A 144,179-nucleotide genomic window follows, 5' to 3' on the forward strand; every position below is an offset into this window, starting at 1 on the left:
TTTAACCACAGTGATTTACCAAGCCCTATGATATTCACATTTAACAGTCAGTTTGCATACAAGCACACCACATATTCTTTCACATTTAATCATCAACTATCATTCGATTCACATTACACATCCTTCGGTCTAACAATTATCACAATTATCACAATTATGTTTCGACACGTCTTTCGATACACAGTTATCATCTTACGATTCATGGTTATCTTTCGACACGTCAGCTATGTTTCGACATAGTTATCCTTCGACACACAGATTATGTTTCGGTCAACACACTATCTTTCGGTCAACACAACTATCTTTCGGTCAACACAATATCTTTCGGTCAACACAACTATCTTTCGGTCAACACAATATCTTTCGGTCAACACAATATCTTTCGGTCAACACAACTATCTTTCGGTCAACACAATATCTTTCGGTCAACTATCAATTCCTAACAGTTTCAGTACGTCATCGATCAAACAGGCAGATTTCAATTGTTTCTCAAGAACCCTAATCGAACCATACATGAACACAACCTATTTACATTCAATCAGGTTAACTTTAAAACACGACAAGTTCATAACTAATCAAGATCAATACTCGAACCCATGGCGTAACAATCCGATTAACATAAGTATTTTCCAAAACATACATACCAACCGATTACAATATGAACAATCCGATTCAGATGAACAATATCTATCGCACATACAAATGCTATCAATCATCAGGTATATACATATGCAATTAAATCGGCCCTCATGCGATCAACTAGCAACAAGATCGGTTAACAATGAAATCGTGTAATCATGTGTTCGATTATCAGTTAAATCAATTAACACGACAAGATCATCAAAATCGTAGGACACTATTTAGCCGACTATTCAGAATTAGACACACGTACATGTTTTATCACACACACAATTAACCAAGATCAATCATATACTAAAGCACCAATCGGAACTAGAATCACTAACCACAATCCAATACTGAATCGGATTCCAAAGAGAAGGGAAAAAGGTCTTGAAGCTTGCTGCCGTCGCACAAGAGGAAACTAGGGTTTTTAAAAGTTAACTAAGCGTCCCACATGCATTTACGTATATAACCACAGACAGGAACGGGCCAAGCCCGTTGAAAAGACTGGGCCGAAAGATTAGGCCTCAGTTCGAAGGATCTTTCTTAGGTCGAAGGATTGAGTCTTGGATCGAAGGATCCTTCTTAGTCCGAAGGATTGTCGAAGGGTCCTATCCTGGGTCGAAGGATAGATCTTTCGGTTATATGATGCCTTAGCAAATCCAGTATTCGAATGCGTTACTCATTAATAAGTACAAGTTTGTAACATATACTCACTAACACACAAGTCTAGGATATGTAAATACAACACGGGAGTCGGGAAATAGAATAATACTAACCTCAAGAAGTCGGGTTGTCACATCATCCCCAACTTGAAAGAAATTTCGTCCCGAAATTTAGCAAATAGGTACGAGAGAGTGAAGTGACAATTCAAGATTGTTGCGGATTTTCCCCAGGTGTTACATCATCCCCAACTTGAAGGGGAATCTCGTCCCGAGATTCACTAGTTTTGCTTGACTCTGCCTTGTCTTTGGGAAAGAGGTGAGGGTACTTTAGTTTCATCTGATCCTCGCGTTCCCACGTGAACTCCGGTCCACGCCTTGAATTCCAACGAACTCTAACAATCGGAATTCGACTGTGCTTACGCACCTTGACCTCCCTATCCATGATTTCAATAGGCTCTTCAACAAACTGCAGCTTGTCATCCAACTTGAGCTCTTGAAGTGGCACAACTAGTGTCTCATCAACCAGACACTTCTTTAGTTGAGAAACGTGAAACACATCGTGAACATTGCCTAGTTCTGCAGGTAACTCAAGTCTGTAGGCGACCTTACCGATCCGCTCTAGGATTTTGAATGGCCCAACGTAACGGGGGTTGAGCTTGCCACGCTTCCCAAAGCGTACAACACCCTTCCACGGTGAAACTTTCAACATGACTCGATCATTAACTTCGAACTCCAAAGGCTTTCTACGCTTGTTAGCATAACTTTTCTGTCGATCACGCGCTGCTGCCATACGATCCCTGATCCGAGCTATACTTTGTGAAGCTTCCAGAACGAATTCAGGACCTGTGAGTTGACTGTCACCTACTTCTGCCCAGCAGAGAGGAGAACGACATTTCCGCCCATACAACGCCTCGAACGGGGCTGCCTGAATACTTGTGTGGTAGCTGTTGTTGTAGGAGAACTCTATTAACGGCAAGTGTTTCTCCCACCCTTTCCCAAAATCGATCACACATGCCCGCAGCATGTCTTCAAGCGTCTGAATAGTGCGCTCACTCTGACCATCCGTCTGTGGGTGGTAAGCAGTGCTCATGTCGAGTTTCGAACCGAACAATTTATGCATAGACTGCCATAGTTCAGAAGTAAAACGCGGATCTCGATCCGAGATGATAGAAGTTGGCACTCCGTGCCTAGCAACCACCTCCTTAAGGTACACTGCTGCAAGTTGCGAAAATTTATCTGTTTCCTTAATTGCTATAAAGTGTACCGATTTCGTGAGTCGATCAACAATTACCCATATAGTATCGTTTCCAGCCTGAGTCCGCGGTAATCCAGTAACGAAATCCATAGCGATCTGTTCCCATTTCCACTTAGGTATTTCTGGCTGCTGTAGTAGACCCGAAGGCTTCTGGTGTTCTGCTTTAACTCTAGCACAAGTTAAGCATTTACTCACATATGTGGCGATGAGGGCTTTCATATTCGGCCACCAATACATAACCTTAAGATCGTGATACATTTTGTCTGACCCCGGGTGAACAGAATATCGTGACTTGTGTGCTTCATCCATCACAAGTTCTCTAAGATCACCAAACAGAGGAACCCATACCCTTTCCATGATATAGTAGATACCATCAGATTTCTGCTCAAGCTGCTTTTCCATACCGCGCAAACCCTCTGCTTCGATGTTCTCTTCCTTCAATGCCTCAGTCTGAGCTGTACGAATCTTATCAGGAAGGTTGGAATGAATAGTGAGTTGTAGTGCGCGAACCCGTTTAGGCCTTGTCTCTTTGCGGCTGAGTGCATCAGCTGCCACGTTAGCTTTACCTGGGTGGTATTTGATGGCACACTCGTAATCGTTGAACAACTCTACCCAGCGACGCTGTCGCATATTCAATTCTTTCTGGTCAAAAATGTGCTGAAGGCTCTTGTGGTCGGTATAGATGGTGCATTTCGTACCGTATAAATAGTGCCTCCAAATCTTCAGTGCAAACACCACTGCTCCTAACTCCAAGTCGTGTGTCGTGTAGTTCCTCTCGTGAACCTTCAACTGTCGAGAAGCGTAAGCTATCACCTTCTCGCGTTGCATCAACACGCAACCGAGACCCTGAATCGAAGCATCACAATAAACTACAAAATCCTCAGTGCCATCCGGTAGAGATAAGATTGGCGCGCTGCATAACCTTTGTTTCAAAAGCTGGAAAGCATCCTCCTGTTTCGTCCCCCAAGAATAGACTACTTTCTTCTGTGTTAATGAGGTGAGTGGCTGAGCAATCTTTGAGAAGTTCTGAATGAAACGACGATAATATCCTGCTAGACCGAGAAATTGTCGCACCTCCGAAGGGTTCCTTGGTGCCGCCCAATTCCTAATGGCGTCGATCTTGGCAGGATCCACATGTATGCCCATCTCGTTAACTATATGCCCCAGAAAATGTACCTCTCGAATCCAAAAATCGCACTTTGAAAATTTCGCGTACAACTGCTCCCTCCTCAGGAGTTCTAGGATAAGGCGTAGATGTCGTTCGTGATCCTCCTTGTTCTTGGAGTAAATTAGAATGTCGTCAATAAAAACGATAACGAAGTCATCAAGGTATGGCTTGCACACACGGTTCATGAGGTCCATGAAAACCGCTGGTGCGTTGGTTAACCCGAATGGCATAACCAAGAACTCATAGTGACCGTATCGCGTTCGAAATGCAGTTTTGGGAACGTCTTCCTCTCGGACCCGTACTTGATGGTAACCCGACCTTAAGTCGATCTTGGAGTAAAAACTTGACCCTTGCAATTGGTCAAACAGGTCGTCAATACGCGGCAAAGGGTAACGGTTTTTAATTGTCATTTTGTTAAGCTCGCGATAATCTATACACATTCGTAAGGACCCATCCTTCTTCTTCACAAATAAGACTGGGGCTCCCCAGGGGGAAGAGCTAGGTCGGATGAAACCCCTATCCAACAGCTCTTGGAGTTGATTCGATAGTTCCTGCAGTTCTCCCGGCGCTAGACGATAAGGAGCACGAGCAACTGGGGCTGCCGCGGGGGCAAGATCAATCTGGAATTCCACCTGACGATGTGGAGGTAACCCAGGGAGTTCCTCAGGAAATACATCAGGATATTCCCGGACAACTGGAAGATCCTCGATCTTCCTTTCATCAGACGATGAATCGGTAACAAGAGCTAATATAGCAGGATAGCCCTTACGCAAATACTTCTGAGCCTTCATTGCCGAAACAATACTAACTGGGGTCCCGCTGCGATGACCCTGAACTGATAAAAATTCCCCACTGGGAAGGGGAACACGTATGATCTTCTCCTTACAGAGAATCTCCGCTTGGTACTTGGACAACCAGTCCATACCAACGATCACGTCGAAGCTTCCAAGAGTAATAGGTATCAAGTCAATGTCGAAGACTTGACCCAGAAGGTCGATTTTACACCCAAACAGAACATGTGTAGCTTCGATTGTTTTACCATTTGCGATTTCTACTATGTGTTTCATTACGAGGAGTGTAGGACTTAACCCTAATTGAGAGCCAAACTCTAGAGACACGTAACTCCAATCGGCACCAGAATCAAATAAAATAGAAGCAATAACACCGTTTACCGAAAACGTACCAGTAACCACGTTGCCGTCGTTCCGCGCTTCCCCAGCTCCCAGCACAAACCCGCGCCCACGCGCAACATTACCCCCGTTGTTCCCTGTATTGTTGTTCCCGTTGCCACTCCCTGTGTTCTGTCTTAGCTGAGGGCAGTCTCGTTTGAAGTGCCCCTCAGCCCCACACTGATAACACCCCCTCTGAGTACCCCGAGCTTGCTGGGGCTGTTGCCTACCCGTCTGCTGCGCTGGCTGCTGCTGAGCTGGAAGTGCGGCCCTACAATCCTTGGCCTTGTGCCCCGGTCGATTACACCGAAAACAAACCCGAGTACACTGCCCCTTGTGATGAAAATCACACTTGTTGCACAGGGGTAGCTTCCCTGCATATGATCCCTGCCCTGATCTGTTGCTCGAGTTCTGATTCACTGATGCCGTCTGACTGAAACTGCGGGTGTTGCCAGTATCTGCCTTCTTCTGAGGCTGTGCTGAGTTGGACCCCTTGTCGGTATCGTTCCACTTACGCTTGCTGTCTATGGCAGGAGTAGTAGCTGTAGTAGCGGTAGTAGTAGCAGTGGTAGTAGAAATACGCGGTGGTAGATCCCCGCTCTCCACCTCCTGATCAGTGATTTTATGCGCCAAACGAACGATCTGGGTCAGGTTGTTGAGGTTCGCCGCTGTAACTAAACCCTTCACCCGTGGAGGTAACCCCTTAATAAACAACTCGATTCTTCGTGGCATGGGTCGGGACAAGTTTGGGCACAAATCAGCTAACTCATACGACCGCTTCACATATGCCTCGATTTCAGACCCCACCATTGTCAGATGATAGTACTCATTCTCTAACTTCGCTATCTCATCTCGAGGACAGTATTCCTCTCTCATCAGTTCTTTGAAATCCTCCCACGTAGTGGCGTTCGCCGCCTCAATCCCTAGCAGTTGGACCTGGGCATTCCACCAGGTCAAGGCACCATCCAGAAGCGTGCCTGCAGCAAACTTTACCCTATCCCCAGCTGGGCAGTTACATATCGCAAACACTGACTCCGCCTTTTCGAACCAGCGTATAAGTCCCACAGCCCCTTCAGTGCCACTGAAGGTCTGTGGCTTGCAATCCATGAAAGTTTTAAAAGTGCAGACCGGGGGGTGAGGCTGGTTTTGTGGCGCCGGCTGACCTATTAACGAGAGAAAATAAACCAACAAGTAAGATTCGAGTTCACGACTCAAAGGAAAGGAATGTCTGGTACATGTCATACCAGCCTGATAAGCTGCCAAGGCTGCAGCCACCTGGGCGTTGAGTAATGCTTCTAGCTCTGCTTGGGTCATATGAATTTCGCCACGCCCACCACCGCGGCCTCCATTACGTCCACCACGACGACCTCCACCACGTCCGTTCATGATTCTATAAGTATGGGGAGAGGTAACGAATTAACAGACTATTTCAAACAGATGTCAAGTATTGCTATAGTATTCACAGTTTTTGAGGTTCTAACACAACATTGACTAACAACGCGGGATTCCTTTTTCACACTTGTCGAGATTTACTGGGACTCACATGCACCCCACGTTGTTATTATGTGTGCACCCATAATAATAACCTGATTTGCATGCTTATCTCAGTTCCTCCCTACTCATGTTAGAAGGTTTCCCCTAATCCATGCAGTACGACCGTCGATATCACAACATAGATCATGTAAACACAAGAAGAGTCCTACTCTTAAAACACATAGTATGGACAGGTAGCATAGTAATTCATATTGTAACATCATATGTGCGTTCGAGTGTGATACCAATCATGAGTATGTACTAGCTATGCTATACAGTAGTAAACAAGAGACGAACCTTGCTGCCTGGAGTTGAGTGTCATGGTCCATGTCGTATCAGTATGTCGTATCAGTTCAGTTATAGTCTGGTTTTAGAAGACATTTTTAAAACCAATTCACTATAACCAGTGGCTCTGATACCAAACTGTCACACCCCCAAAATTACCATCTAGGGAGTGTCCCTGCTAGGCGTGTGACGACTAGCAATGAGCCACCGATTACATTGAAACACAAGTATGAAATAAAACTTCATTATTTAAAGATACTGAAATCCCAACATAAGTTAATCAAAAACCATAAGTTTAGCGGAAGCGTTAAAGTATCGTAATATAAATGTTATCCAATCATTCATAGTAAATAAATGTCTAATAATAAATCCATCAAGCAACCATGACCACTCGCACCCTCCAGCCAGCAAGTTCCTGCTTTCAAAGTACCTAAGGACCTGCGAGCATGTAACACACGTATCAGACAAAGCTGGCGAGTTCACAGATTTAGAAAACGTTTGTTACCCGGTGTTTGTAAAACAGTTTAATACCCAAAGCAAGTAATATTGTTAATATCTCATTTCCAAACACGGACGGCTCACGGACTGCCCTTCCCACGTACTCCTATCTAGTACTGGGCCAGACTGGGTCATTAGTTCACCTCCGTCCTCTACAGGCACGGGGTGAGGGTGCCAAACCTAAGTAGCGCTACTAACTAATATCCGATGAGGGACTTACAAAAGATGATAGGTGAGATCATTAACCAATATACCCGTTTTTACCCAAAGACTCATCCCCTCCCACGGGATACCCCCTGACTGTCCCCAACCACTGGGACGCATGCTCGAGTGTAGTGAACTCACCTGGGATTGCTCGGTAGAATTAATTATTCGTTTAACCACAGTGATTTACCAAGCCCTATGATATTCACATTTAACAGTCAGTTTGCATACAAGCACACCACATATTCTTTCACATTTAATAATCAACTATCATTCGATTCACATTACACATCCTTCGGTCTAACAATTATCACAATTATCACAATTATGTTTCGACACGTCTTTCGATACACAGTTATCATCTTACGATTCATGGTTATCTTTCGACACGTCAGCTATGTTTCGACATAGTTATCCTTCGACACACAGATTATGTTTCGGTCAACACACTATCTTTCGGTCAACACAACTATCTTTCGGTCAACACAATATCTTTCGGTCAACACAACTATCTTTCGGTCAACACAATATCTTTCGGTCAACACAATATCTTTCGGTCAACACAACTATCTTTCGGTCAACACAATATCTTTCGGTCAACTATCAATTCCTAACAGTTTCAGTACGTCATCGATCAAACAGGCAGATTTCAATTGTTTCTCAAGAACCCTAATCGAACCATACATGAACACAACCTATTTACATTCAATCAGGTTAACTTTAAAACACAACAAGTTCATAACTAATCAAGATCAATACTCGAACCCATGGCGTAACAATCCGATTAACATAAGTATTTTCCAAAACATACATACCAACCGATTACAATATGAACAATCCGATTCAGATGAACAATATCTATCGCACATACAAATGCTATCAATCATCAGGTATATACATATGCAATTAAATCGGCCCTCATGCGATCAACTAGCAACAAGATCGGTTAACAATGAAATCGTGTAATCAAGTGTTCGATTATCAGTTAAATCAATTAACACGACAAGATCATCAAAATCGTAGGACACTATTTAGCCGACTATTCAGAATTAGACACACGTACATGTTTTATCACACACACAATTAACCAAGATCAATCATATACTAAAGCACCAATCGGAACTAGAATCACTAACCACAATCCAATACTGAATCGGATTCCAAAGAGAAGGGAAAAAGGTCTTGAAGCTTGCTGCCGTCGCACAAGAGGAAACTAGGGTTTTTAAAAGTTAACTAAGCGTCCCACATGCATTTACGTATATAACCACAGACAGGAACGGGCCAAGCCCGTTGAAAAGACTGGGCCGAAAGATTAGGCCTCAGTTCGAAGGATCTTTCTTAGGTCGAAGGATTGAGTCTTGGATCGAAGGATCCTTCTTAGTCCGAAGGATTGTCGAAGGGTCCTATCCTGGGTCGAAGGATAGATCTTTCGGTTATATGATGCCTTAGCAAATCCAGTATTCGAATGCGTTACTCATTAATAAGTACAAGTTTGTAACATATACTCACTAACACACAAGTCTAGGATATGTAAATACAACACGGGAGTCGGGAAATAGAATAATACTAACCTCAAGAAGTCGGGTTGTCACACCTAAAGGTAGCTTGGTTACAAAATACGCGAGAAACGCATTTTGACCGAAGCTACGACTCGTCACTGAGCTTAGATAACGTGGTAATCAGTAGGTATAGTTACTAGGAACTATAACCATCGTGATTACGCTCACGTTATGAAGTTCAAACGAACTTCGCGTTGACCATAAACTGGTCAAAGCAGAAAGTCAAACGCAGTTTGACTTTAACGATTTAAAGCCCGAAATCGAACAAGAATTGATATGTGCGAATGATACACATATTTACACAAAATCCCAAGTATGAAATACAATATTTCATTGGTTTGATATTTGTTTGATGGTTGAAGTGACACAGGTGTCACAAGAAAGTCACCTTAAACATGTTTTCCATTGATTATAAACTTTCAGGTACAGAGAGAATTCGTCAGCACTTCGTTTGGAGATTCTCTGGAAAGTTCCAAATGAAAAACACAACACACCTATTTATAGGATCTCCAGTTCGCACCAAATATGAAGCTCAGTCCGCACGAACTGGTTAACGGTGCAACCCGGACCTTCCAGGTCGTGTGAACTGGGCTCTACACATAAACTATACATTTTAAACACAATTACATAAACTTGACATGACACAGACTGATGACGTAGGCGATAGACATTATGCATCAACAAACTCCCCCTTGGATATTGCCGCAGTCTTCAGTCAGCCTGTCTTCAAAACAATCTTCACAAAGTCTTGAACTTCTTCTCATGACGCTTTGGCTTCTTCAATAACGCTTTCCTGAGTTGTTCTTTCTCTTTAGCAGCTTTCTTTTCTTCCTCAGCAAGTCTTTGTACACATGTAAATCTTGCAATCTTGTCTTTCTCTTCATACTCTTTTCTCTCCTTCTCAGCTTTCATAAACTCTTCCTTTTCAATCTTTCTCCACTTTGATAACCACTTATTTTCAGAATTTATACCTTTCTGAAAACATATCGTAGCAACTTTCTGAAACTGCAGAGCTTGATCTTTATCTTCAGCTTTATACCCAATTTTGTTCACAAACAAACACTCGATATCCTTCGCAGAACAACTCACAATCCACATTGGATCGTACAGATGAATGTATCTGCTTTCATTCCCAACCTTGTATACAATCACTGCTTCGGTTGTCATGCAGCTATACACCCAGCATACGAACCCTTCGTGAAAATTCTGTTCCATCTTCGGCAATGGAATATTCTTTATAACTCTGGGCTTCTTGATCTGCAAGATTGTTTCTTCAATGCTTGTAACAGAATCCGTCTTCTTGATTTTCTTCGGATAATGTGGCTTCCAGTGACGAAATTCTTTGAATGCTTCAAATTTCATCAACCCCCTTGTAGGCATATCGTGAACCCTGACTGGATATGATAACGTTCTGACTTTGGGCAATTCTTCAACATCCCACCAAGGCAGAGACATTATATCTTGAATATACTCGAAATACTGAACACCGAACTCTCTTCTGATTGCATAAGCGTTGACTTGTGGCAAATAACCCCAACTTATTATATCTCCAAGAGAAACTTCTCTATCTCTTTTGTAATACTTCAGTGGTCTTTTGTATTTTCTCTCTGTATCTTTCCTGAACCACTTCTTTTTCTCTTCGCGTTGTTCTTCTTTCGACATTTCTTGAAAACTTTTATTCTTAACACTTTCAACAACTTTTCTTCGCAATTCATCCTCATTAGCTTGACTGAAAAGCTCAGCAAGTGTTGAAAAACTCTAGTCTTCCACTTCCACTTTGTCATAGTTATCAGCATCTTCAACGTATTTGTACTGATATTCTGGTTGCTGATTTATATCAAACTTGTTCAACTCCTCCTCAAAATCGAAGTTAAACTCACTGTCTTCAATAACCATCATTTTAACAATCTCAGCTCTTGTATAAGTATGCAAGATCTCTCCTTCTTCTACATCATGTTCAAGATGTAGAATCAATCTTGTACTCTTATCAACATTCTCATCATCTTTCTCAGCATCACCATGCTCCCCCTTTCCACTTGCATTCTCAGGTTCTTCGTTTGCATCATCATGAAGATATTCATCAATCTTCTCTTCTTGAGACGCTTCAGTGACTTTAATACCCGAAGTACCTTGATCATCATCATCATTTCCATTATCATCATCATCACTATGTATAGAATAAACATCATCTGCATCATCTTTCAAAATATCATCTTCATCTTCTTCATCATCTTCATCATTATCGTCAATTTCTCCAGACACAGAACTTATCGGACAAGGATCTAGAACTTTTGTCGGCTCGGACACAACAATCTCCTTTTCTGTCACTTGAGCAACATCTTCAACTGGAACACCTTTACCCTTATCTTTCATTCCAGCTTCTATTTCAGCTTCACGTCGTGCCCTAACTTCCTCAACTTCTATCTCTTCAAACCTTTGTTCAATCGGCTTACCAATCAAATTTTCCAACACTTTCTTCATCATATACGCTTCATGTTCTTTTTTAGCATTATTGGCTTCTAATTCTTTATTTTTCAATTTGAAGTACTTATTCTGCTCATCCCTTCGAGCCTTTTCTTCTTCCAATTCTGCTATTCGAACTTCCAGAATATCAATGTCGGATTGATCAGCTTCAATCTTTTTCAACAACGATGAATTCTCAGATTCTACAGACTTGACACGTTCCTCTAACTTCTTTTTCTCAATTAATACCTCATCCCCCTTCTTTTGCAACTCTTTCACAAGATCATCATTGACAAAGCTAAAATCATCAACCTTTTCAAGAACTGTACTCTCTGGAATATGTGGAAAATCTTGAAATCCAGACGATCCAGGAGTAGTATGAACTAGTGGTTGTGTGGTTGGTGGTGTTTGTAAGATGTGTGGTGAAGTTATTTATGGTTGTTCATGAATCGGTGATGAAATACAAAGTTGTGGTGATGATTGTGGTGATTGTAAATATTGTGGTGATGGTTGTTGTGGTTGTGATGGTTGTTGTGGTGGTGAAGATGGTTGTTGTAGTTCTGGTGGTGGATTTATTTTCACCTTGAATTTTCATCTTCGTGCTGCTGGAGTTTGGACGCGTTTCCTTGAAGTTGATTTCTTTCTACCTCTAGAAGATGGTGTTTGTACACCCTGAACATTTTCTGGTGGTGGAACATACGTTTCATCATCATCATCCGCACTCCTCTTTCTTTTGTTTTGTTTCTCTCTATCTCTTGGATCGTAGTTTTCTTTGATCCATTTATCAACTTCAGCATCACCCTCATCTTCAGAACTAGATAAACCCTTTTCTTCATCATCAACTACTATTTTACTAGCTGATTTCCTAGCTTCCAGAGTGTCATCAATATCTTTTATCAACCGCTCAGTTTCCGAAGATAGCTGATCTTGATCTCTTTCAACATTTGCTTCTGTCTCATCTTCTTCTGGTTCATCAACCAACAAAGTTTCAACTACTTTCTTTCTATGTTTTTTCTACGGTTGAGAAGACGATCCTTCTTCAGCTTGAGCTTTTGGAGTTCTCTTTCCACCTCTTTTCTTCTTTTCTTCTTTTGTATACCAATCGTTACGTGTTTCACAGAAATCTGCTAACTTCGTCAATTCATCAGCTGCACTCTTTTCTTTCATCTCAGTATCATTCCTCCACTTCAGATGACTTACAGGATCAGGATCCTCATATTTCTCATCTTTGATGTACCCGAAAAATTCTGTCTTCTTTGGTTCCGGCCACTTCTTTGTGTACTTGGATAATCTGATTAACGTTTCATTATCCATGTGATGCAACATCATCAAATCATTCTGTTCATCTTTCACCAGATTTGGATAGGCATGATCCAACATCATCTGCACAAATCTTGGATACACCTAACTCCTACTGCCAGAAGTAATGTTATCTTTCATGTAGTGAAAAATGATTCTAGAAAAATTATACTTCTTGTTCAGCACCAATGCCGTCAACATACACATCTGATAATCTTTCATGACATCGTAACCACCTTTTCTGTGACTTAGAGCATGAATCACTGAAAGAATAAAGAATTTGTACGGCTTCATAAAACAAGCTTTCAAATCATTTGCATTATTCAACGGACCGTTATATCCCATTCTCAGCATACAACCTTTGACCATTCTTTCTGGAAACCCTGTTGGTGAGTTATCATCATCTGGAAACTCTAACACTTCACGTATAAGCTGTTCAGTGATTATAATTTCTTTATCTTCACCATTTATGCTAACACTTGAATTAATCACATTATTCGCTTCATCATATTTAGCATTCTTCCAGAAATGAGCAACATGAGATTTGAATGCTTTATGTTGATTCGTCAAATCTTTTTGAATTGGCAAACGCTTCATGAACGGTAAAATCTCCTTAAAAACAGTCATCTTTGATAGAGTTTCATCATAGACACAGCAAATGTTGTGCGACGGTTCAAATTCTACGTTCGATACCTGAAACACAAACATAAATGAACAAGTTAAACATTTTGCTCAATTTTCAAAAACACAACTATACTTTCACACGATCTGGCCTTCATGCGAAGTGGCCATTTCATGCGGTCTGGTGCCAAAGTGTTTAGACATTTCAAATGAACTGGTTTCATACGATGTGATTTCATACGATCTGACCATCCCATATGAACTGATTAATTTCAAACGGTGTGTTGTTCCAACGAACTGACAAACTAAAACGATTTGGATTTCATACGATCTGGAACATCAAACGAACTGCCCATCTCATACGAACTGAGTCATCACTTCGTTTGAAACTCACATTATGAACAGTGATTTTGCAGGTGATTAAAACGTGTTTTTATGATGAAATTGAAGCCATAGATCTGTTCTTCATCAAATTCCGAGTACACTGATGTGTTTTTTATTCATTTTAGTCCATTACATAACCCTAGATCTAGGTTCAAAGGTTCTGTTCTTCCGAGTTCATGCGATTTCATGAGATTTCGTTCAAATTAACATCAATCTTTACCTTTCCCATGTTATAAGTTGTGCAAACCAACTTATAAGATGATTCCGATCAACAATATCACAAGATTACGGCTTGAAAATCAAGAAATCTCTCAAAACACTCAGATCGCTCGAAGTCGCCTTGAAGATGTATGTTTGGTGCGATGTGGTGTGACAGATGCTTTCACGCGATCTGGTCTCCTCTTTATATAGAGGGTCCAGGTCGTGCGAGATGAATGATGAAACAATTTGGTGAGTTCGTGCGGACTGGCCTTGTTTGACACTATTTGGCCAATTCACACGAGTTGGCACCTCGTGTGAAAACTTTATTTTTTCAAAATTCTCAGTTTTTTAATTTTTAATTCTTAACTTCTTAACTATTTACCACCACACTCAGTTTACCAAGTCCAATTTAATGACCCTGGTCAACTGTTTAGCCTGCCAAGTCTAAGTTAATGACGTTGGCTGACGAAATTTTGATCTCGCTGACAATTCTGAAACATTTTAAGTTCAAATTAATGAACTTTTAAACATTTTGAGCAATTACCAACACTTTTCTCAAACTTTCTCTTAACCAACCCAAATGATCCAACATGTTTAGCACTGTGAGACTTTGATCACCAGATCCCCAACGTCTGTTGTCGAAAATAAGATGAAGTATCAAATCTGTTTGGATTTTACAACATTTTTTATAAACAAACAGGAAATGTTTTTGGATTTAAGAAACAGTAAACTGTACAAACATATTTACATACATCTTTTTGTGAGTTCGTGTAAGAGGATCATATCAGTTTTTGAGAATGATTACTAACACCGTTGATCTTGATTTAACTTTAAATCTTAAACAAATTCACTTCTAATTGTCAGTATTGTTGTCCACTTAAACTTCTACACAAGTTTCAATTGATTCGAGATACGGATTAGTATTTTAAAGACTTAAACTTATTCGCGTGTCCCACCTCAGAATATACTCCCGTATCAAAATTCCCTAGATTTAGTCTTACAGGTGAGTATACCAATCTGATATCTGTATTCGGGTTAGCGCGAGACCTTGAGAGCTCAGGTATGAACTACCGTTCAGTCAAAGAGATGAAGGCTCGACTTTAGGTGTGTTCCCTTTAGGGAATCTTTTCTTCAACTGCAATTGATTCGTATCTTTCGATATTTTATCAATTTTTGTGCAAAGGGTGAGCTTTCAAAGAGCATAAAGTATTATACTAGGTCTAGGCCATTGCTTCCGCAATATCAAAAGACCAGGTATAATACCCTAGATATCAAACAGTATCAAGACCTAGTATCTCAGAATTAGGCAATCTCTCAAACAAGATTTCGGGGGTTACCCATATATCCGAGAGATGTTCCCCACGAGATAAGCAAGTATTGATATTTAGCTTTATATCTCAAATACAATCTACTAATCGTGTGAAGTCTACTGGCACATCATTAGTAAGACTTGTTTAAAATCATTTTGACTTTCCATTTCTTTAGCATGTTGTGATAGTCCACTGATGTACTATCATTTCCTCTTTATCACAACAAAACTCTTTTTTTCTTTTTCAATGTTTTTGCATTTTTGAAATTTTATCATGTTTTTGTATTTTCTATAAACTTTCTCCCCCTAAAATCAAAAACATATTTCTGTGTTTTTGGTTTTATCAAAAGCAGTAAAGAAACTGTACAGAAAACATGACAACTAGACACAGATCACTTTTGATCACCGTCCTCCTCGGCTTCACACTCTACCACCCTCCCAGAAAACAAATTCTTTAACCCGTTCAATTTCAAAAGATAATTAAATCTTGTTTTATCAAAGGGTTTTGTGTAAAAATCAGCTCTCTGATCGTCGGTGTGTATATAATCAATTCGAGTCAATTTTTTCTCGTAGCAATCACGAATAAAATGATGTCGAATCTCAATATTTGTTTTTGAGTGTTGAACCGGATTTTTAGTAATATTAATGGCTGCCTCATTGTCCACAAAAATTGGTGTGTCTAAGAATTGCAAACCATAGTCCCTCATTTGCTGTTGCAAACCTCGGTGTGTATTCAGCCTCACACGTCGAGAGAGCGACTGTGGTTTGTTTCTTGCACTGTCAGGTGACTAGTCGAGTTCCGAAGAACTGACAACCAGCAGTTGTGGACTTTGCATTTAACTTACAGCACCCGAAGTCAGAGTCAACATAACCAGTTAGAGAAAAGTTACCGAATCAAGGATACCACAAGCCGGTGTTTGGGCAACCTTTGAGATACCGTAAGATTCTCTTCACTATCACCATGTGTGATTGTCTCAGACTTGACTGGTACCGGGCGCAGAGGCAAGTTGGATACATGATGTCCGGTCGTGATGCTGTCAGATACATTAACGATCCAATGATTGACCGATACTGCATTTCATCCACTTTCTCACCACTTTCATCCGGACATATGCCATGACTTGTAGCCAGGGGGTTGATGTGGGAGATGATTCGGACATATTGAATTTTTCCAACACATCATTCACATATTTAGTCTGTTGTATGAAGATTCCATTGGGCAGTTGCTCAACCTGAAGCCCTAGGAAGAACTTCATCTTCCCCATTGAACTCATTTCTTCATCTCCCCCATTGAACTCATTTCAAACTTCTTTTTCATCACCTTCTCAAACTCTTTACACAACTCTTCGTTCGTTGAACCAAAGAATATATCATCCACGTAAATCTGCACGATGAGTAGATATCCTGCAACCTCTTTAGTGAACAAGGTACTATCGACAGTCCCTCTGGTGAACCTGTTGGTCAGCAGATGTTGGGAAAGCGTCTCGCACCAGGCTCTCGGGGCCTGGTGTAATCCGTATAATGCCTTGTCGAGTAGATACACCTTGTCTTTATGTACAGGATCGGTAAAACCCGGTGGTTGTCCGACGTACACTTCTTCTTTAATCTTTCCGTAAAGGAATGCAGATTTGACATCCAATTGGTAGACATTGAATCCCTTCCAAGACGCGAACGCCAAGAAGATTCTGATTGCCTCAAGTCGAGCAACGGGCGCATATACTTCAGTAAATTCAATCCCTTCTTGCTGACTGAAACCTTGTACTACCAAACGTGCTTTGTTCCTTACAATAACCCCTCTATCATCTCGCTTACATTTGAAGACCCACTTGGTCTTGATCAATTTCTGATCTTCCGGGAGATCAACCAACCTCCATACTCCAAGCTTTGCAAATTGTTGTAGCTCCTCTTGCATTGCATTTACCCAACTTTCTTCGGTTAATGGTTCTTTATATGTTTTCAGCCCTACCTGCGAGATAAAACATTTTAATGAGAAATCTACTTGTAAAGGAGCGACATATGCGTAAAAATATGTAAGCCCTTTGTTTATTTGTTTGCGTGTTTTCACTCCGCTTTGACGGTCACCAATGATTTGCTCTGAAGGATGGTAAGATAAAGTTCTTGGCATGATTGTATCCGGTACGCCCACTTCTGATTGCAAATTTGTTATATTCTGATCACCCGTGTGTTCAACAGCATTTGAAGTCTCAATATTTGGTTCCTCGTCATTAATCGGATCGGTTTCCGATTTTGAGTCATCAGATTGATCAAATATTGGAGCTGTTTCTTACGGGGGTATATGTGCAGTTCCACTTGGACCAGCCTCATGATCATTTGAACCCACGGTGGGCAGAGAAACTACCAACGGTCTCGGCACTTGTTCTTGTGAAAGAGACTACTGTTGTTGGTATAAGAACACCAGTTCCTCCTCACTTGGCTCTGTCGGCAAATGGAATGACTCCCAGAGATTTTCGTAATCAAATTGCAACCTATTTCCGAGAAGTTGTTCCGGAGCAGTAAACCTTTGACCATCAACGTGTTGAACTTGTATTATCTTCCCCAAACTCGGAACAAAAACTCTTTTCAACGGACAAGCGTAACCTACAAAAAAACCTTCATTAGCCTGTCACACCCCCAATTTCCACGTGTCACCGGTGGGCCCGGTGGAGGGTATGGTGACGTAGTTGGCATCATCATAGACAAACAACACAATATAATAATGCACAGCGGAAGCAGAAATAGATTCATTTCAACTTTAAATAAAATGTAATATTAAATATCACGAGTAGTTGAAACGGATCCACAGGCGGATCAAAAAAATAAGATAATTGTTCAACAGTTTTATTGTCGTCCGAGCTTGCGAGACTATTGTGGACGCTCTAGGAAACAGCCAGCCTAGTACGTGTAGTACCTGCACTTATCCTTTTGGGAAAATACGTCAGTTTACACTGGTAAATACAATTAACTGACTCATTTTGAAAATGATTGAAAATTGATTTGAATGCACATGGCATAAAAATATTTTTATAACTTGGGCTAATTATGCAATATAATCTTGTGAACGAATTACATGTTACTCGTGCGTTCAGTAGCCCGGGATCTTGTCCGGGTTAAAGATTAATAGACACACCACATTAAAGAGTTATACACGACGGGTGTACGCCTACACCCCGTGCTCTGGTCGTGGCCATCTCGTAAGATAATGCCAAGGATATCCGGGACATGGTCATTAACCCCCCAAAGGCTTAAAGTAAAACAAGACTGTTTAAACGAGCCGATCAAAATTATTCAATTGAACACCCAAGGGTGCAAGATTTTGTACGCTCGATCAAGCGGTATTCTATATACCATAACCCAAGCCCGTATAGGGAAAATAAGTTAAAAGTATTTACCTGAGTAAGTATGAATCACAATTGGCAAGTGAGGGTAGCTTTTACTGGGCCTCCTATTCTGGAACAAAGGTTTATAATAACCTATTAGATTCCTAACGGGTCCTTTATTTAAGCCTAAGCTTAGACCGGTTAGTTTAAGGACGATACGGTTCAAGCGCACGATTAAGCGAAGACCGGATAGAATGTGATTTAGACCCAACAAGTTTGAATACTTGTATAATATGGGTATACTAAATACATTCTGGATTTTGAGACAAAAATGATAACGTTTGACCCGTTTCGGTTAATTTATGCAAACTAGTTACATAAACCGAACCGAGCGCTAAAAGAGCGTTACGGGTAGCCAAAAGAGTCATATGCAAGTTCCCTGAGATAATATGCTTTAAATATGTTATAATATCAGCAAGTTATGTTCTATTATGCCCCGAATGAATTTAAACTCAATTTATGCCTTATAAGGGCATTTTGGTCATTTAAAAGATTATAAAAGGGTTAAATTGGAAGTCTGAGTTACAGGTCTGATTTATACAGTAAATATACTTAATTTGACATATTATAACAGTAGGGTATGACCCATATACAAAACTTATCATTTAAAATCAAACTATGCACCTTAGGGGTATTTTGGTAATTTCACAAGGGCTAAAAATGTCAAAACTGGAAATCTGAGTTCAAAAACTTATACTTACTGTTATTTTATAAAAATATGCTAAATACATCAGTAGGTATAATCCTTATATGTTTAATATGGGTATAACGCACACTATGCGTTAAAAACGCTTAGAAAGGCGATTTAGAGCCGTTTCCGGGTTTTTTGTAAGACCCAGCTTATAAAACCAGATTTATATACATAAAAACCTTGCATTAGATGTCAAAATATTGACTTAACAAAAACTTTCATCATTTTAATCCATCTAAGCACCACAACTTGTACAATCTTTACAAAATCAAGACCAAGACATTAACTACAATTGTTTACATGGTTTTTAAAACAAAAGGTTATATGCGGAAGCGTTTGCTAGAGTGTTCGGTTCGAGTCAACTAGCTTGATCTTCATCCTTCACTTGGTACCTGAAAGTTATCATGTTTAACAAGCATTAGTAGTATTAACCATGGAAGTCACGCAATTGGATTAGATTCGAAAACTTATTCAAAACGAGAAATAAAGTTCATCAAACAGGGCTTCACCGTAATTTACGGTGCCACCGTAAATTACGGTGGCTCCTGAACATTTGGGGGTCTACCGTAACACAGTAGAGATCCACCGTAACAGAGTTGCAGGTCACCGTAAATTACGGTACCACCGTAATTTACGGTGGACTCTGCACATAACTCCCTTGTTAAATATGCAGGATTCTTGCTGATTCTTTATGTTACAAGACAGCATAGTTTCACATAAATTAATAGACGGCTGGGCTAGTTTTTCATGTTTGTATTTCGATCATCACATTACTCAATTACAACTTAATTGGGCATGTAACGGGAGTTAACATTCACTCTAAATTACAAGATTTCTATTTAATCTTTCGTACTACAAGCATGCATTCTAACCAAAACGTAGCATCTATAATAAGAACAAGGTTTAAGAGTTTATCTATGGTATTCACTACACGGCCTATGCTTCAAATGATATTCGCACAATACATTAAGTCATGCTTCGTGTTTATTTCCAGAACTTGTTTGACCCGTTTAGGTGCTGAAATTATACACCTTACGGATGCTCAATTTTCATGCTTATAACTTGTTTTAAGGCAATAGCCGATTTCATGATATAATGGAAATTCTTGGTACTCATGCTTTCCTTTCTTTCAAGCAACGCATAAAGCTAATAATACTTATAATGTGATGAAACAATAAAATTTCATACCTTCTAGAGCGCGTCTTTTCCTCGTGAACTCCCTCCGGCTTGTCCGCTAGATGAACCGGACTCCTTGCCTAGAAAATTCAGTTTTCATAACATGTTTAGAACTCCTTTTTATGACCATAATCACATAATCATGGACCATTATCTAATCTGCGTTTTTATTCAAAATTCACATTTAATTTCCCACTTAGGCATTTCTACAAACACCTAGCGGGTCGAATTTTCCCATCTTCATAAACAAGTTCATGACTTTATGATTTGCCATCAAATATCACTATAATAGAAATTTTGCATACATTTAGCATCAATATCACTGGAATTACTTCTTATAATGGACTTTATACTAGGATTACACTCGAAATCCCAATATTCATCATCAACATGCAAAACCCATAACTTAACACCTATGGATTCATGGAATTTTCCTGAATTAGGGCATGATTTCACATTTAGTTGTCTAGGTTTTAATCCTAGACACTATATCATCTTTAATCTAGCTAATTACTATCATGCATCAACAAAATTTCAGATTTGCTAGATTTCATGAGGATTTCAAATAGAGAATTCTCATCAATTTCTACATACCTCTTAATCCTCTTGCGATGAGGATCACTAATTCGTGTTCAAGACTTGATTTAGGGCTGATTTGAGGCTTCAATTTAGAGATTTACTTGAAGTTAGGGTTTGGAAAATGGGGGATGTCGCCCCTGCTTGTTCTTTGATCGACCAGGACCCCCAATTGGGGTGTATGGTTTTGATTTTGTTACTATTAGTAACACAAGTTTCATTTTTGACAAGTTTAGTCCCTTGACTACCATTTTCTCTAGCTTCAAGTATTTTAACCATAATATGTGTTATTTCAAGACTAGAATTTAACTAGGTTAAGTTCTTAATTGGTAATTTCTTGTTTATTAATTCTTTGAACTTTATAATATACGGGTTTATGTTTTTGGGGTGTTACAAGTCCACCCCCCTTAAAAAGGGTTTCGTCCCCGAAACCGAATTACGTACCAAATAATGTAGGGTAGAGACGCCGCATCTCCTCTTCCGGTTCCCAAGTAGTGTCTGACCCTTTTCTGTGGTCCCATTTGACCTTGACTTGATATATCACTTTGTTCCTCAAATTTTTCTCTTTACGATCCAAAATCGCAATCGGTTTTACTGCATAATTGAGACTGTTATCCACTTCGATGTCATCGTAGTGGACATGAGCGGTCTCGTCGGCCAAACATTTCCGGAGATGTGATACGTGAAATGTGTTATGAATCCCACTCAACTCTTCGGGTAATTCAAGTCGATAAGCTACCTTACCAACTCGTTCAATGATTCTAAATGGCCCAATGAATCTCGGGCTTAACTTCCCCCTTTTTCTGAATCTGATAATACCCTTCCATGGGGAAACCTTTAGCATGACCATATCGCCAACCTGAAACTCGATTGGCCTATTTCTTTTGTCTGCGTATGCTTTTTGTCGGTCTTGAGCCGCTTTCAAATGTGTCCGAACTATATCAATTTTCGCATTTGTAGCTCGGATTACATCAGTTGGTGCTAGCCCTCGCGGGCCCACCTCTCCCCAACATACCGGAGTCCGACACTTTCTGCCATATAATAGCTCATACGGGGCCATTTTAATGCTCGCGTGATAGCTATTATTATATGCGAATTCGACCAAGGGTAAATGGACATCCCAACTACCCCCAAAGTCAATAATGCAAGCCCGTAGCATATCACCCAATGTTTGTATTGTTCTTTCGCTCTGCCCATCCGTTTGTGGATGATAAGCAGTGCTAAGGAACAATTTGGTTCCCATCTGTTCTTGGAATTCACGCCAGAATTTCGAGGTAAACCGAGTATCCCTGTCTGATACAATGGATATCGGTACTCCATGCCTTGCTATGATTTCATTGGTGTATACCTCCGACATTTTCTCAGATGTATAGGTTTCACGAATCGGAATAAAGTGGGCGCTTTTAGTCAACCTATCCACGACCACCCAAATAGCGTCAAAACCACGACTTGTTTTAGGTAGTTTAGTCAATAGGTCCATCGTGATTTGCTCCCATTTCCAAACCGGAATTTCTAACGGTTGGAGTTTACCATACGGCTTTTGGTGTTCCGCCTTGACTTGTAGGCATGTCAAGCATTTTTCCACGTATTTCACAGTGTCTCGCTTCATTCCGGGCCACCAATAGTTTTGCTTCAAGTCATGATACATTTTGGTCGCCCCCGGGTGAATGGAATAACGGGATTTATGAGCTTCATCAAAGAGAAGCTTCTTAACACCACATGTGTTGGGAACCCAGATTCTATTAAAACGAGTTCTTAGGCCATGACTGCCCACTTCAAGGTCTTTAACTTGACCAATAATTCTTTCCTTTTTCCAGTTTTCCGCCTTTACAGCTTCATCTTGTGCTTCTCGAATTCGTTCTAGTAAACTTGAAGTCACAACCAGTTGCATCGATCGTACCCGTATCGGGGCATAATCTGTTTTGCGACTCAGCGCATCGGCAACTACATTGGCCTTACCGGGGTGGTAATGTATTTCGCAGTCATAGTCCTTGACGGTTTCTAACCACCGCCTTTGCCGCATGTTTAATTCCTTCTGGTCGAAGAAATATTTCAAGCTTTTATGGTCGGTAAAGATTGTAAACTTTACTCCATACAAGTAATGTCTCCATATCTTTAAGGCAAACACCACCGCCGCCAATTCTAAGTCGTGAACCGGATATTTATTTTCATGAATCTTCAATTGTCTCGAGGCGTAGGCGATAACCTTGCCTCGTTGCATTAACACGCATCCGAGCCCCAATTGAGAAGCGTCCGAGTAAACCACCATGTCTTCAGTCCCCTCCGGTAAGGTCAGTACCGGAGCGTGGGTCAACTTTTCCTTGAGTGTTTGGAAAGCCTCCTCTTGCTTAATGCCCCACACAAACTTTTCCTCCTTACGAGTTAATTTGGTCAAGGGTAAGGCAATTTTGGAGAAATCCTGTATGAATCTCCGATAATATCCCGCAAGCCCTAAAAAGCTTCGGATTTCCGAGGGATTTCTTGGAGGGCTCCATTTTGTCACAGCTTCTATCTTTGACGGATCTACTAGTACTCCATCAGCACTAATAAGATGCCCAAGAAACTGTACTTCCCGTAACCAGAAAGCACACTTCGTGAATTTTGCATACAGCTTCTCTCGTCTAAGTGTGTCTAATATTTCCTGCAAATGACACACGTGCTCGGCTTCACTCTTTGAATATACCAGAATGTCGTCGATAAATACAATCACCGACTTATCTAGCATGGGTTTGCAAACCCGGTTCATGAGGTCCATGAAAGCCGCGGGCGCATTGGTCAATCCGAAAGGCATTACGAGGAATTCATAATGCCCGTACCTCGTACGGAAAGCCGTTTTGGGTACGTCCTCCTCCTTGACTTTCAATTGGTGATAACCGGATCGGAGATCAATTTTGGAAAACCAACTTGCTCCTTGCAGTTGGTCGAATAAATCGTCAATTCTAGGAAGTGGGTATCGATTCTTCACCGTGAGTTTGTTTAACTCCCGGTAATCGATACACATGCGCATACTGCCATCTTTCTTTTTCACGAATAAGACCGGTGCGCCCCACGGAGACACACTCGGTCAGATAAATCCCTTGTCAAGAAATTCCTGAATTTGAGACATCAATTCTTGTAACTCCGACGGTGCAAGTCGGTATGGCGCCTTGGCCACGGGTTTCGCGCCCGGAATCAACTCGATTCCGAACTCTACCTCCCGTTCTGGCGGTATCCCCGGTAGTTCTTCCGGAAACACGTCTTCATAATCTCGCACGACTGGTACATCCCCAATTTTGAGGAGTTCCTTTTCCGTTTCGCTCGCATATACCATAAAGGCTTTGCATCCATGTTTCATGAGTTTGCGAGCTTCTAGCATTGAGCATATCACCGGGTTACCTCCCTTTTCTCCATATATTGTAACTTGCTTTCCGCTAGGAGAAGTTAGTTTTATTTCCTTTCGGAAACAAACCACTTTTGCGTGGTAACGGGATAGCCAATCCATTCCCACTACCACTTGGAATTCTCCCATCGACATCGGGATCAAGTCTATTGCATATTCCTCGTCATCAATATTCATCGTGCAGTTTTTACATACATCACAGACAATAAAGCTTTTATTATTACCTATCTCTACCTCTAAAGGCATAGGCAATTTTGTTAGAACAAATGAGGGGTGTCGAATAAACCCATATGAAACAAAGGATTTATTCGCACCAGTATCAAATAACACACGTGCGGGAATTAAATTTATAGTGAATATACCTGAGACCACGTCAGGTTCGACCTTTGCTTCAGCAGCGGTCAATTGAAAGGATCTTGCTTTGGCCTTTGCGGCTTCACCTTTTGAGTCTTGCCCTTCTTTCTTCCCCGCCAATTCTGGGCACTCTGATCTTTTGTGACCCGTTCGGTAACAGTTATAACAAACGGTCACTTTTTCTGGGCATGATATAGCCATATGCCCCGTTTTTCGACATATAGGACATGGCTTATCCTTGAAGCGACATTCACCTTTGTGATTCTTGCCGCAGATTTTGCAACTTGGCGTACCGCTCTTTGCGTCTGATTTCTTTGACGTTTCATTCGTTCTTGCTTTCTTGGTAGGGCTTGGATTTATATCCTGTGCCCTTCGTTCACCCCGCTCTATACTCTTCTTCAACTCAATCTCCCTTTCCCGAGCAGCATTGACAATCTCGGTAAGGGTCTCATACTTTGAAGGGGTTATGAACTCCCTATATTCAGCGCTCAGCATGTTATGGTAGTAATAGACTTTTTGGTCTTCGTTCGTGATCAGATCGTCACAGAACTTCATTTTGTCCATAAACACCCCCGTGATCTTGTCTATGGATTCACCCTTGTGTCTGAGTTGCATGAACTCTTCCTTGATCTTGTTTATAACCGCTTTGGGGCTATGGTGTTTAAGAAACGGCGTCTTAAACTCCTCCCACGTCACGGCCTTAGCCGCTTCGTTTCCAATCTCTTTCTTCTTATTATCCCACCAATCCTTCGCTTGACCTCTTAACTGACCCGTACCATAAGCTACGTAGTCATTTTCATCACAATGTGTTCTCTCGAACACTCCCTCGATATCGCCTATCCATCGTTGACACACGATTGGATCAACTTCCCCATTATAGATAGGCGGTTTACAAGCTATGAATTCCTTGTATGAACAAGGTTTTCGTTCCCCGGATTTTTCCTTTGCTAGATTTGAATTATCTTCTAGCTTCTTGATTCTTTCTTCTACCACTGATAAAACCGTATTTTGGATTTTATCAATGAAGTTCGACAAGCTGTTTTCGATCGCCTTTCCAACTTCTTCGGCAATCACATTTCTCATCTGTTCGGTGACTCTTGGCACCGCATCTCCGTCACCTCCGCTTGCCATCTTTGATACTGAAATGTTTACATATATTGTTAAACATCTCATTTGTAATACATGTTTTACTTGTTTTGATTTGATCAAGTTCGTAACTTGACTCAATCATTCTTGTCTCATGCTTTTCTCGTGTTTGAGTGTGCTTACACACTCTTGACTTTATTATTCTTGTTTCATGCTTTTCTCGTGTTTGAGTGTGCTTACACACTCTTTTCCATGTATATTTGTTCGTGAATTATTTCTATACTTCTAAATTTTACTTAAGCACTAACTCTTACCGGATGTTGATCAAGCTTGAACCGAACACTTATTGGCAACCTTAAGCTCTGATTACCAACTTGTAAGACCCAGCTTATAAAACCAGATTTATATACATAAAAACCTTGCATTAGATGTCAAAATATTGACTTAACAAAAACTTTCATCATTTTAATCCATCTAAGCACCACAACTTGTACAATCTTTACAAAATCAAGACCAAGACATTAACTACAATTGTTTACATGGTTTTTAAAACAAAAGGTTATATGCGGAAGCGTTTGCTAAAGTGTTCGGTTCGAGTCAACTAGCTTGATCTTCATCCTTCACTTGGTACCTGAAAGCTATCATGTTTAACAAGCATTAGTAGTATTAACCATGGAAGTCACGCAATTGGATTAGATTCGAAAACTTATTCAAAACGAGAAATAAAGTTCATCAAACAGGGCTTCACCGTAATTTACGGTGCCACCGTAAATTACGGTGGCTCCTGAACATTTGGGGGTCTACCGTAACACAGTAGAGATCCACCGTAACAGAGTTGCAGGTCACCGTAAATTACGGTACCACCGTAATTTACGGTGGACTCTGCACATAACTCCCTTGTTAAATATGCAGGATTCTTGCTGATTCTTTATGTTACAAGACAGCATAGTTTCACATAAATTAATAGACGGCTGGGCTAGTTTTTCATGTTTGTATTTCGATCATCACATTACTCAATTACAACTTAATTGGGCATGTAACGGGAGTTAACATTCACTCTAAATTACAAGATTTCTATTTAATCTTTCGTACTACAAGCATGCATTCTAACCAAAACGTAGCATCTATAATAAGAACAAGGTTTAAGAGTTTATCTATGGTATTCACTACACGGCCTATGCTTCAAATGATATTCGCACAATACATTAAGTCATGCTTCGTGTTTATTTCCAGAACTTGTTTGACCCGTTTAGGTGCTGAAATTATACACCTTACGGATGCTCAATTTTCATGCTTATAACTTGTTTTAAGGCAATAGCCGATTTCATGATATAATGGAAATTCTTGGTACTCATGCTTTCCTTTCTTTCAAGCAACGCATAAAGCTAATAATACTTATAATGTGATGAAACAATAAAATTCCATACCTTCTAGAGCGCGTCTTTTCCTCGTGAACTCCCTCCGGCTTGTCCGCTAGATGAACCGGACTCCTTGCCTAGAAAATTCAGTTTTCATAACATGTTTAGAACTCCTTTTTATGACCATAATCACATAATCATGGACCATTATCTAATCTGCGTTTTTATTCAAAATTCACATTTAATTTCCCACTTAGGCATTTCTACAAACACCTAGCGGGTCGAATTTTCCCATCTTCATAAACAAGTTCATGACTTTATGATTTGCCATCAAATATCACTATAATAGAAATTTTGCATACATTTAGCATCAATATCACTGGAATTACTTCTTATAATGGACTTTATACTAGGATTACACTCGAAATCCCAATATTCATCATCAACATGCAAAACCCATAACTTAACACCTATGGATTCATGGAATTTTCCTGAATTAGGGCATGATTTCACATTTAGTTGTCTAGGTTTTAATCCTAGACACTATATCATCTTTAATCTAGCTAATTACTATCATGCATCAACAAAATTTCAGATTTGCTAGATTTCATGAGGATTTCAAATAGAGAATTCTCATCAATTTCTACATACCTCTTAATCCTCTTGCGATGAGGATCACTAATTCGTGTTCAAGACTTGATTTAGGGCTGATTTGAGGCTTCAATTTAGAGATTTACTTGAAGTTAGGGTTTGGAAAATGGGGGATGTCGCCCCTGCTTGTTCTTTGATCGACCAGGACCCCCAATTGGGGTGTATGGTTTTGATTTTGTTACTATTAGTAACACAAGTTTCATTTTTGACAAGTTTAGTCCCTTGACTACCATTTTCTCTAGCTTCAAGTATTTTAACCATAATATGTGTTATTTCAAGACTAGAATTTAACTAGGTTAAGTTCTTAATTGGTAATTTCTTGTTTATTAATTCTTTGAACTTTATAATATACGGGTTTATGTTTTTGGGGTGTTACATTTTTAAAGGAAAGCTGAGATTTTTATATTTCCAGAATGCTCAAAATAATTTATTTAACAAATAAAATCAGTAGAAAAAGGTTTGGGGTCAAAAGGATTTATAAAACTCATTTTATAGCTTAAAAGGTCAAAACCGGTATTAACCGAATCAACTTAGCGACCTATGATACGATCAGCCAAAAATTAAATAAAAATCTTCAAAAATCCCAAAATATTATATAACATCAGTGGGTAAAAATTTTATACCAAAAAGTGGCCTTAAATAGGTTATACGCTAAATGCGCCGTTTCTTTAACATAAAGCTATAGTTTTACGATATCGGCCATAACTCAAAATCTGGACCTCCAACTGATCTCAAATTTTCGGTGCAAGTTTATAAATCAGTAATAAAGATTTCTACCTTTTCACTTTTCCAAAAATCACGTTTTATAACAAAAAAGGCAAAATAGTCAACTTTAAGCATAAATCGGAAACATGCATATGAATCGGTTAAGCATGGAATCAAGTTGTAAAATTCCAGAGGGTTAATCATAAATATAAATGGTCTACAATAAGCTCTAATGCAGATCTCAAACATGCATGCACGGATCCGAATCGATAGTCAAAGAAAAAGTCGTTTTGTAAGACTTTCGGTTCCAATCCGGGCTTATACTAAAGATTGTCGAGTTGATCATGATAAAACACATTCTTACATTCATTATAAAGTTATTTTTGATGATCAAACTGGTTGCATGTCATCTACATTACAATTTATGCTAGATTTTACAAAAACAAGTTTTGTTGACTTTTTAAGAACAACTTTGACTCGACAAATAGCATGCTTAGAGTGGGAATCAGAGAATACCCTTTTGAGGGTTTGTTTCCCACATAAATACCAACATTTAGGTACTTTCAATTTGAGAAATGACTGAGCCATTTTCGTTTAATCGAAAAGTCAAACTATAACTATGACGGATTGACTTTTGGCTAAAAATCTATGCTAGAACGAATTAGAGGAAGTTATGGATGCTTACAAGAGTCCTAATGAAGCTTAGATAGGACTTGGAAGTAGCCTTGTCGATCAGAATGCTCCTGGAATGCCTTGTGAATTCTTGCAAGTTTGCTAGTTTTCTTGTTTACTACTCAAGACCCTCAAAAGTGATGAATTTGATCTGATTTATGGAGGTTTCAGGTGTTGTAAGAAGCCCCCAGGTGTCCCAACATGCATGGCATTCGATTGGTGCAAAAGGGAGGTGATGCTAGCTGTTAAACACTCACAATTCGGACCAAATAGCAGCTGATCGTGAAAACTGGAGCTGGGCGCTGGGTCGCGGCCCGCGTAAGGCCTCAGGCGGGCGCCTGGGGTCTGCAGCTCCAAACTTTGATCATTTGTTGCAGTTTTGGTCCCTGTTCTTTACACGCGAGGTTTTTGCAGTATATCTTGACTCGTAACCCTTCAAATCTGATTTTTAAGAACCTTGGGACATTTACCAACATGGTAATGTCCTCGGTTAACTTTGCGCTCACCCGAAAAGTCATGAAATTCGACGTTGATGCTTTTAACCCCTCAAGTACGGTTTTGGCCATAACTTTCTCATACGATAACGAAACTTCATGAAATTTTTACCACAAATTCTAGTGAGTATATTTTATCATTACAAAGCTTCGGGGCTGCCAAAAGATCACTCAGAGGTATAAATTCAACATGTTGACACTTTTAGTTCCTATAGTTTGTAATTCCTCACTTTCGTGCGTTTTCCGCTTCGTATGATCCATGATCTATCCGTTTAGGGTTATTAACACCATGTAGGGTTATTATAGAGTCTATTTATCCATTGTTGACACTTTGGACCCTTACGTTCCATAGTTTTCACTATTTGTCAATTTTAGTCCCTCTAAAGTATGTTTTCGCATATCCAATGCCCATGACACGTGTCAATGCATTATTGGACGTTATTTTTCGAGGTGTTACATCCTCACCCCCTTAAAAGAAATCTCGACCTCGAGATTTACTGGAACAAATGAGGATATTTTTCCTTCATCGTGGATTCCACTTCCCACGTATATTCGGGACCTCTACGGGCATCCCATTTGACCTTGACAATAGGTATATACTTCCTTCGAAGCTTCTTCACCTGTCGATCCTCGATCGACAATGGTTTTTCCATGAACTTCAAACTCTCATCTATGTGTATATCTGTATGCGGTATAACCAGTGATTCATCAGCGAAACACTTCTTCAAATTACAGATGTGGAACACATTATGAATAGCGCTAAGTTCTTCAGGCAAGTTTAACTTATAAGCAACTGACCCGACACGTTCGACAATCTCGAAAGGTCCTATGTATCTCGGGCTTAGCTTGCCTTTCTTACCAAATCGCATTACCCGCTTCCAGGGCGATACTTTAAGCAACACCTTATCACCTACATCGAAGTGAAAATCTTTGCGCTTAGGATCCGCATAACTCTTCTGCCTATCCCTGGCAGCTTTCAAACGATCGCGAATCTGAACGATCTTGTCCGTCGTCTCAAAAACGATATCTGGTCCTGATAGTTGGACATCTCCAACTTCTGCCCAACAGATGGGCGATCTACACTTTCTACCATATAAGGCCTCAAAAGGCGCAGCTTTTATGCTGGAATGGTAGCTATTGTTGTAGGAGAATTCAATTAGTGGTAGGTTCTTATCCCAACTACCACCCAAATCGATCGCACATGCACGAAGCATGTCTTCCAGAGTTTGAATAGTACGCTCACTCTGACCATCGGTCTGAGGATGATAAGCCGTACTAAAATTCAAACGAGTGCCCAATGATTGTTGGAAACTCTTCCAAAAATGTGACGTATACCTAGTATCTCTATCGGAGATAATAGATACAGGTATACCATGTAGCGCTACAATCTTATCAACGTATAATTGAGCTAACATATCGGAGCTATACGTCTCCTTGATGGGTAGAAAATGAGCTGACTTCGTCAGTCTATCTACGATGACCCATATGGTATCATTTCCTTTTCTCGTCTTTGGTAACTTGGTGATGAAATCCATTGTCACCATTTCTCATTTCCACTTGGGAATTTCAGGTTGTTGAAGCAAACCTGACGGCTTCTGATGCTCAGCTTTGACTTGCGCACAAGTCAAACATTTAGCTACATGCTCAGCTACAGACTTTTTCAAACCAATCCACCAGTAGTTTGACTTTAGATCCTGGTACATCTTATCTGCTCCAGGATGAACGGAATATTTAGAGCTGTGGGCTTCCTGGAGGATAACATCCCGAAGTCCTCCATAAACTGGAACCCATATTCGCCCGTTTAGTCGTAGCATTCCATCTTTGTCGTAGGATAACTGCTCCTCAGTTACTCCTAACTTCTCTTTAGGATAGTTAGCTTCCAACACAGCTTCCTTCTGTGCAGCTAACACCCTTTCGTTCAAATTATTCCTTATTTCAATGCGCTTGGCATTGATCCTGATCGGTTTCACTCTTTCTTTCCTGCTTAAGGCGTCGGCAACTACATTAGCCTTGCCTGGATGGTATCTTATCTCACAGTCGTAATCATTTAAAGTTTCCATCCATCGTCTTTGCCGCATGTTCAATTCCTTCTGATTGAACAAATGTTGAAGACTCTTGTGATCCGAATAAATTATACACTTGGTTCCATACAAGTAGTGTCTCCATAGCTTCAATGCAAATACAACTGCACCCAATTCCAAATCGTGGGTGGTGTAGTTCTTCTCGTGCACATTCAGCTGTCGAGAAGCGTAGGCAATGACCTTGCCTTTCTGCATGAGTACACAGCCCATACCAGTGTGTGACGCATCGCAATACACCACGAATTCTTCTATACCATCAGGCAATGTTAACACTGGTGCATTACTCAACTTCTTCTTCAAAATGTCAAAGGATTCCTGCTGCTTAGGGCCCCAATCAAACTTAATCTTCTTACGAGTCAACGAAGTTAGGGGCGCAGCAATCCTTGAAAAGTTCTCGATGAATCGCCTATAGTATCCTGCTAATCCTAGGAAACTGCGAATCTTGGTAAGAGTCTTTGGCTCTTGCCAATTCATGACTGCTTCTACCTTTGCGGGATCTACTTGGATACCACGCTCACTTACCACATGTCCAAGGAATTGGACTTCACGAAGCCAAAATTCACACTTCGAAAATTTGGCATAGAGTTTCTCATGATGTAGAAATTTGAGAATACAACGAAGGTGTTTCTCATGGTCAGCTTGGTTCCTCGAGTAGATAAGGATATCGTCAATAAAGACGATGACAAATTTATCCAAATAAGGTTTGCAGACGCGATTCATGAGATCCATGAATGCGGCTGGGGCGTTAGTGAGCCCAAAAGGCATCACTAGGAACTCGTAATGTCCATAACGAGTCCTAAACGCTGTCTTGTGTACGTCTTCCTCCTTGACCTTCAACTGGTGATAGCCCGACCTCAAGTCGATCTTCGAAAAGTAGCTTGCTCCTTGCAACTGATCGAACAGATCGTCGATCCTGGGCAACGGATATCTATTCTTGATAGTGACTTTGTTAAGCTCACGGTAATCGATGCACAGACGCATCGACCCATCCTTCTTTTTAACGAACAAGATTGGCGCTCCCCAAGGAGATGAGCTAGGTCTAATAAAACCCTTAGCTAACAGATCATCCAATTGCGTCCTCAACTCCTTCATCCCCGTTGGTGCCAACCTATATGGTGCTCTTGCTACTGGCGCTGCACCTGGAATGATGTCTATTCGAAACTCCACTTGCCTATCCGGTGGCAAACCGGGGAGTTCTTCAGGAAATACTTCAGGGTATTCTGAGATGACAGGGATATCTTCGATCTTCGGCTTTGGCTCATCAATAGTGACTTGTGCCATATAAATGACACAACCCTTCTGCAGGCATCTGGATGCTTTGAGCATGGACACTTGCTCCGGCAATCCATGCTGGGTATCTCCCTGGATAGTGAGTGACTCACCAGACGGAGTCTTAACTATCACTTGCTTTCTGTTGCACAAAATCTGAGCTTGGTTACGCGATAACCAATCCATGCCTATCACTATATCGAATCCAGCTAGCTTAAAGGGAAGCAAGGATAACGGAAAAGAATGATTCCTAATGGATATAACACATCCATCTAAGACAGTTGAGGCGGTTTCTATGGTTCCATCGGCTAATTCCACCTCATACTTCACACTTAAGGCTTTAACAGGTAGGTTTAACAACTTACAGAACTTATCATCTACAAATGACTTATCTGCTCCTGAATCAAATAGAACTCTAGCAAAAACATCATTTACAAGAAAAGTACCTGTAATGACGTTGTCATCCTGAACTGCTTCCTTAGCGTCCATTTTGAAGACTCTCGCATTGGTCTTCTTTCCTTCATCGGCTTTCTTAGCATTCTTTGGGCAATTAGGTCGGATGTGCCCTTTCTCATTGCAACCATAACAAGTTGCATCCTTTAGCTTCTTGCATTCCAAGGTTGTATGGTCGGTGGATTTGCAGATTCCACATCGTTTTGCGTGAGACTGGGATTTTGATTCTAAACGACACTTCCCAAAATGGTGTTTCTTGCAGGTCTTGCATCGGGGCTTATCCCCTGATGGTTGCCAATCTTTCTTAGATCCTGACCCTTTCCTGTGGTCGTTGTTCCCTCGGTGTCTTTTCTCCGATCTTCGTGAGGTGTCATCCTCACGTTTCCTCTTGTTCTCCTCCGAGCTCTTAAGAGCTCTCAACCTGACTACATCCTGGGTGAGGGAGAGAGATAGATCAGCTACTGATCTGAACGTCGTAGGCCTCGATGCCTTAACACTTGCCTTGATTTCAGGCGCCAAACCCCCAATAAAACGGGCAATCCTTCTTGGCTCTGGAGTTACCAAGTATGGCACTAATCGAGATAGAGTGTTGAAAGTGGTAAGGTATGCCTGGTAGTCGAGGTTCTTCATTACCAGGGATACGAAGTCTGACTCAATCCTTTCAACTTCGTGTTGTGGGCAGAAATTTTCTTTGATCATGGCTACAAACTGATCCCATGACATACTGTAAAGGGTGGCCTTACCGGCAGCTTGCAAAAGAGATTTCCACCACGCTAGAGCGTCCCCTTTGAATGATTGGGACACGTACTTCACTACGTCCCGATCAGCACACCCGCTGATATCTACAACCGTATCCATCTCATCTAACCAGGTCATACAGTCGACCTCCTTTCTCCCCAGTAAAATCTCTGGGTTTGCATGAGACGAAATATTTATACGTACAAGACTTGCTGTGCGTTTCATGCTTCTGCTTGATCTCCTGTTTCGGGACACTGCTGTGGTTGGAGGAGTGATTATCCTCATCATTCTTCTTTGGCTCATCTTTCTTTGATACATCATTCTTAGAGGGCGGCTTGCTATGAGCCTCTGAATGATTCTTGGATTTGGAACGTGGTACGGTTCGGGTCCTACTTCGAGTCCCGCTTGATTCCCTGAATTGCCTATCAATGGCCCTGGCAACAGCATTTTCTACCAGTGCTTGTAGCTCCGCACCAGTTACATGAATCTTAGTATTATCCGGGTTTTCCTCAGAATGACTGTTTGTTTCTTCCGACTTGGCCATGTAGCTTTAGGAGCTACATAAAAGTAAGGACGAGGTCTATTTAGAAACCTAACAGTATTATCGTTCTTGACGGTTTATTAACCATGGTAATAAAAGCCATATTAGTTAATTTATTTAATTTCATTCAGCACTTTTATTAGCAACTTTATCATAGAATGAAATATATATATTGGCACAATTGGCCTAGTCACTTGGACAAACTTCTAAATTTTAAATTTAGAATTTTTATAGGATTAGAATTGTATAATTAAAACAAATAATCCTTTGCTTGGCAGGGAGTCCATAAACCACGACTGCCTTTTTGTTTTATATGACATTAGTCATAACCGGTAGGCATCAAGTCATAATCAGACATGTGTATAATATAATTTTGGACAATTTATTAAAAAGGGTGACATGTGTGATTTTACAGATCACGCTAGCCAAGAATGTTAACATGTTTACAGATGTTAACAGAGATTTGAATCTTTTTAACCAGGTTTTACCATATTGGCCAGGCCTTTTAATAAGACATTCAAGCTAGGTTTTACCTTTTTAAGATTCTTATTAAAATGGTAAATCAAAATAATAATTGATATTTTTCATTTATTTGTATATTATGTTCATGCATATAGATAAAATGAAAAACTTAAATTAACCATTTAAATAAAATAGACTAGTACCAGTTTACCCTAAACGGGACTTTTACTCAAATAACATGCCCACGCAGGGGCTAAACCAAATAACAAAACAAACAATCAAACCCACGCAGGGGTTAAATAGAAACAACATACCCACGCAGGGGTAGAACAAGAGAAATATGCCCTCGCCGGAGCAGAGTACAGAAGATAAATGTCCTCGCAGGGACATGAGTAAATACGCTAACAAACAAAGGATTTAATAATCCTTCTTACCTTTACCCTTGATCAAGTCAACCATCTTCTTAAACATTCCGCGGTTGTGTCGGCGATCTTCCCGCATTTCATGTCGCAATTCACGTCGCACATCGTTTATCCCCTGAAGGATTTCTTGAACTTGCGGTGGCGACATCATTGGCGCTGGCGGCGGTGGCTGATACTGCGGTGGTTGAGGAGGCTGCGGCTGCTGGTATCCATGCGATAAGTATCCGAAAGTCGATTGTCCCGTAGCCCAGGGACCTCCAAAAGCACTCTCCTGATTGAGAGGGTTGTAGCCCGAAGCTATCCAGTAAGGATCCCCTGTATAGTCATAACCTGGGGGAAAAGTCGGCTCAAAGGGATTAAATGCGGCCGCGCTAGCATAAGCGGGGATTGGGTTCCCAAAATCCTGTGGTGGTGGTGGCGCGATAGGCGCAGAAGTAACTTCTGAGACGGGATGCGAAGATTCTCCCATCTCTGGCTCCTCATGAAGGGGCGAGTATCGGCTGCTACCCGAATGTGGAGGGGTGCCGATGCGTATCCCTCCTCGTGTGGACATCCGGGCGTTCCTTCCCCTTCGCCTCTGAGGCGGAGGAGGCAAAACCGGAGGTGGTGGCGGCGGCGGAGTGACTACGTCGCGCCAGAAACCCTCTGAAGGATCCTGCTGCTGAAGCTGCTGCTGGGAGTGATGCTGGGAGTGCACGGGAGGGCTGTGGTAGGACTGGTGCATGGGAGAGTTATGGTAACTAGGGGTATAAACCCAGTCGTGCTGCTTGAATCTCTCCTCGAAACTGTCGGGACCATTGTAAGGTGATCCCTTGAACGGTGACCCATCTGAAATCTCAATGGGGTGGTTCGGTGTACCGGACGGTGGCATGGAAGGATCGGTATCCTCATCGACCTCCATCTCGTTGCCACCCGGGAAGTGGTCTTCAGGTCCAAGTGGGTTATGACCCACTGGTTCTCCCAAGTAATCATCCGGGTTGTACAGGCCCTGATAGACAGGTGTTGGGTAATCATAAGGTGACTGGTGAAGAGGAATGTAGGATTGGTGGGAGTTGTGGGGCTCATTTTCAGAATGAGGCCCAAAAGAGTGTGGTAGGGAAGGTGTGGTACTCAGTGATGCTGAGTGTCTGGCGGGTTCAGCGAACGATCTCCAAAGATCTCGGGCATCAGTGTTATGGGATGCTGATGGGGTTCGCCTATGCGAAGGCCCTGCTTCATGGTCATGAGAGGTGGTGAATGCTCCTCGTCCCCTTCCTCGTACACGTGGCGGCATCTTGAACCTGTCAAAAATCAAACAAGTGGCACGACAAGATATATAAGACAAAGTTAGAAAATAAGGAAAAAAAAAATTCGAACATTTCCTAAGTTCTTTGTCTAGACTCGAAAATCGAGGAATGTGCATTTGTGTAACTGAGATTAAACACAGAAGGCTAGTGTTTAATTCACTCAGAGTTGGCTCTGATACCAACCTGTCACACCCCCAATTTCCACGTGTCACCGGTGGGCCCGGTGGAGGGTATGGTGACGTAGTTGGCATCATCATAGACAAACAACACAATATAATAATGCACAGCGGAAGCAGAAATAGATTCATTTCAACTTTAAATAAAATGTAATATTAAATATCACGAGTAGTTGAAACGGATCCACAGGCGGATCAAAAAAATAAGATAATTGTTCAACAGTTTTATTGTCGTCCGAGCTTGCGAGACTATTGTGGACGCTCTAGGAAACAGCCAGCCTAGTACGTGTAGTACCTGCACTTAACCTTTTGGGAAAATACGTCAGTTTACACTGGTAAATACAATTAACTGACTCATTTTGAAAATGATTGAAAATTGATTTGAATGCACATGGCATAAAAATATTTTTATAACTTGGGCTAATTATGCAATATAATCTTGTGAACGAATTACATGTTACTCGTGCGTTCAGTAGCCCGGGATCTTGTCCGGGTTAAAGATTAATAGACACACCACATTAAAGAGTTATACACGACGGGTGTACGCCTACACCCCGTGCTCTGGTCGTGGCCATCTCGTAAGATAATGCCAAGGATATCCGGGACATGGTCATTAACCCCCCAAAGGCTTAAAGTAAAACAAGACTGTTTAAACGAGCCGATCAAAATTATTCAATTGAACACCCAAGGGTGCAAGATTTTTTACGCTCGATCAAGCGGTATTCTATATACCGTAACCCAAGCCCGTATAGGGAAAATAAGTTAAAAGTATTTACCTGAGTAAGTATGAATCACAATTGGCAAGTGAGGGTAGCTTTTACTGGGCCTCCTATTCTGGAACAAAGGTTTATAATAAATTATTAGATTCCTAACGGGTCCTTTATTTAAGCCTAAGCTTAGACCGGTTAGTTTAAGGACGATACGGTTCAAGCGCACGATTAAGCGAAGACCGGATAGAATGTGATTTAGACCCGACAAGTTTGAATACTTGTATAATATGGGTATACTAAATACATTCTGGATTTTGAGACAAAAATGATAACGTTTGACCCGTTTCGGTCAATTTATGCAAACTAGTTACATAAACCGAACCGAGCGCTAAAAGAGCGTTACGGGTAGCCAAAAGAGTCATATGCAAGTTCCCTGAGATAATATGCTTTAAATATGTTATAATATCAGCAAGTTATGTTCTATTATGCCCCGAATGAATTTAAACTCAATTTATGCCTTATAAGGGCATTTTGGTCATTTAAAAGATTATAAAAGGGTTAAATTGGAAGTCTGAGTTACAGGTCTGATTTATACAGTAAATATACTTAATTTGACATATTATAACAGTAGGGTATGACCCATATACAAAACTTATCATTTAAAATCAAACTATGCACCTTAGGGGTATTTTGGTAATTTCACAAGGGCTAAAAATGTCAAAACTGGAAATCTGAGTTCAAAAACTTATACTTACTGTTATTTTATAAAAATATGCTAAATACATCAGTAGGTATAATCCTTATATGTTTAATATGGATATAACGCACACTATGCGTTAAAAACGCTTAGAAAGGCGATTTAGAGCCGTTTCCGGGTTTTTAAAGGAAAGCTGAGATTTTTATATTTCCAGAATGCTCAAAATAATTTATTTAACAAATAAAATCAGTAGAAAAAGGTTTGGGGTCAAAAGGATTTATAAAACTCATTTTATAGCTTAAAAGGTCAAAACCGATATTAACCGAATCAACTTAGCGACCTATGATACGATCAGCCAAAAATTAAATAAAAATCTTCAAAAATCCCAAAATATTATATAACATCAGTGGGTAAAAAGTTTTATACCAAAAAGTGGCCTTAAATAGGTTATACGCTAAATGCGCCGTTTCTTTAACATAAAGCTATAGTTTTACGATATCGGCCATAACTCAAAATCTGGACCTCCAACTGATCTCAAATTTTCGGTGCAACTTTATAAATCAGTAATAAAGATTTCTACTTTTTCACTTTTCCAAAAATCACGTTTTATAACAAAAGGGCAAAATAGTCAACTTTAAGCATAAATCGGAAACATGCATATGAATCGGTTAAGCATGGAATCAAGTTGTAAAATTCCAGAGGGTTAATCATAAATATAAATGTTCTACAATAAGCTCTAATGCAGATCTCAAACATGCATGCACGGATCCGAATCGATAGTCAAAGAAAAAGTCGTTTTGTAAGACTTTCGGTTCCAATCCGGGCTTATACTAAAGATTGTCGAGTTGATCATGATAAAACACATTCTTACATTCATTATAAAGTTATTTTTGATGATCAAACTGATTGCATGTCATCTACATTACCATTTATGCTAGATTTTACAAAAACAAGTTCTGTTGACTTTTTAAGAACAACTTTGACTCGACAAATAGCATGCTTAGAGTGGGAATCAGAAAATACCCTTTTGAGGGTTTGTTTCCCACATAAATACCAACATTTAGGTACTTTCAATTTGAGAAATGACTGAGCCATTTTCGTTTAATTGAAAAGTCAAACTATAACTATGACGGATTGACTTTTGGCTAAAAATCTATGCTAGAACGAATTAGAGGAAGTTATGGATGCTTACAAGAGTCCTAATGAAGCTTAGATAGGACTTGGAAGTAGCCTTGTCGATCAGAATGCTCCTGGAATGCCTTGTGAATTCTTGCAAGTTTGCTAGTGTTCTTGTTTACTACTCAAGACCCTCAAAGGTGATGAATTTGATCTGATTTATGGAGGTTTCAGGTGTTGTAAGAAGCCCCCAGGTGTCCCAACATGCATGGCATTCGATTGGTGCAAAAGGGAGGTGATGCTAGCTGTTAAACACTCACAATTCGGACCAAAATAGCAGCTGATCGCGAAAACTGGAGCTGGGCGCTGGGTCGCGGCCTGCGTAAGGCCTCAGGCGGGCGCCTAGGGTCTGCAGCTCCAAACTTTGATCATTTGTTGCAGTTTTGGTCCCTGTTCTTTACACGCGAGGTTTTTGCAGTATATCTTGACTCGTAAACCTTCAAATCTGATTTTTAAGAACCTTGGGACATTTACCAACATGGTAATGTCCTCGGTTAACTTTGCGCTCACCCGAAAAGTCATGAAATTCGACGTTGACGCTTTTAACCCCTCAAGTACGGTTTTGGCCATAACTTTCTCATACGATAACGAAACTTCATGAAATTTTTACCACAAATTCTAGTGAGTATATTTTATCATTACAAAGCTTCGGGGCTGCCAAAAGATCACTCATAGGTATAAATTCAACATGTTGACACTTTTAGTCCCTATAGTTTGTAATTCCTCACTTTCGTGCATTTTCCGCTTCGTATGATCCATGATCTATCCGTTTAGGGTTATTAACACCATGTAGGGTTATTATAGAGTCTATTTATCCATTGTTGACACTTTGGACCCTTACGTTCCATAGTTTTCACTATTTGTCAATTTTAGTCCCTCTAAAGTATGTTTTCGCATATCCAATGCCCATGACACGTGTCAATGCATTATTGGACGTAATTTTTCGAGGTGTTACAGCTTTTGCACCAAATTTACCGTCTGGATCAATGAATGTGCATAGTGATCCAAATGGTTCTAAAAATTTCAGATTTGGTTTGTAAAGATGTAGTAGTTCAAAACAAGTTTTCTTGTACTTCTTCACCGTAAGAACTCGATTGAGCGTGTAACATGCCGTAGCAACCACTTCACTCCAAAAATATACCTGTAACTTTGAATCTGCTAGCATGGTACAAGCTGTTTCGATCAACGTACGATTTTTCCTTTCTGCAACACCGTTTTGTTGAGGAGTATACGGTGCGCTAAATTCATGAAGAATTCCTTTATCATTGCAAAATTTGAGCATATAGTTGTTCTTGAATTCCGTGCCATTGTCGCTTCGAATACGTCTGATCGGCAGTTTGTAAACATTCTCCATCTTTCTGAATAACTTCATCAAAGAATCAAACATTTCGTCTTTTCTCTCTAGAAACAACACCCATGAAAATCTTGTAAGGTCGTCAGTAACAACTAAACAATATAGGTCTCCACTTATGCTTTTCACATTTACCGGTCCAAAAAGATCCATATGGAGTCTTTCGAGCGGTAATCTGATGGAGTTCAAGAGCTTTTTCGGATGTGATTTCTTCGTCTTCTTCCCTTTCTTGCATTCAATACAGTCATCGTTAAGATGGAAGCTTTTCAAATTTACACCTTCTACAAGGTCATTATGAACTAAAAAGTTCATCTTTCGCACATGAATATGCCCCATTTTACGATGCCACACGATGGATTCTTTTTCTGTTGCCTTCATCTTACTCACAAAACATTGAGCCTTTTCATCTGTCGTTGTTGCAACGCTCATATCTAGTATGTAGAGATCATTTCACGAGGAGCGCGCATCAACACCATTTCTTCAGGTATCTTAAACCCTGGTTTAAGAATCAGACATTCATCCTTTGTGAAATGAACAGTGAATGACTTGTCACATATCTGAGAAATGCTTAACAGATTATTTTCTAACTCAGCAATGTAATTCACTTTTTCGAATGAGACGACCCCGTTAGTAAGTATTCCTTCTCCAACAATTCTTCCACCTTGAGTTCCAGCAAACACGACATAACCTCCAATGATTGATTTGACGTCGTATAAAAGTGCTAGCATCCCTGTCATGTGCCTTGAGGCGCCGCTATCCATTATCCATTTAGAAATGATAGACCTTGGAAGCCCCTAAACACATCAAAAGACATTTACTTAAACAATGATACCCAAGATTTTTCAACATTTGGTATACTACCAAAGACAATATCATGAGCTACTTTGTCAAGTTTTGGAATGTTAAAAACAACATTTGGAACATCAGATTCTGGTTTGGATTTTAGAGTTCCTTCCTTGATAGGTGGGAATTCTTCAATCAACTTATCTAACTCAAACTCAATTTTCTCATTGTTGGTTGCAAAAATTTTTGGATCAGATTTTAAAACCTCTTCCGTTTTCTTTTCTTCAAAAGAACGTTTAGGTTTCTCCACCCATGATTGACTTTGGGAAGTCTTTGTTTTAGGATAAACCTTTGAAGTCTTTTGTGATTTTGAAGATTCACCAATTTCAAAAGTTGATTTTGGTTTGTCCTCAGGCTTCAATGATTCACCGCGTTTAAGAATACGCACGGGGGATACCATAGGTGATTTTCCCTTAACATCCCTTGAAATTTTCGGTTTTGGTTTATGGAAAACTGGTTTTATTATCTTTTTGACACATTGTTTGGCCATGTAACCAATTTCATTGCACCGATAACAGATTCTTTTGTCATATTCAACAAAAGTGGATCTGTCGGTCTCGTCTCTTATCTTTTTGGCCGCAATAAATTGTCAATTGCTTGCTTACTAAAGATATAATCCTTTTCGACTTCTGTATTATTACCAGCGACAAATACATCACTCAAATTTTCTTTTGGCTTAACTTCTTTCTTAGCCATTTTCTTTTCAAAACCAACACCTTTCTTTTTGAAATTATTACCATGTCTCTTGTTACCATTGTTACCCACCCATTCATTCTTCTTTCCCGGGTTGTTTGCCAGTTGTTGGTTAAAAAAAGATTTTTTCGGTTTTGATAGAAATGAGTTGTTGTTGACTTCTGAAATATCAATTTCCACAAGTTTAAAAACTTTTTCAACATTTTCCAGGTTCGTATTCTGAATCGGATACTCAAAATCAGTATATAGTTTGTCAGTTCCGGTCATCGTGTAAACCACAATGATCGAATCGTCATCCAAAACTTTATCTGATTTTGGGATAAACTTATCAAGAAAGTTTCCGTCATCTTCAGAATCTGAACTGGAATTCTCAAAATGAGTTTTGACTGTTTCGAAATCCTAGTTACCACTCTCTTCATCCAACACTTGGTCTACAACTGTTTTAACCAGTTGTGACTCGTTGTCGGTGTCAGACGAAGAGAATGTAACATCTATGTTTTCCGGTAACTCGTTCTCTTTTATTCTCAGTTTGAGATTCAATGCCTTTTCCACCCCATCTGGATATTTCTGAGTATAATGATTCCCATTAGGGGTGGAACATTTTTGAAAGTTGGTTTAGCTTCAGTTTGTTGAGGAACGATCTGATCAATCACATATGAAGATGAAACATAACTGATCAACTTTTTGTCGACTCTTTCTGTCTCAATGCGTATTAGTTCAAGTTCCTTCTTTAGAGATGTGTTTTTGTCCAGATGGATGTTAATCGACATTTGCTTTTCCATGACCGTAGCTTTGAGCAAACTAAGAATTTTATCATTTTCCGAACTCTCAGTTTGAATCGCTTTAATTGATCGTGATAGAGTGTCATAAGCTTCTTTAACATCATTAAAATCAAATTTTAATTTGTCGTGAAACTTTTTGAACTCTTGAAACTGTTTGTCTTTTTCAAGACAATCCATGCATGGTTTTAAATGGTTTTTGCATGGCGTTCAGGAATTGGATCAACCTTTTCAAAAGCATTTTCTTGTTTGTCATTTTTACTTTCCGATTTACCAAACTCTCCGGACTCAAACTCAGATTTCTCTCCGGATTCGGACTTCACATTTTCTTATTTCCCATCGGACTCGGACTTCTCATTTGACTCCTTTTCAATTGACACTGACTTTTGAGTTGCATCTTTGGTCCCATTGTTATCAGAAGGTGTTTTAGTTTGTTCTACCTCTTGCAGCTTGACCATAAGAGCTTTGTCTGCTATTTCTTTCAAAGTCTCTTCATTCATTTCCTTTGCAACATCAATGATCTATTGAACCGGAGTTTGTTCAACTTCGTACTGTGGGCAGAAACCCATAGTCGGTTCACTAAAGAAACCTGCAAAAGAATCAAACACATTAGAAGGCATTATAGATTTAAATGCATTAGTAATAACCTCCTGTTCAGACTGATAATAGTAGACCGCTGCTGCTGCCTCTTCTAGTTCTGCATAACTTTCCTCAGTCATCATTTCACTGACTTCTTCAACTTCAGGAATACATTCTTCAACAATTTCAGCCATCATTGCAAGACCTCCTCCTGGAATGTACTTATCCCAACTGAAACCTTCTGGAATCTTTTCATCATCTTGATTCACCAAAAGAGCTTTTTCTGTTTGTCTGGATGCATTGTCCTCAATTTGAGGTCTTGGATTGAATGGTTGTTGACTGTTTTTATGACAAATGGCCTGTCGGTAATAATCGTTGGCGAATGGATTTCGGTGGTTATTAACTTCTCTGTTCGGACATTCACGCTTGAAATGCCCCTTTTCTTTACACTTGAAGCAAGTAACCTTTGATTTGTAGAATCCATGTTTAGGATCAGGACCTTCGAGACTACTTCTTCCTGTAATTTCCATGAACCTTTGAGCTCTTCTCACAATGCTCGCCATACCGCATTTTATGTCGATGAGTTCTAGTTCCTCTGGATCAATTTGATCGTAATCTTCTTTTGTCATGTCTGGATTACCAATTCTTCCGGCTACTAGACTTTCGTAAGACTCAAGTACAGAAGCTAGAAATGCTATATGCTGCTTTGCGGCTGTCTCGGTAAAATCTTGACCATTTTTGATGTTAACAGCGATATTGCACAGTATCCCATGACTATAACTCTGATTGTTCGAACCTGAAGAACTTTGAGAAGACACCTGTTCTTGAAAATTCTGAACCTTAGGATTCGGTTCGTAATTTGGAAACGGTGAAACGTTGTTGTTAGGCATGCTTTGAGATATTCCTGATGAAGAATCTGCACTGAATGCCGTTTGAATCTTTGGACTCGGAGTAGATGTGGCAGATGAGCTTCCTTTGTAGTAAAGCTGAACGTCTTGTTGTACGTTTGCAGATTTCATTTTACTCATCTTTCGCATTTCAAGCTCTTGAGCTTCAATTCTCTCAACAAACATACTCAGATTGAAACCCACGTATTCCAAGTTGTTCTTCAAAACCAATAAGAACGTACCCCACACTTCTTGTGGTAGTGCGTTAGCCAACTTATCAACCAACTCTTCATTTGTTTTGTCGATACTCAAACGTTTCATCTCCAGTACCAAGTGACAATACCTCTCAATTAACTCTTTTGTTGATTCTCCACTGATAGCAGTAAATATGTCGAATTCTTTTTTCAGTAGTGCCTTTTTGCTTTTGATCATTGCAGCACTCCCAAGAAATTTGAGTTTAAGAGCATTCCAAATAGATTGTGTGTCATTCTGATGTTGTAACAGTACCAAAATATCTTCCTTAATTGCCTGTTGCAATATGCTGACCATCTTCTTCTCGGCTTTAAAACTTTCTGCTTCAGCTGGAGTTAACTTGTTAAGTGTTTTCGGAAGACCAGCTTCATTCGTAGGAATTACATATTTTGTTTCAACTTTCAGCCAACATTCGAGGTGATTCGCCTGAACCCACGTGCGAAATCTATCTTGCCACCCCGAATACTCTTCAATGTTGAGCAGTTTCGATGATTTTTGCATGGTTCCTAGCTCGTTCTCCATGTTTACATTCTGCGCTATACTCGCTGGAGTTTGAACAGTCATACCTCCTCTGAAAAACGCCTTGTAAAACTCTTGGTTGTCCATTTTTTACTTTGAAAAATGTTTCGAAAAATTTTCAAGTTTTGAAAAATCAAACTTTCAAGCTAACTGAACTTTCAAACTTTCTGGACTTTCAAACGAACTGAACCTTTCAAACGAACTGAAGGTTTTCAAATGACCTGGATGTTTTCAAATGACCTGGATGTTTTAAAACGACCTGGAATGTCCACTTCGTGCGAGATGACACAATTTGTTTTAAAAAAGATTCCAGTTCGTGCGAGTTGATAGATTCACACGATCTGGATACTCACTTCGTGCGAACTGATAAACTTTTTTGAAAATTTCAAGCGACCTGATCCAATTCGTGCGAACTGGACTAGGTTTTCAAACGGTTTGGCAAAAACTCATGCGATCTGGTCAGTTTCACACGATCTGAGCATCATTTTCATACGAAGTGAACATTTTTGACAATTTGGATCAGTTTTAGTTCGATTTATGGTCTGTAACTTTGTAGGATTGTTTAAAATGGTGTTTTACACATAATATCCAAAATTCAGTCCATTTTGTCCGTGAATTCGTCTAAAAATCCAAGAAAGAGTAGAAGTAGATGATTCTAAACCATTCAAACACTGATATCAGCAGATTTGACTCATCCTGAGCTCTGATAGCACTTGTAGGATCGATGAATCGACCAAAACGAGTCGGTCTGAGTCAAATCTGGTCTCTAGAAAGGCGGAAACAGACTAGAAACCTTGCATCCGTGCTAGAATAGGAGTAGAAGAGTAAAAAGTCACTTTAAACATGTTTTCCATTGATTATAAACGTTCAGGTACAGAGAGAATTCGTCAGCACTTCGTTTGGAGATTCTCTGGAAAGTTCCAAATGAAAAACACAACACACCTATTTATAGGATCTCCAGTTCGCACCAAATATGAAGCTCAGTCCGCACGAACTGGTTAACTTCACTTCATGCGACCTGGACCTTCCAGGTCGTGCGAACTGGACTCTACACATAAACTTTACATTTTAAACACAATTACATAAACTTGACACGACACAGACTGATGACGTAGGCGATGGACATTATGCATCAACAGATCCCTTTCATATATATATATATATATATATATATATATATATATATGTGTGTGTGTGTGTGTGTGTGTGTGTGTGTGTGTGTGTGTGTGAGAGTTAATTTCTCGGATGGTCTCTGTGGTTTTTCATTTTTTCATCTTTAGTCCTCACCTTTTCAAAATAGCATATTTGTTCCCTGTGGTTAGCTCATGTGTTAATCGGATAGTTACTAAAGTGGAAAAACATTGGTTTTCTCAGTTAAGTTTATGTAAAATGACTAAAATAGCCATGTATATTTTAAGACTGGAGGGTATGGTGACCGAGGATGGGCCGCCACGTCACCGGAAGTGAGGATAGGCCTAAAGGAGATGGACCAAGGGGGTGGAGGATGAGCCCCTTTATGTATATATATGTATGTATGTATAGGTATATGTGAGAGAAGGAGGCACGGCGAGATCGTCGTGTGGGAGCCGGTTGGGACGAGCCGGGCTGAGGGGGGCGGTGTGGGGGACCGGCGCCGGGCCAGGCCGAGCCTAAGCCAGCCCCCATACCCTTTAGTCTAAAAGAAAAAAATTAAATAATATACTTAACTAAACGGGCCCACTAATTTTATTAGATTATAAAACTTTAACTCCTTATATTAAACATAAGCATAAACCCAGCTTCACCAGAGATGATGAAGACCACCGCATTTGTTTCCATCGAATGTGAAGCCACGATCAAACACCTTGTCATTGATGGTTGAAACCCCCACCCTCACACACCTTCATCGGCACCTCCACCACACCTTTGCCGACTACACTTTCACCACCTAAAATTGTCGACAACGAACCTTTACCTCCGGGGACCAAATCACCCGAAAATTCATCAATTCCAAATCTGTCAATCTCCGATTAGGAACAACATAGAATCTAAAACTAGACATAAAAGTGTGACCTCCACAAATATTTCGGCATCGTCAATGACGAACTTCATGACGGAGTTAATTATGAGAGCAGGTGGAGGTTTTACTGAATTAAAAGTGTGATGATGACGGATCCAGATACGATGGATTGTGTCTATGAGCAACAGACCAATGTTAGTCGTCGAGGCCAGATAATAATGAGGTTGCCAGAAGATTGCCGGACGTGAAGGATGAAGAAGATTGGAGCCTGATGTTTGATTTGCTTAATTGTGGGCTTTATGTTTTTTATTCATATACGTATTTTATTTTTTATTTTTAAAAGGTTGACCCCACTAATTTAATTTTAATTTCCCTTTGTACTTTTAATATAAGGGCATTTTAGTAATTTCATAAACTTAACTGAGTTAATTTAACATGTGTTACTGCCAAAGACCATCCGAGTAACAAACAATCAAACCATAGGGAACATACATATAATTTTAGAAATTTAGGGACTAAATGTGAAAAACTGAAAAACGACAGAGACCATCCGAGTTATTAACTCTATATATGATGTATGAGACAATAGCATTTTAATATACCAAAAGTTAAAGAACTTTTTTTGCTTTAATGTATAAAGTATAATTCGAAATGAGGGTAAATTAGTTTTTTTATACAATAATTACACTTTAACAATCTTATCTTGATTACACCTTAATCCTATATCTTTAACCAAAAATACAGATAATTAGTTAATAGTTATATTTTATCCTCTTATAAAAAAACTAACCACCCCTACGATTTTTAAAAAGCTATAACTTTATTATGTGTTAATATATTTTTTTTATATCACACCATAAATTTTTTATTCTCTTTAATTTGAGTATAATATTGCTATAGTTATTTTAATTAAAAAATTGATATGTTGAGTGATCAACCAAAACTTGAATTAACCGAAAAACGATTAACTGAAATCCGAATTAACCAAAACCAGTCATTCATTGAATATTTTTGTACCATCATTTAACCAAAATTAATCGAACCGAACCATTTATGTTTTCATATATTTCTAGTGTTTTGTAACACCCTTATCAAATAAATCGAAATTCTAACAATATTTCGCATATGAAAGAATTTATATGTGATTATACCTTCGTATGATAAAACAAGTTTATTAAAACTTTATAAAAAAAAATAAACAATTCAACGTGTTATCATTGATTGTCATCCGGTACTCCAATTATAACCTACATACCATAAATTGTGATATACGTTAATTATATGAAATCTATAACTAATCTAGCTAAGCCCGGAAGCTCAATACGATAACCAGGTAACTCGTCTGGGTTATGCCTTAAAAGCAACTGATAACCCAGATGATCAAGTAACCCGTCTGGGTTATGCCTTAAAAGCAACTGCTAACCCAGATGGCCAGATAACTCGTCTGGGTTATGCCCTAAAAGCAACTGATAACCCAGACATAGATTTAACAAGTCTGGGTTACAAAAGTTGACCACTTTTCTCCTTTTTAGTAAACGCTGCGTAACTGCTCCGATATTTATCCGTTTAGCTTGAAACTTGTTTCTAATTGACCGTAATATATTTGCCTACATTATAACCCCTAATATTTAACCCGAGTTCATAAATTTTATGATTTACACAACCATTACCGGGTTTATGCGCATTATTATTTTGACCCGTTATGAAATTTAAGCTTAAATTATCCACAACCCTTCATATCTCTTATTATTCGCTTAATGATCTTTATTCATCTATGATCACAACTTCAATTGTGATGGATTATGATAGAAAAATTCATTATATTCTCATTCTACCCTCGTTATGTCAATTTTACGAAACTAACCCATAATGTAGAATTAAGCCAAAATGGTTTAAGACTTCCATTTTAGACTACCAGAAGGATTTATACAAGTTATAATACTCATATTTGAACCATCCTTAAGAGCGTTTACCCGGTTTATCAATCAAGGGCGTTTTGGTCAACTTTAACCCCTTCTTTTACGACGAAGGACTTTCAATAGCATGTTTTGACTAATTTTGTACGTTTTAACCATAATCTTATTTAAACTCATTATGTTTCTAAGAACGTAATGTCTACACTTTAGATTATTAGATTCACCTACTTTAGGTAACCCAATGTTCATTCGTGACTCCGTTTAACTCTCATCGAACCTTAAGTACTCAATGAGAGTTTGACTTATTACACATACCTTGCTCGGGTCATAGCGTTGACCCATTTAAATACCTTGCACTAATAATTACTAATTAATAGCAATGCGAACCTTACGCTATATCCCTGTGAGCACAAACCTCGACAATCGATCATTAGTTATTAATCTTAAATGGTGATAACATCACCATTTAACTCGTTTGGCCTAAATGACCATTTTATCAATATGAGATGGTATTTATTTACCATCTCACCATTTAAACTGTTTCGGTTTACATCGTATGATCATATTACTTAAGTTCGTTTCATAATTCCTTCGACCCATCATGGCTTACCCATAGAGTGTCTTGTTCAAAACTATTATTTTTTCGTCAACTCGTGACTAAAATTACCATTTCCCTCCTGTTACCCATTATGGTTTACACCATAAGGTATCTATTCCAAAACTCTCTCTTTATTCGGTCGTCATATGATCGAATTACCATTTTGCCCTTTTTACCATTTTCACTTATTCCGACCCGTATCATTTTGCGCCGGAACATCATACTTAAATTACTGATTTACCTTGTTTATAACAAATACAACAAATAGGTGTTCTACTAGAAAGGTGTAAGCTTTACTTACCTTAAGTCCGTTCATGCTTTTTCGCCCCTTCGACCCGTTTGACCCATTCTTCTCCAAGCTTCCACCTAGCTCGTCAAGAGTCAAACTATAATACAATTTCCATAAGATAGTTAGATTAGTCATCAATAGCATGACCATCACCCTTATGGACTTTTCTACCATATTTGGTATTCGATTCAATTATAGGTCGTTTTGAGTTTTAAAAGGTCATACTGCCGTTTTACATATATATGCACTCACAAGTTCAATAAAACTCATTAGGCATTTTATCTAACGCTTGGTGGGCATCATTTTTAGGCCACCAATTTGGCTAACTTCTTTAACCAAATTTACCTTAGTTCTTTCAATTTGTCAAGTTTACACAATTATTAAAATCAAGTTAACAAGACTTTCAATCATCATAGCTAATCCCTCAACTTATTATACTAGAATTTGGAGATTTTATTATTATCTTAAAAACCCATTTCACCACATACATGGACTTTAATCCAAACATCAATTTAGCCAAGTATCTCATATTTTCTTGTAAATATGAAGACTATATGCATGCTTTGACATCACTATAACATCAATTTCATTCTACCATCAAAACCACTTTATGTTTGTATGAACACTTGACCTAGTCTTTAGATTGTTCAAGTATTCCATCTATACTAGCAAGTATAGTGATCATCAACACAAATACATCATCAATTTCATCAAACTACCAATAATTTTGAACTCCGGGTTATCACCTTCAAGTTCTTCTTCACACAAATTTGATGAAATCAAGTTTTACAACATACCTTATGATCCCCTAATCTAGGTGATCAATAATTTACATTCATGCAGGAATTTGAGGCTCGGTTCCTCCTTCAATTTAATGATTTCAGCTCCTTGAGGGTTTGCCCCTTTTTTTCTCCTGCTCTGCTCTGGATCGACCAAACACACACAAGTGTGTGTTTTTTGGTGTTTATTTTCTTTTAAAGATATTTGTTTCTGATTTGGCAATTTTAGTCCCTCCCAATGTTAGTTCTTGCACATTACAGTTTACAACTAGGTTATAACTAGGTTACATTTCTAGTTGCCTATCTCTCGTAAATTATCAACGGACATGATAATCATATTTACTAAGTTCGAGAATGCCACTACCCGACTTAAATTATGTCCCTGTAGCCCGTGCCTTTATAATCTTTATTTACTAAAAGCATTTGTTCGCCTTTTATTTAACATTAGGTTTATTTATTTAAATCCTAATGTTTACCGGGTTAACTTTTGCTACTAACGGTATTTTACCTGCTCATTCCCGATTAACTTAGTTTAATTAACAAACCCGTTTATGGGGTGTTACAAGTCTACCCCCCCCCCCCTCTTAGAGAGGTTTCATCCCCGAAACCTATCTTGCGTAGTTCATTGAGTTTGACCTAATGAATTTAGTCTAGGTGATCACTTGAGCATTGCTCACATTTAATAATTCAATAATCTTACCGGGAAGGCATAGAAATGTCTTTCGGCTCCAAGGTGGTGTCCGACTCCCTTCTGATGTTCTCCTTGCATCTTTCTCTTGGTTAACATCTTTGTTTTCTCTGGCCAAGGATTATTATTATAGGCCATGTCATATGCGCCTTTCATGTGGAAGGCCTCGTGGGCCATTACTTTCTTCTAGTATTCCACGTCTTTATTACTCGTTATAACGGGTCACCCTTTAGTCACTTGGTCGTCTGATACAGTCAACACATTATTCCACGCTAATCCTATCAAGACAAGCGCTTTGAAACAATGATAAAAAAAAAACAAAACGCCATATATGTTGCATGATTTGCAGGAACAAAAATAGAAAACGCCAATGAATTTTATTTTGTCTAACAGAATCCACGTTAAACGCCATAGATATGAGAAAGATTGCAAAGGAGGTAACAGCTAACAATAAATCTTTGGAGTTTTAATTTGAAAGAGATTTATAACGCGAATACGGAGGGAACGTATAAAAGGACAATCGTACCCCCGCATAACAATTAGCGCCCCCTGCCACGTGTTGGGCCAGGATCCGTTCTCACTGTTCTCACACTTTTCACCGTTCTCTCCTGAACCCGTCTCTCTCTCTCTATATATATATATATATACACATACATAGGGTAAGGTTCATTTGAGAACCACCCTTATTGCAAGAACCGCGAGAACCAATGTGAACACAAAATAAAATCTAAAAAAAATCAAAAAAGCACTCAAAAAATTTTTTATTTTATTTTTTAAATTTCTTTAAGAAAAATCGCTATATTTAGTTACCCAAAAAAAAACCTTTTTTTTCGATTAACAGTTATCCATGCACATGTGCATATGTATCATTACTTCAACAAATTCCGTAATACGTTATCAGTAATAGACAACTGCACTTTAATTTATAATACCATCTGTAATACACTACTTTTTACATTACCAATATTCAAAATGCATATGTGCATCATTAGGTATAACCATGATATAACATGTTTTGTTACAAAAAAGTTTGTGATTTTGAATGGAGAAGTAGGCTCATATACATGTTTTTTGGTTAGTTATATCTAGTGGTTGATGGTTTGGCTATAGTTGTTACTTTATGATGTAATATGATGATTGGATGGTGTATGGTGTTGATATACATGTAATAAAGTGAAAATATTGGTAATGGTATTGTATTATGGATGGTAGGAGGTAATGATATTGTATTATGGATGGTAGGAGGTAATGGTAGTGTATTATGGATGGTATTATATATGAAAGGGAAAGTGTATTCAAAGTAGTGTACCAAAACACCTTATTTCATGTTGATACATATAGATGCACATGTGCATTTCTAATATTGGTAATGTAGAAAGTAGTGTATTACATATGGTAGTGTAAATGAAAGTGCAATTGTCTAATACTTGTAATGAGTTACGAAATTTGTCAAAGAAATGATACATATGCACATGTGCATGTTTATGTATTATGGATGGAAGGATAGATGAAAGAGAAAGTGTATTCAAAGTAGTGTACCAAAACACCTTATTTCATGTTGATACATATAGATGCACATGTGCATTTCTAATATTGTAACGTAAAAACTAGTGTATTACAGGTGGTAGTGTAAATGAAAGTGCAATTGACTAATATTTGTAATTAATTACGGAATTTGTCAAAGAAATGATACATATGCACATGTGCATGGATAACTGTTACTCGAATTTTTTTTTTGAAATTTTTTTTATTTTTTTATTAACAAAATATTGCGATTTTTCCAAAAAAAAATACTAAAAAAATAAAAAAAAATTTTTGGGTGTTTTTTAGATTTTTCTAGGAATTACTGTTTATGTTCACACTAGTTCTTGTGGTTCTCGCAATAAAGGGTGGTTCCTAACGGATCCTTCTCCTACATATATATATATATATATATATATATATATATGTAGGGTATATATATATATATATATATATATATATATATATATGGTTAGGATTTAGAGAAACGGTGAAAAGTGTGAGAACAGTGAGAACGCTTATGAATCGTCCGATCAAAACAATCTATGGACTAGATTGGCGTGGTGGCGTTTTCGTAAATAACACGAATTCTATTGAGTGGACGCACTTCATTAAGGGTAAAAAGGTCTTTACACTTCTTTACCAAAACGCCAAAGTAATGAATAAAACGCCATTACTGGCCAAAACGCATCCCTATATAAACAAAACATTCTCATACATAAGAACACACCTCCCCCAACCTGAAAACACCATATTTTCTACTATATAACATTCATCTTACAACGCCAGAAATTCCAAAACATCAAACACACCTACTCAAAAAACGCCATATTTTACTATATACTAATCATCTTAGAAAACGCCAAAACTCTCAAATATCAAAAATTTCCAGAAAATGGACGTTTCTTTCGGATACACTATTTCCTCAGTAAAACGCCAAAAATGCCAAAAATCGTTTCTTGTTTATTTAATATTGTTATACGCGAAGTTTCGGAGAATGCATTCTTTCCGAAGGTGTTGTGACTCAAATAACATTTTGCTGAATGAGATGGATAAAATTTCAAGAAAAAGATACTGGTGTCAGACTTATGTCAGTTTTTATGTTTTGTTATTGATGAATAATATAATGGCATGAATAGACGAATGACACTGATGAGTGGTTTGAAGATACATATTCAAACAAAAAACTCATGTCATATTGTCTTTCAAAACGTCCACAAAAACACAAGCATGACAAAGCCAAACCACCAGTGAACATGTTTCAAAGAAAAGAAAGAGACTGATGACAGTGAAGATTTGGAAGATGAATTGTTTCTATTTTCAGTGTTTTAATTTTCCTTTTCTGTTGTTTGTTATGTATTTTTCGACTAAGAATAAAAAAGTTTAAAAAAGAGCCTAAAAGTCATAAAGATTGGGAAACGCCATAATGCAGTAAACGCCATAATGCAGTAAAACGCCAAAAACTCCCAACCTATTATAAAAGTAATTTGGAGAAGTATTATGAAAAGCTAAAAACGGAAAAAAACGCCAAAAACTACTTAAAGCCATTAAAAAACGCCAAACTTGGAAGATGGAATGTCTATGACCATAAAAACTCATAAAAAGCTGAACAAAAAACAGTAAAAAAATACATACAGCATGAAAACACGGCTACTTTTTAAATATCATTTATTATAAATAAAAATCCCACCTAAACTACGCGCCAGAAAAATCCTATAAGAGAGACGTCTCTGCACAATCAACTAATCACACCACCAAAAAATAAACGCCATCTTACCAAGAAACCATTCACTTTAAAACGCTACAAAAGATACTTAAAAAAGCCACAGATGCGGAACCTCATTTCTTCTATATTGAGTATTGTTCTGAATGAAGTTTCACTGAATGGATTCTACCCTGAGGTGGGTATCTCTATAAGCTTTTGCTGAATGAGATGGACAAATATTCATGAAAAAATGAAGTAAAACACACTTTTACCCCTTAATGAAGACGGACGTTATGTAGGAAAATAAGGATCTATATAAGGTATTCAAAACACGTTCAAAACGCCAAAATGATTAAAGAAGAAGAGGCTGATGATAGTGAAGATTTGGAAGAGAAATTAGATTATAATTTTTATTTTTTTTTCAATTTCTATTGTTTGTTATCTAATTCTCTGATTTTATTATCTAATTCTCTACTAACAAAAAAAATTTAATATAAAACGCCAAAAACAACAAAACACCTGATAGTGTGAAAACTAAGAGAATGGATGCTAGCAAAGCACGATGTTGCTATAAAACGCCAAAAACGCCAAACAAGGTATTACTGAAAAATCAACACTAATTCACAGATGAAAATTGAACGAAACAGTAATTGCTAAACAGTAAAATGAAGAGACGGTAACATTATTGCCAAACATTTAATTTATTAAAAGCCACTACATGGAAAACTGAATTTATTTATCTTTTCAAAACGCCATAATTGTCTGTCACATTATAGACCCTTATCCTACTTGATGTAATAAACATCAAGAAAATTACTGATGTTTTTTACATCATAGACATGCATCCTGATTTAAAAACAATAAAAACGCCAAAACATACTTAAAACGCCAAAATGTTTACTATGATCCTGATCTACAAACAATAAAACGCCGCGTATTTATTAAACGCCAAAAAAATGGAAACGGGATGTGACACGCGTTTAAAAAATGAAATATGAAAGGACAAAAAAGCCCCTCCGCCCTTCTCTATGCCGTGTGACATGTGTTGGGCCAGGATGCGTTCTCACCGTTCTCACACTTTTGAGCGTTTTCTCCTGATCCCGTTTCTATATATATATATATATATATATATATATATATATATATATATATATATATATATATATATATATATATATATATATATATATATATATATATATATATATATAGGTAGGGTTTATGCGAGAACCACTTTATTGCAAGAATCGTGAGAACCAATGTGAACACAACAAAATAAATCTACTACACCACCGAAAACCTAAAAAAACCTAACGCCCCACCCCCCCCCCCCCAAAAAAAAGAAAAAAAAAACCTAAACCACCCCCTCCAAGCTAAATGCTAAAAATTAAACCCTCCGAAAACCTAAAAAAAACCCAACCCCCTCCCCCCCCCCCCCTAAAACCTAAACCCTCCCACCCAAGTTAAATGCAAAAAACTAAACCCCCAAAAAACTTAAAAAAAATCTAAAAAACACACAAAAAAAGGTTTTAATATTTTTTTTATTAAAATCGCTACTCTTTGTATTAAAAAAAATTTCAAAAAACAATTTAAAATTTTTTTTATTAACGAAAAGTAGCGATTTTTATAAAAAATATTTAAAAAATTGTGTGTTTTTAGATTTTTGGGGAATTGGCCTGTAATAATCCCATCTAGACCTTATTGGCCATTAATAATCCCACCTCAGAATATTCCCCCCACCAGTCCCACCTTTCACCTATTTTTCCTACAATGGTCCCCCGTTAAAAAAACTTAACAGAGTTAAGCTTTTTTCCAAATTACAAACAAATTTTTTAGGGTTTTTGATCAGAACGATGATACGAGCCCATCGATGTAAAACTTACTTCGAAATGGTGCTCCAAGTGACTTGATTTTGGTTAATTTGAAATTTAAGCACCCGAATTGAAGCGATGTTTTCATCGTTTGGAGCACTGTTTCAAGGCAAGTTTTACATCAATGTACTCGTATCGTCGTTCTAATCAAAAGCCCTAAAAAATCTGTTTGTAATTTGGAAAAAAGCTTAACTCCGTTAAGTTTTTTTAACGGGGGACCACTGTAGGAAAAATAGGTGAAAGGTGGGACTGGTGGGGGGGAATATTCCGAGGTGGGATTATTAATGGCCAATAAGGTCTAGATGGGATTATTACAGGCCAATTTGCCTAGATTTTTTAGGTATTTTTGGTTGTGTTCATATTGGTTCTCGCGGTTCTTGCAATAAAGAGTGGTTCCAATATATATATATATATATATATATATATATATATATATATATATATATATATATATGTATATATATATATATAAGATAATTCATAAGGAAAAAAAAAGAATTAAAAAGTAGACTTGATTTCTATATATTAAATGTGTTTTCTAAATAAAAGCAAGTGTGTAATAAATAAAACACGTGAATCACAAACATATAAAGACAAAAAAAAAACGTATCTGATTTCTATATATTAAATGTGTTTTTCAAATGAGATTTGATTTCTATATATTAAATGTGTTTTCCAAATAAAAGTATGTTTGTAATAAATAGAACATGTGAATCACAGACAAAAGGCTTAATATATAGTATCAAAGAAAGTCAAATACTCCTTTCATAATGAAAAAATTAATAAAGACTATAAACAGACTTACCTTATAACACCCCGAAAATGGGTTTGGAAATCAAATCACGTTAATACTAAAAGACGCGTAAAGTAACGTTAGTGGTGAAATTAACCCGGTAAATATTAAGATTTAAATATATAAACTTAATATGAAATAGAGTTAATTGCCCGGATAGTCCCTGTGGTTTGCCATTTTTTCACCATTAGTCCCCACCTTTTTAATTTATCATGTTTGGTCCCTGTGGTTTGAGCGTTTGTTACTCGGGTAGTCCCTACACTGGATGGATGTTAGTTTCTTCAGTTAAAGTTAAAGTGAAATGACCAAATTACCATTTCTTCACCTTTAGTCTCTCTCTTTTGTCTCTCTCTATATCTGATTTTCCCTATTTATCTCTTCTTTCTCTCTTCTCTCTGTTTGAATGTATATATATAGTATATAGGCATTGAGAAAAAGTGCAAAACCCAGATGAAAAAATCAATTTTTTTTATAAGAATTCTAGCACAAAACCAGTTCAACAATGGTGAAATGAATCTAAAATATTCCTAAATTAAAGAGATTGAACAAGAAATGAAAAAGGGTAATACAAAATAATACCAAATGTAAAAAGATCGTTGCTTGATCTCTGAAATGGGCGTTAAGATCTTGGAAAAAAGATTGTTGTTGAATCTTGATGGATGAAAGATTGGGTTGAGATTAAAATGATAGGTTGTGGTTGTGGGAGATGGGTTTATGGCTGGTGGCTGTGAGAGGTGGGTGGGTGACGAGTGGTTGAGGTGGTGGTGGTGTGTTTATGGAGGTGGTGGTGGGTTAGCAACAGTTTGTGATGGTTCATCTTCATGGTTTCAATTATATATTCACTGGTTTGTGATGGTGGAGGGTGGTGGTGGAAAATGGTGGTGGTGGTGGTGGTGGTGTAAGTATGATAAAGGGGACGATGGGTTTGGTGAGGGTTGGGTTACTGAGGATGTGATATGTTTGGTGTGGGGCCCATTTGAAAACTTGATTGTTTTAGTTGTTATATTTTTGGTAAGGGCTTTTTTTTGTAATTTTACGCATATTTAATAGAATAACTTAACGCCTATCCACTCAGGGGACTACCCGAGTAACAAACGCTCAAACCACAGGGACCAAACATGTTATTTTGAAAAGGTGGGGACTAAAGGTGAAAAAATAAGAAACCAGAGGGACTATCCAGGTAATTAACTCTATGAAATAAAAAGTGAATAAATGCTTTTGAGGAAATAAAGTTATAAAAGACCTGAGTTAACGGGACATAAAATAAAATTAGTCGTAATTTTTTCAAACTCACTAAATTAACTACGAATGCTTAACCTAGTTAATAAGTGAGAATATTGTTAGAAATAAGTAGGTTGTGGCCTACTTAATAACTAACCAAACAAGAGGGGCCAAAGTTGGATAACTTGAAAGTTTAATTATAAAAACTTAAAAAAGAAAAATAACACACACTAAGTGTGTGCGTAGGTTTGAGCGTACAGGGGAAGCTCCCATGGAGCAAAACCCTAGTTCTATAAAAAATCATCAAATCGAAGGTCTAAACCTCGAATTCACAATTGAACGTGAATTAATGATCACCCAAGCTAGGAGATCGTAAGGTATGTAAAATTTTGATGATTTGTGAAGTTGTGAAATTTGATGAATATCATAATCCGTGAATTATGGATGAATTATTGAAGTTGTGGGTGAATTGTGATGTATGCTTGCTTAGGAATAAAACCCTAAGTGAAAAATTATACTTATATTGCTATGAATTGAAGGTTTAGATGAATTACCACACTAGAATAAGTGGGTTTTAATCATATGATGAAATTGTTTTTAGAATCGTCGTACATGATAGTAATAAGGAAATACTTGAACAAATGGTGTGTTTGAGTATACGATCATACTTTCTATGAAATGGGTTTTGTATGATAAAATGAAAATGATTATAGATTCATGTTAAAATGATGTTTGATATCATCATGTGTTAAGAATGATTGATGTAGTGATAATTCAATGAGTTATGATTTCGATAACTTGATTGAATAAGTAGTTAAAACGGTAGCATAAGAATGATGTTTACAGGATATTTGACAAAGTACTTAAACGAGTAGTTGAGCTACATCATGTAAATACTTATGTCAATAGGCACTGACAAATGATATGATCGAATGATAAATTCGACAGAAAATCGTAGGATGGAATAGTCGTGATTGATTATGACTAATCTAACCATCTTACAAATTACAATGATACTTTGACGCTTAACAAGCTAGGTAGAAGCTTGGGAAGGAAGCGAGTCAAACAAATCGAATGTGAAGGAAAAGCGTAATTTGGATACAAGGTAAGTGTAGCTTACACTCTTCTTAAATTAAAGAATATTCTCTTATCGTATTAGTTACGAATAAGATAAATAAGCAATTGAAATATGATGTTCCGACGTATAGTCGTACGGAACGAAATAAGTGAAAATGATAAGAAACTATGTTAATGGTTAAAAAGAGAATAATACGATTATTCGGTCATACAATGACGAATATATGAGGAGTTTAGAATGGTTACCTTATAGGGTAAACCCAAAATAAATAATAAGGGTAAAACGGTAATTCAATCACGCGTTGATAATAACCGTTAGTTTTTGAAAGACACTTTATGGCGTAAGCCATAATCGGTCAAAAGGGTTAAGAAGGGGTTTATAAGTTAAATGACCGTACGGTGTAAACCGGAGCGAGTCATGTAGATGATATGGTAATAAATATCATCTCACGAAGATAAACGGTCACTTAGACCAAACAGGTCAAACGGTGAAGATATCACCCTTTGACAATATCGACTAATGATTATTTGTCGAGTTATGTGCTTACAGGAAAAAATATCTCTTGGATATTCGCATCGCTATAAATTAGCAGTTATTCCAACGCTCAACCGTAGCAGCTCCTGTGAAGACTTGAAGATGGTCCTCGGGATCTTCCAGACCATCGTATATCTTAACGTTAGATGGCATTTTTATCTTCATTTGGAAGACATAGTTGGCTATTTATTCGGAGAAGAATGATAACGAGCTAGGTTTATAAGGCATGGAAGGTATATCAAGGTTCACCCCTACTCCACTAGTGGTAACACCTGTCCGGATGTTGGGTTGGGTTTGAGCTTGCGACCCAACTTGGGCAGCTTACCACATTTGGCTTCCCACAAGCTGCTGGCTCAGTTGAGCCAAAAGAGCTACCATCTAAGGATATTGAGCACCATACCGGGGGAAACCCTATTGAAGACCAGGAGGTGGTGACAAACTCGCAGCTACGGCTCTGCTAGCCAAGGGTAACGATTGAAGAGCTTTTTCGAAGGTAGTTGGTGGAGTTGGGGTAGCTGCTTGAGCCTGTTGGAGGAGCTGTTCAATGGTATATTATGGAATTCTTGGGAGCACAATAGGTGAGCTACCAAGGTAGCTCCCCGGCCCAAGTGAACCGTCGGGCATAAGGTATGGATGTGAGTCAGAACTGGGTCCTGCTCGAGTAATACTTGGAGATGTAGTGGTGCACAACGGAGAGGGCATAGGGGAGAGTGCAACTTCAGGTTCATCGTAAGACAAACGTACTGTGACCCATTTTGTCTGTTCTTCTCGAACATACCCATTTAAGAGTTTTCTTAACACTATGAAATTATTTCTTACTCCCTCCGGGGTTATCTCCATGGTTTCAACCGGGAAGAGAACTGCACTCGGTGAAGAGGGATTATCTTGTGTAGAGGGAGGAGTTTGGAACTGTTGTGCGTCTTGTATTACTGGTGCGACATGAAGTCCGTCTGGGTTGGTGGAACCACTGTCTACCCCAGATTAGCAGGAGGACTAGACCGAGGCATAGAACTACTTGAAACTTATTTTGGATGAGGATCCATTCCGGCCATAAAGGAAGGTAACTTAGGAACAGGGCTGTACTACCAAAAAACTGTTCTAAGTAGCGCAGCCCCACGGTGGGCGCCACTTGTAAAAACAACAAGAGTATTGCAGGGGAAAAGTCCAATATCCACTCCAAAAGACAGCTCCTTGATCGGAATCTGCAACCAAAGAACACCGTTAGCCTTAACGCGAGAGGGGGCCTCCCACGTTTGGACTCCGGCGTGAGAATCAGTAGAATGTTCTTTGAGAGTCTTAGCAAAAGAAATGATAAGAGTTTAGAGTAGGAGAATGAGAGAATAACTTAACCTTTGGCTGGGATAAGACTCTTCTTAGATAGGCAGACTTGTCTGCCCAAGGAGCCTTATGCTAGCTGTACACCTTCTAGTCCAGGTAAGCTTATCCATCCTGATGTTGCTTGGAGGTTTGGCCTTTATCTCTTTGGGTATGTTTCAGTTTTTGTGTGTCTCGAGGACACTTTATGCTTTATAGGAGTTTTTCTTTTCATTTTGACTTATTCAATTCAAGTCCCGAGGTTGTACAGTAATTTTTCCTTCCTGTCATCAGCTATAGGCGTATCAGCTTCTGGTTCTAGCTTCTGACTTTCAGCTTCTTGCTTTGTGTTTCAGCGTTGTTTATTTATTTTTACTATTGTCGTTGACTTTAACTTTAACTTTGCTGACTGAGATCTCCGAGTACCCACGTCATCAATTAACATGAGGCCACCAATTGTGATTTAGAAAGCCAAAACAATAGAAAAGTTGGAAGCCAAGAAAAGACAAATTCAACTAGAAGTTACCCAAGAATAAATAGTTGGTCCAAAAGAAATATAGTTGGTTCGGGTCAAACAGCTGGAGTGCAAACTCAAATTGCTGGACCAACCAAAACTACTGGTCCTCAAGAATCTTCTACTCCACCATCAACAAGATCAAAATCAAAGACACAGTCTGGGCTAAACCAGCTGTTGTCAAAACTTCTAGTAAACTATATGGGAAAAAGCCAGTAGATTCATCAAAACTAGCAAAAGGCAGCAAACCAGTAGTTTTTTCCATAAATAACTGGCTAACCAACAAAGAGAAGAAAGCTAGTCATGTATGATGACTTTGAAGATGTACAAGGCGTAACAACAACAGAGACTGTGACAACAACAGTTTTCACAAAGACATTTGCTGAAGAGCCTCCTCTTTCTCCCAGATTCATTGCTTCAGTGCAACAACTATCTCTTCTAAAGATTGATGAAAAGCTCAATATGAGGAAAATACAAAGAAAATGGACGAAGAAGTTGTCAAAGAATTACATAGAACCAAGACAAGATGACATATAGGAAGGCACAGTGTACATCATTGATAGGAGGATAAGGGAGATCAAAATTTATGAGCAACGTATGTTTCGAAAATCAAAATAACTCTCCAAAATTCCTCTATTCAAGCCACAATCAAAAGCCAATGCTTCAAAACAAGAAAGTGTTTAATGAATCAAGAAGAATTCTTCGGATCCTGTAAAAAAATTATGTCTTCAAAAATTGGGATGCACAAAACCTTTTGGGAGAAATGGCCAGGGTGAAAAAGATGTTGGTTTATCCAACAACGAAGGTCACACCTCCAAACTAGACTCTTGTTAGTAAGAGAAAGCCAACCCCAGAAGAGGCTACCAAGATCTTCAAAATGAAACAACATCTACTAATGATTGAATGGGTTGCAAAGAGCTCAATATCAAGGTGGAAGGACAAAAAAGTTTCAAAAGAATTCATAGATGCAAGAAAGAAAAATCCAGAAAATTTCCACCTGGGATAACACAGAGAACTACCTTGCCCAAAAGAAGAAGGAATCTGATGCTGTTACTTTCAAACCCCAAGATATGTTCCCTTACAATCCAACAATCATGGAGAATTACTTGAACAATCTGAATGAAAAAACATGGTTATGCTAATTGGATTGTAGACCTTGATGAAGAAGAGAAAACACTACTTGTGACATGTTTTCCGGACACAACACATGTGTTCAGACATGGAAAAGATCAAAAGGTTGGAACATACACAGTAGCTTTGGAGGATACTCCAAAGGATGGTATTCAATAATCCCACACCTCTCAAAAGAAAGGAGTGTCTGCTGGTCTTTAGAGATCCAAAGGGTAGCAAGTTTTTATCTTCCCTAACCTGGAGTTCAAAGACAATAAGCTACTTACAGATTAAAAGGTGTGACGACAGAGAACCTTTCTCTGTAAAGTCAAATATGGTTGACTATAACGAAGATAAAGAAGTTGTCCTTGTTCACAGCATCAGAAAACTCATCAAAAGGACTCTTCGACAACAAAATAAGAAAATAAAAGACGGGCCAAAATAAGTGAGTTTTGGCACTTTTGACATGTTTTCTAGACACAACACATGTGTTCAGACGTGGAAAAGATCAAAAGGTTGGAACATACATAGTAGCTTTGGAGGATACTCCAAAGGATGATATTCAATAATCCCACACCTCTCAAAAGAAAGGAGTGTCTGCTGGTCTTTAGAGATCCAAAGGGTAGCAAGTTTTTATCTTCCCTAACCTAGAGTTCAAAGACAATAAGCTACTTACAGATTAAAAGGTGTGACGACAGAGAACCTTTCTCTGTAAAGTCAAATATGGTTGACTATAATGAAGATAAAGAAGTTGTCCTTGTTCACAGCATCAGAAAACTCATGAAAAGGACTCTTCGACAACAAAATAAGAAAATAAAAGACGGGCCAAAATAAGTGAGTTTTGGCATCAACGGATCTATGGGGGGATTGCTGGGTTATATAAGATCAGTTGATAATGAAAGGCAAAACCCAAAGGATCCATCATTCTTGCCTGAATAAGTTCATGATAGAATCTCCAAGTCCAACAGTTTCTTTGCCCATGAAAGCTTCCTAAAACAGTTGCACCGCTTCCTGTTGCATCAACCTACTGCCTCCAAAGAAGATAGAGAACAACGGCTAATCCTCAAAATGTTGGTCAACAGTCAAAGTCAATCAAAGTCAACCAAAGTGAAATACTGAAGACCCAAAGACAAGTGAACAAGTCAAGACAGAAGTTCTGGATTTCCAGAAGCGCTGGGTTACAACCAGTTTTCTAAGAAATCCAGCAGTTTACTATATTTCACTAAAGATCTAGCAGTTCAATGAAATAGTGAAACAATCTAGTAGTTTCACAACTGAGTAAATTGCAAGTTTTTTCCTTTATGTTTACACCACTTTGCAGGCGATGTCCTTTAGCGCAAAAGTTTGCAAGTTTTGTGCTTTATGTTTCAAAATCTAGCATGTTTTAACCTTTAGGCAAACCTAGTTAGATTTTTTTAGTTAAATATGGTCATGTGCCTTGCACATGAGGGTATTCTTGTCATTTTACCTCCCTAGGGACTGTTGAGTAAATAACTTTATATTCAAGGGACTAATTGTGTAAGAAATAAAAAATATATTATAAATATAAAAACCCCTGAATTCTCTCTCTCTCTCTCTCTCTCTCTCTATCTCTTTCTCTCGCATTATCACACATTCTCCTCTCCTTCATCTCTCTATCTCTCTTCAACCACTACCACCCCCTTCTACCACCACCTCCACCTCCCACCACCAACACCCACCGCCGCAACCTCCCACCACTATCTGTATCAACAAATTATTATTATTTATTAAAAGAAATGGCAGAGCAATGGCAAATTATAATGATGTTTACATTGGTATAATGGGGGAGTAATTGGAACAATGTTGCTATTAACGGAATCAACATCGAAAAGTTCAGCAACATCATGTGACACTTGAATAGAATAAGGCACAACCCTTAGTTGATTCCCTTCCACATCTGTTTCCACTAAATAACCATCTTCGAACTAAAGAAGAAGAATATTATTCCCATCTATATCAATCACCAAATAATATAATCATATATCACATAGAACAAACTCTGAAATTTAAAACCTAGGGTCCACAACAAAATAACAAAACTTAACTATTACAAGTACCTGATACTGGTGATTTTGTTGAAGTCCACTTGAGAATGGAGGATAACTGCTTGATCACTAGAGCTGATTAAAGATGACAGAATCATACTACAGACACATAAAACAAAAAAACTGAATGAATTCAGGATAACTGCTTGATCACCAGAGCTGATTAAAGATGACGGAATCATACTACAGACACGTAAACCAAAAAAAATGAATGCACGTGTTTGAGGGAGAGAGAGTACTGGTGGCAGGTGCGGCTTGAGCTTGAATCTGGAATATGTAAATGGTGACGATGGTTGAAAAAATCAGATGCACAAGTGTTCCTCTCATCTCATCGGAGAAGAGGGTGTCGGAGGGAGAGTTTTGGAAAAAAATGGTGGTTTGATCTTCTTCAATCGATCAGTGTTCAAAGTTGAAACCCCCAAATTCAGAGAGATAGAGAGAGAGAATTCAGGGTTTTTTATATTTATAATTTATTTTTTAATCTTACACAATTAGTCCCTTGAATATCAAGTTATTAACTCAAAAGTTCCTAGGGAGGTAAAATGAAAAGAATACCCTCATGTGCAAGGCACATAACCATATTTAACTAAAAAAATCTAACTAGGTTTGGCCTAAAGGTTAAAACATGCAAGATTTTGAAACATAAAGAACAAAACTAGCAAACTTTTGCACTAAAGGACACTGCTTGCAAAGTGGTGTAAACATAAAGGATAAAACTTGTAATTTACTCTTCACAATTGCTGGCAGTTACAACAATTAATAAAGTTGTTGAAGGTCACTTTCATGATGACGTCGCCAACAGTTTACATCTCCTATGCATAGTTTACTCTGTATTTTGTAATAGTTAACACTAAGATCCAAAAAGCATAAAAACTCAGTGATAGTGTGACCACCTGTTGAGGGGGAGTATTTTGTGCTTGTATGATTTTATTACATATTTGAATTCAAGATAAATCATTTGCAATCATCCTCTGTTCATCTGTGAATTGTTTGATGTGTTTAGATATCACTGTTTGATTGAATTTCTAATTTGATAAAGTTTTTTGCCAATAGAAATACTCACAACACTCACTCGAATCCAATAGACTTGTTTGGTGTGTTTGGTGATAAAGGTGAAATATAATATGAAAATTCTTAAGTACTCTATGGTTTATAGATAAATACGATCATAGACTTTGTGTAATTATCTATGTCTTTATGTGTATCATTATGAGGAATTGTAGGATAATTTGTATTGCAAGATGTGATGTTTACACTAAGGATATGAAAACATAACCATGTGTCGTAGTCACCAACGGGTCATCCAAATAATGGGTTATCACATAAAATATTTTCATAAGTCTAAAAAGTTGAGTGAACAACTTCGCTAGTAAACTTGGAATTGATTTGGAAGTGTCCCTTGTATATAGGACACAATTATTGTACATGTTTTGGGCTTTTGTTCCGAAATTTCAAACGCACCCAAAGGTGAGTTTCACGGCCCCTTTTTAAATTATGTTTTTACATTGCATGGAAGAAACACGTATTATTTTAAGTTAACGTGATCCATAGATGACAGTTAAATGTAGTCGATGTTGGCCTTCAGTAAGGGCCATTATTTACCCTTTTGAGGGCTTATCCTTAGACCTTTACCAACCGCTGAAATCATTTGTAAGTCCCGAAACCGAGATCACAAAGATATCGAACAACTCGTAAGGTGGCGGAATCATACTGACAAGTTGTAAAAGAAACAAAAGAGATGAAAGAAGGATGATTGTATTCTCAAAAGATTCAATCTTGCATACAAGTGTTTGTCTAATACAAGATTTACTCAAAATCACCAACCATGCACCTATGACATAACATTCTATTTATAGTAAGTGGCTAGGAGGAGACTCCCTAATCCCTAGGCCCAATCTACCGAATAAGCCCAAATTTACATCATCAAACCCAAAATCCCTCTAATCCACTAAGCTACTTATCCATAAACCTTCAAAGGTCTAACAATCTCCCCTAGGTTTATTGGATCAATAGCTGCATCAAACAACAGGGTCTCCTTGCTCATTGCCCTTATATGGAGCGAACAAATGATGATTTAGAATGTTGGAAGTAGCACTTGTCCAACCCTTGGCGCATTCTTCATACTTCTCATTTGTGCGAATTTGATGAGCGTTGAGAATCAGAATATCCTCTTCATGAAAACTCATCAAATCGTAGGAGTTGGGGATCCTGATGGCTTGTTCTTCTGTCACAATAACAACTTCAGCCATTTTAGGGTCATAAGCCCAGAACTTGAAATTCTTCAGAATTCCTTTTTCATACTTCTTCACGATCGGAACGATCTTCTCTTTGTCAGTTGCTGGCCAGATAACTGATCTAATAGTGCGTCGAGTGTGAGGATCACGAACTCCAGGGTTTCTCTTCACTGTAGGTTCAGCAGTCTTCATTGTAGCAAAGTTGGATTTCACTTCCTTTTCGAGTCTTGTGTGAAAAGCCCAACCACTACCTCTTAGTTTTGGCCCTAGGAGCACGTAGAAGACTTTTCAAATCAATTTTTGTCCAAGACTCGAATTAACATTCCTTAGCGTAATATTCTCGATGACCACTCTTGCGAGTAATCAACAACATCTGTTTATCGTGCTCATACCTCCAAGACGCAACCTCTGATTTGTTTCCAACATCTCATAGTGTGAAGATCCTAGTTCCATTATGAACCTATCTGGCCTCTTTGTTGGATCCTCAACTGAAAGTTTTCATCGAGAGGATTTATATCATGATTCTTCATTAACAGCAATTGTTTGTTGTTTGGATTCTTCTTCTTCGGTTTGCTGCGTCTCTTCTTTGGCTTGGCAGCCAGATAATGATCCCTGTTTAACAGCAATTTCTTCATTATCACAATCAAAAGCATCAAGTTTTTCATTATTGCAGGGAACTTCTGATGTATCATTCGATGTTTCAAGCATACAGGTGCAATTTCCTGAATCATCAGAATTGATTTCTGAGTTACTTGAAACAGATGTCTCAAGTTCCTCAGTCAACGCATCAAGCTCTCCCGTCAAAACATGTTCAACATTTTCAACATTTTCAACATTGTCATTTTTATCACATGCATAATCTAGAATAATAGCACCAGATTCATTAGTCTTAGTGGGAACACCCCAAGTCTTAGCAAACCAAGAAAAAACACAATTCCAAGCATAAAGGTCATTTTTATCAGAAATAACATTATCAGCAACACGTTGATGTGATTCATCATCCTCTTTAGACTTCTCTTCATTTCTTACTGACTCTGCACACAAACTAGAATGGTTAGTATTTTCAACAGAATCAGAATTTGGTGAACTTTCCTTCATCTCCTCTACGGGTATGTTAACTGGTTCCGTTTTTGTTTAAGGTTCAGCTTCTGTATTTGTTACTGTTTCATTTACGTGATTGGACTTATCCGCTGATTCATTTTGAACATTTTCATTTTTGATAAAGTTCATTGATTTCTTGAAATCAGCTTGTTGATCATTTTTAAACTTTGATGGTTCATATGAAACACAATCACTAGGCTTGCCATACATCATTTTGTCATAATTTTCCATTTCCTGCTCAGTGATAGGCAGTCTAGAATAATTATGATTATATGGTGGCGGAACCTGTGTGTATCCCAATCCCTTTCCCTTGTTTTCTTGATAAGCAAGTTGCACGTTACACAGATTACGAACCGTGTCACTGGAAGTATCGAACTTTTTGATGTTTAACTCATTTTGTTTGTATTTTCCAGTGAGGAGCTCTAGCTCAGCCTTCACAGAGTCACATTGAAGAGTTTTGACTGTGAGTCTATGTTTGTAGTCGTGAACCCAACATTGCTGTTGGTTCACATCTCTATGAAGTTGAGCTATGTCCTTCTTAAGTGCCTCAATATTTTCATAGAGAATTTTATTATTCTCTCGAAGACTGATGTACTTTCCCATCACAGTGTTGTAATAAGTGATTAATGCTGAGTTTTGAGATCTCAGCAAGGTAACTTTCTTCCTACAATGTTCGGTACATAAAAGGAAATTTACCGTCTCGGAGAGTGACTTTGGTTCATCGGTCATCGCCATCAAGCACTGATGAACCCTTTCCACAGCAGCAGTTTCAGACAGCTTCATTGATTCCACTTGAGCAACTGTATCAGCCCAATTGAATCCATTCTGCTCATGTGCGATCAAAGCCTTTCCAGCTCCAGAGTTTCCCTGTCCATTTGAAGTCGAAGTCTCAGCAGGTGTAACGGGAACCATAGATCTTTCTTTGTTCCTTGCTGCAGCCGCCTGAGTAGCTTTATATCCTGCAGGAACCTTCTTGCAATCCATAGCAAAATGTCTCGGTTCATAACACCTGTAGCACCTCAGCCTGTCTCTCAACACTCCAGGACGAGCATTTATAGGACGACACCCATATTTCTTAGCAAACTTATCTGCCATAAATGCTGACATAGCCATATTCCAAGCCACATCCAGTTCATCCAAGTCTTCTTCCACAACTTGATTCATATCTGGTGTTATCTCTCCTAATGGCATGAGAGCACCTACCAAGAAGGCATTGAAACTGGAAATCATAGAAGCTGCGAGAGCTTTTTCTTCATTTTATTTGGTCAAGAAATCCATGTGGTCCACTGAAGGTGATGATGGGGTATTCTGAGGTGCAGACTGGGTAGTCGAACCAAAAGCAGCATTAGCATGTTGTGGCTGAGGCTGAGATTGCGGTTGCACATTTGTGGTGTTGACAGCAGGAGCTTGATAGGTAGGAAGAGACATTCCATACACATAGTTGGATTTTGGTGTAGAAATGGGACTGAAGAAAATGTTTGGGTTGTGATTCATAACTCTATGAACAGGGCTGAAAACCAGATTTGGATGAGCTTGAGACATCAGTGCTGTGTTGTTGGGGTTAGTCATTCCAGCAGCCATCAGTGAGTTCTTGTGATTCATTTCTCTCTGCTGATTGTCGATCTCACAAGACTTGATAGTAGCAATCAGTTCCGTAAGTGTCATTTCATTCAGATCCTTAGTACGCTTGATCATAGAAACCTCGGCATCCCATCCTTTAGGTAGAGAGTTAAGCAGTTGACGATTCATTCCACTGTTTGAAATGTTGATTCCAGCACTCACCATCTGTAACACGAGCTTGACAAACCTCCTAATCTGATTCTCAACATGAGGTTTTTTTCCCTTACAATGCGTGGTCCACTTTTTATGCTTCTCCAAACATGAGGTTTTTTTGCCTTATAGTATTGCTCAAACCTAAACTTCTACTCATAGTAGTCGTCTCCGTACAAAAACCTTGGAACTTTGGTAGATGTGCCGATAACTTGGTCAAGTTCTTGATGGAAAGCCAAAGACTGAGTCTGAATGGTAGCAAGGGTGGCATTAGCGAGATCAGCTGCGATCACAACGCCGTTCATAATACCGGTTGGGTTCAACATGATGATGATTGATAAGTCTGAACAATAATCCGAGATGAACAGTCCGAAATGGTGAGTCCGAGATGAATACTGATCCGAGATGAATGAGTCCGAGATGAACAGTAGTCCGAGATGGGCTTTATCCGAGATGGTATGAGTCCGAGATAAAACACAAGACAATATTCAAACACAAGTGATCCGAGATGGTTAAACACAATCCGGAATCTGCTAACTCTATCCGTGATCTGATGATGTTGGTCCGTGATATGATGATGATGGTCCGAGATCTGATTATGATGGTCCGAGATGGTTTGATGATGATTCGAGATGCTTTGATGATGGTCCAAGATGGCTTGATGATGATTCGAGATGCTTTGATGATGGTCCGAGATGACTTGAAGATGATCCGAGATCAGGCAATCTTCAAGTCCGAGATGATTAATGATGATCCGAAATGATCCGGAATGCTTTGAAAACACTCCGAGATGCACCGAAACAGTCCAGAACCTCCAGAAAGCCGGAACAGTAACACAAAACAGAAAAGTAACAACGACCAGAAACGCGATATCAGATCCGAGCCTGGAAATCAGGTTCACAAGGCTCTCATACCAATTGTAAGTCCCGAAACCTAGATCACAACGATATCGCACTACTCGTAAGGTGGCAGAATCACACTAACAAGTTGTAAAAGAAACAAAAGAGATGAAAGAAGGATGATTGTATTCTCAAAAATTCAATCTTGCATACAAGTGTTTGTCTAATACAAGATTTGCTCAAAATCACCAACCATGCACCTATGACATAACATTCTATTTATAGTAAGTGGCTGGGAAGGAGGCTCCCTAATCCCTAGGCCCAATCTACCCAATAAGCCCAAATTACATCATCAAACCCAAAATCCCTCTAATCCACTAAGCTACTTATCTATAAACCTTCAAGGGTCTAACATCATTAACCACTTAAAGGGATGGAACAGGATATATTGGTAGATCTATCAGGTTTTGATAAACCGCAAGCTCGCAACCGGTCGCTCCAGTTTTTAGGGCGAGGAATATATGTTGAAAGGATTTTTATAAGGCAACCAATGAATGTTTCGTTTTGATTATGTGCTCTTGGTTGCGAACATTATTTTTGTATTCCTAGCTAATTTACGATGTTACATGTCAATCTAGGGTTGTCATGTCTTTCAAAATGGAAATTAATTTTTTTTATTATTGCATGTAAATAAAACCTGTTAATTCACCAACCTTTTGTTGACACTTTAAGCGTGCTTTTCAGGTACTTAGGCGACTTCCGAGTATGAAATGGCTTTAGGGCAACTTTTGAAATTGAATGAATATTTGGACAATAAAAGTATCAAGTGTCACGGTCCACGTGATGGAACCCTAATTTGAACACTTTAAACTTTACATTTGGATGATTGTAATAACTTTTTAAAACTATTTTGTCTGATTTATAATGATTTGTGCTTGCCTTATAATTATTGGTTGCTAACCTCTGTCACCACTATGTGCACCATCCACTGCAATTTTCGGGGTCTGAGATGAAGAAGTTTCGGCTTAAACAAATGGAACTAGATTTTGTGGATCGATGAGGAGGTGGTACTATGATTTCCATATGGGAAGCGGTTGGAAGACGAACCGGAAGTAAAAACCGAAGACATTAACTATCAGCAATATCGAAGAGGGAGTCTATAGATGCATTTTATGTCTAAAGTACGTAGATTAATAGGTGGCCAATTAGCCCTAATGTTTAAGGTGTTTAGCCTAAATGTTTAGGCTCCATTGTAAATACCTTACTCCTTTGCATTTTGCTATAACTTCTTCTCCTACACTTTTTTCTAAGAGTCAGATCATTGTGTCTATGTGTTTCCAGATCCAAACAATTCTCCATAGGTCATTTATTGAATTGGATCATGTTTATTTACATGATGTTTGTTGATTGATTTGCATTTGTGATGTGCTTAATCTATGTCTTGAATAAGTTTCACTAGATACCGAATTGCAAATATTAACATAAAAAAGTAGTGGAAGCATATAATTTTTTTGTTATTATAATAAATTTTGACCATATTTTTTTACATAATAACTTTCAAAGTAATTAGTTGTTTATAAAATTTTGGTTATGTCGTTGCGAGGTGCTTATTTTTAATTTGTCCTGATCTAAAGTTTACTCAAAACGGAGTTTCAAATAGTAATCTACAAGTAATCGGAGCACAAATATATTATTTATCAGATAATTAGAATATTAGTGTTATTTTAATTATATAAAATGCAACGTGTGTATTAAAACTTCTATGCAAAAAACGAACAGGTCAAACATAAATGATTGTTATGTTCTTTACCATATCGAACCGAACTGATACTCTCCAAACAAGATCGTTATCAACACTGGTATTCGTTTTCCAGTTTTCGTAATGTTCCTACCGTAGTCATTACGAACCGAACCGGTTCCATCCGAATAACATCGATACTCGTATCGCTTTTCTCCTAACCAGTTTCGGAATTTGTTTTTATGGTATTAAACAGATGTACCTATTTTTGTTGCTATACTATGTGTAGGTGTCGTACTAGTATGTAATGAATCGATACCAATACTGACCGAATGCCTATCGTCATGCACGACGGAAAATCTACTTAGTTTACCTCAAATCATAGAGTTAGGGCTAGAAAACTTAACAAGATGGTTTCTGATTTCAATCACAATGGATGATAAGGTAACATGAACTGTTCAAGATTTTCACTTCAACCTAATCCTGGTATTTGTTCTTGATAATATGAATTAGATAAAATATAAATTTCCTATTAGACTATTTTAAACGTGCGGCAATAATAGTTTAGATGTGTTTGAGTTAATAAATGGATAAGTTAACAAATGTATTAGACTATCTATAGTGGAAAATAAAGCTCCATGGTGCCCCTGAACACCATTAAAGGGGGCGCTACGAGGGTGGAAAATTTCTTGGAGCCGCGATAGACATAGCGGCGTGAACATTTGCACCATCCCCCCCCCCCACTCACACACATATATATACATACATATGTATGTATAATTGAAGGGGTTATATAACCTCCTTACCACTATACCTTGTTGTGATATAAAGCCCCATAAAGTCTCTCTCTTACGCATTTCCCCACTTATCGCATAACACCCCAAAGGGGCTTTATGACTGGCCTTAAAGCGGATCAAATCTAGTAAAGTTAGAAAGTTCGTAATCTAAATAAAAATAAATTATTATTGTCATTGATAGTGCCTTATATCTAACATCTCGTACATCTTCACATTATTTAAACCCTACCTCAACGGGTTTTCGAATGCACATTCAAACATCTTTTATCTTCAACATTAGTAATCATGTATTTAACCATTATGGCCGTTATCATAATGTTCATATATATTGGTAGGTTTCTATACCAGAAAACTTCAAGCAACTCACATTCGTTACCACCTGGTCCAACCCCTTTGCCGTTTATCGGATGCATCATCCAAATGCTTCTAAATAAACCAACTTTCCGTTGGATCCATAAGCTCATGGACCAGTTTGACACCCCAATCCTTTGCATCCGGCTCGGACCATCAACCCACGTCATTTCAGTTTCGTCCCCAGACATAGCATGTGAGTTCCTCAAGAAACAAGATGAAATATTCATTTCAAGGCCTGATATCATGTCAGCCCATCTCATAATAAGCAATGGTTATCTCACTGCTATCATGTCCCCTAATGGAGAACAATGGAGGAAGATGAAAAAAGTTATAAGCCGGGAGATTGTTTCATCCCCAATACACAAATGGCTCCAACCGAAGCGTGACGAAGAAGCTGATCAATTGCTTAAGTACATATATAACCAAACAAACAAACAAGAAGCTATAGTTGGTGGCGCGTTAATAAATGTTCGTGCTGTGAGCCAACAATTCTTTGCAAACGTGACGAAGAATATTGTTTTCGGGACAAGTTTCTTTGGGCAAGGAATGGAAGACGGAGGGCCAGGTGAAGAAGAAACTGAACACGTTGCTGCACTTTTTACCATGCTAAAGTATGTTTATGCATTTTGCATCACTGATTATTTCCCATTGTTAAGATGGAAGACTGACTTTGATGGCCATGAAAAGATAATAAGGGCTGCTATTGAAACTGTTCGGAAGTACCAAGATCCGTTGGTTGATGAACGAATTCAAATGTGGAAAAATTGTGTTAGAAAGGAAAAATTTGATATGCTTGATGTCCTTATTACACTTGAAAATACTAAGCTTACGTCGGAGGAGATTAAAGCCCAAATTGTTGTAAGTCTCTCGCCATCTATAGATATTACTATTTTCACATGCATTTCAAATGCATAGAATTGATGGTTTTCTCATTTATATTTAGATCACGAATAGTAGATAAATGAAAATCAATTATGCTTGCGTTATATTGCTTTTCTAAAGTAATCTTCGTTTGTTATCAAATATTAGGAACTAATGGTGGCCACAATTGATAATCCGTCTAACGCTGTAGAATGGACAATTGGTGAGATGATCAATGAACCTATGATCCTAAAAAAGGCGGCTGAGGAGTTGGATCATGTAGTAGGTCGTCAAAGGCTAGTTGAAGAGAGAGACATACCTCAACTTAATTACTTAAAATCATGCATCAAGGAAGCTTTTAGGTTGCATCCTTTTGCGCCTTTTCTTCCACCCCATGTTTCAACTAAGAATACCATTGTTGCTGGTTACTTCATACCCAAGGGTAGCCATGTTATGCTAAGTCGATATGGTCTGGGAAGGAATCCAAAAGTGTGGGCGGATCCATTGCGGTTTGACCCAGATCGGCATCTATGTGGGGAAGGAAAACAAGTAGTTCTTTCGGATGATGAGCTTAGGTTGATCTCCTTTAGCACAGGAAAACGTCGTTGTCCTGGAATAAGATTAGGCACAACCATGACTACAATGTTGTTAGCAAGGATGGTCCAGGGGTTCGTCTGGGAGGCGCCAGGTAATGAGCGGTCCATTGAGCTGGCTGAAAATCACAATGACCTTTGCATGGCTAAACCACTTATGGCAATTGCTAAGCCACGATTGCCTCGATACATGTACCCTACGGATTGACAAGAAGGCGCATTTATTTTATTTTAAATGCTCTCTAGTTTTCTTTTAAATGACCAGAAAATGTTATAAATAAGAGTAGCATCTTCTCATATATAAATAAAAATGGTGTGTTCGCCTACGTAATTACTTAAAAACAACATATGTTTATGGCTGAAGTGTTCATATATAAACGTACTATAATAATACATATTTTAATCAATTAATTATCCAACTCGTCTTCTTATATATACTTACACTAGGCTATCACCCGGGAACATCCCGGGCAAGGAAAATTTAATTTTCAATAATCAAAAGTACATAAACAACATTTTGAACCTCTTAAGTTTCCTGTTTCCCTTCCCACCACAAATTTTTTGTTTGGTTTCATCAGTATCCCAACTTTGCATTCATATGTATTCAAAGTTTTCATATAAAACTAATTCCTTTTTAATTCATAATGAGACCTCTGTATAAAAATATTTTCGCAACCCATACGCCAGTGGTGGCTTTGATGGTGTGCGGGGAGGACCTTCGCACAAGGCCCATGATTTCGAGTGGCACATGATTTGTAAAAAAAACCGATATATGTATATGTTAACTAGGTTATATACCCGTGAGCTTCACGGGTTATGAGTTGTTATATAAAAGTTTATATTTATAAAAGAATTTTATATATATGATTTCTTATAATTGGATAACCTCTTCATACTAACATTTTATTGGTTTCCGTTTTTTTTTAAAACACCACTTTAACGTCCTTTCTACCACATGTTTTTCTCACCACGCCGCCTTGCTAACATGACTGCTACGTGGTGCAGGATATACATGTGTAAATGGCAACTGAGTAGTTATCTTTAGAATAAAAAAGCATGAGGGATGCCATCAGGAGGAACAATTACTTCTTAAAAACAGTTTTCGTTTCGTCAAGTGCATTATTCATTGATCAGAGTAGCTATAGGTGCAGGATATACATGTGTAAATGGCAACTGAAAAATTATCACTTTGAAAATAGACACTAACAGTATGATAGTTTTACTTAAATCTAATTAGGAAATGGAAATTTAAAGTAATCATTTTTATGCTTGTTCAGTACAGTGGTGTTTTTAATTTGCGATTCATCGGTTCTATAATTTCTTAATAAATCATTTCACATTGCATATTACATATATGTCTTCAGAAGAGATGAGATGGGGCAGCTGCTGGAGTCTATACTTGTGTTTTAGATCTTACAAATAAAGCAAACAAATTAGTCACGCCCTCTTAGCGCCTGAGTCAGCGCCACCCGGACCAGCACCACCCGCGACCCAAAGCGCTAACAATTACATGGTAATATTTCCCTTTATCGCTCCACCTTCATCTCCTGCATCTTTTCTCCAATCAGATCCTCCTGCCACCTATTCACCCGTTGGATTATCTTTCAATTCAATACCTTTAGGCTGTATGACAGGGGTAATCCCTGGTTGGCCTTCGTTTTATGCCACTGCAGCATGCAGACTGCTGCAATAGATGGTGCACCATCATTGAACAGGCCTCTTGGACCAGCCATGAGCCAATTTAAGGCAGCCCCAAAGAGCTCAATTTGGTCCAAGTAGAGTAGAAGGCGAATGTGATACAATTTTCATGAATTACACCTTCAGACCTACAACTTTAAAGAGCTACATAAATAAAGAAGGCATCAAAAAAATAAGGACTGCATATACATACAAATTTAGGTCAGCACTTTCCCCAGCCCTCACCATTATTGTTTCCAGACTCACACCATTATTGTTTCCAGGCTGCCTGACAGGTTTTTCGCGACCGGAAAGATTCAAAGAAAAGGCTGCGAGTTTGACCGCTTCTTCAAGCTTATACAAGCCTTTTGTTTGAGATTACAATACCCTTATGTATGGAAACCTGACGCCCATTCTAAGGCACTTCGTACAAAACCAAATTACATTCCCGTGTCACAAATTCACACCCTTTTTGTATTATAAAAAATCCAAAAAACATTTAACAACTTACCAATTCGATTTCAACAATGTCTTCGGTTCTAAGGTCCAATTCTGGTCTTAAACAATCTGAAGCTTCAATGGCTTGCTTGATTAGAATCTGAAATCAAAACAAAAACGGATATCTTTCTATCAATTTTGGTATAAAATTATGTTCAAATCCGAATTCAGTCTTAAAAATTCAAAATTTGAATAACCCGAACTGGTCAAATAAGTTTTATGCCAAAATTTACAAAATCGAGGGGTTTTGGCTCTAGGTTATCACCCGTGTGCCACACGGGTAGAGAAATAATTATATATGACATAATTTAAAAAAAAATATATACATATAGATAAAACAGTATTAAAACGATTTCGTCAAATTAACCGAACAAACAACATGAAAATAGTGTAAAATTTTATAAGGACTTTGAATAATATAATCTAAACAATAAAAACTCACAATTCATAATGAGTTTTTCTCTGGTACACACTACACAACCCACCCGACCTGCCAAATACTTGAAAGTTATATATAAAACACCTAAAACTGGACTCGGCTCGGCAACTTGAGATTTCCTCTGGTGGTTCAACAACTTGATCAGTAATGTGATTCTTCTCCACATGTACACTTTCAATCACTGCAGATAAAAAGATTTGGCATAAACAATAAAAATAAGTATAAAATAATTTAATCGCCCATTGCGTTTGATGACTAATCAAGAATAATATAGTGTAAAGTTAATTCCTATAAACAATCAAAATCAAATTAAAAATATTCACAGAGGATAGAGTAAAAGTACATAATTTAGATAACTTTAAAAAACAAAAAAAAAGCATCTACATTCTTGTTAGCTTAAAATAGACCAAACACTTATGAAAGATAGTTATAAACTGATGCGTTATGGACATCTTTTTTCATATTTTCTTAACTGAAAAAATATGTATACTTACTTTTAACAGGCTCCACCGAGGGGGCTACATTCAAGCTTTATGTACTTCACAACTATGTCACTCTTGTTTAACGATATAAGGGCTGCTTACGTGATGATACTGAGCCATCTTCATGGGATCTATAAAATGAACCGTGCACATGTCAACTGTATAAAATGATCCCAATTCCATAACCCTAATCAAAACCAATATCAAAAACTGAATCAATTTTAGGGCAGTCACCTCTAAAGACTAAACATATATATTCTTACAACATTCTATATGTCATCAAAGTGATTTAGTGAGAAATAATGTAACTGTAGCACAATAATGTTGGTGTAATGATTTTATTAGACTTTGATGCTAAGTTTGAAATGCTTTTCAATGGAGCAATCATGATACTTATTCAAAAGCCATCAACCGTTTTAGTAACAATTCCAAACACCCCCTTTAAGCTTGAATCTATTTCCACAATTTCGTTAATAAACTTAATCTATCAAGTTAACACCATAAAGAAGAAATCATATTCTTTTGACTCTAAAGAATCACTCAGCTACATTAACAATACTAAGTTATCTTACAGCATAACCACAAAATTGTAACAGATGTAACAATAAAAAACTGGAAGAACATCCAAAAGTGATTTCCTTCTATATCCATGAGGAACATGACCTGGACCGTAAACGTTTATGCTACTGAGACAAACCCTGTAAGGCCCAAAAGTATCAAACAATTGGGTTTAATGATTATATACTTTGAGAAAACACTGCATATTGAAACTTGAAAACAAACCTCAATCCATTTCTTCTGAAAATCTTCACCACTGGCTTTCTGTTCTGGAAAAAACACCGGACTTACTCAATAAATTACCAGTTAGAGAGACTCCATAAACTTGACCAGCCTATAACACAAAAATATACTTCAAGAATCACATTACTCGGTCAATGTATCGATGTCATGTTAGAGAGACTCCAAGGTTATGTAGTATATATTAAGAATAAAAGCATAACAAATAATACCTTGCGCTTTTTAGTGTAAGTAACGCCACAACACTTCTTTGGGGCGTGGCTGCAAAAAAAATAGTACTATTAGGCCTGTGATTTTTGTGACGTTTTAGTGAAGTAGATGTCATGATCCTCAATTTATGTGTTAATTATCAATACAAACATTAATATTATTAATATATTGATCAAAAGGTTCCAACCTGTAGCCATCAAGAACTCACTCACTTGAATGAAAAACTATAGAACCCAAAAACTGTAATAAAAAATGCAACTTAGGTTTTCTTCTATGGATGAAAAAGATTCAAGAAAGCAACAAAAAGGCCATCTTGAAATCAAATAACATCTCAATTTAGAAATGTATATACACAACACAAATCACTATCTTTTTCTTCTTTTGAAATTATATAAAAGTAACAAACTTTAGCTAACCAATTCAAGAATCAAACATCAAACACACCAGATCCACAACTTGATTAACACAATCAACAAAGGTTCGAACAAAAAGAAACAAACCCTCATGTTTCAAGCACCAACGTGACCAGATTGCGAGATTAGGGTTTTCGCTTGATGTTGATTTGGGGATACAGAAGCAAGTTTTGGGGTTTCATCCAAATCAGAGAACAAAGAGGGGGAGAATGAAAAGGGGAAATTAGGGCTCGTATCACATTACAAAAACAGAAATATGTTTACCTTATAACCTGCACATCTCACCAAGTCGCGAATCCCAACCAAAACCTCATCAATCTAGTGACAGCCACCGGATCTGTATGAAAACCGGTGGTTACACCTCTGCCGGAGATAATGCCACTGCTGACAACCTTTATTGATGACGTTTGCTCAACATTTTGGAATCCAGATAAGTTGCAAATAACAATGGAGAAATTTGGTGCTTCTCGTTGATGTTTACCCAGAGAGAATAGTGAAGATTAGAGAGAGAGAGAAATGAGTTTTGAGAGGAGAAGCACTGATTATCTAGGGAATGCAGACAATAAATATTTGCAGTGTCATTCAAATTTTAAAAGTTCTACTACTCATGTGAATTGCCGCCCATTCCCTTTAGGCTTTATAAAAAAAAATCAAAATTATAAGAAAATAACACATAGGATTTAATTAGGGAAGGGGCTTCACAAGTTGACATCTAGGAGAGAGAAAATGGGAAGGCATGTGGTGTTGACACATGGGATTTAGAAGCTTTGATTTATTATATTAGTAAGATATTATTTTTAAATAGTAAACACATAATAATTCCAATATAGGTCCATTTACAAATCGTTTATCATGGTTTAGAATTTAGCTCACTTGGCATTAGGTTTATTAAGCCCGATAATAATTTGATTTAAAAAAAATAATAAAACATTACGGAATGGCACATTTCTTCAAGCTCGAACAGAGTACGTGAATTTTCAAAGACGCATTTGCCATACGCCTAAGAAGACACGCCATGGTGGATGAATAGCCAAAGGGGCCTATTACCCATATTTTTTTGATCACACCAATTGTTTAACTCAACAACATATTTCACCTCATCATCTGAAATAAATAACTATATATGAACTCAAACTTTATCATAATCACAATATTATAAAACTAAACTTTAAATGAGCATCACATGTAAAAGAACTTGTAGAATTTCTAGTTGTTAAACTAAACTACATTTTTAAGTCATGATAAGCCATGCCTTTGGAAACATTTTAATATAATAAAAAGGAGCTAGTGGAATGTTTTCAATATGAAAATTTGACTCACATTAGTATTTATTAGCATGTTGAAAGCAATTGCATTTATATTTTCTACATTCCCATTACCTATGAACAGGGCAAGTAACCGTAGACCAAATAAGGAAGCTTTGGATGTTTACTAAAAGATAATAATTAACCTTAAAAGGCTCGTTATAAGTCTGAAACTCAATTCCAGGTATGAAGTGTAACCATAGTGGAAGCCTACTGTTTTTTAAAGCAATTATATAGCACCGGGAACAAAATCATACAATAAGGAAAACAAACTCAAAGACGCAAATGACCACATGCATGATCAAATAACATTGGCAGTAATACTAAAGCATACAATTTGCTTTGCTTCTTAGTTTCTTTAAAATTCTCTTTCTTTACCTCCAACAACGGCTTCCTCTCACTTTTACTTTCCATCAAGATTCCAACTTCGGGTTGGTAATCAAATCTTACCTGAAAGAAAAAATGCGAGGAAACCGAACCTAGTTATTATTAATACCCGAACCCGAATACCCATCTTCAGTTTGGCAACCAAATGTTATTTTTTGGATTCAACTTTACCCGAATAACCCAAAGACCACTAAAAAAAATCCCTATAGTAATAAGTTGGTCCGCTGCTTAGCTCTTTTTTGTTTCAAATTTTGTCCTCTTTTACATATTCACGTAACATGAGCTATAGTAATAAGTTGATCCACTGCCTAGCTCTTTTTCTAAAAAGAAAAAATTGCTCTTAATCAAACAACCATGTCTATTTATCACATATCTTATCCAAGACTTGATATTAATCAGATAACACTTTTGGGTGACACCTTTTGTTCAAATTCCTCTAGGTAAAAGTTATAGACAATGTTTTAGATATAACTAAGCAACATAAGTGTATAATAATAAATTAAATAAGGTGTATACAGTTAAGAAAAAGCCACCTCTTCTGAATATCGTTCCAATGCAAGATGCATGCTTGTAAGAGTATGTTTTCCAAAGCAAACAATAAGACGAAAAGACATAAACTATCATGCTATATAGGCTCAGACACAAAAATCTAAGAAAAGATAAATTTCTTTGTAATGCCAAATATTTCCAACCAAACATTAGAAAAAGATTATTAAATTAAGACTTATTAGTGTCGTTATGCTCTCCTAATTCAATCTATGAAAAAAAAAACAAAATGCAAATTATCACTCTTATAATTTAGTCAGCTAATTTATATATACTCTAATTTACAACATAACTATGCATATGATGGTTGTACTCTATGCATAACATATGTTTTGTGCTATTGCATGTTGTATCTTGTGTAATGTTGTTTGTACATTGGTATTTTGAAACCACGTCTCCTTCATATCCACATTTCTCAACTTTACCTTTTACTTTCTATTCTCTCTCTCTCACAATATAACGCAGATTCACTCAAAATCACACTTCTGAATCACCAAATCAACGACCGAATTTCTTTGTGTTCGAAGTGATCAGCATACGGCGACATCGATAGTTACAGGTTCGTGATCTCTGAATCACATTTTCTTCTTTTGACATTGAACCCTAAGTCTTGATTTCTTGATTCTTTACAGCAAGATCTTAATTGGGTGTTTAGGACTACGATTCAGAGCAACATGTAGCATCACCATAGATCGAGATGGTAAGTATTATCTGTAACACCCCGTGTTTTCGAATGTCAAAGTCAAAGTCAAAGTCCAAGTCAACTTTGACTTTCTTTGACTGTAAATAGTCGATTTTGTGTTTTAGTTGTATTATGTGGAGTAAGTGTTGGCATTAGGTTTATTAAGCCCGATAATAATTTGATTTAAAAAAAAATAATAAAACATTACGGAATGGCACATTTCTTCAAGCTCAAACAGAGTACGTGAATTTTCAAAGACGCATTTGCCATACGCCTAAGAAGACACGCCATGGTGGATGAATAGCCAAAGGGGCCTATTACCCATATTTTTTTGGATCACACCAATTGTTTAACTCAACAACATATTTCACCTCATCATCTGAAATAAATAACTATATATGAACTCAAACTTTATCATAATCACAATATTATAAAACTAAGCTGTTAAATGAGCATCACATGTAAAAGAACTTGTAGAATTTCTAGTTGTTAAACTAAACTACATTTTTAAGTCATGATAAGCCATGCCTTTGGAATCATTTTAATATAATAAAAAGGAGCTAGTGGAATGTTTTCAATATGAAAATTTGACTCACATTAGTATTTATTAAAGCAATTGCATTTATATTTTCTACATTCCCATTACCTATGAACAGGGCAAGTAACCGTAGACCAAATAAGGAAGCTTTGGATGTTTACTAAAAGATAATAATTAACCTTAAAAGGCTCGTTATAGTCTGAAACTCAATTCCAGGTATGAAGTGTAACCATAGTGGAAGCCTACTGTTTTTTAAAGCAATTATATAGCACCGGGAACAAAATCATACAATAAGGAAAACAAACTCAAAGACGCAAATGACCACATGCATGATCAAATAACATTGGCAGTAATACTAAAGCATACAATTTGCTTTGCTTCTTAGTTTCTTTAAAATTCTCTTTCTTTACCTCCAACAACGGCTTCCTCTCACTTTTACTTTCCATCAAGATTCCAACTTCGGGTTGGTAATCAAATCTTACCTGAAAGAAAAAATGCGAGGAAACCGAACCTAGTTATTATTAATACCCGAACCCGAATACCCATCTTCAGTTTGGCAACCAAATGTTATTTTTTGGATTCAACTTTACCCGAATAACCCAAAGACCACTAAAAAAAATCCCTATAGTAATAAGTTGGTCCGCTGCTTAGCTCTTTTTTGTTTCAAATTTTGTCCTCTTTTACATATTCACGTAACATGAGCTATAGTAATAAGTTGATCCACTGCCTAGCTCTTTTTCTAAAAAGAAAAAATTGCTCTTAATCAAACAACCATGTCTATTTATCACATATCTTATCCAAGACTTGATATTAATCAGATAACACTTTTGGGTGACACCTTTTGTTCAAATTCCTCTAGGTAAAAGTTATAGACAATGTTTTAGATATAACTAAGCAACATAAGTGTATAATAATAAATTAAATAAGGTGTATACAGTTAAGAAAAAGCCACCTCTTCTGAATATCGTTCCAATGCAAGATGCATGCTTGTAAGAGTATGTTTTCCAAAGCAAACAATAAGACGAAAAGACATAAACTATCATGCTATATAGGCTCAGACACAAAAATCTAAGAAAAGATAAATTTCTTTGTAATGCCAAATATTTCCAACCAAACATTAGAAAAAGATTATTAAATTAAGACTTATTAGTGTCGTTATGCTCTCCTAATTCAATCTATGAAAAAAAAAACAAAATGCAAATTATCACTCTTATAATTTAGTCAGCTAATTTATATATACTCTAATTTACAACATAACTATGCATATGATGGTTGTACTCTATGCATAACATATGTTTTGTGCTATTGCATGTTGTATCTTGTGTAATGTTGTTTGTACATTGGTATTTTGAAACCACGTCTCCTTGATATCCACATTTCTCAACTTTACCTTTTACTTTCTATTCTCTCTCTCTCACAATATAACGCAGATTCACTCAAAATCACACTTCTGAATCACCAAATCAACGACCGAATTTCTTTGTGTTCGAAGTGATCAGCATACGGCGACATCGATAGTTACAGGTTCGTGATCTCTGAATCACATTTTCTTCTTTTGACATTGAACCCTAAGTCTTGATTTCTTGATTCTTTACAGCAAGATCTTAATTGGGTGTTTAGGACTACGATTCAGAGCAACATGTAGCATCACCATAGATCGAGATGGTAAGTATTATCTGTAACACCCCGTGTTTTCGAATGTCAAAGTCAAAGTCAAAGTCCAAGTCAACTTTGACTTTCTTTGACTGTAAATAGTCGATTTTGTGTTTTAGTTGTATTATGTGGAGTAAGTGTTGGCATTAGGTTTATTAAGCCCGATAATAATTTGATTTAAAAAAAAAATAATAAAACATTACGGAATGGCACATTTCTTCAAGCTCAAACAGAGTACGTGAATTTTCAAAGACGCATTTGCCATACGCCTAAGAAGACACGCCATGGTGGATGAATAGCCAAAGGGGCCTATTACCCATATTTTTTTGGATCACACCAATTGTTTAACTCAACAACATATTTCACCTCATCATCTGAAATAAATAACTATATATGAACTCAAACTTTATCATAATCACAATATTATAAAACTAAGCTGTTAAATGAGCATCACATGTAAAAGAACTTGTAGAATTTCTAGTTGTTAAACTAAACTACATTTTTAAGTCATGATAAGCCATGCCTTTGGAATCATTTTAATATAATAAAAAGGAGCTAGTGGAATGTTTTCAATATGAAAATTTGACTCACATTAGTATTTATTAAAGCAATTGCATTTATATTTTCTACATTCCCATTACCTATGAACAGGGCAAGTAACCGTAGACCAAATAAGGAAGCTTTGGATGTTTACTAAAAGATAATAATTAACCTTAAAAGGCTCGTTATAGTCTGAAACTCAATTCCAGGTATGAAGTGTAACCATAGTGGAAGCCTACTGTTTTTTAAAGCAATTATATAGCACCGGGAACAAAATCATACAATAAGGAAAACAAACTCAAAGACGCAAATGACCACATGCATGATCAAATAACATTGGCAGTAATACTAAAGCATACAATTTGCTTTGCTTCTTAGTTTCTTTAAAATTCTCTTTCTTTACCTCCAACAACGGCTTCCTCTCACTTTTACTTTCCATCAAGATTCCAACTTCGGGTTGGTAATCAAATCTTACCTGAAAGAAAAAATGCGAGGAAACCGAACCTAGTTATTATTAATACCCGAACCCGAATACCCATCTTCAGTTTGGCAACCAAATGTTATTTTTTGGATTCAACTTTACCCGAATAACCCAAAGACCACTAAAAAAAATCCCTATAGTAATAAGTTGGTCCGCTGCTTAGCTCTTTTTTGTTTCAAATTTTGTCCTCTTTTACATATTCACGTAACATGAGCTATAGTAATAAGTTGATCCACTGCCTAGCTCTTTTTCTAAAAAGAAAAAATTGCTCTTAATCAAACAACCATGTCTATTTATCACAATATCTTATCCAAGACTTGATATTAATCAGATAACACTTTTGGGTGACACCTTTTGTTCAAATTCCTCTAGGTAAAAGTTATAGACAATGTTTTAGATATAACTAAGCAACATAAGTGTATAATAATAAATTAAATAAGGTGTATACAGTTAAGAAAAAGCCACCTCTTCTGAATATCGTTCCAATGCAAGATGCATGCTTGTAAGAGTATGTTTTCCAAAGCAAACAATAAGACGAAAAGACATAAACTATCATGCTACATAGGCTCAGACACAAAAATCTAAGAAAAGATAAATTTCTTTGTAATGCCAAATATTTCCAACCAAACATTAGAAAAAGATTATTAAATTAAGACTTATTAGTGTCGTTATGCTCTCCTAATTCAATCTATGAAAAAAAAACAAAATGCAAATTATCACTCTTATAATTTAGTCAGCTAATTTATATATACTCTAATTTACAACATAACTATGCATATGATGGTTGTACTCTATGCATAACATATGTTTTGTGCTATTGCATGTTGTATCTTGTGTAATGTTGTTTGTACATTGGTATTTTGAAACCACGTCTCCTTGATATCCACATTTCTCAACTTTACCTTTTACTTTCTATTCTCTCTCTCTCACAATATAACGCAGATTCACTCAAAATCACACTTCTGAATCACCAAATCAACGACCGAATTTCTTTGTGTTCGAAGTGATCAGCATACGGCGACATCGATAGTTACAGGTTCGTGATCTCTGAATCACATTTTCTTCTTTTGACATTGAACCCTAAGTCTTGATTTCTTGATTCTTTACAGCAAGATCTTAATTAGGTGTTTAGGACTACGATTCAGAGCAACATGTAGCATCACCATAGATTGAGATGGTAAGTATTATCTGTAACACCCCGTGTTTTCGAAAGTCAAAGTCAAAGTCCAAGTCAACTTTGACTTTCTTTGACTGTAAATAGTCGATTTTGTGTTTTAGTTGTATTATGTGGAGTAAGTGTTGGCATTAGGTTTATTAAGCCCGATAATAATTTGATTTAAAAAAAAATACTAAAACATTACGGAATGGCACATTTCTTCAAGCTCGAACAGAGTACGTGAATTTTCAAAGACGCATTTGCCATACGCCTAAGAAGACACGCCATGGTGGATGAATAGCCAAAGGGGCCTATTACCCATATTTTTTTGGATCACACCAATTGTTTAACTTAACAACATATTTCACCTCATCATCTGAAATAAATAACTATAGATGAACTCAAACTTTATCATAATCACAATATTATAAAACTAAGCTGTTAAATGAGCATCACATGTAAAAGAACTTGAAGAATTTCTAGTTGTTAAACTAAACTACATTTTTAAGTCATGATAAGCCATGCCTTTGGAATCATTTTAATATAATAAAAAGGAGCTAGTGGAATGTTTTCAATATGAAAATTTGACTCACATTAGTATTTATTAGCATGTTGAAAGCAATTGCATTTATATTTTCTACATTCCCATTACCTATGAACAGGGCAAGTAACCGTAGACCAAATAAGGAAGCTTTGGATGTTTACTAAAAGATAATAATTAACCTTAAAAGGCTCGTTATAAGTCTCAAACTCAATTCCAGGTATGAAGTGTAACCATAGTGGAAGCCTACTGTTTTTTAAAGCAATTATATAGCACCGGGAACAAAATCATACAATAAGGAAAACAAACTCAAAGACGCAAATGACCACATGCATGATTAAATAACATTGGCAGTAATACTAAAGCATACAATTTGCTTTGCTTCTTAGTTTCTTTAAAATTCTCTTTCTTTACCTCCAACAACGGCTTCCTCTCACTTTTACTTTCCATCAAGATTCCAACTTCGGGTTGGTAATCAAATCTTACCTGAAAGAAAAAATGTGAGGAAACCGAACCTAGTTATTATTAATACCCGAACCCGAATACCCATCTTCAGTTTGGCAACCAAATGTTATTTTTTGGATTCAACTTTACCCGAATAACCCAAAGACCACTAAAAAAATCCCTATAGTAATAAGTTGGTCCGCTGCTTAGCTCTTTTTTGTTTCAAATTTTGTCCTCTTTTACATATTCACGTAACATGAGCTATAGTAATAAGTTGATCCACTGCCTAGCTCTTTTTCTAAAAAGAAAAAATTGCTCTTAATCAAACAACCATGTCTATTTATCACATATCTTATCCAAGACTTGATATTATTTCAGATAACACTTTTGGGTGACACCTTTTGTTCAAATTCCTCTAGGTAAAAGTTATAGACAATGTTTTAGATATAACTAAGCAACATAAGTGTATAATAATAAATTAAATAAGGTGTATACAGTTAAGAAAAAGCCACCTCTTCTGAATATCGTTCCAATGCAAGATGCATGCTTGTAAGAGTATGTTTTCCAAAGCAAACAATAAGACGAAAAGACATAAACTATCATGCTACATAGGCTCAGACACAAAAATCTAAGAAAAGATAAATTTCTTTGTAATGCCAAATATTTCCAACCAAACATTAGAAAAAGATTATTAAATTAAGACTTATTAGTGTCGTTATGCTCTCCTAATTCAATCTATGAAAAAAAAACAAAATGCAAATTATCACTCTTATAATTTAGTCAGCTAATTTATATATACTCTAATTTACAACATAACTATGCATATGATGGTTGTACTCTATGCATAACATATGTTTTGTGCTATTGCATGTTGTATCTTGTGTAATGTTGTTTGTACATTGGTATTTTGAAACCACGTCTCCTTGATATCCACATTTCTCAACTTTACCTTTTACTTTCTATTCTCTCTCTCTCACAATATAACGCAGATTCACTCAAAATCACACTTCTGAATCACCAAATCAACGACCGAATTTCTTTGTGTTCGAAGTGATCAACATACGGCGACATCGATAGTTACAGGTTCGTGATCTCTGAATCACATTTTCTTCTTTTGACATTGAACCCTAAGTCTTGATTTCTTGATTCTTTACAGCAAGATCTTAATTGGGTGTTTAGGACTACGATTCAGAGCAACATGTAGCATCACCATAGATCGAGATGGTAAGTATTATCTGTAACACCCCGTGTTTTCGAATGTCAAAGTCAAAGTCAAAGTCAAAGTCCAAGTCAACTTTGACTTTCTTTGACTGTAAATAGTCGATTTTGTGTTTTAGTTGTATTATGTGGAGTAAGTGTTGTAATCAGCAAGAATCGAAGTAATCGAATGTGTTTTAGCGCGAACCGATCTACGACTGTGAATGATAGGAAGTAACAATGCGATAAAGTTAACTAATCAGCAATTAAACCGATCTAACAGTCATCGAACTTGAGACTCGAATTATACGAATTTGTGGTATTGTTATACGTGTGTGTCTGCCTTATGTGTTACTTGTGTGTGTTTACTTTATGTTTGGTGTGGTATTCAAGCAAATCAATCGAAGATCGAATCGAAACTCGAAAAGCAATCAAACATAATCAAAAACAAAATCGAAACGTGACTTATAGAAGATTGTATGTTAGATATAGTGGTTGGGATTAAAAGTAATTTGACTAGGAACTCTATCGTATTCGTATCAGCGTCTATCGAAATCGAAACGTCAAAAACCGTCGCAAAATACTCAAAGTGTGACGCGGATCGAACAGGAAGCATCCTGATCGAACAGGCCAGCCGATCGGCTAGCATCTTGCCAGCCGATCGAGCAGCCCACTCGATCGGAGCTCCTGGCCGATCGGCTGCCACTTTCCTCTTTTGGAAGCCTATAAATAGGGCTGTCCTTGTCTTCATTTCCACTTTTGGAAAGTTCTGACCATCCAGCTTCTATTCTTCATCTTTTCTCAGATTTCTCTCAATCCCGGTAAGTTTTCACTCTAAATCTTGTACGTTTATGATCATTACTTGATTCTACACCTTTCTATCTTTCAAAACTTGAATTCTAACTGTGAAATCACCAAGATCTAGGTGTTCTTGGGTGATGTCATCATGGTGTTCTTGAAGAACATCATGTTTTGGCCTCATTCAACTATGATTAGCTTAGATCTAACCGATTTCCACATAAACAAGCTAAGATCCATCAAAGATCTAAACATCCACAAGCTGTGAAGGATTGAAAGAAGGAATCTCAACTTTCTTTCAACTCTTTTACACTCAATGCCTTCAAACCGATAGAAACGGAGCTTGAACCGGCCAACTAATAATTCAAACAGTTGAAAGGGTTCAAGATTCGGGTTCTATGAACAAGGTTCACCGATTTCGGGTTAAACTCTAAACCGACATTCCGAACCGTTCACCGGCCGGACTTGGGTGATTCCTATCCGAGCCAAAGAAACAGGTAGGAACGGAGGTTATCATAGTTCAACACGTTGTCAAGATACCCTGAAAGAATGACAAATAATCAAACAGCCAAGTGTTAGACGAAAAGCTGACCAGGTCAGACTTGCTGTTCGAACAGCCCAGCTGATCGGACATGCCAGCCGATCGACCGGGCCAGCCGATCGGCTAGCACATGGTCCCACACTTTCAAAATTTCATGAAGCGTAGTATTGAGGAAGAGATGTTCGATCGAACTGCGTTTGGTGAACATTACTCTTCGGATCATGAAATACTATACTTCAACACTTAATCGTTTTCACAACTCGTTTGTAGTAGGGAATGCCAGCCGATCGAACAGACTGTTCGATCGAGTGACATTCAGTTGAGGACCAAATTCTGAAGTATCTAGCCGATCGAGTGAGCTAGCCGATCGAGTGAGCTAGCTGATCGAGTGAGCTAGCCGATCGAACGAACCGTTCGATCGATCGACTTGAAAGGTAGGAACACTTCAGTGTTCTCAAATACTGCAACAAAAACTTCAAAAGTTCAAATCCTCTAACACAAACATACCAAAGGAAGAAACAATCCACTCGAGTGGTCCAGCCGATCGAGCCTACCGGCCGATCGAACAGGACTGTCCAACCGGACATACCAGCCGACCGAACAGCCCGTTCGATCGATCAGCCCATTCGATCCATTCACACTTGTTTACTTTTCTGCGTTACTTATTGTTGTGCTATCGAACTATTCAGGCTAATCTTACTCTCAGCGCTCCCTTCAATCCACAATCAATCACTGTGAGAATACTCGATCCCTTTTTGCTTTTAGCACTTTTGGGTGTTACATACGTTACCTATCAAATCACAATCAAACACAAACTATTTGAACGCGGACCATTTGCATGTGCTACTTGACTAAATGAATGCTGTTTATTATGTTTACACGTGGAGTGCTATCTACCTACCTTAGCAACATAGTACTATAGTTTGGACTCAGCACCCGTTCACACGGGGGTTGTTAAGGACAATTACTTGCATGGATTACGGTGGTAATCATGTATTGCGAACCGTCTCGGGCGGTCAACCCGCAGTCGTTGGTATCGATGGTCCCATGTCGATAATTAACATGCATCGTTTTCCTCTGTGTACGTGCCTGGTTATGCGTAAACTATTCGAACTCTATATGCTATTATTAAACTTGTGTGCTCACCTTTACATTTTATGTATTGACTTTATTTTAACGTATATGACAGGTAATTAGGATGCTTATTTGCTAGGAAAGCGAGGCTTGAATAAGTTTCTAGAAGCCCCCAACAAATAGTTGTCTGCCAAGAGCAAGCGTCTAAGGCATAGTTGTCTGTAGATCTTGTCCTCTGGCATTACAGCCAGAAAGTCAACAGAATAGGGGTCTAGAAGCAGATAAACAATTGCTGTAATAATATTTGAATCTGAGTTGTCGGAACGGAAATTTCTTGTTTGGATGATTATCTGTAATGACATGTTTGTTTATTCGGGATACGGTATGGGACGTATCTTTAACTGGATTATATAAATAGTTGTTATGGAAACTTCTGAACAATCTGTTTCGCTCAGTGCCATGCCCCGATGATTCCGCCATCGGTTGGGGTGTGACAGATTGGTATCAGAGCCATAACTATAGGGAATTAGGTTAGACACGACCTAGTCCGGGCCGCTGTCTTAGAGACCTAGACTATAATTAGGAACCAATAGACCCAGTTTATGTGCTTATTCTGTAATTCTTCACTATCACTGCACTCAAATTTTCAACTAACGTCAGGCGATTCAGTCAGGAATAGGTGTGAAAACCGCAAACTCCCGACTAAATTTCCTGACTTATGAGGATTTTACTCCTTCATCTCTATATTTTTGCCAATAAACGAGGAGAATTATAACGAATCAAGTGTGAAACCCCCATTTTGAGGAAAATTCTCCTCGATTTTACTAAAAACAAGGAAGAAATTGCTAAGCCAAGGGGTGAAACCCTAACCTTAGCAGTTTGTTTTGTATTTTACTCATCTCACCAAGGCTTCGATGGACTCCAACGACCTGAACTCACAAGTATGACCTAGGAGACGCGTGTGGAATGCCCAAGATTCGAGGCAGAAACACAACCTCTAGAGTCGAAAGTGATGACAACTCTACTGTGAATAGTCGAGTTGCCTTGGGTAGTCGATGTCTAGTAGCCGCAGACGATCTATCCCTCGATTCTATGTGTTTCGGTTCTGAGAACCGCAGCCGCATACTCTGATGACTTGTTGATTTTATGTATTTTTGTGTGCTTTCTCTGTTTTATGTTTATATTTGCTTTCTCTGTTTTATTTTGAGGTAATATTCGATTTTACTACCACTTCGATCAACAAACACGACTCGCATTTGCTGATTCTATCTCAATTCGACACCCAGTTATCCCAAATCTAGACAGTATCATGCTATGTTATGCTATACAACTAAGTTAGACTATACTATACGATGCAAATCGACATACTAATCGAACGACACGCGAGCTTTGAAGGATAGGTTTCTGTTTTCTGACTACCTTAGTGATTAAGTGCCTAGGTATTTACGTGTTTCTGTGTTATGCGCTCTAGGTACCTATGTGCTTATGTGCTTCTCTGTTTCTGTGATTCTGTGCTCTGTGTACTTCTGTGTTCTATGATTATGTGTATCTGTGGTTATGTGCCTATATGTTGCGAAATATGTGATTCGACGTGATTCTAAGTTTTAGTAGTCTAGACGTGTGAGGTGAGATTCGATTTCGCTGTGTTGAGTCTCGTGACGATGTCTAATGCAGACCATGTCGTCGTCTGGATCCCGACACCGTTTGACTTGCCAAGAGAAGAGAGACCGACGTCTCGCTGCGATCATCTCCAAAACCGTGGCAAAAGCTATGAGTGAGGTGTATGAAAACGCTAGTAAGTTGTCAGACGAATCTCGAGCTGAACTCCCTAAGGAATTGAGCAAGGCTGCTTTCAGCTTCAAGCAGTTCAAAGCATGTGGACCAAAAGAGTTCACTGGCGAAGATGGTCCGACAGCCATGTTTCACTGGTTCGACTCAGTCGAAGTCACTCTGCGCCAGTGCGGATGTCCTAAACATCTCCGCACTCTCAATGCTACAGGCGTCTTCCAGTCCCGTGCTCTAGACTGGTGGACGGCCGAACGAAACAAGCGCGGAAATGATGCAGCTTACGGGCTATCATGGAAGGAGTTGAAGGCGATCATGATCGAAGAATTCTGCCCTCCTCATGAACGCCAAAAGCTGGAGGACGAGTTCTGGGGAATCAAGCAGAAGGATGGAGACAACGCTGCTCTCACTGCTCGCTTCAAGCAGCTTAGCATTATCTGTCCTGACCAAGTCAAGACCTCCGATTAAGCCATCAAGAAGTACATTCGAGCTCTGCCCGATTGTGTAGCCGACTTTGTTCACGCCGCCAAGCCAGCAACGATCGAAGAAACCTACCTACTCGCCGCTGAGATCAATGATAAGCGAGTAAAAGCTGGTTTCTGGGATAAGCAAACCAAGTCTCTGCATCAAGCCACTACAGCACCCACCGACAACACCACTGCTCAAGCCTCCAAGTCTTCAAGAAGAAGGAAGAAGAACAACAGCTCCAGCAACAAGAGCTGTGCTGCCGCAACAACCGCTACTCCACTACAAGCTGTACCAGCTCAACAGCAGCAGCACCAGCGCTCAGCTCCAGTGATCAACGCACCGCCAGCAAAACGTGCATACACAGGCCCTCACCCACTCTGCCCGACATGTTCGTATCATCATCCACTGGATCTAGCTTGTCATTTTTGCGCTCACTGCAACCTTTACGGTCATTTCACTGCGAACTGTGGCTATGGTCCTCGTCAAGCCCCAGTTCAAGCTACTGTCAACCAAGCTCTACTCCCTGCCCCTCAAGGCCAACAAGCAGCTCCAGCACCTGCAGTCAATGCTCGAGTCTGCTTTGCATGTGGTGACCCTAACCATTTTGCAAACAGGTGCCCAAACAGGGTGGTTAAGCAAGAGCCCCAGCAGCAACAGCAACAACAGCAGCCTCAGCAACAACAGCAAGCAGCCCATGCCCGAATCTTCAACATCAATGCCCGCCAGGCTCAGGCGGATAACAACGTGGTTAATGGTATGTTCCTTGTGAATGGTATTTATGCATCATGTTTGTTTGATACTGGAGCCGATAACTGCTTTGTGTCATTTGAATTTGAGAAGCTCCTTAGTCGTAAGCGCTCTTATCTATCCTCGGCATTCGAAGTCGAAGTCGCTACAGGAAGAACTATTGCCGTTAACTCTGTACTCCGTAATTGTACTCTCGAACTCAACAATCACATCTTCCCAATCGATCTTATTCCGATGCAACTCGGAAGCTTTGACGTCATAATAGGCATGGACTTTCTTCGTGAAAACCATGCTGAAGTTGTGTGTTTCGAGAAGATGATTCGATTCTCACTCGCGAATGGTGATGTATTGTGTGTGTACGGTGAAACAACGTCAAAAGGTCTCAAGCTTATGTCGTGTATTCAAGCCAGCAAGTATCTCCGCAAGGAATACCGAGCCTTCTTAGCCAACATTGTAGTAGCGGAGAAGGGAAAGAAAAAGAAAGTCGAAGTCAAGGATGTACCAGTGGTTCGTGAATTTCCTCAGGTGTTCCCTGACGATCTTCCCGAACTACCACCAAGTCGTGATATCGACTTTCGCATCGACCTCATTCCTGGAGCTAACCCCGTTGCCAAAGCCCCTTATCGACTCGCTCCATCCGAAATGAGGGAACTCTCGAACCAACTCCATGAATTACTCGAAAAAGGCTTTATTCGCCCAAGCACCTCTCCTTGTGCCGCGCTAGTCCTTTTCGTCAAAAAGAAGGACGGGTCGTTCCGGATGTGCATCGACTATCGGGAATTGAATAAGCTAACCATTAAGAACTGATACCCCTTGCCCCGAATTGACGATCTGTTGATCAACTACAAGGTGCAGCATGTTTCTCTAAGATCGACCTGCGTTCAGGATATCGTCAGCTACGGATTCAAGAGGAGGACATTCCCAAAACTGCTTTCCGAACCCGTTATGGCCATTACGAACTTGTTGTTATGCCCTTTGGTCTAACCAACGCACCCACGATTTGTATGGACCTAATGAATCGTGTGTGTAAGCCTTATCTTGACCGTTTCGTCATCGTGTTCATCGACGATGTCTTGATCTATTCCAAATCGAAAGCCGAACACGCGCAACATCTACGTTTGGTTCTCGAGTTACTTCAGGGGAACCAACTCTATGCCAAGTTCTCCAAGTGCGAATTCTGGTTGGAGGAGGTTCAATTTCTGGGTCACATAGTGAATAGTCGGGGTATCCATGTCGATCCTACGAAGATTGAAGCTGTCAAAAGCTGGATTACACCTAAGAACCCGTCAGAAGTTCGTTCTTTTCTCGGACTAGCGGGCTATTATCGACGATTCATCGAAGGATTCTCTAAGATCGCTGTGCCGCTTACCTCTCTTACTCATAAGAACAAGCCTTTTGTGTGGGGAAACGCACAAGAGACTGCCTTCCAAACTCTCAAACATATGCTGTGCAACGCACTGATTCTTACGCTGCCCGACGGAAGCGACAACTTCATTGTCTACTGTGATGCTTCTAACCTTGGTCTCGGCTGTGTCCTCATGCAGCGAGACAAGGTTATAGCCTACGCATCTCGTCAGCTCAAGATCCACGAGAAGAACTATACAACCCATGACCTCGAGCTAGGCGCGGTTGTCTTTGCATTGAAGATTTGGCGACACTACCTGTACGGCACCAAGTGTACGATCTACACTAATCACAGGAGTTTACAACACATCTTTAATCAGAGAGAGCTTAATATGCGTCAACGCCGATGGGTAGAACTTCTCAACGATTACGACTGTGAGATTCGTTATCACCCAGGCAAGGCGAATGTGGTTGCTGACGCGCTCAGCAGAAAAAGTTACGTGCTCAGTACCCGAAACATCCAAGCCCAGCACAACCTCGAAGCCCTTATTCGCGAAGCTCGACATGCTTGCTTTAACGAGCGTAAATTGAAGAGAGAAAGAATCTATCACGATGGAGCTCAGTTAGTAAGCAAATCAGATGGGATATTCTATTATCTGGACCGAATTTGGATCCCTAAGCGGACCGATTTGCGAAAGATTATTATGAATGAAGCCCACAAGTCCCGATATTCTATTCACCCCGGTGCAGACAAGATGTACCAGGACCTGCGTTATAAGTACTGGTGGCCGGGTATGAAACGGGATATCGCCCTATACGTTGGAAGCTGTTTAACTTGTGCAAGAGTCAAGGCTGAACATCAAAGACCTTCTGGTTTACTCGAACAACCGCCGATACCTATATGGAAGTGGGAGAGTATAGCTATGGATTTCATAACGAAGCTCCCGCCCACGCCATCAGGTCACGACAGTATTTGGGTCATAGTCGATCGTCTCACGAAGTCAGCCCACTTCTTGCCGATACGAGAAGACTACAAGGTGGAACGACTAGCCCAAATCTACACCGACGAGATCATTCGTAATCATGGTACGCCTCGTGACATCATTTCAGACTGTGACGCTCGGTTCACTTCACGATTGTGGGAAACGTTTCAAGCGGCCTTTGGTACGTCGCTCAATCTGAGTACTGCATTCCATCCTCAAACCGACGGACAGACTGAAAGAACGATCCGTACTCTTGAAGACATGCTCCGAGCGTGTGTTATAGATTTTGGCGGTAGTTGGAACAAACACCTGCCATTGGTGGAATTCTTGTACAATAACAGCTATCATTCCAGCATCCAAATGGCACCTTTCGAGGCTTTGTATGGTAGAAGATGTCGATCGCCTATTGTGTGGCACGAGATCGGTCACTCGCAACTAACCGGTCCCGAGATTCTACAAGAAACGACTGACAAAATCCACCAGATTAGAGACAACTTGGTGAAAGCTCGGAACAGACAGAAAAGTTACGCCGATAAAAGACGCAAGCCCCTTGAATTTGAAGTTGGTGACTACGTGCTCCTAAAGGTATCACCTTGGAAGGGTGTAGTCCGATTCGGCAAGAAAGGGAAACTCGCGCCTCGATATGTTGGACCTTTTAGGGTTCTGGAAAGAATCGGAAAAGTCGCCTACAGACTCGAATTACCGGAGGAACTCAGTAACGTCGACCCGACTTTCCACGTCTCTAACCTCCGAAAATGCCTTGCTGATCATGATCTAATCGTACCGCTCGACGATCTTCAGGTCAATGAAACATTACACTTCGTGGAAAAGCCCGTCGAAATCATGGATCGCCAAACCAAGCAGCTCAGGCGCTCTCGCATCCCGATCGTGAAGGTCCGATGGGAAGGCAAACGAGACGCGAAGTTCACTTGGGAACTCGAAAGCGACATGAAGGCCAAGTACCCGCAGTTGTTTAAATAAATAGATCTGAAGCATCAAATTGTTAAATCATGGCGTTGTGTAGCCTTCGAGCCTAATTTCGGGACGAAATTCCCTAAACAAGGGGAGGCTGTAATACCCCGTGTTTTCGAATGTCAAAGTCAAAGTCAAAGTCCAAGTCAACTTTGACTTTCTTTGACTGTAAATAGTCGATTTTGTGTTTTAGTTGTATTATGTGGAGTAAGTGTTGTAATCAGCAAGAATCGAAGTAATCGAATGTGTTTTAGCGCGAACCGATCTACGACTGTGAATGATAGGAAGTAACAATGCGATAAAGTTAACTAATCAGCAATCAAACCGATCTAACAATCATCGAACTCGAGACTCGAATTATACGAATTGTGGTATTGTTATACGTGTGTGTGTGCCTTATGTACTTGTGCGTGTTTACTTTATGTTTGGTGTGGTATTCAAGCAAATCAATCGAAGATCAAATCAAAACTCGAAAAGCAATCAAATACAATCGAAAACGACATCGAAACGTGACTTATAGAAGATTGTATGTTAGATATAGTGGTTGGGATTAAAAGTAATTTGACTACGAACTCTATCGTATTCGTATCAGCGTCTATCGAAATCGAAACATCGAAAACCGTTGCAAAATACTCAAAGTGTGACGCGGATCGAACAGGAAGCATCCTGATCGAACAGGCCAGCCGATCGGCTAGCATCTTGCCAGCCGATCAAGCAGCCCACTCGATCGGAGCTCCTAGCCGATCGGCTGCCACTTTCCTCTTTTGGAAGCCTATAAATAGGGTTGTCCTTGTCTTCATTTCCACTTTTGGAAAGTTCTGACCGGCCAGCTTCTATTCTTCATCTTTTCTCAGATTTCTCTCAATCCCGGTAAGTTTTCACTCTAAATCTTGTACGTTTATGATCATTACTTGATTCTACACCTTCCTATCTTTCAAAACTTGAATTCTAACCATGAAATCACCAAGATCTAGGTGTTCTTGGGTGATGTCATCATGGTGTTCTTGAAGAACATCATGTTTTGGCCTCATTCAACTATGATTAGCTTAGATCTAACCGATTTCCACATAAACAAGCAAGATCTATCAAAGATCTAAACATCCACAAGCTGTGAAGGATTGTAAGAAGGAATCTCAACTTTCTTTCAACTCTTTTACACTCAATGCCTTCAAACCGATAGAAACGGAGCTTGAACCGGCCAACTAATCATTCAAACAGTTGAAAGGGTTCAAGATTCGGGTTCTATGAACAAGGTTCACCAATTTCGGGTTAAACTCTAAACCGACATTCCGAACCGTTCACCGGCCGGACTTGGGTGATTCCTGTCCGAGCCAAAGAAACAGGTAGGAACGGAGGTTATCATAGTTCAACACGTTGTCAAGATACCCTGAAAGAATGACAAATAATCAAACAGCCAAGTGTTAGACGAAAAGCCGACCAGGTCAGACTTGCTGGCCGAACGGCTAGGCTGTTCGAACAGCCCAGCCGATCGGACATGCCAGCCGATCGACCGGGCCAGCCGATCGGCTAGCACATGGTCCCACACTTTCAAAATTTCATGAAGCGTAGTATTGAGGAAGAGATGTTCGATCGAACTGCATTTGGTGAACATTACTCTTCGGCTCATGAAATACTATACTTCAACACTTAATCGTTTTCATAACTCGTTTGTAGTAGGGAATGCCAGCCGATCGAACAGACTGTTCGATCGAGTGACATTCAGTTGAGGACCAAATTCTGAAGTTTCTAGCCGATCGAGTGAGCTAGCTGATCGAGTGAGCTAGCCGATCGAACGAACCGTTCGATCGATCGACTTGAAAGGTAGGAACACTTCAGTGTTCTCAAATACTGCAACAAAAACTTCAAAAGTTCAAATCCTCTAACACAAACATACCAAAAGAAGAAACAATCCACTCGAGTGGTCCAGCCGATCGAGCCTACCGGCCGATCGAACAGGACTGTCCAACCGGACATACCAGCCGACCGAACAGCCCGTTGATCGAACCTGTCGTTCGATCGACCAGCCCATTCGATCCATTCACACTTGTTTACTTTTCTGCGTTACTTATTGTTGTGCTATCGAACTACTCAGGCTAATCTTACTCTGAGCGCTCCCTTCAATCCACAATCAATCACTGTGAGTATACTCGATCCCTTTTTGCTTTTAGCACTTTTGGGTGTTACATACGTTACCTATCAAATCACAATCAAACACAAACTATTTGAACGCTGACCATTTGCATGTGCTACTTGACTAAATGAATGTTGTTTATTATGTTTACACGTGGAGTGCTATCTACCTGCCTTAGCAACATAGTACTATAGTTTGGACTCAGCACCCGTTCACACGGGGGTTGTTAAGGACAATTACTTGCATGGATTACGGTGGTAATCATATATTGCGAACCGTCTCGGACGGTCAACCCGCAGTCGTTGGTATCGATGGTCCCATGTCGATAATTAACATGCATCGTTTTCCTCTGTGTACGTGCCTGGTTATGCGTAAACTATTTGAACTCCTATATGCTATTATTAAACTTGTGTGCTCACCTTTACATTTTATGTATTGACTTTATTTTAACGTATGTGACAGGTAATTCGGATGCTTATTTGCTAGGAAAGCGAGGCTTGAATAAGTTTCTAGAAGCCCCCAACAAATAGTTGTCTGCCAAGAACAAGCGTCTAAGGCATAGTTGTCTGTAGATCTTGTCCTCTGGCATTACAGCCAGAAAGTCAACAGAATAGGGGTCTAGAAGTAGATAAACAAGTGCTGTAATAATATTTGAATCTTAGTTGTCGGAACGGAAATTTCTTGTTTGGATGATTATCTGTAATGACATGTTTGTTTATTCGGGATACGGTATGGGACGTATCTTTAACTGGATTATATAAATAGTTGTTATGGAAACTTCTGAACAATCTGTTTCGCTCAGTGCCACGCCCCGATGATTCCGCCATCGGTTGGGGTGTGACATTATCTTCCACTGGACTCATTGTTATGTGGTTGATTTTATTGTCTGATGCTTAGCAATGAACAGTCAATTTGTTATGTGATTGGTTTGGTTCTGATCATAAGTTAGTTTGGTTACGTGCGCAAGCTCACAAGACTCGGCTGAGAATTAGGAATATCATGATCAAAAGAAAAGCTCCAAATCCAAAACCTCCTCCATGGTGGTTTCCCTAGTTCGCAAACTCCGAGCCTAACTGTACGAGATTAGGGATGAATCAAAGTTGTTATTTCTTATGCAGACTCTGTTCTCAATGATTATGCAGTTGTTGTTTTAAACCCTAATTAGGTTGAAACCAGTTTTAAAAAAAATATGTGTTAATAAGGCTTAGTTATTTTCATGGTGTATAGTTTAAATAACTTACTTGTAAAAAGCTTGCCCGAATCCATTTTGACCCATTTCCCAACTCGCCCATTTTGCCACATCTATGTTATGTATAGCATATCCATATACATATCTTATTACATGCAAGATCTTATTGTTGCAGGCATGGCAAGCCTTTGTCGGGGTGAAAGAACGACGCGTGGAGAGTTACTACCAGAATTTGTTGGACGTAAGCGATGATGTATCGGATTTGACCGAATCAAATTCACACAATGGAAGCTCAGGGAAAAAAATAGAAAGAGCTCATGTACCAGAAAAATGTAAAAAGCAGATTGAAAAGGTCACTAATGGTTGTCATATTCTTGTATATATGGCTATTTTTTGTGTGTGTGAACTAATGTCTTTTACAGTTTTACCTAAGGCAGGATTTACCACGAACGTTTCCTGGCCATCCTGCATTAAATGAGGAAGGTAGGAACTAGGCGGTTGCTTTTAGCTTATGCTTGGCGCAACCCTGATGTTGGCTATTGTCAGGTAACTTGATGATTAAAATCTTAATTTTATAATAAGTGATTGATATAACAAATTCATTTCTTTGTTATATTTATTCTCATCTTAAAGTTTTTTTTAACAATCTGTGTAGGCAATGAATTTTTTTGCTGCAATGCTGCTGCTAATGATGCCTGAAGAAAATGCCTTTTGGTATGCATTCACATGTCATCTTTCATTATTGCTTTTAAATTTGATCAAACTGCATGCTGTTCTGTTTTTGGTAATATTACGCTAAAGTCACAAACTATTATAGTTGTTGGTTCCTACATAAATGTTGTTACTATTTGAGCAAGCTGTTTGCTGTCAACATTCGTATACCAATACTAGTGCTAGAGTTCATGATATATAGTTCTTAAACACACATACACATAATGGTGGTTTACTGGTTTCATCGGTGATATAGTTATGATAAATTGGCAAGATCAATAAGTTTATTTGTATTTACAAGTGGGAATATCATTTACAGTATCATATGAATATTATTGTACACAAATAACAAGTTAAGTAACTGCATCTCCATTGTTACTTCGAGTAATCGACATTGTTTCACTATACCGAGAACTAGAAGTCATCTTAAACTTCTTATACTAAACAATTATCAACTAAAATTTTACCACAATTACTTTTTGGCATCATTAACGAAAACCTTGACATATTACTTCAATTGGAATCTTTTCAGGGCTTTGGTGGGTATGATTGATGGTTACTTTCACTTTGATGGATACTTTACAACCGACATGATAGAATCCCAGGTATATCTTTTGATCATCCTTGGATTTTAAATGTTTACTTTTCTATTTATACTGCATTTTATTGTGAATCTTAAGTAAATACCCTTATTAAACCACCGGTTCAGTTTAAAAAAAAAAAAAAAAACCGGTGTTAATGGGGTCATTGCATCATATGAAAACACGTTTGTTTATTAATTTTGCATTTATTTTGTGTAGATATGTTTGCGGACCCGAACTGGTATTAATTGATTCGGTTTGCTTAAAAACTGATTTGGGCAAAAAAAACTTTTTTTTCCGGTTTAAACCGGTTTTAAAACCAGTTTCAAAGATCGAGAATGTTGACTGGTATACAAAACGTCGGTTCTGTTCGGGTTGAAACCGGTTTTAAAAAAAAAACCCGGTGTTAATAGAACTTAGTTATTTTGATGTCGTATAGTTTAAATAATTCGCTTGTAAAATGCTTGCCCGACTGGTTAATCTTTTCTCTTTATATAAAACTAGATGTAGGCTCCCTCGCGTTGCGGCGGGGGGCTTGGTTAAAACTGATCTGGGCCAAAAAAATGTTTTTTTACCGGTTTAAACTGGTTTAAAACCAGTTTCAGAGATCGAGAATGTTGACCGGTATACAAAACGTCGGTTCTGTTCGGGTTGAAACTGGTTTAAAAAAAAAACAGGTGCTAATAAAACTTAGTTATTTTCATGTTGTATAGTTTCAATAACTTACTTGTAAAACGCTTGCCCGACTGGTTAATCTTTTCTTGGACCAGGTAACATTATTGCGATCATAACTAGCATAACATAAATAAAAATCTAGCACCCGCCGCATCGTGGCGGGTTACTTTTCTAGTTATTAATAAAAACATAACATTTTGACACAATAATTACCACTCATATATTATATTTATTTACTATCATAATGTAACTTAATGTACTTAAGTACATTTTTTTACCATATGTTAAAATATAGCAACTTTTATCAAATTTAGATATAGGTTAATTTTTCTAATAGCATTTTATATCAGCATATATTATATGATATATTTATGGAATAATAGAGGCTTATCTTTGTTATTTTAAAAGCATACAAACACCAAAGTGTTGTATTTGCAACCATTATGTCTATCTTTAGTCATACATCGATCATGATGCAAAACATCATGTCATAGTCCATATAGTGTCCATGCATGAGAATGAGTTTCATTTTCTTTCCCAATATAAGTCAGACGTGAAGCCTAGTAATGGGACAATGAGATCCAATTTGTCGTATCGACTCTTTACCCAACTCGCTTATTCTATTTGACCCGTAAAAATAAAACATGGCCCAAAACAATAATTTTTAAGAAAAATACTTGAACCGCCATTAAGCGAGTTGGGTAAAGAGTCAATACGACAATGCGAGTTAAACTTGAAATTTGTCATTTTTATATTTATATGATTCAAACGGGCTGAGTCAGACAGGCCTAACACAACTAGGCCTAACACAACTGACACAACCTGCATCAAATGTTGATTTAGATCTAATCCGTTCGAGCTATATAATCCAACTAACCAAAAAGTTTGACCCACCAATACAATAAGCAACCTAATATGTACATTTATTTGGGCAATTCTTGGGCTGATCCATGATCCAATAGGTCAGCCCATTAAAGTAGGATCATTTCATACACAATAAAAATAGATATTGGTCAACTTTTAATTTGTTCATAAGCAAATGGGACAAATTGGAACCTCTACTATTTTCTATAATAGACCTAATAACAGACACACCTTGGATGAATATTGTATAATCAATAAAAGATTATATGGAAATTCGTCTTCAGATAGCAAATCCAGTTTAATAATGTAAACAACAAATGTAAAAATTTATTTAAAATGTACGATTTTGTGAAAAAATAATCGTATTTATAGCTTAAAAAATACTAACTATTGAAATTTAATATTACAATTTTTCTTAGTATTATTATGTTACAAAAAAATGATATAATTCTTTATAAACACTAATGGTCTATGTCACATATATATGCGCTCAAGGTTTGGGATTTGCGATTAACGAAATTGTAGTATCTATGAAGGCCCTTATATAATTAAAGCCCATTACGAAACATCACAATAGTCATTAATGTTCAGAAATATCATAGTTTTACCTCAAATACTACTTTATATTTTCCCACCTAAAATGAAAATTGACCAAATTAAATCTTGCTGTATATATTGATTTTTTTTACCAATAAACCAGTTACACATAAAATTGTTGAGCAAATTGGGGAAACTTACGCCAATAAGTAAGCATTGGGTGTATACACCTCACTGGACATCCCCTCGAAGCTAAATACATGTATAAATACGTATCATTTTCTTCCTCACTCGCTAAACTCTCGTTTACCCTCAATCTCGAAGAGCACTCAGAGAAGCGAGTCTAGACTTTGGATGGAACAAATATTGTAAATGAAAGACACTGAGGTAGCATCTTTATCATCATCTCACCAAAAGTAAAAAACAGACATGATCAAAATGAATTGTCTCATACCTGAACTCCTGAAAGACATGATTAAAACAGTCTATATGGACTAACACTGCCAACATCAATCAACCAGTCGACGACGCAACTAGATCACCGTTGTTGTCACCTCCATATATACAGTTTCTACATAATATTTGAACTCAATTAGCGTACATAATTAATTATACAAAAGAAATTGATGTTACCATCAATTAGTATACAATACCTTATTCGTTGCATGACTGGTCAAGAACATGAAGCTTAGAGAACCAGTATGGTATAAGTTTTCCATCCGAAGCCATTGGCAAATCAAAGGAATTACATATTTGCTGGTTGTCTATATCTCCATATCCGCCAACATGTTAACATACAGATTTTTTCTATAGCTCTTCGTCTGGCACCTTTTACTTGTAAACATTTAGCATACTCCAAGTATCCTTTACGAAACCGAAATAAGGTGAAACCAGAATTTTAAGCCATATGCAAGTCTTTCACCATAAGGACTTCGCAAAGACCCATCTATCTAACATACAGTCATATGATAGCATAACACCATCAATAAAATTGCGAATATCACCATTTACCTATGAAGTTAAATTCAACTTGCACTAAAAACACGTCTCAGTTCAAACCCATTTTAATCTATCACCCAACCCACCTATTACGTAAAATGTAGTTATATTCATTGTTTGTAGCCACATCAAGTTAAGATATTATACAAATTCACAAAGGAATAGAAAATTATGTTACCTGATAAGATTCCTCATTTCCTTTTCAACCCATGTCTTCACCATTTTCCTTGGGTTGTGGTTACAATATCCGTGTAAATCGATATTTAGCTTTTCAACGCTTCTTCGGGTTTGTTTTAGCCTAAACCGCCGCGAACCGCCTTCACCGGCCACCTCTAGCCACCTTTGTATATCATCTTGCAATCCTTGATAGAACACCAAGCTTCACTTATGGACCCACCATTCATACATCTCGATTCAGCCCCGAAACCTAACCCGAAACGCTGCTCTGTAATTCAATTACCGGGTGTGACGGGTTGAACAAATTACATTAAAGAAGTCATAACTGTATAAATAAACAAAATATAACTGAAATAAAATATTACATTAAATAAAGAAAAAGTTAAATTACAATTATTACAACTGATATTTAACTAATGATATTTTTGAATAAAGTATACCCGCAAACTCCAATCCCCCTCTTCGCCTTGTAATTCACAAGTCTATAAATACAACATAGTGTCCCCTATTATTGCTGTTATACTGGATATGTGACATCATAAATTATACATTTGTCTTTAATTTTTGTAATAATATCATATAAAGATGTATGAATGCTGAGATGATCGTCTTAAGAAACCAGCAAACAATGTCTACGATGAAAATACACAACCAACAGAAGCCTTTTGTACCCTCATGTCTACAGATACACCCATACATTTTGCCATCTCTATGACTTGCAACCATGAACACAATAGATAAATGGAGATGTTTATATTATCAAATACATCTGGTTTAATTAATCTTACTCGCTAATAGCAACACAAACTATGACAGCTCTAGCACCTTCAAATAAATGAATCCATTTCCTCTCGTTTCCTTGGCCTCCAACATCAAAAAGTCTACACACTTCACCACTATTTTTGTCTTCCCCAACAGGGCTGCATGAAAACATTTTTATAACATTAATAGTGGATTAATCTAGTTTACTTGATATGAAGAGGTCTTTGGTAAAAAAATTTACCCAAACTGGATTTATACGAACACTGGCATGGAGAATATCTTCCTGCTCATGGAATAACGACTAAAAATTACCTTAATTAGATTCTTAAAAAACACAGGCCAAGAAGTTTATTTACTGGTTGAGGTTGTAATACTTGGATTAAATTTAGGTGTGTCTGGATGTGAAAGTAGGGATGAGCATGGTACCCGTTCGGTACCGAAAATCCCCAAAAGTGGGTACCAGTACCGGTATTTTGGTGTAAAAACCGGTACCGAACCGGTATCGAAAATGTAAAAAGTCGGTACCGAATCGGTACCGAAAATGTACCCGGTTCGGTAGTGCATGCCCAAATTTTCACCCTTTCGCCATATGTCGGCTTTTGATTGGTCAAAATAGTCCAATTACTAAATAATATTCTTGGGTTCACTTTCATTTTGACAAATTATCTGGTGAACCAATAGCATAATCCAAATCCGGCAAAACCAATAGTATAATCCAAATAAAAGTATTCATCTCACTTCCAAATCATCATCATAGGTGATAACCGGGCCCAAGGTTAAAAGCAGTTCTCCAATTTTACATCAGTAGGCACCTCCTTACCCACCTCTAATCTCGTTATTTTAAGCCTAGACAATCAGAAATCTTAATCATGGATTCATGCTCACTTTTTACTCTCAACTGATTAGTGAGACTACCCCAAAGACCCCTAAATAGTTATCTAACATAATGGAAAACTGGTACCCAAAAATAGAATACCCATAACTGAGATTGAAAACTAAACTAAATCATAATTCATAATAACTGAATGATAACAAACAACATCTAAAAAATCGCATACAATTATCTGAAAAACACAAGCACGCAAACAAACAATTGAGGTGTATTATTGTACCGGAAATGTTCGGAGGAAGGTTTGGAGAACTGATCATGGGAGCATGAAGATAAGCAGGGTACCTATCAGAGTTAGTAGAAATCGATGGGATTTCGTCAATGTTCACTTCAGAAACAGTGGGCGTCATTGATCATGTTCACCCCCTATGGATAAGACTGTCTGGTGTCTAAAGAACATGAATAATAACACTAAACCACTAACCAGTGAGATTGAGACGTGTATGTCAGTCATGTGGCCAGCGATCTCTTCCCGAAGCTGGCTAGCCAACATTAAAGACTTAAGCCAGTGCATTATTGATGGCAGGAAATATAATGATTTCACAATACCGATCCTCGCCTCAATAACAATCAAAAGTTCTTCAAACGCTAATTCTTCGAAACAACTACCAAACCACAATTAGAACCAAATCGGATCCAAATTAGTAGAGGAAATAAAAAAATCATCTAGCATTCCTTGACATCTAAGATTTAGAAACGATAACAATGCACAAAAAATGAAATTACCAATCCACATACAAAACTTACATTTTATAAATAGAATAGAATGCAATAGTTCTCCTGCAGTATAATAGGTGCTACATATGTAAAGTGTAAACAACCCAATAACGATGAATTGGAATGGAGTTGACCCAAACAAATGAAAGTACCTGAGAAATCTTCGTATGAGATGTTTGTGAAATTTACAATAGACCTTCAAACTGCAACAGATTTTCTTATGAGATGTTTGTACCTGATGCTTGAATGTTTGGATAGTTTCTCGTATCAGCGATAGTTTTTTCAAATTCATTACTGCTTTCTTTAACACCAAACTCTTTTTTACAGCTTACGAATTCAGTCACTTTTCATTTGACTCTGTCATGAACTGTGGCTTCCGGTGATGACTCTGGCTCGTCATGATATGAAAGCTCAGATGAGCTACGATCTTCATTATGGTCGTTGTTTCGTTCTAGCTCATACCTTGGATTAACCAACAATAGGTGTGCAAATCTGTTACCAGTTTCATTCTTATCAGAAAGCTCCTCGGTTTTCTGTTTCGCAGAGGAATGCTCGAGTTCATCAACTGTAACGTTTTCTTGCTGCTTACCTGCATCTTGAGAACGCCTTTGATTTTGTTCATGTTCTTGTTGTTGATCTATTCTGATATATTCTTGTTGATTTTCTTCAGACGAGTTACGATGTTCAGTACAATCATTGTTTTGGTCTAGCTCATTCATTGGATCAACCAACAATAGTTGTGTAAATCTGTTACCAGATTCATTATCAGCAGAAAGCTGCTCGATTTTCTGTTTACCTGAGGAATGCTCGACTCCAACAACTGTAACGCGTTCTTGTTCATGTTCTTGTATTTGTTCTTGTTGTTGATTGATTCCCTTATGAGTTATGGCTTCAGGCGACGACTGTGGATCTTCATTACCCGAAAACTCAGTCGAGCTACGAGGATCATTATGAATGTTTTGATCCGGCTCATCGCTCGAACTTACTACTAACTGCTGATTTGAGCTACAACAGGGTTCTTGATTATCAGAAACTTGCTTCAGTTTCAATTTTTCAGATGAACAATCTACAACAACAGTCGGTGGTGGAACTGTACCATTTTCAGCTCTATCAGCTGCATCTTGATCTTTAATTGAGCAATTAAGATCATTATGATCACCATTTTGAACTGACTCATCAATGGAACTAAGCAGAGATTGTTGATTCGAGCTGCTGCAAGCTTCTTGATCAATAAAAACGCTGTCCACTTTCTGTTTTCCCGAAGAACCCTCATCTGGCCTCTGTGATGTGGTGTCGACGATACTTTTATTCCGCTTCTTTGCTGCATTAATACATTAAAAGATTCAAACAAAAAACACAAAATGCTAGAAGCAAAAAAACCGAAGTAATTTATATCTATATAACCTTGAAGTCTTGTACCGCAGCCTCCACATGCGTACACCGGAATATCTGGCAGCTCTGGCAGAACATTCAGGCATTTTGGGCACTTCACTAACCGGACTTTTTAATTCATCTCTCCAACCATAATTAGGAAGTGTTCAGTCAGTCACTTTTCAAAACCCTGAAATTATTTGAACAACAAATATCTGAATCAAATTAAGTAAATTCAGATTAACAACAAATACTAAAAAGATATTATTTGACATTTGGTTATCAAATATATTGGTTTTAACCTCAGATTGAACAAAAGGTGTCTCTTTTTTCAGTTCTTTTTTTTGTGGAATGATTGATGAACAACATTCTTTATATTTGGTCATCAAATATATTGGTTTGTGAAGTTTACAATAGACCATCAAACTGCAACGGATTTTCTTATGAGATGTTTGTACCTGATGCTTGAATGTTTGGATTTAAGAGGCTTCAACCAGAAGGAAGATGTATGCGATATCTAGGGCTTCGAAAACAATCCTACACAGATCGTACAAAGAAAAAAACATCAAACTAATATAAATATAAATAATAAATTGTCATAAAGGATGGATGATTGTGCACCGTGAAACCCTAATCGCACCCTAAATTAATCAGTCACCTCAGGTTTTGTACCCATCTCTATACGAAAAAACATAAATGGATTAAGCATGCAACAAACCAAGGGTGTCCTATAAAGGGAACCAAATACGTATGAATATGCAGAGCAAGCATGATCAAGATCAACAATTATCCACTCTAGCTGCAATATCTACGATCAAGTATCTTGTTTGCCAGTCACGGAATGTATAATTTCGGATGAATAAAAACCATTTATTCAAGCTGAATGAGATCCATACACAAAGAATAATACATAGATATATCAAAAGGGGGCACCACCTTCCACTCATGAAGAAGGTGACTTTATCATTGGTATTCCACTCAGCAAGACGACGAGGTTGCACTCTTGTAGTAAACATAAAACCAACTTTCTCTCTTGTCAACACTATACCAATGAACACTCAAAGGCGAAACAATCTTGCATATACCTGAAAATACAAAGACCAAGGAAATGACATGATATTAGAGAATCTTCGCGCAGAGATAATCTGCTAATCTTTTAAAGCAATAAAAGAGTATTACCAAATCTTGAAGCTTCTAAAGTTGTCTTTTGCATATAAACCAAAGGATCCTCAAACTCTTCTTTACTTGGAAAGTATATAGGGCACTTTGGAACCTTATCTGTCCAATCAAGATAATTTGAATCAAACTTTTCAATCGTGGGTTTTGACATATTATATCTCCAACATAATCCAGATTGTTGAATTATCCATCAGCCCAAGATGTAGAACCTCATAATGCATCTCCTCCACTTCGAGTAATTAGGTTAGACACAAATGCAGCATTTTTCACAGTGCCAGATTTCATCCATTGTAGCCTCTTATGCTTTAGATATTTTAACGTGTCCTCTCTGGGAAAAAGACCAAAACGAAGTATCCATATGCATGTTAATCAAATCAAAACGTTAGGTCAAGAATAATACCTGCATATTGAAATCACCTCTGTTGTTACCAAACCACTTTAGCGAGTTCCCTTCTTGTAAAGGATAAAACAACATAACATTATAATTCACAAAAACACCAATTCACAAAAATTCGTAACAAAACCATTAACAATAACCTAATCAATGAACTCCCAAAACCTAACTCACCAAAAAAAAAAACTAACCAAATCAAAACAGTGATTATTCCGGCACTGTCTCCGGTGTTCATCTCACATAAAAAATAGTGAAAGGAATAAAAGCACCAAATAAATCTCAACAACATATCATCTGTTTGTTCTTTCATATTTCAGAGTCTAATATGATCAGATCAACTACAATTAGTAACAATTAAGTATGTATAAACCTAATGTATACCGAGTAAAAATTCAAAAGCACACAATTTAAACCCTAATTCTGTAAAAGAATTGTTGGTATCTGTTGAGTAACGTAGCATAAAGAAGTAATGACGAACATCAAAAACGAAACCCTAGGATGGGAGACAGGGTACCATACGTTACGAGTGGAATGTGAAAAGATTGAACATCCATACCTGAACCAATTCGATTGGTGTAAACGGAGAACGATGGAACATATTGTATAGGCTTGAAGGGAACGAGATATTGAAGCGATTCAAGTTAGGGTTCTAGGGTCATGTTTGGCTAAGCTTTTTGAAACAACTTGATTTGGCTTTTTGAAAAGTTATAAGCTCCAAAATGATGTTTGGCAACTAGGTTGTATGTGAGGGGAAAAGTGACTTTTCCAAAAAGTCACTCCATACTGACTTTTACAAAAAGCCAATAAGTCAATAGGTTGTTTTCAAAAAGCTTAGCCAAACATGCCCTAGGACATCAATTTGAGAATATCGCCGATGGATGCTGGAAGGTTAGGGCTCGGAATGTATGGTGTCCTCATTTTGGGACGACGGTGTGAAAATGAAGGAATAGAATGATTAGGGTTTTTTTTTTTTGTTCATTATATACCCGGGTCAAATTTTGCGGATATGGTTACCTCCATTCGGATCCCGTGTAAAAAAACATGTTTCCCACATTTTCCCGCCCAAAATTTTGTGAGGTTGCACCATGTAGTGACACGTGTCCCACACTTTATTTGTTTATTATATATATAGATATATAGATATATATTTTCCCATGAATAAAAGCTGCAAATATACCGGCTACCAAGGGTGATAAAATGGATACTTTGGTAGTGAGACGGTGATAACGAGTTACGAAGTAAATTATCAACTGGTTGGCGACCCCGTGCGTTGAAAGCGGATCAAAGGTATGGATCCCGAACACGTTTAGCTAAACCGATACCCGAAAACGTTTAGTTAACGGGGTTGGGTCAGTTTCGGGTAGGACAGCCGAACACGTTTGTATTATGCTTAATATAGCTGAACAGTTTTTAGCATTCATTATCCACCCCTAAATTTGCGTTTTCTAGAATTAAACAATGGTATGGATTCCCTTGGCAAAATATTTGCGTCAATCTTTTTATGCTCAGTATTGAGTCTTTTAACATTTCTGGGTGGGGGTAAACTCTATGGGTTGGGATGTTAATAATCATGGTAATGACAAGCTATTGTTCTGGGATCGAATACTGATGATGTCACTAAAGGGAGTCAAACTTAAAATACTCAAAGTTAGAGATGCAAGTCTATTAGGAAAATTGAAGACCAAATGCAGATGATATTCGTATATACAGGAGGTTAAAAATATGAAAAATACAAATCACTGTTATTTGTGAGGAGGTTTGCAAATTGTCTAACCATAATTCAATTGTTAACAGATTAATAAATAAAGGTGCTATAAGTTTTAAAAAATAATGAACAGAATATTTTAATTTCACATATTAGATAAATCACGAATAAATGGTAGACATAATCATCGGCTATATGTCAAATAAGAAGTTGCGCTCTTTTTCACTCTATGTGAGTTTGGCTTTTATACGTTTCAATTATGCTTGCGTGATATTGCTTTTTTTAAGTAATCTTTGCTTGTAGAGGGGCAATCTTGACCCAAAGCATTCCAAGTGGGTTAGTTTGGGTTGCTTTTAAAATTATATGGGTTGGTTTGGGTAAGATATTTTAACTAAATGGGTCACAATGGGTCACTTGAAATTCCATCTATTTATTTTCGGGTCAAAACTGGTCGACAACATTAAAGAAATGGGTCGATGTGGGTTAGTGTCTTAAAGAAACGGGGCAGGTTTCGGGTCGGAACGGGTTCAGTTCAAATTGAGTTTCGGGCTGAGACGGGTTTCGGCACGACGCAGGTTTTGGATCAGAACGGGGTCGGTTCGGGTCAGGTTTCAGGCCGACACAGGTTTTTGCACGGGACGGGTTTCGGATTGCAATGGGTTTACACACGAGACGAGTTTCGGCTCGGGACCATTTCGACGCGAACCGTTTCGACCCATACCGTTTCAACCCGTACCGTTTCGACCAGTAACGTTTCGAATCGAACCGTTTCGACGCGAACCGTTTCGACCAGTAACGTTTCGAATCGAACCGTTTCGAATCGTACCGTTTCGACCAGTAACTGTTTCGAATCGTACCGTTTCGACCAGTAACGTTTTGAATCGAACCGTTTCGACGCGAACCGTTTCGACGCGTACCGTTTCGACGTGAACTGTTTCGAACCGTACCGTTTCGACCAGAACCGTTTCGACCCGTACCGTTTCGACCAGTACCGTTTCGAACCGAACCTTTTCGACGCGAACCGTTTCGACCCGTACCGTTTCGACCAGTGAAATCAGATTAAGGGACAATGATTGTGTGTGTTTGAAGTGTATAAGTGATCACATAATCGTAATGCGATTTTGGACGCATAATTAGAAAGAATATCGCATGCTATGAGCCGCTCAAGTACATGGCAGATAGTTGACACAACATATAATAAACTGACAAATCAACTTGGAAACAAATACGTAAACTATCTTGATTCAATAGCTGGTGTGCTATATCTCTTGTGAGCACAGAGAAATTACTGTAAAAAGAATATAATTCATAAGCTAAAGATAAGTATGTATACACGGAAGGTAATCATCGTACTTCAGGGTTGAAATCGAACCGTTTCGACCCGTACCGTTTCGAACTTAACCGTTTCGACCCGAACCGTTTCGAATCGAACCGTTTCGACGCGAACCGTTTCGACCAGTACCATTTCGAACTGAACAAAATTGCCCCTTGATGTACAATCTCTTTAAAAAAACATTTTTAACCAACCCGACCCGAAACCCGTTCCGACCCGAAACCCGTTCTGACCCGAACCCGTTCCGACCCGAACCCGTTTCGACCCGAACCCGATTTGACCCGAACCAAAATAACCCCTTTTTTAATTGACTCGTTTTGACCCGAACCCGTTTTGACCCGAACCCGTTTTGACCCATGACCCGACCTGTCACAGCCCCCGATCCCTATCTCCCGGGAACGGGCGGCCGTGAGCCAGTTTCGGTGGTATCACATTTATTTATCCAAATTTGGCAGCGGAAATTTTCATCAGGACCGTAGTTAGGAAATATTTAATCAGAGTAAACCACCATGTTTTATAATATTAAACATATGGGTAAAACCCAAGTTTTCAATACACACGTTTCATAGGAATAAATCCTATTTATTTATTAAAAAGCATCTCTTTTATTCTTAGGTAACTTTATTGCCACTTTTCCAAGCCTTCAGTGCTGTCCAGCTGGCTTCTATTTGGCTTTCACATATTGTTACCTGAAACGCGTTTTAAAAACATTTTGTCAGTGGGAAATACTGGTGAGTGAATCCCAGTTTAATCAAGTTTAATTAAAAATTCACAGTGAACAGTATTGAGGGCGCATCCGCAATTACATTTGTGTCCAAGTTATATCAATTACCACCACACGGTAATGTCGTTCCGACTTATGGTCATGTTACTCCTTTACCAGGTGGTAACAAATTTTGTATACAAAACCCCAAATTTACCGACTGTAATTGTATTCTTACAAATACTCAATAACTGTCATTCGCATGGAAAGATATTTAAGGTTTTGTAAAAACAGTTTTCAAAAAGGTTTACAAAAAGTGGATCAACTCACATTGCTATCTTAGGTGATTCTTTAGGGTTTCCTGGTGAATATCTATAATTTACACAAATGCACGTGTGTTAGTATAATAACCCATTTTAACATTAGTAATACCCTCCCCGAGACGGCATTCCAACGACTACGTCGGGCAGAACCACGACAGCCGTTACGGAACCCTAGATCAATCGGGCAACGTATCTAATACGTCTCCAGGGGTTATAATACTTACATCGTAGCAGAACCTCGCTATTTTAGGGGGTATAATGCCCGGGTATTGTAACGCCACTACAGAAATTTGTGATTAAAGAAAGAAAATTGAACGATCGGAAGGGAAAGCCCGAGGCTTCCTTTTATAGGGCCTGATCTGGGTTTGCTCGCGGCCCGCGTCAAGGACAAGCAGGGCCTACGCGGCCCGCGTCAAAGCTGGTCAACGGACTAGCTTAGCTGAGTCGTTGAGTAGGTCTGCCACGATGTTGACACGTGTCGGCATCTGGTGTATCCGCGTTTCACGAGCTCTCGCGGCCCGCATTAACTTAAGTGAACTTATATGCGGCCCGCCTAAGCTAAAGAACTAAGGAATCCAGGTTCACCTTCTCGCGGCCCGCGTTTAGAGATTGGGGTGGTCCTATGCGGCCCGCCTCAACTTAATAATTATTGTTTTTAATTTATTTTATATATTATATTCTAACTTGGGCTCGGTTTTCACATACGGGGTGCATATAAAGACATATTGATATATTTAAAGATATATTAGGGTGTCAGAAATATTATGAGGGTGTCGGTTTTACCGAGGGTTGTTATATCCTCCCCACCTTGTTTTAGAGCTCGTCATCGAGATCTACTGGAACAAATGTGGATATTTCTTTTGCATTTCTGATTCAAGTTCCCATGTGTATTTAGGTCCTCTTTTAGAGTTCCATTTCACTTTGACCAGAACTAATCTCTTATGCTTGAGATTTTTAATTTTTCTATCTTCAATCTGTACAGGCCTCTCTACAAATTTGAGTTGTTCATTAACCTCTATATCTTTGAGAGGTACTACGAGTGATTCATCAGCTAGGCACTTTTTGAGATTAGATACATGAAATACATCATGTATTCCTACCATTTCCTCTGGCAGTTGTAGCTGATAGGCTACAGGTCCTATTCTTTTAAGAATTTTGAAAGGTCCAATATACCTGGGACTTAGCTTTCCTCTTTTGATGAATCTTACCACTCCTTTCCAGGGAGAGACTTTCAATAATACTTTATCCCCCACTTGAAATTCTAATGGTTTGCGTCTGTTATCGGCATAACTCTTTTGTCGATCACGTGCTGTTTTCAGTCGTTCCTTGACTTGAATGATTTTATCAGTTGTTTCTTGTACTATCTCGGGTCCAGATAATTGTTTTTCCCCAATTTCTACCCAACAGACTGGGGTTCTGCACTTTCGTCCATAAAGTGCTTCGAATGGTGCAGCATTGATACTTGTGTGATAACTGTTATTATAAGAAAATTCTATTAAAGGTAAGTGTTCGTCCCAATTACCTCCAAAATCAATTACACAAGCTCTAAGCATGTCCTCCATTGTCTGAATTGTCCTTTCGCTTTGTCCGTCCGTTTGAGGATGATACGCTGTGCTTAGATTTATCCTGGTTCCCATTGCTTTTTGGAAACTTGACCAAAAATGAGAAGTAAAGCGGCTATCTCTATCGGAAACAATTGATAAAGGAATGCCATGTAATAAAACAATTTCATTTACATATAATTTGGCTAATTGTTCCATACTAAAGGTTTCTTTTATTGGTAAGAAATGAGCTGACTTGGTTAACCTATCTACAATCACCCAGATTGTATCATTACCTTTCCTTGTTTTAGGTAATTTGGTAACAAAATCCATTGTTATCAATTCCCATTTCCAAACTGGTATTCTAATTGTTGTAACAAACCTGAGGGTTTCTGATGTTCAGCTTTAACTTGTGAGCAAGTTAAACATTTAGAAACATAAGCTGCTACATCCTTTTTCATTCCTATCCACCAAAAATTTTTCCTTAAATCCTGATACATTTTATCACTTCCTGGATGCATCGTATATTTAGACTTATGAGCTTCTTACGACCCGACCCAACCCGACCCGTTTGCCAGGTCTATTACTTGTTATCAAATATTAGGAATTAATGGTGGCCACAATTGACTCCGTCTAACGCTGTTAGAACGGACAATTGGTGAGATCATCAATGAACCTATGATCCTAAAAAAGGAGGCTGAGGAGTTGGATCATGTAGTAGGTCGTCAAAGGCTAGTTGAAGAGAGAGACGTACATCAACTTAATTACTTAAAATCATGCATCAAGGAAGCTTTTAGGTTGCATCCTTTGCGTCTTTTCTACCACCCCATGTTCAACTAAGAATACTATTATTGTTGGTTACTTCACACCCAAGGGTAGCCATCTTATGCTAAGTCGATATGGTCTGGGAAGGAATCAAATTGTGTGGGCGGATCCATTGCGGTTTGACCCAGATCGTCATCTATGTGGGGAAGGAAAACAAGTAGTTCTTTCGGATGATGAGCTGAGGTTGATCTCGTTTAGCACAGGAATACGTCGTTGTCCTGGAATAACCTTAGGCATAACCATGACTACAATGTTGTTAGCAAGGATCGTCCAGGGGTTCGTCTGGGAGGCGTCGGGTAATGAGCGGTCCATTCAGCTAGCTGAAAATCACAATGACCTTTGCATGGCTAAACCACTTGTGGCAATTGCTAAGTCATGACTACCTCATCTATTTTATTTTAAATGTTCTCTAATTTTCTTTTAATTTTCTTTATATTCAAACCTAATTATGTCACACCCCAACCGATGGCGGAATCATCAGGGCGCGGCACTGAGTGAAACAGATTGTCCAGAAGTTTCCATAACAACTATATTTACCAGATATTTAAAGCAACACGTCCCATACCATGTCATAAATGATAATACAATTATTACAGAAAAGATCTAGTCAAATTGTTCTGTTCCGACAACTCAGATTTTTATTACAGACAATTGTTTATTGGTTTCTAGACCTTCCCTAGCCTCGATTTCATCACCATGCAAATAAGCATCCTAGCAACTTAAGCACCTGTCACATACGTTAAAGTAAAAGTCAATACACATAGTGTAAAGGCGAGCATACAAGTTTGATAATGGCATATAGAGTTCAAAAGCGTTACGCATAACCAGCACGTAAACAAAGTTAAATGAGGCATGTTATTATTGAAATGAACCTATCGATACCAATGACTGCGGGTTGACTGCCCAAGGCAGTTCGCGATACATACTCACCACTGTGAGCCATATAGGTAATTGTCCTTAACAACCCCCGAGTGAACGGGTGCTGAGTCCAAACTAATAGTACTACCGTTGCTAAGGCAGGTAGACAGCATTCCATGTGTAAACATAACAAACAAGCATTCATTTAGTCACGTATACATGCGATAGCGGTTAGCATTTAAAGTATTGCGTAGTGTGTTCGATGTGATTTTGTATAAGTAACGTATGTAATACCCAAAAGTGCGTAAAGCAAAAAGGGATCGAGTATACTCACAGCGATTGATGGATTGAAGGGAGCGCTAGATAGTAGGGTTAGCCTGAACAGTTCGATAGCATAACGATAAGTGACTCGTAAAACGATGCAAAGTACAAGTGAGTCGGACAACAGTTCGATTGGATGGAAATCCGATCGGACAGCCAGTCGTGCGAGTGGTAGTCCGTTCGGACGGTCGTCCGGTCGAATGGCCGTTCAAGTGGATTGTTTCTTCCTTTAGGAAGGATGTGTTTGTGTATGATGGCTTGGCTTTTGAAGTTTTTGTTGTAGCATTTTGAAAACATTGGAGTATCTCTACCTTTCAGGTCGGTCGATCGAACGACCGTTCGATCGGACGACAACCCGATTGGTTGGACACTTTAACGAGAACAAGTGCACAACAGGTTGTCACTCGATCGGACGGCAGTTCGATTGGGTGGCATCCCTAGTGCATTGAACATGTTGGAAATTGTTTTACGTGTTGAACTTTAATTGTCACATTTTCGAGCGGTTAACCCGATCGGATGGTAGTCCGATCGGACAACAACTCGTTCAACGATCAGACTTCAATGTTGATGAATAGTTTATGTGTGGGACCCAAGGTGCAAGTCGTTCGGATTGGCTGTTCGATCGGACAGCAGTCTGATCGGACGGCACTCCATCCTGGTCGACCGGTTCGTCTTACACTTGGTTGTTTGATTGTTTGTCGTTTTTATCAAGGTGTTGTGACAACGTGCTAAGCAACAGAAACCTCGTCAATACTTGGTACTCCTGATCGGACAGGAATCACCAAAATCCGATTAGTTAACTGTTCGAGACGGTGTTCCATGTTTAACCCGAAATCGGTGAACCTCGTGGATAGAATACGGATCTTGAACCAACACAACCACAAGGATGAGTAGTAAGCCGGCTCGAGCTCCGATTCTATCGGTTTCGAATGCATTGAGTGTAAAAGAGTTGAAAGAAAGTTGGAAAAACCATCTTTCAATCCTTCTTCTTGTGAATATGTTTAGATCTATGAAAGATATTTGTTTGTTTATGTGAGAATCGGTTAGATCCAAGTTATTCTTGGTGGATTGAGGCCAAAACATGAAGTTCTTCAAGAACATACGATGACGTCATCCTAGAACACCTTGAATATTGATGATTTCACGGTTAAAGTTAAGATTCAAAAGATAGAAAGGTGTTGGAGTGCGTGTAGATGAAGGAAGTACAAGATTTAGGACGAGATCTTACCGAAATTGAGAGAAATCTGAAGAAAAGTGGGGGGAACGAGTTGGTCGGACGTCAGTTGCCAAAAGTGGAAAGTATGAAAGTGACAAGGGGTATTTATAGGGTTACCCAAAGTGGAAAGGGCTGGTCGGTCGGTTGGCAGCTCGATCGGACAGCCTGTCCGATCGATGGCAGTCCGATCGAACGGCTGGTCGATCGGCTGGTCGCCTGATCGATCAGTCGCTTGATTCGAGTTTTCGGTGCGACGAGTTTTGCCGTTTCGATTTCGATTGCGAGCGTTTCGATGCTATAGAGTTTCTAAGTCAAATTACTTTTAATCCCAACTACTCATATCTTGCACTATCTCTTCTCCACCAATTATCATACTGTTTCGATTGCGATTGAGTTCGATGCGTTTCGATTGATTACCATACATAACATAGATTAAACATGCACAAGTAACACATAAAGGACACACACACTAATAACAATAACCAAAATGCGTAATTCGAGTTGCGATTGCGATTAGCGATAAAGCGATAAAATATCGACTAAATCTCGATTATTAATAAATACTCCACATAATACAACTAACGTTAAGCATAAACTAGGCTAACTACGAGTCAAAGAAGTCAAAACAGGAGTTGAGCAAGGAATGACAGATCACAATTAGCAATCTTTCCTTCCTTTGACTTCAATCTTGACTTTGACTTTGACTTTCAAAACACGGGGTGTTACAAATTAACTCATAAATTGTTTCATATGATAAATGCCAATGATCTCTAGATCAAGTAATGGAAGGCTTGCATTTCTATTGAGAGATTCAAGTTCAACTTGGTACAGAATGAGGCATTGTTGGGCAATGACAGGAGACTTAGGAAACATGGGTTCAATCCTTGATCCAAATGGGTTTTACCGGTAATTTCAACGTCGTGCTGATGTGTGTAAAATGCAACATATAAATCACATCAATTAAGGCATAAAACTAACCCTTTTTAAGTACTAATGTTGGAAAAAGAGTGTTTTTGTCTTCCTTTTGTATTTTCAGGATGAAATGAGCTCAAATTAACAAAAGAAGCAAAAACGCAACCAATTCTAGCATAAATACAAGAAAAGGAATAAAAGTAGACTGCCCGAACCCTCAACGGCATCCTCCCAAGCAAAGAAGAGAAAACAGAAGCCTGAACACGCCCCGTGCTCAGCCAGCACGGGGCCGTGCCCAAGAAGCAGCAGAAAAGACAAACTTGTAGAAGCTTCTATTGCCCACCACGGGGCCGTGTCTAGTGAGCACGGGGGCGTGGTGAAAGTACAGCAGGCGCATTAATTGTAATTGCGAATTACAATTAATGAGGAGAGAGAGTGTCAGACGGGCACGGGGCCGTGTCCAGCGGACACGGGGCCGTGCCCAGCCTTCTGTTCAGCCTATAAATAGGAGTGCTTGGCTTCATTCCAATCCATCCCTTGGCACATCACCTCTCTCACACTTCATCCACCACCCACCACCACCATAACACCATCATCCACCACCATCATCCATTGTCCATCGTAGAGTGTGTGAGTCGTCTCGGGATCCAAGATTGATCGTAAGAGTTCTTGACAATCAAGGCCATGTTTGCCTAAGTCTCTTACATCACTTGGTGAAGACAAGTGTTTAGTAGAATACTTTTTATTTTTAATCTTTTGCACTTTTTATTTGGTTTTGTATTAATGACTTTAATAACTAGTTGCTTATGTTGAAGGTGATCTTTCCTTATCGTTTGTCCGTGGTGTCTTGGCATTATTTTACTGTCTATATAAAATAAAAGATTTTCACCATTCATATCTCCACGGTCTATATGGAGGTATGTTGGCTACCTGGTCGAGGGTTAAGGGAACGGTTTGGTAAGGGTCTTGCCCTTGTTCAGCGTTTAGAGGTCTTGCAAGGGACCTGGGTCAAATTTAGTAGGATCTCCTTCAATGCCCATAGGTATTGGATGGCGGGGATCCAAACTCTTTGATCCCCTCATAAGTTAACTACTATTAATACTATAACCCGGCTATTTAGGACTGTATCCCTGCTGACTCAGACTACTTAGTCGAGGGTAACGTCACCGCCAAAAGCGGGGCCTACCATAATTTGCATTAATAACTTAATTCATTATCTTCCAATAATCCAACCCTTTAGGATTGTATCCTTGCTGACTCAAACTACTGGGTTGAGGGTAACGTCGCCTTCAAAAGAGGGGCCTACTATAATAACTAAGATAATCTCTTAAACAAGTGCAAAAGTGCGAAAGTAATCAAAGGTTATACTAATACACGAGTCGGATCCAAGTGATTCATCTTGTCTATCTGTTTTTATTTTTATTTTAATTTTCAGCATTTAGTTAGTTTTTATTTTCTTAGCTTAAAAACATTTTTCTCACTTTTTGATTTGATTAGACGTTGAGGATAAACCGGTATTAAAAGCTCTTGTGTCCTTGGACGACCTCGGTATCTTACCAACACTATACTACGTCCACGATGGGTGCACTTGCCCATATGTGTGTTTAGTGTTAGTGAATACCGTGTTTTATAAATTTAAAATTTGGCTAAGAGTGTAAAAAGGGCTTAATTACATATCTAAATTATATATACACCGACACACATCAAGTTTTTGGTGCCGTTGCCGGGGACACAAGGATTTTAAGAAAGTTAGGAATCAACAGCCTAATCATATTTTTTATTTTTCTTTTTAATTTTTAGGATTTTCTTAGTTTTTCAGCTTCTCCAGAGAGCTCAGCACGGGCCGTGCCCGCTGAACACGCCCCCGTGCTCAATCATTGGAACTGGCAATCATGTTTTAAGTCAGACAGTAAGCTGAACACGGGGCCGTGTCCACTCAACACGCCCCCGTGCCCAAGATTCTCTTACTGAAAACAGAACCGTTAGATCCCGGCGGTTGGTAATTTCTGACACAAACATGAGTGATAGTAATTCTTTTTACTTTCGGCACTCTTATGGAATGTGGTGTCAATTATGTGGAGGCGAACATGAAGAATTAAAATGTTATTTTCTAAATTATAGGCCCCACTATATAGACCCACCGATTCCTTATAACCTTAAGAGGGGCGAAAGTAAAAATAAGCACTATCTCTCCCTCGAATGCGCCCAGCCAGATATTCTAGGAGACATGCTCCTTGACGAGTTATTTCAACTAGAAGAACTGATTCTAAATTGGTCAAAAGAACTTAGGAAGGATTTTATTGATCCGTCCCAAGACGATGACCATGAGGAAATGTTGGAACCGCATTCCGACAACCTCGTTGCTCCCGAAAATACCTTCGTACCTAGAAAAGACTTGGACGATAGTCGTCCCTGTGCCGATTGTGCCGTGAAGGACTCTCCATCGACTTCGTTCGGTGCATACATAGACCTGAGCGATTCGGCATACACCTTCTTTAACGAGAGCCCGGGAAAGGGTTGGACTTGTCCACCTAGAATGAAAATAGGAATTACCCTCACCGACAACCTCTTGCGTTCTCGCCTTAGTATAGGACAATTAAGGTATCTTAGGCACTTTGGGGTTGTCCCAACAAATCAAGAACCACCCGATATAAATAAAATCCTTAGGAGCAACAAAACTCCATAAGACAGCCTCTCGACACGGGGCCGTGTCCGGTCAACACGCCCCCGTGCTCACCCAGAAGATTCTCTGCTGATTTTGTCAGAATACGGACAAAATGTGTCAGGATTTTCTCTGCACACGGGGCCGTGCCCAGCGAACACGGGGCCGTGTCCAGCGTGCTGTCGTTTTCTTTAAATACAGCCTGATTCCTGCTCATTTTTGACCACTTCACTAGACAGAGATTCCTGGGATCTTCACATATACCATCCTAGGTAAGTGCTAAAAGAAGGTTCCCAAGGACCATCTTGTCCCTTCCACTTTTGTTCATTTCCCCTTCTTTCAAAATTTTTCAACATCTCCTCCATGGAAGCTTGGAAACTCCATGATTCCAACCTTCTATGTGGAGTTTGTAAGATTATTTGCTACGGATTCTTGTTTGAAGTTAATTGTATAACTTTGTTTTAAATTATCTAAGCTTAAACCACAGTTAAAAATTATGAAAATAATTTAAAACCCCAAGAATCCTTAGCCAAAAATCCTTCAGACAACTGAACACGGGGCCGTGCTCAGCGAGCACGGGGCCGTGTTCGAGGTACTGTTTTGCAAAAGTTTAGTTATCTTCGGTTTCTTTCACAGAAAATGGCCAGCAGAACTAGCGGATCATCTTCAAGAAATAACCGAAATGGGAGAAGGTCGTCCACAGCAGAAGACTCCCTAGTGAACTACGTTTACGCCTTATGGGAGGCCATAGACGAAATGACGGGAGTAGAAGAAGCGTTAGTGGACCGTATTAATCATCTGACGGTGGGGTTAGAAGGCTGTCTTCGAGAAGTGAACCTCCTGCACCAGAGGTTAAACCTTCTCGCCTCCCCGCCTTTGGTTCCCATAATAACCCAAAGAGCGTGGAATGTAGTGCCCGATGTCATCATTCCGGCCGAATGGTATGCCATGCACCAAGGGCCTCAGCAAAGGGTGGTGCAAGGAGTCCCGGTGAATGTTCCTCCTCAAGCCGCTGAGGAGAATGAAGCCGCTTTCTTCCTTCCAAGGGAGATAGAAGAGTGGCTTTGAACAATAACCGAGGAACCATTGGCTAAAGGTCTTACTACATCGGGAAACTATTCCCGAAATTTTCTTAAATAAGTAGAACCCTTTATGATAACCTCATGTATCCCCCTAGTTATTTAGTTAAGTTTTTAGTTATTTTAAAACTATATGTAATTCTCTACGTTTACAATGAAGTGATGGATTCTAAGGTTTGATGGATTATAAGAAATAAAACACACTCGTGGTGGTAATGGATGAAAAAGGGAACGAGAAAAATGGCCCCATGCACAAAGAACAAAGCAACCCGACACAAATCTCCATTACAGAAGGCTCAACACGGGCCGTGCTCAACCAACACGGCCCCGTGCTGAGCCACCTGCAGAAAAACGCCCAGCTCAGGTAACTGGACACGGGCCGTGTTCACCAGACACGCCCCCGTGTCCAGGCTTCTGTCTCATTTCTTTAATTGCTGTTACTGGCACCTGAACACGGGGCCGTGTCCGGTCCCCACGGGGCCGTGTCCAGACTGCCAGTAACACAAATCTTTGCTTTTTAACACCACATTACACATCCAATCAATCTAAAAATTTATTTTTGGGACACAGTGAGGACAATGTGTAATTTAAGTGTGGGGGGAAGCTAACACTTTGAAATTTTGCAAGTCCTAACAACAAGCCTTACACAAAACTCTATTGGAACCGCTAAACACCCCAAATTTTTTTCAAAAATTTTCATTTTTTTTTATTACTTGTCTAAAGTTTAAGTTGGGAATCACAAGATTAATAAGGTTATATTTTTATAAAATTTACAACCGAAAGCGTCGTGATAACAAGAACCAACATAAGAAAATTATGAAACGACATAACAAGTCTAGTTAAAATTTGATTATATATACTTGATCACATTAAAAACCCATTCCCACAAAAGTGAGTTTTGAGCCTTTATTAAGCATACAAATTTACATCTTTAGACTAAATGCTCATTTTTCGTTTCTTGTGTGAATAGCGCTTGGTTCTTACAACTCTAGAACTTGCCACGACGATTCATTCCCGGTCCTTACCAACTTAAACCCAAGTAAGTAAATGATGGAGGCATTAGGACTAACCATTTTTCTTTCTAAACCATTATTTTTTATTTTTTTTACCACCTACCCAAAATCCCCCTAGTTAACCCCTTTGAGCCTAAACCTTTCGTTTCTTCACCCTAAACCCTTTTTACCCACCAAAAAAAAAAAAAAAATTTATGATGATGAAGTTAAAAATAAACAAAGCTATACAAACAAAAGCTTGTTTGGAGAAATACTTCAAAATAAAAAGTCACTAAAAAATTGTGTTACGAAAACCGACGCTTTTTACGCTTTTCGCCCTTTTGCTAACCACTAACCCAACCACCCACCTTTAACCCAAGCCTAACCCTTCACCCAAAAAGTCCTCTTGATATTTACAAAGGTATAAAGTTAAAAAGGAGGAGGATTGATTGCTTGGCAAGCCTATGGAAGGCGTAAGTTCCATGTTGCTCTCGAGTGATTCACTAAAAAAATACACCTTCGGCCGAGTGTTGAGTGATTTCTCCCGTGAGGTATGTGAACTTGTATATAGATGAAATTTTAAAAAGGCATGCTATGCCCAAATAAGTAATTTATCCTATGAAACGTTCTAAATAAATCATAACGAATAGGATCGTAAATAAATAAAAATAAAACCCAAAAAGATCTTGGATTCCCGACACTCTATGACAAGCCAAAAACCTTCTCTTCTACCCATTCCATTTGGGAGTGTAAGCCAAATTTAAAGAGTTTTGCTTGAGGACAAGCAAAAGTTCAAGTGTGGGGGTATTTGATGTGTGTAAAATGCAACTTATAAATCACATCAATTAAGGCATAAAACTAACCCTTTTTAAGTACTAATGTTGGAAAAAGAGTGTTTTTGTCTTCCTTTTGTATTTTTAGGATGAAATGAGCTCAAATTAACAAAAGAAGCAAAAAGGCAACCAATTCTAGCATAAATACAAGAAAGGGAATAAAAGTAGACTGCCCGATGTCACACCCCGAATTTCCACGTGTCACCGGTGGGCCCGGTGGGGAGTATCGTGACGTAGTTGATAACATCATAGTCAAACAACACAATATATAAATGCACAGCGGAAGGAAAAGATAAATATATTACAATCCGAATATAAAGTAATATCAAGTATTACAACGGAAAGTAGAGGATCCACAGGCGGATCTTAAAACTTAAATATTGCTCAACAGACTTTAGGCGCCTAGAACTTGCAAGATTCCTTATTAACGCCCTGAGCAGCTTCCAGCCTATTACGTACTTGCACCTGTCACTTAGACTTTGGAAAATACGTCAGTTTTCACTGGTAAATACACTCAACTGACTCATTTGAAAAGAGTTTATGAAAATTGGTTTAGGCACACAAGGCACAAAACTATTTTGACACTTGATTAAGATGCACAAGGCAAGATTAATCTTTTATACTTGGGACAAACTATATCTCATGTTATCAGTTTTACATAACTTGCTCTACATACGGGGCCCGGTTCTATGCCGGTTCAAGATTAACCGACACACCACTATTCCCTTATTGGGAATCCCTTATTGGGTATAATCAATTAATAAGCATATAGCATCTGTCAGGTGTATGCCTACACCCCGTGCTTAGGTCGTGGCCATTGCATTTAATGAGTCAAGGATATCCAGGACACGGTCGCATTAACCCCCAATGTTTCAGTCAAGCAATACGAATTAAAAACAGGTTATTTGGATTTCCCGACTCATTGGTCTTCAAATCCCATACCTGACCATGCGGTATTTATATTACCGTATCCCAAGCCCGTAATAGGGAAAATAAGTTAAGAGTATTTACCTGAGCTAGCTCCTGTCTTAAATAGCAAGAATTATAATAACTCAGCCGTATTCACTTAAGTAAGCGTAGGTACAATTTACCGGAAGGATCTAGTCTGGAATGATGGTATAAATAACCGATTAGAATACTAACGGGTCTTCATTTAAGCCTAAGCTTAGGCCGATTAGTTTTAAGGATGATACGGTTCAAGCGCATGATTAAGCGAAGACCGGATAGAATGTGATTTAGACCCGACAAGTTTGAATACTTGTATAATACGGGTATACTAAACACATTCTGGATTTTGAGACAAAAATGATAACGTTTGACCCGTTTCGGTCAATTTATGCAAACTAGTTACATAAACCGAACCGAACGCTAAAAGAGCGTTACGGGTATCCAAAAGAGTCATATGCAAGTTCCCTGAGATAATATGCTTTAAATATGATATAATATCAGCAAGTTATGTTCTATTATGCCCCGGATGAATTTAAACTCAATTTATGCCTTATAAGGGCATTTTGGTCATTTAAGAGATTATAAAAGAGTTAAATTGGAAATCTGAGTTACAGGTCTGATTCATACAGTATATATACTTAATTTGACATATTATAACAGTAGGGTATGACCCGTTTATGAAACTTATCATTTAAAATCAAACTATGCACCGTAGGGGTATTTTGGTAATTTCACAAGGGCTAAAAATGTCAAAACTGGAAACCTGAGCTCAAAAACTTATACTTACTGTTATCATATAAAAATATGCTAAATACTTCAGTAGGTATAGATCTTATATGCTTAATATGGTTATAGTACATACTATGCGTTTAAAACGCTTAGAAAGGCGATTTAGATCCGTTTCCGGGTTTTCAAAAGAAAGCTGAGATTTTTATATTTCCAGAATGCTCAAAATAATTTATTTAACAAATAAAATCAGTAGAAAAAGGTTTGGGGTCAAAAGAATTTATAAAACTCATTTTATGGCTTAAAAGGTCAAAACCGGTATTAACCGAATCAAATTTAGAGACCTATGATACGATTAGCCAAAAATTAAATAAAAATCTTCAAAAATCCCAAAATATTATATAACATCAGTGGGTAAAAAGTTTTATATCAAAAAGTGGGCTTAAATAGGTTACATGCTATTTACGCCATTTATTTAACATAAAGCTTTAGTTTTACGATATCGAGCATAACTCTAAATCTGGACCTCCAACTGATATCAAATTTTCGATGCGAGTTTATAAATTAGTAATAAAGGTTTCTACTCTTTCACTTTTCCAAAAATCACGTTTTTTAGCAAAAAGGGCAAAATAGTCAACTTTAAGCATAAATCGGAAACATGCATATGAATCGGTTAAGCATGGACTCAAGTTGTAAAAATTCCAGAGAGTTAAACTTAAATATAAATGGTCCAAAATAAGCTCTAATGCAGATCTCAAACATGCATGCACGGATCGATAGTCAAAGAAAAAGTCGTTTTATAAGACTTTCGGTTCCGATCCGAGTTTATACTAAAGATTGTCGAGTTGATCATGATAAAACATATTCTTACATTTATTATAAAGTTATTTTTGATGATCAAACTGATTGCATGTCATCTACACTACCATTTATACTATTATTTGCAAAAACACTTCCTGTTGACTTTTTAAGAACAACTTTGACTCGACAAATAGCATGCTTAGAGTGGGAATCAGAGAATACCCTTTTGAGGGTTTGTTTCCCACATAAATACCAACTTATAGGTACTTTCAATTTGAGAAATGGCTGAGCCCTAATCGTTTAATCGAAAAGTCAAACTATAACTATGACGGATTGACTTTTGGCTAATGATCAAAGCTAGAACGAATTAGAGAAGGTTACGAATGCTTACAAGAGTCCTAATGAAGCTTAGGGATCACTATGAAGGTGCCTTGATGTCCAGAAAACTCCAGGAGTTGCCTTGTAAATTTTTGAAGTTTCAAGTGTTCTTGTTTTCTAACTCAAGAACTCAATTGTGGTGATTTTGATCAGATTTAAGGGTGTTTCTGATGTTGTGAGATGTTCACAAGTGTCCTTACATGCATGAGAGTTGATTGGAGGGTTTGGGAGGTGAAAATAGCTGTCATCAACTCATAAAACTGACCCAAATCTGATATTTGCGAATATCTGATGCTGGCAGGGTCACGCGGCCCGCTTAAGGCAGCCCAGGCGGGCCGCCTGGGGTCTACAGTCCCAAACTTTGCTCAAATGTTGCAGTTTTGGTCCCTGTTCTTCGCAATCGAGGTTTTGGCTATTTATTTTGACCCTTAGACCTTCAAATCTGATTTTTAAGAACCTTGGGACATTTACCAACATGGTAATGTCCTCGGTTAACTTTGCGCTCACCCGAAAAGTCATGAAATTCGACGTTGACGCTTTTAACCCCTCAAGTACGGTTTTGGCCATAACTTTCTCATACGATAACGAAACTTCATGAAATTTTTACCACATATTCTAGTGAGTATATTCTACCATTACAAAGCTTCGGGGCTGCTAAAAGATCACTCAGAGGTATAAATTCAACATGTTGACACTTTTAGTCCCTGTAGTTTGAAATTCCTTACTTTCGTGCATTTTCCGCTTCGTATGATCCATGATCTATCCGTTTAGGGTTATAAACACCATGTAGGGTTATTATAGAGTCTATTTATCCATTGTTGACACTTTGGACCCTTACGTTCCATAGTTTTCACTGTTTGTCAACTTTAGTCCCTCTAAAGTATGTTTTCGCATATGCAAAGTCTATGACACGTGTCAATACATTAATGGACGTAAATTTTCGAGGTGTTACATCCTCACCCCCTTAAAAGAAATCTCAACCTCGAGATTTACTGAAGTAAATGAGGATATTTTTTCCTTCATCGTGGATTCTACTTCCCACATATATTCGGGACCTCTACGGGCATCCCATTTGACCTTAACTATAGGCACATGCTTCCTTCGAAGCTTCTTCACCTGTCGATCCTCAATCGACAATGGTTTTTCCACGGACTTCAAACTTTCATCTATGTGTATATCTGTATGCGGTATAACCAGTGATTCGTCAGCGAAACACTTCTTCAGATTACAGATGCGGAACACATTATGTATAGCGCTAAGTTCTTCAGGCAAGTTTAACTTATAAGCAACTGACCCGATACGCTCAACAGTCTCGAAGGGTCCTATGTACCTCGGGCTTAGCTTGCCTTTCTTACCAAATCGCATCACCCCCTCCCAGGGCGATACCTTAAGTAACACTTTATCACCTACATCGAAGTGAAAATCTTTGCGCTTTGGATCCGCATAACTTTTATGCCTATCCCTGGCAGCTTTCAATCGATCGCGAATCTGAACGATCTTGTCCGTCGTCTCGAAAACGATTTCTGGTCCTGATAGTTGGACATCTCCAACTTTTGCCCAACATATAGGCGATCTACACTTCCTACCGTATAAGGCCTCAAAAGGCGCAACCTTAATACTAGTATGGTAGCTATTTTTATAGGAGAACTCTATCAAGGGTAGGTGGTTATCCCAACTGCCACCTAAATCAATCACACATGCTCGAAGCATGTCTTCCAATGTTTGGATGGTACGCTCACTCTGTCCGTCTGTCTGCCAACCGTTATGTGATAGTGCTTCTTGACTTATTGGCGAAACATATCCTTTAGTCCTTAGGGTGTAATACATTGCGAGCTCCACCAAGCTCCTTAAATAGGTTTTAGCTCATAAGTTACTTGATCTTGATATATTCGATTACTTCGAATGATTTCATATATTCAGAGCTTACTAGCCTGACAATTAACAGATTGACACACCTTTCCAGGGTGATATCTTTTGTTGAACCTTATTTCTTAACAAGAACTTAGGAGGTTTGCTATTTCCATGAATCCTTGATTCTCTGCCGAATACTGGCAACTTATAGATGGTTATGGATTTGCTCGATCTTATTCGTTGTTTCCAAGGCAACTTTTAGATCCTGATAATTGGACTTACGAATTCTCTGCCTAGCAATAGATGTTTAACATCTTATCTATACAAGGTCTCCCAAAGGAGCAGCATTGATACTTATATAACAACTATTATCGAAAAGCTTATCTTAAGGCGTGATGGTTATTCCAATCACTGCTTAGAACTAATCTTAAGGGATAGCTAATCCCTTCAGACAGTCGAATAAATCGACGATCCTGGGCGGCTGATGGAAATTCTTACTTGTTGCCTAATTAGGGTTGCGATAATCAATGCATAAGCAAAATGAACCGTCTTTCTTATTTACTAAAAATCGGAGTTCTTAGAACTTTGAATTTTGGCTTTACGAAACCTTATCTAAAACTTATTTATTTGGCTCTTAGTTCTTCCTATTTCGTTGGTAATAACAGATATAAGATTCTTACAATAACTGCAGCCCTAAGCGGGATGTTTGTCCTAACATCCTCTTGCCTCTCAGAAGGTAAACATGGTAATTCTTATAAAGAAGCTAGGTATGACACATAGATATGTCAGAGATTTCCGCATTCTCAGGCTTTGGCTCATCTATCGCTTTCGGTGTCAGATAAATGACACATTCCCTTTACCATTGCAAAGATGCCCTAAGTAGAGATACTTATAAGGACATTTTTATATTGGATATCTCCTTTGAATACTACTAGTCGACTTTAGTACAATATGACCATTGGGATATCTTCGGGGATCCCATGCATTAAACCTCCATACTGATCAGGCATGGAAGCAATCTATGGGACACACTAGGATACGCAAATCCTCATATGGTACTCTTATCAAACATAGTTTGGCATTCGCAGACGATAGAAAACAATGAGAAAAATAATAAAATAAAATAAATAATATATATTGTCGTACTCTTTCTGGGGAAGAGTACTCCCGATTCTTATGAGAGGATTATCTCCGAGGATGGGAGAGAGGTCATTAAAGATTCCATTGGTAAATTATACCTCATATTTAATATATGGAGTCCTTATGAATGTAATCCAGAGTTTGTTAAGCTTATGGTTTGCTAAAGGTTTATTATCCCTTGCATCAATGTAAAAATACTTGGCAGTCACTATCAATGCTAAATGGTAAAGGACGTACCTAATGCTATTATCGATGTGCACTGTCTCAAGTATTCAACCGGTAGTCCAGGCGGTTCCTTTCTTATCCTTCCCAGACCTAGCTGCTCCTTTCTTGGCAGCCTTAGGGCAATTAGTACTGATGTGCCCCTTTTCACCACAGCTGAAACAGTTTGCATCCTTCATGTCCCTACATTCGTGGGACTGGTGGCCAGCTCTTTTACAGATGCCACATTGCTTTATCTTTTGGTTTAATCGACACTGCCCCCAATGTCTTCTTTTGCAGGTTTTGCATGTAGGCTTTTTGTTGGAATCCTGTTGGTTATTGTTGAGCTTGGATTTGCTCTTCTTAGGATTCTGAGAGTTATCCTCCTCCCTTTGTCTTTTGTCATTAGTTTCATTCATGAACGACTTTTGTCTCACTATATCTAGAGTGAGAGACAAGGATAGATCTACAGCTGATCTGTAGTTGATTGGCCTTGAAGCCTTAACATCCCCTTTTATTTCCGGTGCCAAACCACCGATGAAACGCGCAATGCGTTTTGGTTTCGGGGTAATTAAGTAGGGTACTAGTCTAGATAGGGAGTTGAAGTCGGTAATATATTGCTGACAATTTAGGTTTTTCATTGTGAGAGTCAGAAAATCTGTCTCCATCTTTTCCACTTCGTGTTGTGGACAGTAGTTCACTTTGATAAGTTCCACAAACTTGGACCATCCCATAAGGTATAGGGGAATTTTCCCCGTGGACTGCATCATGGCCCTCCACCATACAAGAGCCTCTCCCTTAAAAGATTGTGAAACAAATTTTACTACGTCCTTATCAGCACAATCGCTGATGTCCACAACCGTTTCCATTTCCTCAAGCCATTCCATAGCATCAATTGCCCCTTTTTTGCCATTGAAATCTCTGGCTTTGCATGAGACGAAATATTTGTAGGTGCACCCGCCCTCAGTTGAACGGGGCTTATCATAGAGTACTAACTCCTGAGGTTCGCTCTTTTCATCTGAAGAGTGAACGGAGCTCTCCTTACGAGCTGATGTATGCGTTTCCGTGTGGATCCTTGAGTGAGTGACACTCGGTTCCTTTTTGTTCTCAAGGACCTTATCCACAACTTCACTAATTGCTGCGATAATCAAGGCCTGAAGAGTAGTGCCATTAACATTTATATTTATATTTGCATCCTTGTTTTTAGCCGCCGTATTGCTGTGTGCTTCGTCGGAAACCTCCATTCTGGAGCTTTGGTACTAACACCAAAAATAACATATGCTTAGACGCAAGTTATTATGGAATCATCGTAATGGATGATTTATAAGGTCATGGTATTACTAAACCATAATGGTGTTAGGTTTATAACTTCCTTATAGTATGCTACTAGAAAGTATGTGAATTATATTTAGCCTAGGTCAAAAAGGACCATCAATTGTGTTTATGGTTTGGACCGAGTCCAATACCTTTTGACTGGGGATCACAATGTCACAACTGTCCTTGTCATAACGACAATCTTTAGATAGTTGGAAGGCTTGTCATGAAGGACATTAATAATCATAGGCCCGAAGGCCTTGTCACAAAGGACATACAAAATATGGCACTTAAGGAATTAATATATAAGCTGCAATCTTATTGGATCAGAGATCTCAAGGTTCGAACATAGTTCTTCACCTTTGGACAGAGAGTCAGAAACTACAACCGTCATCTTTTGGAAGATAATTTATTTTGCCACAAAGGCTAGTCAATGTACATCATTCTGACTAACTAGATGATTGTGAGCCCCAGAGGAGTCAGCCGTGGTGAAGCTTTGAAGGCTAACTAACCATGTAATAATAATTGTTTAATTATACAGCGAATTGTCGAACGTGGCGATTAAATAGTCATGGTGTAACTCAACCATATGGACCAATAGATAGTATTAAATTTATTTGATTATGCTTGGCCTAGGTTTTTAGATAAACCATCTTTGGAGTTTGAACGGAATATAATCCTTCATATTTATTAGACAGGGGACATACGTCACGACTGTCAATGTCGTACCGACACTTTATATAGCACAAAGGCTTGTTCCAAAGGACCCTTTTTTTTTATGGCACAGACGCCTTATCACTAGGGAAGTTTTAAAACATAATCAATGATTCCTTTGGATTGGAAAATTCCATAACTCATTGTTTTGACAAGAAGTTATGAAATAAAACTATCTTTTTCATGTATGCGTCTTCGCCCGTAGGTATACATCCCAGGTGGGTGTTTAGATGTGTACATTATGTTCGACGTTTATTAGCCATAATTCCGCGATTATATAGGCTAATTAAGGGGTTTGGAAGTTCCTAATATAGAGATGACAAGCGTGATTTTATCGCATCACTGTTGTCGGGAGTGTTAACACGTTTTCAAGTGTTAATCAGGATCTGAATCTCTTCTAAACAGGTTTTACCATCTTAGCAAGGTCTTCAATGACATTCAAGCTAGGTCAAACCTTTTAAGATTCCCTTTTAATACATACACTTAACAGAAAAAGGAATAATATTTATTTTATTCAGGATTTTTATCATGAATCCTAATTTATAAGTTAGTAATAGCACAAATGGCCTAGTTGAGTAGACAATTTTAATTTATAAGTCATGATTTCTGAGAATCGAGGCATTACAATTTATCCTAGTTATAAAACATTACGGATATTAAGGTGGCACAAAGGCCTAGTCACAAGGACATTTATAAATTATAAGCTAGGATTTCAGAGAATCAAAGCCTTGAGGTTTGAACCTAGTTCATTACCTCTTTCTGACAGGGAGTCATAGCTACCACTGTATTTTGGCTCATGTAGAGCAGGGCCCGTAGGCACTATATTACCACGTATGGTTAAAATATGATCATCTTAATTGATGATGTAAACCCAGGATTCAGAGATCATTAAACTGGGTTAGGAATCTTTTGAAGAATCCTTAATAACGTGTGTGATTTCCAATGAATTACATCTGCCGAGAGTGTTAACATGTTTTCAGGTGTTAACTGGGATACGAATCTTTTAAACAGGTCTTACCATTTGGCCAGGTCTTTATAATGACATTCAGGCTAGGTTTCACTCTTAAGATTCTTTTAATATTTATCGCAGAACAATTTCTAAATCGAACTGTTTATAGGGATCTGAATCTAAATTGAGGAACTGCCATCTTGGCCGGTCTTAATATGACACGAGGCTAGGTCTTGTCCTTTTTAGATTTTTCCATTTTATTATAATGGTAGATCTTATAACAGAATTGTTATTTTAATCCACTTCATATATTATATTCATATATAATGATATAAATGAAATTTAGATAAAACATCCCAATGGTTTTTAAAAGAGGTATAGAATTGCTCTAAAAGAGACTTAAAAGAAATGATGTTGTCCTCAAAGGGACCAAAAGATAAATATCGTTATAAAGACTTTTAAGGAAACGATCTTCAGTAAAAGGAGTCTCTTCTTCATTTTTGTTCTGAATGTCCTCTCCTTGGTCGTACGTTAATCCTGGTCGCGGTACGAAGCCCAGCATTTCAAGGCTCCAGACGTGGAGAATTTCTATTACGGCTTCTTTGCTTGGCGACATATCCAACAAAAATTTGGAAGCAAAAATTCTAGATTAGGATTAAGAATATTCCTAAGTTAAGTCTAGACTCAGAAGGTCAAGGAATGTGCTATTGTGTCATTGAGATTAAACACTAAGGGCTAGTGTTTAATTCACTCAATGTTGGCTCTGATACCAACCTGTCACACCCCGAATTTCCACGTGTCACCGGTGGGCCCGGTGGGGAGTATCGTGACGTAGTTGATAACATCATAGTCAAACAACACAATATATAAATGCACAGCGGAAGGAAAAGATAAATATATTACAATCCGAATATAAAGTAATATCAAGTATTACAACGGAAAGTAGAGGATCCAAAGGCGGATCTTAAAACTTAAATATTGCTCAACAGACTTTAGGCGCCTAGAACTTGCAAGATTCCTTATTAACGCCCTGAGCAGCTTCCAGCCTATTACGTACTTGCACCTGTCACTTAGACTTTGGAAAATACGTCAGTTTTCACTGGTAAATACACTTAACTGACTCATTTGAAAAGAGTTTATGAAAATTGGTTTAGGCGCACAAGGCACAAAACTATTTTGACACTTGATTAAGATGCACAAGGCAAGATTAATCTTTTATACTTGGGACAAACTATATCTCATGTTATCAGTTTTACATAACTTGCTCTACATACGGGGCCCGGTTCTATGCCGTTTCAAGATTAACCGACACACCACTATTCCCTTATTGGGAATCCCTTATTGGGTATAATCAATTAATAAGCATATAGCATCTGTCAGGTGTATGCCTACACCCCGTGCTTAGGTCGTGGCCATTGCATTTAATGAGTCAAGGATATCCAGGACACGGTTGCATTAACCCCCAATGTTTCAGTCAAGCAATACGAATTAAAAACAGGTTATTTGGATTTCCCGACTCATTGGTCTTCAAATCCCATACCTGACCATGCGGTATTTATATTACCGTATCCCAAGCCCGTAATAGGGAAAATAAGTTAAGAGTATTTACCTGAGCTAGCTCCTGTCTTAAATAGCAAGAATTATAATAACTCAGCCGTATTCACTTAAGTAAGCGTAGGTACAATTTATCAGAAGGCTCTAGTCTGGAATGATGGTATAAATAACCGATTAGAATACTAACGGGTCTTCATTTAAGCCTAAGCTTAGGCCGGTTAGTTTTAAGGATGATACGGTTCAAGCGCACGATTAAGCGAAGACCGGATAGAATGTGATTTAGACCCGACAAGTTTGAATACTTGTATAATATGGGTATACTAAACACATTCTGGATTTTGAGACAAAAATGATAACGTTTGACCCGTTTCGGTCAATTTATGCAAACTAGTTACATAAACCGAACCGAACGCTAAAAGAGCGTTACGGGTATCCAAAAGAGTCATATGCAAGTTCCCTGAGATAATATGCTTTAAATATGATATAATATCAGCAAGTTATGTTCTATTATGCCCCGGATGAATTTAAACTCAATTTATGCCTTATAAGGGCATTTTGGTCATTTAAGAGATTATAAAAGAGTTAAACTGGAAATCTGAATTACAGGTCTGATTCATACAGTATATATACTTAATTTGACATATTATAACAGTAGGGTATGACCCGTTTATGAAACTTATCATTTAAAATCAAACTATGCACCGTAGGGGTATTTTGGTAATTTCACAAGGGCTAAAAATGTCAAAACTGGAAACCTGAGCTCAAAAACTTATACTTACTGTTATTATATAAAAATATGCTAAATACTTCAGTAGGTATAGATCTTATATGCTTAATATGGTTATAGTACATACTATGCGTTTAAAACGCTTAGAAAGGCGATTTAGAGCCGTTTCCGGGTTTTCAAAAGAAAGCTGAGATTTTTATATTTCCAGAATGCTCAAAATAATTTATTTGACAAATAAAATCAGTAGAAAAAGGTTTGGGGTCAAAAGGATTTATAAAACTCATTTTATGGCTTAAAAGGTCAAAACCGGTATTAACCGAATCAAATTTAGAGACCTATGATACGATCAGCCAAAAATTAAATAAAAATCTTCAAAAATCCCAAAATATTATATAACATCAGTGGGTAAAAAGTTTTATATCAAAAAGTGGGCTTAAATAGGTTACATGCTATTTACGCCGTTTATTTAACATAAAGCTTTAGTTTTACGATATCGAGCATAACTCTAAATCTGGACCTCCAACTGATATCAAATTTTCGGTGCGAGTTTATAAATTAGTAATAAAGGTTTCTACTCTTTCACTTTTCCAAAAATCACGTTTTTTAGCAAAAAGGGCAAAATAGTCAACTTTAAGCATAAATCGGAAACATGCATATGAATCGGTGAAGCATGGACTCAAGTTGTAAAAATTCCAGAGAGTTAAACTTAAATATAAATGGTCCAAAATAAGCTCTAATGCAGATCTCAAACATGCATGCACGGATCCGAATCGATAGTCAAAGTAAAAGTCGTTTTATAAGACTTTCGGTTCCGATCCGAGTTTAAACTAAAGATTGTCGAGTTGATCATGATAAAACATATTCTTACATTTATTATAAAGTTATTTTTTATGATCAAACTGATTGCATGTCATCTACATTACCATTTATACTATTATTTGCAAAAACACTTCCTGTTGACTTTTTAAGAACAACTTTGACTCGACAAATAGCATGCTTAGAGTGGGAATCAGAGAATACCCTTTTGAGGGTTTGTTTCCCACATAAATACCAACTTATAGGTACTTTCAATTTGAGAAATGGCTGAGCCCTAATCGTTTAATCGAAAAGTCAAACTATAACTATGACGGATTGACTTTCGGCTAATGATCAAAGCTAGAACGAATTAGAGAAGGTTACGAATGCTTACAAGAGTCCTATTGAAGCTTAGGGATCACTATGAAGGTTCCTTGATGTCCAGAAAACTCCAGGAGTTGCCTTGTAAATTTTTGAAGTTTCAAGTGTTCTTGTTTTCTAACTCAAGAACTCAATTGTGGTGATTTTGATCAGATTTAAGGGTGTTTCTGATGTTGTGAGATGTTCACAAGTGTCCTTACATGCATAAGAGTTGATTGGAGGGTTTGGGAGGTGAAAATAGCTGTCATCAACTCATAAAACTGACCCAAAATCTGATATTTGCGAATTTCTGATGCTGGCAGGGTCACGCGGCCCGCTTAAGGCAGCCCAGGCGGGCCGCCTGGGGTCTGCAGTCCCAAACTTTGCTCAAATGTTGCAGTTTTGGTCCCTGTTCTTCGCAATCGAGGTTTTGGCTATTTATTTTGACCCTTAGACCTTCAAATCTGATTTTTAAGAACCTTGGGACATTTACCAACATGGTAATGTCCTCGGTTAACTTTGCGCTCACCCGAAAGGTCATGAAATTCGACGTTGACGCTTTTAACCCCTCAAGTACGGTTTTGGCCATAACTTTCTCATACGATAACGAAACTTCATGAAATTTTTACCACATATTCTAGTGAGTATATTCTAGCATTACAAAGCTTCGGGGCTGCTAAAAGATCACTCAGAGGTATAAATTCAACATGTTGACACTTTTAGTCCCTGTAGTTTGAAATTCCTTACTTTCGTGCATTTTCCGCTTCGTATGATCCATGATCTATCCGTTTAGGGTTATAAACACCATGTAGGGTTATTATAGAGTCAATTTATCCATTGTTGACACTTTGGACCCTTACGTTCCATAGTTTTCACTGTTTGTCAACTTTAGTCCCTCTAAAGTATGTTTTCGCATATGCAAAGTCTATGACACGTGTCAATACATTAATGGACGTAAATTTTCGAGGTGTTACACCCGAACCCTCAACGGCATCCTCCCAAGCAAAGAAGAGAAAACAGAAGCCTGAACACGCCCCGTGCTCAGCCAGCACGGGGCCGTGCCCAAGAAGCAGCAGAAAAGACAAACTTGTAGAAGCTTCTATTGCCCACCACGGGGCCGTGTCCAGTGAGCACGGGGGCGTGGTGAAAGTACAGCAGGCGCATTAATTGTAATTGCGAATTACAATTAATGAGGAGAGAGAGTGTCAGACGGGCACGGGGCCGTGTCCAGCGGACACGGGGCCGTGCCCAGCCTTCTATTCAGCCTATAAATAGGAGTGCTTGGCTTCATTCCAATCCATCCCTTGGCACACCACCTCTCTCACACTTCATCCACCACCCACCACCACCATAACACCATCATCCACCACCATCATCCATTGTCCATCGTAGAGTGTGTGAGCCGTCTCGGGATCCAAGATTGATCGTAAGAGTTCTTGACAATCAAGGCCATGTTTGCCTAAGTCTCTTACATCACTTGGTGAAGACAAGTGTTTAGTATAATACTTTTTATTTTTAATCTTTTGCACTTTTTATTTGGTTTTGTATTAATGACTTTAATAACTAGTTGCTTATGTTGAAGGTGATCTTTCCTTATCGTTTGTCCGTGGTGTCTTGGCATTATTTTACTGTCTATATAAAATAAAAGATTTTCACCATTCATATCTCCACGGTCTATATGGAGGTATGTTGGCTACCTGGTCGGGGGTTAAGGGAACGGTTTGGTAAGGGTCTTGCCCTTTTTCAGCGTTTAGAGGTCCTGCAAGGGACCTGGGTCAAATTTAGTAGGATCTCCTTCAATGCCCATAGGTATTGGATGGCGGGGATCCAAACTCTTTGACCCCCTCATAAGTTAACTACTATCAATACTATAACCCGGCTATTTAGGACTGTATCCCTACTGACTCAGACTACTTAGTCGAGGGTAACGTCATCGCTAAAAGCGGGGCCTACCATAATTTGCATTAATAACTTAATTCATTATCTCCCAATAATCCAACCCTTTAGGATTGTATCCTTGCTGACTCAAACTACTGGGTTGAGGGTAACGTCGCCTTCAAAAGAGGGGCCTACTACAATAACTAAGATAATCTCTTAAACAAGTGCAAAAGTGCGAAAATAATCAAAGGTTATACTAATACACGAGTCGGATCCAAGTGATTCATCTTGTCTATCTGTTTTTATTTTTATTTTATTTTTCAGCATTTAGTTAGTTTTTATTTTCTTAGCTTAAAAACATTTTTCTCACTTTTTGATTTGATTAGACGTTGAGGATAAACCGGTATTAAAAGCTCTTGTGTCCTTGGATGACCTCGGTATCTTACCAACACTATACTACGTCCACGATGGGTGCACTTGCCCATATGTGTGTTTAGTGTTAGTGAATATCGTGTTTTATAAATTTAAAACTTGGCTAAAGGTGTAAAAAGGGCTTAATTACATATCTAAATTATATATACACCGACACACATCAGTGCCTATGGGTGGGTGGGTTACCAGATTTTCCCCGGAGTTGGTGATGGACTCGGGTTACTCTCGGAGTACTCCGTTTGGTCCAGTGGATGCCCCAAAAATGCTCGAGATTGATTTTGTTGTACGTTAAAAAAAATACGTCAATAAATATAAAGTCACATAAATTTTGAATAAAAAAAACCTAGAGATCGAGGGAAACATATGTTTAACTAAGAAATTTACACCAGTGGTGGAGTTCGAGTTTTGGGGTGCCCAAAAGGAGGATTTTATTGTTAAAAAAATAAGTTTAATGACAGAAATTAATACTAGTTTTTAGAAAGTATATACCAACTCGATAACTATATAACAATTTATAAATAAAAATGGTGTGTTCGCCTATGTAATTAATTTAACATATATACAGTGATGAAAATCAAGAGCAATGGTGATATATATACGGATTAGTCATAAAAAAATAAACGCTCAAAAATGGCTACAATTTAAGCAATGTGTTGAGTGATGGAATCAGATTCCTAATTGATGGAGAAAGGTCTGTTGGTAACAAAAGCTACTTCTAGGAGGTTGTCAAGTGTTTTCGCTCGACGGTTCCATTCTTGGGTGGGTGGTTTTGCCCTTGTTCCTGTAACTCGAATCCAAGCTTGGTATATCCCGTTTTAGTTTTACACCATTTTGAACCTTACGCCTTTTTTACTCTCTGATCGAGGTTCTCGGCATTGAAAAATCTTCGTAAACTAAATCACAGGTGTATATGACATTTAACAGATATACAGTCAAAAATATCAAGAGTAATGGTGATTTATAAGGGGATTAGACACCAAAAAATAAACACACAAAAAATGGCTACAATTTAATGAATGTGTTTAGTGACGGAATCAGATTCCTAATTGATGGAGAAAGGTCTTGTAGGAAGAAAAGCTGCTTCTAGGAGGTTGTCAAGTGTTTTCGCTCGACGATTCCATTCTTGGGTGGGTAGTTTGGCCCTTGTTCATGTAACTCGAATCCTAGCCTGGTATATCCAGTTTAGTTTTACACCATTTTGAACCTTACCCTTTTTTACTCTCTGATCGAGTTTCTCGGCATTGAGAAATCTTTGTAAACTAAATCACACGTGTATATGTTGACATTTAAGAGAAATACACTCAAGAAAATTAAGAGCAATGGAGATATATATGCGGATTAGACACCAAAAAATAAACAATCAAAAAGTAGCTACAATTTAAGCAATGTGTTTAGTGACGGAATCAGATTCCTAATTGATGGAGAAAGGTATGTTGGTAAGAAAAGCTGCTTCCAGGAGGTTGTCAAGTGTTTTTGCTCGACGACTCCATTCTTGGGTGGGTGGTTTGGCCCTTTTTTGTGTAACTCGAATCCTAGCCTGGTATATCCCGTTTAGTTTTACACTATTTTGAAACTTCGCCTGTTTTAGTCTCTGATCGAGGTTCTGGGCATTGAAAAGTCTTCGTAAACTAAATCACACGTATATATCTTGACATTTAAGAGATATAAAGTCAAGAAAATCAAGAGCAATGGTGATATATATGCGGATTACACATCAAAAAATAAACACTCAAAAAATGGCTACAATTTAAGGAATGTGTTTAGTGACGGCATCGGATTCCTATCTGATGGAGAAAGGTCTGGTGGCAAGAAAAGCTGCTTCCAGGAGGCTGTCACGTGTTTTCGCTCGACGATTCCATTCATGGGTGGGTGGTTCAGCCCTTGTTCTTGTAACTCGAGTCCTAGCCTGGTATATCCTGTTTTAGTTTTACACCATTTTGGCACTTACGCCTGTTTTACTCTCTGATCAAGGTTCTCGGCAATGAAAAATCTTCGTAAACTAAATCACACGTGAATTTCTTGACATTTAAGAGATATACAGTCAACAAAATCCAGAGCAATGATGATATATATGCGGATTAGATACCAAAAAATAAACACTCAAAAAATAGCTACAATTTAAGGTATGTGTTTAGTGAAGGAATCGGATTCCAAATTGATGGAGAATGGTCTGGTGGCAAGAAAAGTCGCTTCCAGGAGGTTGTCACATGTTTCCGCTTGACGATTCCACTCTTGGTTGGGTGTTTTAGCCCTTGTTCCTGTAACTCGAATCCTAGCCCGTAAT

General features: G+C 38.4%; 4 protein-coding genes and 2 long non-coding RNA genes across 12 annotated transcripts; 1 reads left to right on the forward strand and 5 right to left on the reverse strand.

The window, feature by feature from the left end:
- Positions 1–10,715: 10,715 nt before the first annotated feature.
- On the reverse strand, positions 10,716–12,803 carry LOC110943767 (myb-like protein X). Its single transcript, XM_022185501.1, has 4 exons — positions 12,491–12,803; positions 12,068–12,385; positions 11,218–11,752; positions 10,716–11,124 (listed from the first exon to the last, which is right to left on the reverse strand). Exons 1-4 carry the CDS (start codon positions 12,801–12,803, stop codon positions 10,716–10,718), a joined length of 1,575 nt encoding a protein of 524 aa, XP_022041193.1.
- Positions 12,804–43,759: 30,956 nt separating this feature from the next.
- Positions 43,760–45,754, reverse strand: LOC110943766. Its single transcript, XM_022185500.1, has 4 exons — positions 44,650–45,754; positions 44,078–44,220; positions 43,996–44,019; positions 43,760–43,951 (listed from the first exon to the last, which is right to left on the reverse strand). Exons 1-4 carry the CDS (start codon positions 45,752–45,754, stop codon positions 43,760–43,762), a joined length of 1,464 nt encoding a protein of 487 aa, XP_022041192.1.
- Positions 45,755–65,322: 19,568 nt separating this feature from the next.
- Positions 65,323–66,083, reverse strand: LOC110939280. Its single transcript, XR_002592131.2, has 3 exons — positions 65,903–66,083; positions 65,676–65,762; positions 65,323–65,569 (listed from the first exon to the last, which is right to left on the reverse strand). It is a non-coding gene; the product is annotated as an uncharacterized LOC110939280 (long non-coding RNA).
- Positions 66,084–74,442: 8,359 nt separating this feature from the next.
- Positions 74,443–76,158, forward strand: LOC110943764 (valine N-monooxygenase 1). The gene is made up of 2 exons (XM_022185499.2): positions 74,443–75,354; positions 75,526–76,158. The coding sequence occupies exons 1-2, from the start codon at positions 74,443–74,445 to the stop codon at positions 76,156–76,158; spliced, it is 1,545 nt and encodes a 514-aa protein (XP_022041191.2).
- A 1,031-nt stretch (positions 76,159–77,189) lies between these two features.
- Positions 77,190–81,017, reverse strand: LOC110941537. Of its 7 annotated transcripts, none has more exons than XR_002594153.2 (8): positions 80,732–81,017; positions 80,057–80,105; positions 79,830–79,938; positions 79,059–79,177; positions 78,568–78,745; positions 78,139–78,225; positions 77,874–78,050; positions 77,190–77,776 (listed from the first exon to the last, which is right to left on the reverse strand). It is a non-coding gene; the product is annotated as an uncharacterized LOC110941537 (long non-coding RNA). The 7 variants fall into 7 exon arrangements; XR_002594155.2 differs by having other exon boundaries at positions 77,874–78,042; positions 79,059–79,233; XR_004894480.1 differs by having other exon boundaries at positions 77,897–78,050; positions 79,059–79,233.
- Positions 81,018–107,153: 26,136 nt separating this feature from the next.
- Positions 107,154–111,581, reverse strand: LOC110943763 (protein ENHANCED DISEASE RESISTANCE 4-like). Its single transcript, XM_035989999.1, has 8 exons — positions 111,431–111,581; positions 111,277–111,336; positions 110,285–110,380; positions 109,033–110,201; positions 108,911–108,943; positions 108,588–108,768; positions 108,387–108,448; positions 107,154–107,432 (listed from the first exon to the last, which is right to left on the reverse strand). The coding sequence occupies exons 1-4, from the start codon at positions 111,579–111,581 to the stop codon at positions 109,228–109,230; spliced, it is 1,281 nt and encodes a 426-aa protein (XP_035845892.1). The 3' UTR covers positions 107,154–107,432; positions 108,387–108,448; positions 108,588–108,768; positions 108,911–108,943; positions 109,033–109,227.
- Positions 111,582–144,179: the final 32,598 nt, after the last annotated feature.

Source organism: Helianthus annuus, chromosome 5 (genome assembly GCF_002127325.2).
Source record: "Helianthus annuus cultivar XRQ/B chromosome 5, HanXRQr2.0-SUNRISE, whole genome shotgun sequence".
NCBI lineage: Eukaryota > Viridiplantae > Streptophyta > Magnoliopsida > Asterales > Asteraceae > Helianthus > Helianthus annuus.

Bases quoted from the DNA above. Each gene is read 5' to 3' on its own strand.
- LOC110943767 (XM_022185501.1), bottom strand. From the start codon at position 12,803: ATGATGTTGGATCATGCCTATCCAAATCTGGTGAAAGATGAACAGAAT. The intron at 11,753-12,067 runs GTAGAAAGAAAT...CACATATTCCAG, and splicing joins ACAAACACCATCTTCTAGAG to AGAGTACAGTTCTTGAAAAG. The intron at 11,125-11,217 runs GTCTGGAGAAAT...TTCTATACATAG, and splicing joins CCTTGTCCGATAAGTTCTGT to TGATGATGATGATAATGGAA.
- LOC110943766 (XM_022185500.1), bottom strand. From the start codon at position 45,754: ATGGACAACCAAGAGTTTTACAAGGCGTTTTTCAGAGGAGGTATGACT. The intron at 44,221-44,649 runs GTAATCCAGACA...AGTACATTCCAG, and splicing joins TCTAGTAGCCGGAAGAATTG to GAGGAGGTCTTGCAATGATG. The intron at 43,952-43,995 runs GTTTCTGCCCAC...CCGGTTCAATAG, and splicing joins CTTTAGTGAACCGACTATGG to ATCATTGATGTTGCAAAGGA.
- LOC110943764 (XM_022185499.2), top strand. From the start codon at position 74,443: ATGGCCGTTATCATAATGTTCATATATATTGGTAGGTTTCTATACCAG. The intron at 75,355-75,525 runs GTAAGTCTCTCG...ATCAAATATTAG, and splicing joins AGATTAAAGCCCAAATTGTT to GAACTAATGGTGGCCACAAT.
- LOC110943763 (XM_035989999.1), bottom strand. From the start codon at position 111,581: ATGTCAAAACCCACGATTGAAAAGTTTGATTCAAATTATCTTGATTGG. The intron at 111,337-111,430 runs GTAATACTCTTT...TTGTATTTTCAG, and splicing joins TTTAGAAGCTTCAAGATTTG to GTATATGCAAGATTGTTTCG. The intron at 110,202-110,284 runs GTTATATAGATA...GTATTAATGCAG, and splicing joins CTGCGGTACAAGACTTCAAG to CAAAGAAGCGGAATAAAAGT.